General features: G+C 40.7%; 1 long non-coding RNA gene across 4 annotated transcripts; it reads right to left on the bottom strand.

Moving 5' to 3' along the window:
* Positions 1–34,270: 34,270 nt before the first annotated feature.
* Positions 34,271–142,987, bottom strand: LOC140695677 (uncharacterized). 4 transcript variants are annotated; one of them, XR_012071438.1, is made up of 9 exons: positions 142,876–142,987; positions 94,970–95,051; positions 94,633–94,738; positions 81,773–81,894; positions 64,447–64,586; positions 40,906–40,976; positions 37,172–37,274; positions 34,714–34,837; positions 34,271–34,562 (listed from the first exon to the last, which is right to left on the bottom strand). It is a non-coding gene; the product is annotated as an uncharacterized lncRNA (long non-coding RNA). The 4 variants fall into 4 exon arrangements; XR_012071437.1 differs by lacking the exon at positions 94,633–94,738; XR_012071436.1 differs by lacking the exons at positions 81,773–81,894; positions 94,633–94,738.
* Between the last annotated feature and the right edge of the window lie 1,192 nt (positions 142,988–144,179).

Below are 144,179 nucleotides of genomic sequence, written 5' to 3'. Positions count from 1 at the left end.
TGCTCTTAGATTCCCCATGGCTTTGCTCCACAGCAGTGGCTTCTTGGAGTTGTACACCCTGAGGTTTTGAATTAGGCAACTCTGGTTCAAAGGTTTTGCTCCTCCCTAGATAACCTCGAGTAAATCACTTAACCTCACAGATTTAGTTTTTAAATCTCTGAAATGGGCATAATAGTATTAATTTAAGTGAATAACAAATAAGTTAAAGCACATAACTAGCCTATCAAAATGCCTACGTAATAGATATGCAAAAAATATAATCCCTTCCCCTTCTCCTGAGTCACCCACATTAAATGATGTCAAAACACCCACTGTCTTTCTAGAAAACCACCTATTGCTGTCAGGATATTTTTCTCCCTTTATCTGGTACAACCTGTTCCAATCACTTTTAGGTAAGATAGGAATTAATACATTGAGACATGAAAAATAATGTTGTCCAACCACCATCCAGCCTCGCTCAGTCATCTTCATCTGCTTCATGTCCTGACCATTTGCTTCAGGGTAATGAAGCACGCTATGACAACAAGAGTGGGGTTCACCAAATATCTTGCTATAAATTTGGGTGACATCAGGGCTCTTGTCTGAGGTGACAGAATTCAGATATGGATCTGCCTCAGATAAGTGGCATAGAACTGTGGAGAGCAGGGAACGTTTCGGATGGCACCACAGGGCCACACAGAAAAGGCTCCCATGACAGTTCTTTCCTTGTGTCATTGGTTATCACTTTAACTTGGGATGCAAACCTTTTTCATTTTCCCCATTAGTTGCTGAAGATCCCATTACCCTTTGAAAGAGAAGTTTGTATGTCTCTTGAAGCCTCCCCAGAACTGAATTGCCCAAAGGAATCACTCAGTGCAAAGGAGAGACCAGTTTCCCAAGAACAGGGAGACTTTGAACGCCTGACCAGGCTTCTAATGACACTGCTCTTCACGGCAACATGGTGTGTTGCTGCTGATGACGGGGCCTGCACTGTGGCGCACAACATTGATTCTTTAGGCAGGGATGCCTCTGCTGGCCCAGATACCTACACAAACCAGAGCAGCACCATGCGCTCACGGGAAAAGACTCAACCAAGACTATCTGCGTCAACAGAGAATTCTAGCCTCAGCTTTATACAATGCCAAAATCAATCCACTCTTGCCAGAAAAAAGGGGAAAAAAACAGAAGGAGAAAGAAAAGAAAGAGGAAAATAAGGAAAAGGAGGGGAAGGTAAAGAAAAAGGAGAAGAGAACGAACCTTGTATTGAGCTGGTTTTTACGTCTAGATTCCCCCATCTTCTGGATTAAAAAAACCTGCTTTGCAGCCAGTGGTTAATATCATCGCCTGCTAGTCTTGTATGCCTATGTTATCAATGGATTGTGAGCATCTTCCCTCTGAGCTCCAAATTCACACTCATTGCCAGATTGCAATAATGGAGTTGGACTCTATAAATATTTTGCCCTTGGTACGTGGCACAATTTAACCTCCCTCAGCAGGAAACCCTAGAGGAGCACTGGTTCAGACAGGAGTTTCCCTTCCTGGTTCTGTTGTCCTTTCTTTAGGCTCATGTATTTCTTTATAGCATCCAGCTTCTGCAGCACCTGACCCTGCAGCACACAGCTTCAGCAGCACACGGTGGCCAATAGCATATACTACCTTCCCATGGGCAGCAAACAACCCCCCTTGGGTGGCTTCAAAGTGGATTGCTATCAGGGGAGTGCTGACACCTTCCATTAATAGCTTCCCCGTTCACTTCAGAGAATGATTTCCCTCCCAGTGAGTGACGTGATCTAGACGTCTCCCTTTGGAGGGCTTGCCCTAGAGCCCTTTAGAGTGGCTTTTCAGGGACTTCTAAGTCGTGGCACCTCAGTAAACTTCCCTGCCATTTTTCCCCCCAAAATTCTTCTCAAAACAAACCTCCCCTGAACCCTCACAAGCAAAGTCTGGATACCAAATTTGTGAGGAAGTGCTGTCTTGCCTTTAGGGACAGTGGATGCTCCTCCTATATGCTATTATATTCTTTAGCATTTTTAAACCTTTTATTAACCAATTCCACATAACCCTAGCCCCATTAATAACTCTTTTTATTGAACTTTCACTATTTATGCTACAGTCTAGCTTCTGTCTTCTGACTGGACCCTGACTGATATGCAATTGGTTCCAGGAGTAGTCCCATGAGACAGACTTGAAAAGATGAGATCTGGGGATTTGTTTGGTCACATCTTTGGGTGTGAGTGCAGTACTGAACACCTTGCCAAGGGCTGACAGGGTGACATGCAGTGGCATTGTAATTAGTCAAGTTAGCACGTGTGGTTGATTGTGATCGTGTGCCTTAGGAGCCCAAGTGCCTGCTGACATGACCATTAAGGCAGTAGTGATGACTACAAGAACTATGGAGTGGAATGAATTTTTTTTAATTCATTAATTAATTAATTAATTTATTTATTTATTTATTTTTGGAATGAATTTTTTTTTAAAGTGTTCTTGGGTATTTGCAAAAAGAAACAAGCTCAGGTCCTTTAACTCCCAACTCAAGTCACAGTGAAAGTATCAGAAGCCTCTAAAACAGCCCTTGTAGCCACAGGGCTGATATTGCTAAAAGTCAAACACTAAATTTAATTGTTCAGGTTACTAAGATATAGTAATAGCTGAATTCACAGTCTTACCAGGTATCTCACATAAAAGTCACGGCATCTAGTGGAAATGAATGGGATCTTGAAATTTGGAAAATCTGGAAAATCTTGAAAATTGGACATATGGCTGGACAAAGATGAACCTGACAATCCTGAAGCCCCAAGTCCCTTGAGCCTCCTTTATTAGTGAAAGTAGATTTCCCTCTGGTGTTTGAGAAGACTAATCTTCGGTTGCTTAAAAACATGTGATAAAGTCATCTGAGGCAGATGTCTTAAAATAAGTATGCGCATTCTCCACAGGACCCGCAATAATCACTATGTTGCCATTAAACCCATAATTAGGGTAAATCTCAGCATGCTCCAAGGAGATATACACTATGACCCAGGAACAGTTTACACACCAAAGGAATTGCAAGAATTAGCAAATCTACAGAAGCGTGTATGGAGAATATGTGTGGGAGAGAACCATAGGGGTGTTAGACCAAAGAGGGTAGACCATAGCATTAGATTTGGCTGAATGTATTGGTACAGGTGAACTTACCAGAGATTCCAGATCTGTTACGTTAGCACGTGTAGCTGGAGATAGTTCTAACAACATACATGCTTGGTTAATTGAAACATAGATTAAACAGAGCCCCAAAGTTGCTAATATTGAGATTCCAGAGCTGCTCTACCATGACGTTGAGGAGTGAATTCATAGAACTAGGGAGATAGAAATGTTGGATTGGATTTATCATGCGTACCCACCCCTAACTATATTCCACAGTGAAGCCAAGAAAACTCTTCCTTCAAAAACAATAAGAAACACATTAGTAAGTGGGGGAGTGGGGAGGGGGTGCATCACTGAAAAGCTCTGTGATTGTTTTTCCTGTTGGCCAGGTATGACTGTAAGGGATGCCATCGTTGAGATGAGCTCCCTGATTTGATGGCATAAATAGCAATAGCCAAAGAGAAAGTGGGTGCATCTACCATAAAGGGCTGCAGGGATGTGTTAGTAAGCAGAACGTTCTGGCCCAGAGTGGTCTTTGGAGTTGACTGATTGCAGTGACGTTGCCAAGAATGAAACAGATGGCCAGTCTACTAGGTTACTGCTTGATCAACATAACAGGAAAAAGTCTAAGGCTGGTACCCAAAAACCTGATTGTGATGCCACAGTGGTGAGTCATGACCTCTCTTCCAGTTTGTAGCACTAACTCAGTTCACAGACCTACAGCCCCTTGAAGAAGGACCCTGTATCATTGCCACCAGACATACCAAAAATCTTCTTACAAGCAGTCCCCAAAGAGACCTACTGCATTTACTAGAGTGATTGTGCACTGGGAGAAAGACATGCCCAGACCTTTTGGGGACGACTAGACAGCAACTCTGATTTGATACCAATTCCTAGGGAACCCCAAATTCGACTGTGACCCACTAGTCAAAGTGGGAGTTTATAGTGATCAGTGACAGAAGCCTTAGCTCAACTCTGTCTTACAGTGAGCAAACAAGTCCCCAGACCCACATTATGGTTCTTTTCCCAGTTCCTGAACATATAATTAGAATAGCCATACTTGTCACCTAGGAGAAACTCTACATTAGTTCTCTGACTCATGAAGTCAGGGTTGTAACAGTAGGAAGGGCCAAGAGGAAGCCTTTGAAATGTCCCTTTATTATCATATAGTAAATCAGGAGCAATACTGCATCCCTGGGGAATGTGCAGAGAGTAGTACCACCATCAAAGACTTAAAGGAAGCAGAAGTGGTGATGCCTATCTCATCCCCACAATTTGGCCTGAGCAGAAGTCAGATAAAACTTGAATAACTGTGGACTTTGGAAACTTAACCAGGTGATGACTCCACTTGCAGCTTCTGTCTAGGATAGTATGTTCACAGGAACAAATCAACTTAGCCCCTAGTACCTGATATGCAGCTATTGGTCTTTAATTTTTCCCCCAATGTTGCATGCAATATCTGTTTTGAGAATCTGAGGATTAAAAAATAACAGCTAAGGGTTATAGAACAGGAAGATAAACAGAAGCTGGGTGTTTGATGATACCATTGATCCATCCCCTATACTTCTTGTTGCATTAGGCAAATAAAGCTGTTGCTTGTATTTAAGTTTTCTGTTACTTGAAGGTGAATGCAATTATAATGGGCACAAATCTTCAAGATCAGCGGGTGAAGAGAGATTCCTTGAGACCAAAAGGTAGACGACAATGGCTACCTGCAGGTGCTCTCAGCGCCAGAGATCCACACACAGCTCCTGCACAGGGCTCCATGAAGCTGGGAGGACCCCGGATAAGGCTTCCCCTAGACAAACAGACTCCAAATTGGACAAAGATTCTTCGCTCAAGCTTCACACAGAAGCAGCTAAGACACTTGACTCTAAGAGACCATGAGGCTTGGGTAAGGGATCTATTAGCCAGACCACAAATGTTCATGGAGCACTTATGTGGCCTGTGTAGACCCAGGATCAGAAATTCTTCCTGATGTTCTGCTCTGCCTGAGGCCTATGGGATCCTGAATGGCCACTAAGTGGCCAGGAGGGAGCTCCAACCAGGGTGGAATTTTATGCCGAAAGAGTAGGGTAAGGACTCAGATTCAGAATTAGAAAACTAAAGGCCTAAAGACATGTTTCTTATACAACTGATGTGTGGAATAAAACATTGTGCCTTTAACGCACATAAAGTGAAAATATAATTTCCTTTTTATATTTTTTGTTAACTCTCATCTCTGGCAAAAAAATTCTAAAGTTTTTTGACATGATCCAGAAATCATTAAAATATAGCCCCTAGAATTCTAGAAATTACACTTTACATGGAACATTGAAATTACCAAACTTTATACAGACTTTAAATTTTGCAAAGATCTGTCCTACAGCCTTCCCCATACCCTCCTTGTTATGGGCTGAATTATATTCCCCCCAAATTCATATGTTGATGCCTCAACCCCCAGTGCCTCAGAATGTGATTGTATTTGGGGCTAGGGCCTTTGAAGAGGTAAAGGTAAAATGAAACTATTAGGGCTCTAATCCAGTCTGACTGATGTCTTTATGAGAAGAGAGAATTTGGTCATAGAGAGATACCAGGGGTGTGTGTGCACAGAGGAAAGACCAAGTGAGGGCACAGTGGAAAGGCGGCCATCTGCAAGTCAAGGAGAGAGGCCTCAGAAGAAACCACACCCTGATCTTAGCCTTCTAGCCTCCAAAACCATGAGAAAATTAGTTCTGTTGTGCACGTAAACCACTCAGTCTGTAGTATTTTGTCATGTCAACCAAACGAACACACCACCATCACCACTCCCAACGTGTCCCTCAAAATGAGACGCAAGGTGCTAAATCACGAGGTCCTGGTTACAGGTGCTGTTAATGGACATACTATGTTGGTTACATTTATCTTAGCACTCTGCTCTTGACCTTGTAATAATTCTGAAATAAACTGTAACAGAATCACATCTTACTTCTATGTATCAGTACAGTTTAAATATGTATTAATACCAATCAACTATATGTCCTTATTCAGAACGTACTCAGAGACACTGAAAGGCACACATCAGATATTATGATTCTGCACCTAAATGGACAGGTGCCACTTCCCTAAATGGACAGGTGCCACTTCCCTCTATGAGACAGTGAGAACTTCCACAGATTCTGTAAAAGGGAAGAACAAATCTCATTCCATATTGGGCCTGTTTCTTTTACTTTGACCTTTGTTTCTATTCCTTTTGCTACAAGTTAATTACTAAAGGGATGTTGCCTATGAGCTTAAATTGTACATAATGGCCCATCTCTGGGAACTCTATATCCCAGGTAATAAGCATAAATCTAAAACCTTTGTTTCACTCACCGGAAACATCCTGACCAGCCTCACCTATGAATGACTGCAGAAGGGAAGGAATTAACACCTCCCCTCCAGAGGCTGATGGCAACCAGGAAATATTTGACTTTACTCCCTTCCCTTTTAGTATACAAGAAGCATGAATTCTAACTCAGGCAAGTTGGTTCCTTGGAACACTAGTCCACTGTCTTCTCTGACTGATGGTTTTCCCAATAAAGTCGCCATTCCTTCCCCCAACAACTCACCCCTCAATTTACTGGGCTGTTGTGCAGCTAGCAGTACAAGCTGAACTCAGTGACAATCTGGGCGGCTTCCTCTTTCAGGATTCATCCCTTCTCCTTCCTCAGGTGAGCACTACCTTTCTTGGCCTCTAGAGTACAGTCAACTCTTGGTTCTTATTCAGGATGCACTAGCTTGTTTATTCACCATAGGGAAAAAAAAAAACTTGTAGATTAGGGAAAAAAATGTAATAATATAAATCAACCCAAAATAATATAAATCAACCAAAAAAACTACATTTTAAAAGAGGTCAACTGTTTGAAACTATATACCAAAGATGCAGGGCCACTGCTAACCCTAGGCAATTGTAAACAATCATCTGTTGGAAATCCTGTTTTCTATCCATGCACAGGGAGGGAAGCAGTACAAGGTCCAACCAGCAGAATCTTGGGTATTCTAGCCAATTGTAAACTCACATCAGTGCACAGTCCCTTTCTTCTTGATTTTTTGGGTCAACCAGGGTGTTCTTAACTCTGCCTGCTCTTCACATTTTATGTGCTTTTAATCTGAGATTAGAGAGAAGGAGAAGTGTGCTATGCAGAGGAAAATCTTGAATTTTGTTGTAAAAACCCAGGACCTCAAGCTTTCAGTTTAGTGCTAGAACCAAACTTGCAGAGAGCAAATGGGGAGCAAAAGCCACTGAAGCAGCTGACATTAAGAAGGTGGGTAATTTACCTTCAGAGCTGTGTGGCTTGACTGTGATGCATGGGATCTGGGGTAAGAGACAGTGAGTGATGACACATGGTAAGGTTGCCCGACGGAAAGATGCTGAATGATGGCAGTCGTGTGGGGTAGAAGCTGCTAGGGAAAACAAGATCAAGCTGGTGCTGCACTTTATCACCTAGACCATCTGCTGGACAGCTTAGGAGGCAGAGGACCATTTGCAAAGTGACAAACTGATGTCACTTTATTCTAATGTTCAACAAAAGAAGAACTCTGCCAAGAAGAAGACAATAATAAGAGACTATGTCGCCACTTTTCATTAGGCGATTTGTGATGCTTTGCGTCCCCCTAAGTATTATTCTTGCATTATGTTTATACTTAGATAGCATCTGTAGAACACGAAATGTGTCCCTAAATATTAGATGTCATTTTAAGTAAATTGTTGTTCATTAAAACCATTATAGGCAAAGTTTTGCCTGGATTTCTGTAGCTGCTATTGGGGGTTATCCAGAACTCCTTCTGCCTCTCCTGCTCTCAGTCTCTTATGCACATTACCTCAAACACCTGACAGTTGATGGTACATGGATGAATCTCATGATGATGCCCATGGCTTGGGCTTCACCTTAGAGCTGGACCACCTGGAGTTCCAAGTATATGATCTGCACACCTCAAAACAGAAGCCAAATCCTTAGAAATTCTACAGGCCCCCCTGTGCCTTTATCTTCATCTTTGGAATATGTATGCTTGCTCTGCTATAAATGATGAACATCGCTTCAAGAGACTGGCTTTTTCCCACTGTTCTGATCAATATCAGTGTTAAACACATAAATACACATACACACACTCGTACTCACTCACAAATGATAATTCCCTATGCAGGATGCTTTGGCTTGGTCTCCTCTGCGTACCACCGTCTTTGTCCCAGAGACATCTACGCATGGCTTATAATACTAGATTTATAAGTGGTTTGAGGATAAACTCTTGTGTCTAACCAAATGCACAAGCTTGCCTTCTTTTTGCTCTCCCTTTTTTTTTTAAAAACTTAGATTTCTAGTTATCAAGCAAATTGGCGCAATTGTTAGAATATGTTGAGAATAAAACAATTAACTTCCTGCAGGCCAGCTATTCAAACGTTATGCTACCTTGAGCTGGACTCCAGGTCACGTGGACTGCTGGGTCCATGTGCTGCCTTACGGAGATCTCCATAGTGGAGCCACACTGCTTGAGGACCACACAGCCCAGCAATACCACCGTGACACCAGTGAGACAGCAGGGGTGAGCTCAAAAGAAGTACTGTGAAAACTACACTTACCGGTTACCAGGACAGGATGCCCCAAGCCACTCCCACCCAACGCCCATGGCTCATCCTGAGAATCCCTGCAAATGCTGTCCAGCCCCAAGATTCCCTTCTAGACTGCCAAGAGAGCCATAGCACCTGGAACGTAGGAATTACTGAGTGATCAAGTTTCTTGACATTAGGTGACATATAACAATGTCCAAACTCCATTCTAATGGGTTATAAAAAGCCTGCTTTTCCAAGGTGGCCCTTCTAACTTACCCAACACCTTAGACCCTTGTATCTGCAGCTTCTGCATTCTGGCCAGCCCAGAGTGGGAATGGGGTATGAGTTGATCTACAGGTATTTCCTGTGTTCTGCTGATTGCTCATTAAACTGAGTTCCCTGAGTTCAAGGACTGTACTTTATTCATCTTTGTATTCAGGCACTACTGCAGGGTTTGGTATGTAATAGATGCTCAATAAATATTTGTACAAATTAAATGTTGACCCTCTTGGCAATAGTTTTTCACCTGAGTATTACAGCTAGCAAAAATGGTAGATGCTTTCATTTCTGTGACTTGTAGCAATGTATTATCATGTCAGTTTCAATTCAACATTTGATACACTTAAATGTGTGTGTTAGAACCTGAATATAAAATATGACTAAAATTCACTCTGGTCCAAAAGCTATAATTCAGTTCCGATCAGATCGATTCCATGAACTTTGTATTAAGTAGTGAGATAAGTGTGCAGCAGTTTGAGGAGCACAGGGAAAGGATGCTTCCCTTTTTAGGACATGTAATGTCATTTAGGTGAGTCAGGAGGTGCTGGTGAAGTGCTTCTTCATGAATTCATTTGCACGAATATGTCATCTGAAAGTTTCCAAATTCCAGTTTGGAAACAATAGTTAATATTCTTTGAGCTCTTTCTACAGGCCAGATACCTTACCAGGCTGCTTTGGGTACAAATGTCACTAACCACCAGAGAGCCCCAGGGAGATGCTCTTACTGTTTTCACTTTATAAATGGGGAAGTGGAGAAAAGGGAGATCATATAGCTAGCAAGTGGCTGAGATGGAATTAAATTTAGGGACTCTGGTACCCACGTAACTCACTGTGACTAAGAGGGCCTCCTCCACAGCTCTACAACATCCTGGAATATTCTAGCAATGTTTTCACCAGGCTTTTGATTTCATTGATAAAAGTGCCATTATTGAGTGATTGGTGAAAAGCTTAATTCCAGTAATCTCACATATTCAATGCGGCAGCTTCAGAAGAAGCAGGAATATTGGAAGATATGACTGTGTTAAGCTCCACAAACTGCCCTCAGCAAGCATTTGTCTACTCAGGTCCTTCTCTCCCTCTGCTTCTGTTTACTTCAGGAGAACCTCTCAGTGTAAGAACCACAGGAATGAAGGTGACAAGTGTAAAACTCTACCAAATTAGCCGCAAGTGTGGATCTGTTTCAGGACCAAGATCTGGTCTGTGTTCAGTTGCATGCCAGGAATCCTGGGGGGTGGACCGACCCACCAGTGGTTGTCGGCTTTGAATAGATACCTCGTCTTAGTACTAGATATTTAGTTGGGGGAGTAGACTTTCCACAAAATCATTCTTTATCACAAGGATCAGCAAACTTTCCTGTAAAGAGGCAGACAGTAAATATTTTAGGTGTTCTGGGCCATGTGGTCTCTGTCACAACTTCTCAGCTCTGCTGTTGTAGAGCAAAAGCAACCACAGACAACATGGAAGCAAATGAGCATGACTGGGTTCCAGTAAAAATATATTTATTAGCACTGAAATTTGATTATCATAGTTTTCAGATGTCCTAAATTATTAGTCCTCTTTTGACTTTTTTTAACCATTAAAAAGCATGAAGACCATTCTCAGTGCATTGGGTGTACAGAACCATCCCAAGCTCCCAGAATGCCAGCAACCGACTGGGATACCTATGCAAGGCCTACTCGGCTCTCCCAAGGGCTGTACAACTCAACCTGGGGCATAGCGTTTGGCATGTCAGGCTTGCTGGAGGAGGGAGATTTTACTGATCTCTCTTCTTACTGTGCTACAATGAGCATTTCATTACAGCAGGAGCATCCTGTATTCATGAAGCATTACATAGTATAGGACATTTTCACATTCAGTATCTTATTTGCATCTCACAAGAATCCTGTGAGCCTTAATGATCTGCTGTAATTTGCATGTGTCTTCGTGGAAATGCTGGGTTTTAGGAAGGAACTACTGAGGTGAGCAGGTTAGAGTTACCACTGGAAGAAATGCTCCCTCCCCCAATTCATGTAGTCAGTATCCCTGCCAGTATGAATGCTGTCATAGGGGTTGCTCATCTGTCAGACTAGGTTTCCCTCAATTACGGATGATATTAATGAGCATCTTTGCAAAAGCTCCCTGTAATGTTTACCAAGAAATAATCTTTACCCTGACAATAGCAATTAGCAATAAATGTTCTCTCTCTTTCCTTTTAAAAGATTGGTGTTTGAAACCAATGTGTATTTTATAGAGTAGTTATCTTCTGCTAAACACACACACACACACACACACACACACACACAAAGGTGGATTTATACGTTGATCTCAAGTTTTCACTTATTGCCTCTGAGAATTTCAACTGAAGTTTTCTGACTATCAGTATCAGAGAATAGAGGGTAGGAGTGGGGTTCTCTTTCTCCCCTCTTAGTAAGTGGCATAAAGACAAGATTCAAAAGTCTTAAGAGAGGTTATGAACTCTGTTGGTGCCTGCCATAGTTCAGTGCTTACCATTTTAGGGCATGAAACTGACTTTGAACTACCAGGACCAGCATCTCTGCCTGAGGATTTTCCCTGGCACCATGGCACTGAGCCCTTTTGTCCACTGATGTAGCAGACTGGAAATGCCGGGGAATTAAAGCCCTTCAGAAGAAGCCTTGACCACTGACTAGCAAGACTGGTGTATAAATACCCCAAATTCCTCACCTTTTGGATGGAATAATTCTGAGGAAAATGTTCTACCTTAGCTCCCAGGGTTAAATTTCTTACACCCTGAGTGGTAACTGGTTTGGTAATGCATTCTTAACTAGCTGACTTTCCTTCCTTACTCTCCTATTGGTTCCTCCTTCACCTCTCCAGTAAATTACCTGTACCCAAATCTTTGAATCAAGGTCTGTTTCTGGGAGACCCAGTCTTAGACTCTAACAACAACAACAACAACAACAACAACAACAATAATCAGCCTACTTGGTCAAGTGTGGTTGAGGTCACTAGTTTCCTCAGTGCACTTGATACACCAGGGGAAGGAGGACCAAACAAATTCCAATATCTAGAAGACTTGCCCTGTGTTTTCCAGAGAAAAGAGAAGGATGTATGTTCTTTGCAAAAACCACAAAGCCCAACACAATGTAATCCTCCATTACCTCTTGACCTCACATCCTACTACTCTCCACTTGGATGGCTGCATTCCAGTCACTCTGTCTTCTTTGTTATTCCTACAATGCACCTTGCAGTCTCCTGCCTCAGGGCCTTTGCTCTTGCTGTTCCCCTGCCTGGAGCACTCTTGCCAGATAACTCCCTCACCTCTTTTCACAGGGTCGTGTTTTAATGTCCTCCTCTTGTTGAGTCCTTCCTAGACCACCTATGTAAGACTGCCAACATCCCACCCCATTTCTGACATTGCCTAGATCCATGTTCTGCTTTATTTTTCTTCACAGCACTTACTACCTTCCAGCATGGCTTGCCCCAGCCCTTCTCTCATGGAATTTGCTGGGCAATGAGAAGAGCATGTATTCAGCTAGGTTATTTTGTTTGTTTGTTTGTTTGTTTGTTTGTTTTTGTTTTTTGTTTTTTTTTACTAATTCTGTATTATTTTTGCTTCAGAATTTTGTTTGTTTAACTCAATAGATTTATACACAGGGAAATTACCTTGAAATTGTCATGGTGGGGGGCAGCTTTTATAGGAAAGTTTAGGCTCTAGTAGAACTATTGATTTTAGTAAACTGTGTTTGAGTTCTAGTTAACGTGTGGCCTTGAGCAAGTTATTGATTGTCAGTTTCTGTATCTATAAAATGAGAGTACTAATACCCATTCTGCAGGGTTTTGTAAAGATTAAATAAGATGAATTAGGTGAAGTGTGCCTAGCAAGTTGGCACAGATAGGCAATCACTAAATGGTAGGTAGCTAATTTTATACAAAATCATTCTGTAGCGGTGGCCCTGGCCCTTGAAGCTCAGCTATCTCTTGGTGATCACATGGAACTCAGCAGAGCTCAGATCTCTCCAAATCCTAAAGTCTTGACAAGGACCTTTGGGCATTCTTTTACTTTCTAAAAGATTATGTATTAGTCAGCCCCACACAATAGTTTCTCGCTACTCAGCACAGATATTTTGGTCCAAATCTTCAAGAGATTTAAAAAGATCTTACCCAGTGACAAGGAGAGAAGGTCACCTGGCTACTCCTCCTTGCAGGAGAAAGTTGATCCCCCTACTTAAAGCTACAGATAGCTTGCTTTGGCAACACCCTTACCCAGAGCCGGCAGGGTGGACCACTGTGCTCATTAGTAGCAATACTAAACAAAAGTGCAGACCAGTGTATTTCATTTGAAGAGGACACTTGAGAGAAGTTGGAAAGGAACATGTGTTCAATGGTTCTTTAGCCAGATAATGCACATAACATTTCAACTGTCCCACAGCTTGAAGGGCATGATATTAGGCACCATGTCTCTCTGCTCACTAACTATACTGCCTGTTCTATTGAGCTACTCATTTATAAAAGCAGCAGTCAAGTCAGATAGCTGTACCTGTCTGCTCCTTAGATGTCTTGGGAGCTCACAGCTGTTCTGCTCTGCATGGAGTCCTGCCGTTAGGCATTCTTAAGGCATTTCTTCTCCCACCTTGCTTAGGGTTCTCCCATTTAACAGCTCCTGGAGAATTCTGGTCACCTACTGTCTGCACTTATATATTTTGCATGTAGGTAGCTGCAGACACTACTTGAAACTATTAGACTTTGGATATATTCCACATTCTGGTCATCTGTGATTTACAGAGGGTGACCCAAAAGTGTTTAACCAGCTATCAGTTACAAAGAGTACTGAGCTACAGCAGAAGGAAAACTGTACCCTAGTCTCAGTACTGCCACTAACTCTGTGCAACTTTATCAAGTCGTTAACATTCCTGATCATGACTTTTCTGCCAATGTATGGATCATCTTTTAATACATGGTGCTATGGGAGATACAGAAGAATAAGGCAGTATCCCTAACCTCAAAAGCTTAACAACTGAATTGAGAATACAAGATCAATATGATTGTGATGAAGAAAATCAAGCAAAACAGGGCAAAATCCAATGTTAAACAACGTGGTGTGGGATACTCATAGATTGTTGGGTCCCAACAGAAGAGCTCAAAGAGGGCTGGAGCAGCCAGGGAAGAGCTCCAAGAAGAGGTTGGACTGGATTTGGGTCTTAAAGAAGGACCAGACTTTTCATGGCAAAGAACAGTGGGGATGACATTTCATAGGGCTGGACCAATAGAACCAACAGGACTGTGGAGGACACTGAAGGTCAGAGGAGGAAGTTTGTGTGACCAACCTGGAAGTGATATAAGGTCATGAAGCATCTGAATAATGAGGAGTCAAACAGCTGGAAAGGAGCTTATAGGCCTAATCAAGGAATTTCTGGACTTCCAAGCACCAGAGTCCTCTATTTCAGTCAGTTCCCTGACAAATCCACTCCCTCTTTTCCTGTTCTACCTCCTACCCCCAGCCACCATGGAGCCCATGATTTGAAACAATATATATTTATTTACTAAAATTCATTTATTTCCCCATTTTCACTCACCAGTAACAATGAATTGTCCATTAAAGCTTCTGGTAAACATCAGCTGACCAATATTTTTGCTGATGTAATTACTGCCCAAAATAAATCAACTGCATGCATTAGTGGGTCTATGTTCCCCAAAGAATGATATAGCTTATGTTTTTGAAATAAAGTAAATGGCCCCTGATTTGAAATCAGTAATTTAGGTGAAACTCCTTATTTTGTAGGTAAGAGAAGTAGGGACCAGATAGAGTTTTGCCAAGACCTGTAAGAGATTTAGAACAAACCCAGGAGTGCAGAAGTGTGCGTGCCAGGACTCCTGGTTCAGGATTGTTGGCCCTGGTGGATGTGAGGGGATGAGACTGGAATCATGGCAGGAGGCTGAAGAAAAGCATGCATTAAGACAACAGCCAGAATCTGCATTAGGATGTGATGAGGAATGAGCAGATCCAAGGCATTTGGAAGAAAGAATTGAAAAGACTTGATAACTTGATTCATGTTATGAAGAGGAGGATGTATCTGTTATGGATCTTTGCAAACCACACAAACTGACTCTGGCTGGAAAAAGACAAAACAAGTAAGACCAAACAAATACAAGAGGGAAATAATATAGATAGTTGGGGGAACCTAAGGAAACGCTGAAACCCCATGGGGACCTCAGGGTCTAGGTTGTAGGAACTAAGAGTTAATTTCTTGAGGCACCCACCACAGGAGTGATTCCACTGTCCACTGTCAGTAAATTTGCCAATGTGCTCAGGATTCAAATTCTGAGCATCCAGCCATAGTAACTAAAACAATGATGGTGGTATTAGCCACAGTCAGGAACCTGAGAACAATACACAATCTTTGATGAATCACTTTTATTCCTAAGCCAGAAAACTCTAAAACTTCCAATTCTAAAATGCTGTGAGTTAGTAAGTTGGAGTTTTGCTCTTTAATATTTCCTGTCTCCCAGTTAACCTAGTGTCTTAATTTACAGCCTCCCAGAATCACACTCAAAGAGGAGGATTTCAGTGCAAGTGATTTATTCGAGGTGATGATCTAGGAAGCACCAGTAAAGGAGGAAATGAAATGGGAAAGGGAAGAAAATCAAGGCAGGTGTGTTCATGAACAGACAATCATTGTGAGCAACAGGGGCTCAGCCCCACCAGGGGGCCCTGGGAACCCACCTCCAGGGCAGTGCCGTCAGAGTGTACAGACACTGCAGCATTTCCGCAACATTCCTCCGTCATTGCCAAGGCCGCTCCCAGGGGCGTTAGCTTCTGGTCTGCTCCAGATGAGCTGAGCACCCTGACAGTGCTTTCAGCAAAGAGTTGCAGGAGCGGCTGATAGAAAACCATGGGCATATAAGGGAACAGTGAAGGCCAAAGCACTCCAGCAGGGGATCGATAGCATCTATTATTTGAATGCCTTTAACAGTTTGGCTCTTCATGGCATTTTCACCTTGAAGCCATAATAATGTTCCATCAGAGGAGTCCAATCAGGGGAACACCACTGAGAAGCTCACAAGCAATGCCACAGCACTCAGAAAGAGCCCAGGTCTGGGACTGCCTTCTTGACCCTGTTCCTACTCAACTTCAAGGCCTTTTGGTGGCTTACTTTCTGTGGTTTCTTATTGGTTTCACTCCTGAAGCCAGTGCTCCTTTTCTAAATGGCATTTTAACACTACTGTCCCCAGACAGCCATGGTGCTACCCTCTGCTGGAATATGCAGGGTAGATAGGTGGAAAAGTGTTACAACTTAAATTAGAAGCGTGAAAACAATGCTGGGAAATTCTGTATTAGACTGTGCCTCTTGCTTACTTGAAAAATCAGCCTTTAGAATTGATGCTCATTTTGGTGAGGGACTGATGGAAAAGGTTTTGTTCTGATTTGTCATTCCCTGCCTTTGGAGGGTATCGGCTGGCATCCTGCCTCAACCCTATGAATCTCAAACCAAGAGTAAATGTGATGAAGGTAACCTACTCGGTGCCATATTTGTGTCATGACAGATCCATGAGCTCAGGGTTAATCCATTACCTGTCTTGAGTGGCCCATTAGTTCATTTGTTCCAGTCCACCAGTCGGGCCCGACCCTGCTGCTCCTAAGACAGTTATTTGAGCTCTCATTTTCAGCTCAGATAATGGTAGGAACACTACTCTAGAATATCCTCTGGATATTCCATATGTGTTATTTATTATTCAGTCACTTTATTGTGTATATTTTTACTTAACCTAACTCAGAGAAATTGGAAAAAGTTGGTAGGGGCATCCCCAAAATTATTTCCCGCTTGATCTGTCATACATTCCTTGCCTAGGTAAGTGATCTTTGATATTTAATTTATGCCATTACATACAGGAGATAGAGTAGCAAAATGAAATAAAGCCAATATCTGTATCTTCCATTTAATATTCAACATAACACAAATTGAAAAAGTGATTAAAGCTAACGCCTGAAACCATAGTATGTTTAACGGATTATCATACCATTTTAAAGTTTTTTTAAAAAAATAATTTAATAAAACTCCTAATTACAGGCTTCAATAGCTTAACTGAAACATGCACCCCTCCCCAATTCCCTCTGCTTCCTACATGACCTGGCCTAGCCTTTCCACTCAAGGGATGCAGGTACACTCTATTCCCTTTGCCTACACGTTACCTTAGTCTTTAACCAAGTCAGTCCCTCCCAACTTGAATGCCTGCAACAGTTAGACTCCTCAGTGGGGCCTCCCTGTCCACTCTAAACCTCCACTTCAATCCTTAAGAAGGCAGCGCAAAAGAGAGGTTGAAGCCAGGTGTTAGAGTTAGGTAGAACCAGGTTAGACAGCACCGGGCTTAAGTAACAGCTTTGCTATTTATTAGCTACATGACCTTAAACTAGTTACTTAAAATGCTGAGCCTTAGTTTTTCCATCTATAAAATGAAAACAAACTACCCTATTTGTTAGCATCGTTTGTTTCCCAACTCCTAAACTCCATACACACTCCAAAGGAGCTCTGATGTTTTTTCCCTCTTGACATCAAATCAAAGATCCTACTTATTTAAATTGTGAATGTAAATAAAAAATTACCAGCATAAAAAACGTGCTCGCCAGTCAACATAGTTAGTGATACTGAGCATCTTTTCACGTGCCTGTTGGCCATCTGTATGTCTTCTTCGAAGAAATGTCTATTTAGGTCTTCTGGCCATTTTTTTTTATTGGGTTGTTTGTTTGTTTGTTTGTTTTTATGTTTTGTGAGCTGTTTGTATATTTTAGAAATTAATCCTTTGTCTGTTGTGTCATTTGTAAATATTTTCTCCCATTCTGCAGGTTGTCTTTTTGTTTTGTTTATGGTTTCCTCTGCTGTGCAAAAATTTTAAGTTTAATTAAGTCCCATTTTATTTATCTTTGCTTTTATTTCCATTACTCTAGGGGACAGATCCAAAAAACTATTGCTGCAATTTATGTCAGAGTGTTCTGCCTGTGTTTTCGTCAAGGAGCTTTATAGTATCTAGTCTTATATTTAGGTCTTCAATCCATTTTGCATTTATTTTGTATATGGTGTCAGAGAATATTCTAATTTCATTCTTTTACATGTATCTTTCCAGTTTTCCTAGCACCACTTATTGAAGAGACTGTCCTTTCTCCACTGTGTAGTTTTGCTTCCTTTGTCATAGATTAATCGACTATAAATGAGTGGGTTTATTTCTGGGCTCTCTGTCCTGTTCCTTTGATCTATGTGTCTGTTTTTATGCTACTATCAAGTTGTTTTGATTACTGTAGCTTTGTGATATTGTCTGAAGTCAGGGAGCGTGATTCCTCCAACTCCATTCTTCTTTCTCAAGATTGTTTTGGCTATTTGGGTCTTTTATGTTTCCATACAAATGTAAAAATTTTTTGTTCTAGTTCTGTGAAAAATGTTATTGATAATTTGATAGGGGTGGCATTGAATCTGTGTATTGCCTTGGGTAGCATGGCCATTTTAACAATATTGATTCTTCTAATCCAAAAACATGGTATATCTCTCAATCTGTTTGTGTCATCTTCAATATCTTTTATCAGTGTCTTACAGTTTTTGGAATACAGGTCTTTTGCCTCCTGGAGTAGGTTTATTCCTAGGTATTTTATTCTCTTTGATGCGATGGTAAATGGGATTGTTTCATTAATTTCTTTTTCTGCTATTTCATTGTTAGTGTATAGAAATGCAACTGATTAATTTTGTATTCTGCAACTTTACCAAATTCACTGATGAGCTCTAGTAGTTTTCTGGTAGTGTCCTTAGGATTTTCTATGTATAGTATAATGTGATCTGCAAACTGACAGTTTTACTTCTTCTTTTCCAATTTGGATTCCTTTTATTTCTTCTTCTTCTCTGACTGCTATGGCTCGGATTTCCAAAACTATGTTGAATAAAAGTGGCAAGAGCGGGCATCCTTGTCTTGTTCCTGATCCTAAAGGAAATGCTTAAAGCTTTTCACCATTGAGTATGATGTTAGCTGTGGGTTTGTCATATATAGCTTTTATTATGTCGAGGTGTGTTCTCTCTAGGCCCACTTTCTGGAGAGGTTTTCTTCTTTTATCATAAGTGGATTTTGAATTTTATCAAAGTTTTTCTGCATCTGTTGAGATGACCATGTGGTTTTTATTCTTTTATTTGTTAATGTGGTGTATCACATTGATTGATTTGTGGATATTGAAAATTCCTTGCATCCTTGGGATGAATCATGGTCTATGATCCTTTTAATGTGTTGTTGGAGTCAATTTGCTAGTATTTTGTTGAGGATTTTTGCATCTATATTCATAAGTGGTATTGGCTTGTAATTTTCTTTTTTTGTGATACCTTTGTCTGGTTTTAGCATCAGGGTGATGATGGCCTCATAGAATAAGTTCAGAAGTGTTCCTTCCTCTGCAATTTTTCGGAATAGTTTTAGAAAGATAGGCACTAACTATTCTCTGTTTGGTAGAATTCCCCTGCGAAGCCATCTGATCCTGGACTTTTGCTGGTTGGGAGTTTTTAAATTACTGATTCAATTTTAGTACTGGTAATTGGTCTGTTCATATTTTGTATTTCTTCCTGGTTCAGTCTTGGCAAATTGTACTTTTCTAAGAAATTGCCCATTTCTTCTAGGTTGTCCATTTTTTTGGCAGATAGTCACTCATAATAGTTTCTTATGATCTTTTGTATTTCTGTGGTGTCAGTTGTAACTTCTCCTTTTTCTCTGATTTTATTAATTAATCTCCCTTTTTTTCTTGTGAGTCTGACTAAAGGTTTATCAATTTTGTTTATCTATTCAAAGAACCAGCTTTTAGTTTCATTGATTTTTATTTTTTGGTCTGTTTCATTTATTTCTGCTCTAATCTTTATGATTTCTTTCCTTCTACTAACTTTGGGTTTTGTTTGTTCTTCTTTCTCTAATTGCCTTAGGTGTAAGGTTAGGTTGTTTATTTAAGATTGTTTTTGTTTCCTGACGTAAGCTCGTATTGCTATAAACTTTGCTCTTAGAACTGCTTTCATTGTGTCCCATAGGTTTTGGATCATTTTGTTTTCATTTTCATTTATCTCTAAGTATGTTTTTATTCCCTATTCGATTTCTTTACTGGTTGTTTAGTAGCGTATTTTTTAGCCTCCATGTGTTTGTGAGTTTTGCAATTTTTTCTTGTAGTTGATTTCTAACCCCAGAGCATTGTAGTCAGAAAAGATGCCTGATATGATTTCAATTTTCTTAAATTTGCTGAGGCTTGCTTTGTGAGCCAGCAAGTGATCGATCCTGGAGAATGTTCCATGTGTACTTGAGAATATATATTCTGCTGCTTTCGGATGGAATGGTCTATGAATATCAATTAAATTCATCTGGTCTAATGTCATTAAGGCCTGTATTTTCTTACTGATTTTCTGTCTGGATGCTCTGTCCATTGATGTAAGTGGGGTGTATGACAGCATATACACAAGTCTTATTTTTATATTTATTGAGCCAGTCTGTGTCTTTTGGCTGGAGCATTTAATCTGTTTACATTTAAGGTAATTATTGATATGTATGTTCTCATTGCCATTTTGTAAATTGTTCTGAATTTGTTTTTGTAGATATTTTTCCCCTTTCTCCTTTTGTTCTCTTGTGATTTAATGACTATCTCTAGCATTATGTTTGGATTCCTTTCTTTTGTGTGTATATATCTATTGCAGATTTTTAGTTTGTGGTTACCATGAGGTTTTGGTATAGAAGTCTATGTACGTACATGAGTGTTTTAAGTTGCTGATCTCTTCATTTCAAATGCAGTTTAGATAACCTACATTTGCACTCTCCTCCCTCCATAGTTACTAGTTTTGATATCATGGTTTACATCTAACTGTTTTGTGTATACTCTACCTGCTTATTATGGATACAGATAGTTTTCCTATTTTTGTCTTTTAACTTACCTATTAGTTTGTGTGTGTACAATTTCCTACCTCTACTGTGTATTTGCCTTTACTGGTGTGCTTTTCCATTTTGTAATTTTCTCGTTTCTAGTTGGGGCCTTTATTTTTCGATCTAGACAAGTTCCTTTAGCATTTGTTGTAAAGCTGGTTGGGTGGTGCTGAATTCTTTCAGCTTTTGCTTATCTGTAAAGCTTTTGATCTCCAACAAATCTGAATGAGAGCCTTGCTGGGCAGAGTATTCTTGGTTGTAGGGTTTTTTCTTTCATCACTTTAAATATATCAAGCCACTCCCATCTGGCCTGCAGTTTCTGCTGAAAAATCAGCTGATAACCTTGTGGGAGTTCCCTAGTATGTTATTTGTTGATTTTCTCCTGGTGCTTTTAATATTTTCTCCTTATCTTTAATTTTTATCAATTTGATTACTATGTGCCTCAGTGTGCTCCTCTTTGGGTTAATCCTGTATGGGACTCTCTAGGCTTACTGGACTTGGGTGATTATTTCCTTTCCCAAGTTAGGGAAGTCTTCAGCTGTTATCTCTTCAAATATTTTCTCACATCCTTTCTCTCTCTCTTCGCTTCCTGGGAATATTAGTGCGCTTCATGTTGTCCCAGAGGTCTCTTAAACTATCTTCATTTCTTTTCATTCTTTTTTCTTTTTTCTGTTCTGTGGTATTGATTTCTACTACTCTGCCTTCTAGCTCACTGATCTGTTCTTCTGCCTCATCTAGTCTACTCTTGGTTCCTTCTAGTGTATTATTCATTTCAGCAACTGTGTTCTTCATCTCTGGTTGTTCTTTAATTTTCTCTTTGCTATAACTTCTAACTTCTCTCTCTGTGCATCCATTCTCCTCCTGTTTTCTGATCATATTCACAATCATTAGTCTGAACTCTTTCTCAGGTAGATTGGCTAGCTCCCCATCACTTAGTTCTTCTTGTGGGATTTTATCTTGTTCCTTTGCCTGGAACATAATCCTCTGCTACCTCATCTTGTCTAAATTTTCTATTTGTATTTTTAAGTATGTGATAGTTAATTACATTTCTCAACCTTGGAGAAGTGGCCTGCTGTAGGTGATGTCCTACGCGTCCCAGCAGTGCATTCTTTCTCATCACCCAAGGCCCAGGGTAGATTCATCCTACAGGCTGAATTGTTTTCTTGCTTCTGGTATCTGTATCCTGGTGGGTGAAGCTGTTCTAGAGGCTTGTGCAGGCTTCTGCATGGGAGGAGTCAGTGCCTGCCCATTGGTGGGTAGAGTTGGGTCCTGATCCTGATGGGCAAGGTTGTGTCTAGGGGAATGTCTAGGGGTGGCTATGGGGTCAGGAAGTCCTTAGGCAGCTTGTCTGCTGATAGGTGGGGCTGTGTTCCCTCTCAGTTGTTTGGCCTGAGGCATCCCTGCACTTAAGCCTACAGGCTGTTGACTGGGGCCAAGTCTTGGTGCTAATGACCCAAGGAAGATGTCAGCCTCCCAGGAAAGTTCATGCAGCTGAATGCTTCCCGAATATTTGCCACTAGCTTTTATGTCCACTGAGTAAGCCACAGCTGCCCCCTAGCTCCCCAGAAGACCCTCCAAGACCAGCAGGCATATCTGGCCCAGGCTCCTATGAAATTACTACTTCTACTTTTGGTTCCAGTGCATGTGAGATTCTGTGTGCACTCTTCAAGAGTAAATTCTCTCTTTCCTCCAGTCCTGTGGAGCTCCTGCAGTTACGCCCCTCTGGCCTTCAAAGCCAAATCTCTGGGGGCTCCTCTTCCTAATGCTGGAATCCTGGGCTGGGGAGCCTGACAAGGGGTTCATGACTCCCACTCCTGTGGATAAACCTCTGTAAAGTAATTAGTCTCCAGCTTGTGGGTCACCCACCAGGGGGTTATGGGATCTGATTATACGGCAAGCATGCCCCTCCTACCATCCATTGTGGTTCCCTCTTTATGTCTCTAATTGAAGAAGATCTTTTTTTGGTAGATTCCAGTCTTTTTACTGATGCTTGTTCAGCCATCAGGTGTGGTTTTTGTTTCGTGAGAGGAGGTGAGCTCATGGTTGTAGTATTCTGCCATCCTGACTGGAACTCAGAAACTGTTGATTTCTGAGCAGCTACGAAGCCAAAAGGAAGGTAACCACAGTTCTGGGTGGCAGTATGAGTATAGCCTTTGACACTGACCCCAGGTTTGTAGAATAGTTGAGGTCATGAGCCCTTCTGGGTTCTTTCTTTTCTCTGGCAGAGTTAAAGCTGGCTTCTGGGTTTTCCCTAGAGATCACTAAAGTCTTCAGAGTTGTCATTGCACCATTTGTCACTATTCCTCATGGTGGCCCTAATCTATAGTCAGAGATACAGTAACTACTACTATTTATTGATGCCCTACTGGGTGGCATAGCCATATAGGTGCCTATGTAGAGTTGTGGTTCCCATCATTTTTACATCATGTCCTACATAAAAATTGGTAATATTTTTATAGCACATTGGTATAAATGGATGAGGCTGCTCAGCTGGAATGAGTGGCTTCAAGCTCCAGCTGCTCTAGGCAGGAACCCTGAGGGCTGAGGGGACAATATCTCAACAATATAAAAATATGCCATGGCTCTGATACATTATTTCATTTACTCTTACACTAATACTTGGAGGTAAATATTATTATCTGTTAGTTTCTTCACAAGTTCACATACTTAGTAAATGGTAAATCCAGGGTCTAAATCTGGTCTGATTGATTCCATGCTACCTTTTCTCTATCACAAATCAACCTGTTTTTATAGCTGCTGATACTGACTTTTATCAGTCTTGGAGATGTAGATGGTGGTCTTGCTAAAATGGGGGAGGATTTGGGTTCTGAGGGCCAGGCTGACACCTGAGCCAGGCATCAAAGAAAGATAGAGAGATGTCCCTATATGTTTTCACCTGTGGATCTGCAAAGATCAGTTCTGTAGCCTTGCAAAGAAGTCTGTAGAGGAAGGCAGTTTAACCATCTAAAGGTGGCTTCAGTTCAAAGGGTCTAGACACCAAGGAAAGTTTGAGGTAATAGGTCACCAGGGAAAGGAAACAGAGACTAGAATGAAATGAGAGGCAAAGAACCAGGTGAGAGGTGGGAACTGATGCAATTCTGAGTCAAAGATTCTCAGAGTTGAAGGCCTCAAACTGACACAGGAAGGGGGCAGGGCACAGCCATTCAAGGAATGCTACAGCAATTAACATCAAAATGGTGGAAGATTCAACCCCCAATAGGCCTTGAGGCTCAAGATGGTGGGAGATTTGACTTCTAGCAGATCTTGAGCTTCATTATATGCCCATTGTAATATATTAACATGGTAAATAACATGCCCACAGGCGCCATGACAGTCCCAAGGCTAGCCACAAAAGGTCAAAGAGTGGGAAATGGCCAATTTCCTGGGAATCCCAGGCTAGCTAGACTGGTCCTTCCGCTTATCAGCATATGAAGCTACCAAAACCCATAAAAACTGGCAACACTGCCCCTCACGGTCTCTCTCTCTCCCCCTGTGGAGATGGCCCACACTCTGTCTATGGAGTGTGTACCTACTTTTACTCTAATCTGAGCACCCAACCCCCACACCTCGTGGCCTTTCTCTTGCCTTTCAATGTATCTCTCTAAATAAATCTACCTTTACTTAGCTGTGGCTTGCTCTTAAATTCTTTCCTGCACAAAGCCAAGGACCCACACTTGGTGGGGCACGTCCCAGGGGCTCAACCGAAGCCTGGGACACGGCCCTCCTCATGCCCCACATCCATTTTTCCTGCATCAGAATCATCTGGACAGTTTGTTCAAACAGGTGTTGCCCCACACCTGAATTCTGTAAGTTGAGGCGGGGCTAAAAATTTGTATTTCAACGAGTTCCCTGGAGATGCCAATGCCATTGGTCAGGGACCAGTTCCCTTAAACAAAGAGTAAATGTGGCTGCTCTTTATGAAGGTCTAAAGTCTTGTCAGGGACAGAAAGGCAACAAATAAAGGGATGGATATCTCAAATGTTTCAGTTCTTTCTCCCCAGCTTCTTACACTGCCCTCACAGTGTACTTGAGTTAAGGTCTGAAGTTATTACAGTGATATCACTGAATGCTCCATGTCAAAGCAGCACCTGTTGTCAACTCTTAACCAGCATCCCAGTATCCCAGCATCCCAGCATCCCAGCATCCCAGGCACTCTGACTATCTTTTAGCTCGGGGTGACTGAAAGAAACATGTATTGGTGAAAACTTGCAGCCACTGGTGTGTTTAACTTTTGACATTTCTACCAATAATTCAGTATTCTTCTAGTTCCATAATTTTTTAACCCAAAGCACAGAAATAGAATATTAATTGGCAACAAAAAAGTAATAGACCTCATCTCCATTCTCCTCCAGTCAGCTGAAAAGAGAGTACTAGATACTAAATCTTTCTATTTGAGTTCTGGGATCATTCATTCAGTGACATCATTACTATGATGTCGGATCCTGAGGCTTTTAAGGGTACCTCTCCCTTAGTCACAATTTCTTTCCCCCCTTGTATCCCAAGCCCACCTAACACAATTAGCTGGGCATGGATTGGTGGCCCCTAAGCTATTTCAAACCCCATCAGGCTTCATTCCCTGTTGGTGAGCTTGTCAAGGCCATCTGTCTCCAAATTTGAGTGGGCCTCTCTTCACTCACACTCCTTCAGGGGAAATTGAATTTCTTCTGGAGCGGGTTCATTGGTTGTTTAGAAGGCTGCAGATAAGGCACAGGAAACTGCATGTTTATCCCTGAACTTTAAAGGAACCACAGATTTCAAAAGAAAATAAATCTTTTAATCCTTCTACAACTACTCCCCCTTTTACTAAGTAACCGGCATTTAAAAGAAACCATTATTGAACATGCCTTCCAAGCCCTTTTGTAAGTGTTAACAAGAACTTCTAAGAGACAGAGGCTCCTGTCTTTGCAGAAGATAAGTCTTGTTGTGAGTATCAAGAAAAAGTCATATTTAGTCAAAATAGGCAATTATTTTTATTTCTTCTAAAGATTTGTTCACCAGAAGCAAGCTCAAAGTAATACTAAAATGCATGTGTAAGCACCAGAGTCAGTTTCAGGTTTCAAGCATTCCTCTTGGAATCCAAGTTTGAGGGAAGGTAGTCTAGAGAGCACCTTGGAGAGGCCATCACACAAAATAATAGAGTTTGAAAAGTTTTTTTTTAAGTAGAAGATTTTTTTTAACTTTCTCTGATGTTAAAATAAAAGGATTCTAATAATGACATTTTGTACCAAGAGTCATTAGACCGAAGTATCTGCCTGAAGCAAAATTTTATGGCCATGTTATGAACCTGCAAACAGAACCTTAAGTATTGTGATAGAAGCCGACTTAGTAATAAAAGTGAATTTGTTAAATAAAACATGTTTATAATTCACTGGGCTCAGAATCAGGTAGGTGGGAAGAAATCTCTAGTGAGTCATTGTGATTTTGCAAAATAGTGAAAAGAGCGGTTCACTCGGTAGGCAGGTGGAGGAGTGCGTGCCCTATTGCCATTATTACAGTGTGCGATTTCATTTATTCATGGGGTGCCAGGGATGCGTGCCCTTTTGAGCTGCTAAAACGCAGTGGACAAAAGCAAGAAAATGGAATGAAATCCTGGCCTTAAAGAGACTGCAGTTGAAATATGTGAGCAAGTCCAGTCTGGTTGATGACAGGGAACACTGAGAGAACATTAACGCAATAAGCTTTGCAGATCCTGGTGGGTTTTTGCAATGATCTTGAAAGAGGTTAGGAGGAACAGGATATACATTCATTTGGAAGTTATTCTGGGCAGTCAAGGTATGTGAAAGAAAACAAGGCCTAGCCAAAGAGTGAGAATCTCATTGCAGCATAAAAACTAGACCCAAACAAAGGAAGGAACAAGGCTTACTATTGCAGAAGACAGAATTCAGCTATACTACAGGAGAAAAAATCATGGCTTGTGCAGAAAAGAAGAAAAGCTAGCTCCAGTCTTTCCCACAAATGAACCGCCTACATAACCACCATCAATAAGTCATCTGAGGATCAAACACAGGTGAAAAAGGTATAGAAAAGAAGAACAGAACTTAGGGAAGGTTGTGCCTGCAAACAAGCCCAGATGTTTCTACTTTCAGCACATTTAATATCTAAACAGGTTTAAAAAGGGAAAGAGGGAGTTATGATATTGTGTCTCCCTTGAAATTCATATATTGATGCCCAAACCCTAGTACCTTTAAGTGACTGTACTTGGAGAGAGGACCTTTAAAGAGGTAATTAAATTAAAATGAGGCCATTAGATAGGCCTTACTCCAATCTGACTGCTGTCCTTATAAGAAGAAATCTGGACATACAGAAAGACACCGGAGATGTGTGCACACAGAGGAAAGACCATGTGAAAACACAGTGAGAAGGCAGCCATCTGTAAGTCAAGGAGAGAGGCCTCACTAGAAGCCAAGCCTGCCGACACCTTGATCTCAGACTTCCAGCTATCAGAACTGTAAGCAAATAAATCTGTCTTGTGTAAGCTACCCAGTTGATGGGCATTTGTTATGGCTGCCCTAGCAAACAAATACAGAGTGAAGGAGGGAGGGAGAATACAAATTTAAATATCAAGAAGCAGCAGCAGCTCAAATTAATAGTAGTTCTTAAAAATGATATAGAAACACACCTCTGTGACCTTAGAAATAATTTATAGAAGAGAAAACTGAAGGCCAGAGGGAACAGAATTACTGTGAAAAGTCACAATCAGTTGCTCATAATACTAGAGTTAGGACTCAGTCTCCTGACAGTGATTCTGTCTCTTTCACTCGGCCCAGTACAGCCTTGATAGGTGCAGGTTGAACAGTTACATCCACTGTGGGTCTCCTCCACCCATTCTCCTGCTATGACCAGAGGAATGTTTCTAAAACTCAAATATCATCTTGTTATTCTCTTGCTCACAACCTCAGTAGCCATCCTTTGTCCTCAAGTACAAGTTCAAACTCCTCCACAGGCCTGCTCCTCTAACCAAAAGTCATTATGTCAGGTCCCCGGGCAGAGCTGTGCTCTCTCTTTCATCCAGACCTCACGGTGCTGTCCTTACAGATCCTTAATAAAGACCAGTTGAGTGACTGAAAACCAAGTTAATACAATATGTATTATTGAAGAGCAGGAAAGAGGCTGCATATTGTAGCTGCCTCATGCTTCACCAGTAAATTCTTTATCTGACCCATTTTATCCATCCTCACTCAAAGGAACTCTGAAGCCACAGAACATAAGATGGGAGGATTCCTGGAGGTCACCTAGGAAATGGGCTTGCTGAGAAGGGGGTTGGAAACCTTGAGGGAAAGTTAGAAGAGTCTTTGGAAGCCTCTGGGACAGATACTTCTAGGACTGGTGTAGCCCTGGCCATGCCAGGCTATGCTCCCCCAGGGAGCTCAGGGAGAAGGGAGGGGAGCAGACATGGGCCTTTGATCAAATTTTAAAGTCTTCAAATTTAGCCAAATCCCGGGCACTTAGAGGCCAGGTGACTTGCTCAAAGTCATGATGTAGCCAAGGAGGAAGGCAGGGGCTGGGATTGGAACCCAGAAAGTGTGGCTCCAGGGTCCACACCACAAACCGCTATGGCACACCATAGGATATACCACTTGTAAGAATTCTTTCACTAGTAAGAAGTGGTGATAGAGGTCTTAGACCCAGACTCTCTTGCTAGAGTTGTTGCGTTCTTGCTCTGCCTTCTTTCACGTCATGCTGGAGAGGTCCAGCAGGTCTTTCCAGAAGGAAAGGTTTCCTCTCTGCAGGTCTGGATTCCTACCCATGCACTGTCACCAGTCTGAATAGGCAGGTGGCAAATTTTAGTAATTAGTGAAAATAGGGACTCATGGTCTTGAGAATAATTAATGTTGTTTTCTAATCTCTTTCCTCTGGGGGAAACTTTGCATACTGCTTAAAAGAAATGTCATCTATGCCTCACTGTTTCCAGAACCTAACTGTGAATAGCAGCTCTTTTCTTTCAGAGCTCTGTAAAAGCAGCATTTAAATGATCTTTCCCTAATTACCAGCCACATTTTCCTGCAGATATGACACCACATAGGCCCCTGGAATGGTCAGGTAAGTGGTTACAAGGTGACAGGGAGCCTCCTGTCCCCCATGGCTCCCCCAATGCCAACTGACACCTGAAGGACAGTGACTGGGACCCCACAGAACACAGCACAAGTACGTTGAGGAAATACAGAAGAGCATGGTGGAAATGGTATCACATGGCAAGCAATAAAGGGCAAGAAGAATGTTCACAGATGAAAAGGGGTGGATATGGATAAAGGAATAGAGGTGAAAATGCAGGGATCAGACAAGAAGGGGCAATTTGCTGTAGTTTTGGGTATTCTAAGGTAAGAGTAAGAGAAAATACTGCAAAGGGAGCCTAGAGCTATTTTATGGTGAAACTTTAAGACCAGTCAAAGAAATGGTTTACTCTGGAAGGCATTACAGAATCATTGTAAGATTTTGAGGAAAGACATGATATAAAGTGTTATTACTGTAGAACTGGAAGGCATCTTAAAAGCTCTTCCAAGTCCCTCATTTTACTGTTAAGGGAAGAAAGAGAAGAAGGGACTTGGCCAAAGTTTACCCAGAACTAGAAGCCAGGTCTCTTGAGCCACAGTCCAGTGCTCTCTACACCAACTACCTCCTCTTGATTTGTCCATTAATTATGTCTGATTGTATGGTATCAGCTATGGTATCTTTCTATTTGTTTTCCATTTTTGTTTATTATATTCCCACCCCCACCTCACAAATAGGTTTGCTCACATGGTTAGGAGGTAGCTAGAAAACTACCATATCTTCGTTGGTTAGCGTGTCCTATGCCCTAAGCTAAGTGCTTTACACACATTTTCCCATTTAATCTTTGTACTATCCCTATCATGTATTATTGTCCACATAATAGTTGGTCAACTATTCTGCCAAAGATCTTACAATCACAAAGACATGAGGCTCGCAAGATATGGAAACAACCTATGTGGTGATGAATGAGTGAACAAAGAAAATGTGGTATATATACAATGGAATATTATTCACCTTTAAAAAAGAAAGAAATTCTGCCATCTGTGACAATATAGATGAACTTAGAGCAGTTTAGCCAAGTGAAATAAGCCAGACACAGAAAGACAAATACTGCATGATCTCACTTACATGTGGAATCTAAAAATATCAAACTCATAGAAGCGGAGAGTAGCATGGTGGTTGCCAGGGGCTGGAAGTTGAGGGATATGAATAGATATTAGTCAAAGGGTACAAAGTTTCGCTTATACAGGATGAATAAGTTTTAGAGATCCACTGTACAGAATAGTGATATAGTTAATAGAACTGTATGTATACTTGAAATTTGCTGAAAGAGTAGATCTCAAGGGATCTCATCGCACACACAAAAATTGATTGTGTTAATCATTTCATATTGTATATGTATATCAAAACACCATATTGTATACTTTAAGTATACACAATTTTATTTGTCAATTATTTCTCAATAAAACTAAAATATACAAGCAAATAAACTAACAAACAAACACTGGTGAGGGGTGGGTTGGAGGGAGATGTGAAACTAGGACTCCACCCTTGTTTTCCTTTCTCCCAAGACCAAGTCCCAAATGCATCTTTAGCATGTGGTGATGTCCAGGTCCCCCTGAAAACCCCTGAAGTCAAAATAGGTTGTCATAATCCCACTTTTCCCACCCTGAACACCAGTCATCCCCATCCTGACACTGCTCTGACCAGAGCGGCCATGGCAGGGTGTTAATGCACACCTGCCTAGCTCACTCTTCCTTGCTACATCCCCCCAAGCATCAGCCTGGTGACATGTGATCCTTACTCGGATTTGTGCAAGTAGCAAAGCTCCTGTGCTTCGGCCAGATACAGTTCATCTCCCCACTATGAGTATAGAGAAAGCCCATCATAGGTGCTTTTTAACTTGAGGGAAATCAACCACACATGCTGGGCCATCAAGAAGACCTGAGGGAGGGAGGGAGGGAGGGAAGACGGAGGGAGGGAAGGAGAAAGAGATTTCCCACTATTCTACTCTGTGGTCAGATATCCTAAGTGGGACTGAGACAGGAGGTAGAAATTGCCATCCCTCAGGCAGTCTCTGTCCTGGGGTGCTTTTCATAGTGACAGCATATCACCACATGGAGTTAATTCTAGTATTTAAAAATATCTTTTTCATACAATAAAACCCTTCAATTCAAGCCAACTTCAACTGACGCTGAACAGAAGAAAGCAGTGGGCTATTCGAATGCTAGAAGAAAAAGCAGAGTGTTTTATACATCTCCAATGCAGTAACTTCCTAAAGACTGTTCAAGGGTAATTTGCACTATATGACGCAGTTTCTTTGCGTTCCACCTTTAAAACCTAACCTCCAGTAAGATTTAAGTCCACTCTATGTTCAAATTACTGTGGAGAACTCTCTTCTGTATCTTTCATCATTCCATATAAATCTCTCACTTTTTGCTCCCAAAGTCCAATTCCACACACTAGGTGTGTGGTGGTGGGAAAGTAGGGACTGATGAAAGGGCTGGCAGGATATATGGATTTTTTTAATGGAGCACTAACCAATCTCATACCATTCTTCAGTCCTTCTACCAGTATATTCTGAGCACCTACTTATGAGCCACGTCCTATGGTTAAAAACTGGGAGAAGAGTTGTGACTTACATAGTAACTTGGTAAATTTTATTACAGAAGGACAAAATACCTTTTTCTCTGTCTCATATAATGGGTACTACAGACTGCACCAGCATTTCATTTTCAGTGCTCTCATCTTGCAATTAAATTCACTTTAATCTTAGGTACATTAAAACCATTTAAAACATTACTCCAATGGTTCTACTTCAACAGTTTTTGAAAAAAGAACAAGCTCTTACATTCTTCACATGCTCATTTGTCATGGACTAAATGTTTGTGTTCCCCACCAAATTTACATGTTGAAACCCTAGCCTCCAGCCCTCTCTCTCTCCTGTTTTGCCATCTTGTTTTTTCAAATTTTCACCCATAGAAAATATTAGGCAAAGTGCTCTCCAAGTCAAAAAGCACTGATGCCTTGTCTTTGTCTACTAAAATCCTTGTATGACCTCCTCTGTATAGTCCTCCACAGCATACACTCAGCACCCGTTACTTGCCCTTTCATGGATGGCCTTTAAACTGGTCTAGCTCCTGCTCTCTGGGCATCCTCATGGCTCATGTTTTTCCACTTCCACTCTCTGCTTCCTCCTCCTGGAATGTCCTGCTTTCACCACAAGCCTGTATGCACTGTCAAGTCTCATCTCAATAGCCATGAACTTGTCCCTGGTCTTACCAACCAGATGTGACTCTCCCTCTTTTGAATTTCATTTGAACATCCTTTTGAAATTTACCTGACTTCACCCTCTATTTACTTATGTTTGTAGTGTCTTAGACCTTCTGCTTGACTGGAGGTTCTTTAAAAATGGAGAGTGCAGCTCAGTCACTTTTGCCACCTCAGAATGATGTTGTACAGTGCTCTGTCCTTAGAAGGCAATTGCAGAAAGAGTCCTGGAATGAGGTTCTGCTTTTCTGAGTCATTTGAAAAATAATCTCCAATTATATCTTTCTTTCTTGGCTCTTAACATAGTTTGTGTGTCCAATTGCATGCTGGACAATCTAGACCAGAAATAGCCAGTCACAAATTAGAATATTTCACTTAAACATCCAAATTCCCTTAGAATACCAAAAAATCTGGTGACACTGGAATTCCCTCACCACTAGCAGCCACAACAAAGGGCAAATTCGCAGCTGCTCTCTTTGGGTAGGGCACACCTGCAACAGCTCTCCAGAGCCCACTGGGCCCTCCAGGTATTTGAATTTGCAAGCCCTGGTCTAAATCTTGTTTGGCCTTTGCCATTTCCAAAGAATCTAGTATTAGGTGTTGCTCAGAACAAAGCCCTACACATAAAGCCTTGCAGTCATTTTTTTTTAAAATACACTCCTCTGAATACTAACACTTAGAATCCTGAATGATTTCCTGATGTACTTCTTCTGTCTGAAAAGGTGTCTCCAAATACCTTTAGAAATTGTAAATCGACAGCACACAAAGGCAGCCTGCAAGTCACTTCAATGAATATAAAAATAAAACAAAATTGTAACATGTGAAAATGTCAAACCCTCATTAAAATACTAGAAATGTCATTTAATAAAAGAGGCTTGGAGATTCACATTGTTAAACTGAGATACTGGGGAACTTTATGCACATATTTTTAGCACATAATCAAGAGGAAAAACTGAACTGGGAACTGCAAGGAAAATAACTTTGCCATATGTACCCCAAAATGTAGTAAGTAAACAATGAGCAGAGATACGCTTTTACTCTTTGAATACAACATCAGGTCCCTAGAGCTGAGCCACAAGTCAACAGTGTGTATTGCACTGAGGAAAAGAACTCACTTTATTAAGCATCGAGAATAAAATCTTCCACAAATGTCTTCTCTAATAGAAATTGCCTTCACTGCTAATTTGGAGTTTGGAGCAATAGCCTTTTATTAAACTGTTTACAAACAGCATTTCATACGTCAGAATATATAATCATAAATCAAGACGAGATGATTGCATTAGCCTCAAATAGACTCAGTTAGAGAACCTCAGTGGAGATTTTTAAATACTCTTCCTTCCAATTTTACCCATAATACCTTGCAAGGCAACTTAATTTTGATATTGAGTCTTTCATAAAAGTTCTATTTTTACTAACTCAGATAACACTGTTTCAAAATTCAAATGAAAAACAAAACATGGCAAGGGGAAAAAATTAAAAGGGATAGTCAAGGGACTCTAGATCCATCTTCAAGTGAAAATAGAAGATATATAGAAAGTCAATGAAGAACTGAGATAGAAAAGCAGGTTCCCATGTTTAAGCTGCACAGCAAGGGAATTTTCACCCGCTGTGGCTTACTGGCTTGAATAAACAGAACAGATTAAGGATGAAGTTATCTATAACATGAGGGAGTAGCAGGCAGGCATACAAAATGGGCATTATAATTGGATCTTGCAATTATCTTTGAGTGAATTTCTAACCAGGTGGTGTAACTTAATGGACAAGAGCACAGGCTCTGGAGTTGGATTTCCTGGTGATAGAGGGCAAGTTACTTTCTGTCCGTTTCCTCATCTTTAAATTAAAAATAACAGGACCTGCACCATATGACTCTTGTAGGGTAGAGAAGCTAATACGTGCAACACACTTAGGAGGACTGTGGTTACACTGTCACTCTTCATGTTGGCACCAAGGTAGATTTCTACCCTGAAAAGTGTAAGTATGTATTAAACTTCCAAACAAGTACACTCAATCTGGTGACTCATTTCCCTTTGAACTAAGGAACTTGCATTGAACCAAGTCATAAAACAAAAATTCAGTATTTTTGAGCAAAGAAATAAAAAAGATCTTCACACACAAAAAAGAAACAAACCAACTAAATGAACCACTTTAAACTATAAGTAAACTGACCTACAACTATTGGACCAAAATAAAATCAGAGACATCAAAATGTTTTCCAAACTAAAAGTAGAACAGTTGTTTAATTAGGTTCAGTCCCTGGGAGAGAGATGAAATGAAGAAGAGGCAAATAATTATGTATACAAAGTTAAATGATTAATTTACTAATGACAAATTGTGAGTCCAGTTTTATTGTTCAATTTTCCACATTCGTAAGTGTTGTCCTCAGCCTCCCTGAGCAGGCTTCTCTGTTCAGCCTTTGCCATAGCAACTTTTATTTAGGGGTATTTTTACCTTTGCTCACAGTGGATTTGGTGGCAGTGGATTGTAGGTGCCAGCAGGTAATCTGTAATCAGAGAGAATGGATCATGACTTGAAGGCTAGAGCAGTTCTCAGAAACCACTTAACAGGCCTGATGTGCAGGTGAAGACATCAGGCCAGGCTTGTCATACAGTGGTTTCTGATAACAAGAATTAGATAACAAATCTAATACTTACTTGTGTTAGATTAGGGTGAGTTGTGATTCAGAAGTCAGGAGAACGAACAAGAACCAGAAGGGAAGCAAAACAAGTATCAGAAGTTCCGGGCAGTCAGTTGAGACCCACGCTCTCCTGAATAAAACTGGCACATAGTAGGAGGTCAATAAATGAACTAGTAAACTAATGCCTGTACATTAATGAATGAAAGGGAGGACCATGGGAAAGCGAGAAGTAGGACAGATACAAGGTGTGAGGGGCGGAGGGTGGAGGGAAGAGATTCATAACAAAGACTCCCTTTTGCCCCTGCCCGAGAGCCATAAGGAAACTTCTTTACGATTGGAGCGGGTGATTAAGTGTGGCTGGCTAGAGAAGTGCCAATGTAAGTGCACAGTGTATTGTGCTTGCTAGTAACAAGTAATGAGGGAACACTCAAATTGTCACTTGTAACCTACTTTTCTTCCTAAACTTAAACAGCTTCCTCCCTTTTTCAAGGGCCCTTTTATGCACAGGCCTCTAAGCAGGCCTCAGAAACTCCACCTCTGGCGGCTCCAGCTAGGTCTCACAGGAATTGCGCTGCTCTGTTTGTTATTCTCCAGGGCTGAAATTCTCTGGGATCTACCTCATGTCACTCCTGGCCTGCTTTAAGACAAAGAAGAGAAAGAGTAGGGAAAGAGGGGAAAATGGTAATGATTTTTTTTTTTTTTTACAGATTTTGAGAGAAAAGAACCAAGGCATTGTGTAAAAGAAATCATGCTGATTCTCCATATCTCAATATCTGTCAATAATTCTCACCCAGGTTTTCCTTACAATGGGGGTATGGAGGTAGTGGATAGGTGGTGCTCTAAGATTCTCCCTTAGGACTGACCCTTCATTTTCCCAGTTGCTAGGAATACTAGCTGCTCATAGCTTGCTAGGAATTGCTGTTGGCCACAGTGTCATGCCCTCTTCCAGGGAGCAGCCCACAGCCATATAGAGATACAGAGATACAAAGGCCATCCCAGCTGCAGAGTGCCCTGTAAAATCTGCTGAGCCTCAGGTGCAATGCCAATCAATCCTCTATCAAGCCTGCCTTCCTCACTTTCCTACAGGAAGCACATGATTCTCTGCTTCAGAGTCTGTTTCCAGAGAGCCTAACCTAAGAAAGGGACATCGTGTTTTGGGACATATGTCATATAAATTACATTCAAGAGAGAAAATACACCAGCCGTAGCTGTTACTTCCACCAGTCATTGACCACATAGAAATGATGTCAAGAGATGGTTAGCCTAGAGCAATGCTTCTAAGCAGAAGACTTACATTGGGAAAAATGGAGCTGTTCCTTTCCATATGGACAAGAATAGATGACAAAAGAAAGGATGCTAGCAAAAGAAGGACAAAATTGCAACCAAGAAATAGTTCATGATTTTTCACATTGCTATGTAATTGGGATGTTCTCATTAAATATAGAATAACATACAGTCCCTTATTGAATCCAAACAATTTCAGTAATGTTATAATCTTCAAAAACTCAGCATGAGTAGTTTGTGTAAAGCAGTGGATAGCTGGGATTTAATGACTGTCTTGGGGCTTGGTAAAATTGTGTGGTGTTATTTGGATGATTGTGTCCAGGAATAATTGTTTCATTCATATTGAATACCAGGAAGGCTTTAGGAATTAAATAATTTATATTGAATTAAGTTAAATAATCTAGCCAACAAACCTAATGGATCATGAACTGCATTCTGATTGGTGGAGAAGAGGCATTAGCCCCTAGAGAGTAGCTGCTTTCTCTACATAACCACCCAGGCATGCTGCAGATAAATTTGCAAGTTGGCCAATATAGTTGCAAAAGATGAACTGAGTGTACAAGATAGATAGTGAATTCCCCAGAGTCTGAGCTGACCAGTGTGGACTTGGTGATGAATACTAAAAAATTATTACAGAAACAATTTAAAGTTAACCCTCAAATTTATGAAATCAATGCAAGTTATGCTGCTTGAGAAATTTAACTGTGTTGTTCATTATAAGACTGCTAAATACTATTAGGGAGAGTGTGCCTTTGAAGCAATATGCTTAAAGTAGGAATGCTAGGCTGGCTTTTGTCAAAAGATTAAGCATCTATAAAGACAAAAGAAACAGTCAAGAATAAGAGTAGGAAATTTTCTATGAAATACACGTGTAAAATCGCCTTGTATTTGTTGTAGCCATTTTAAATAGTAAACAAAGGGTTAGAATATTATTAACCTCCAGGTATTTTGAAGAACATGATACAAAAGCTAAAGAATGAATGAAAAAGATGACTAGGTATTTGAAATGTTTTCAAAAAATAGAATTAATCTAAGCATTTACATGATCTCTGCACAATGCCTTGGTGGAGATATGGTAATTGTTCTTGTGTTATAAGTTGGAGTTTACAAGGTTGGTCCTCCTAATGCTTTTTATTTCTCCCTGAGTGTCATTTTCTTCTAGGAAAATAGTCACAGCATCAAAGTCTTACTGGGTATGTGTGGCCATGAGGACCAGAAGGATGATCTCCTTGGTACCAACAACCAGGACCGATAAAGAAGCACTTTACCTTCTACTTCATTCTCTTTTTTTTCCTAGAGAGTTGAAATCATGATTAAAACAACCAAAGGTAAATTTTGCTTATCACTATATTTAATAAACGAATATATCACTTGAACAAAATTTTAAGATATAAAAAGACCTATTGCCTTTCTCTCTCATATTTATCTCATAGTAGCTATCACTAGATTTTCTAACATTGACCTTTTTGTTGAGAGTAGAACATAACTTTCCAAGTTTTTGAGTTTCAAAGGCTTTTCCCAGGCATTCTCACAGTCTAGACTTAAGTCTTGTAGGCCATCTTTCTTTAACAGAAGCCTTACCTAACTCTCCACCACTTATCTATGGAGTGGTTATAACTACCCTACAAATGTCTGGCCCAAAGCTCCTGCTATCTCATTTTTAAGAGTATCTGCATCTGTTCTCAGCACACATTTTTCTCATCTCATAGAGTGGATACACTTATCAGAAGTTGGGTATGACAAGAAACATGACCTCAGGGGAATAAAACTGAGGATGTTTCTGAAAATCACAATTAAGAAATCAGAAAAGCATTTAACAGTATTTACTTAGAAATGCATTTTAATAAGTATTAGTAATGTTAAAAACTGAAATACTGTACAGTAGAGAACCAGGAAATGTTGTAATTACCACCATCACACAGGCAGAGAGAAAAGACTTCATCTGATTGGAATGCAAAAAGAAAAAAATACCCAGTAGTAGTTGCTTTGAACAAATCTTTCTCCTTGGTTTCTCTTTCACACATTCTGGCCTCGTTCTAGACAACCTTAGGAGAGTTGATTACCTTGCAATCTGATACCAGTAATAGTCATTCAGTGGTTACTACAACCCAACAGCAATGTCTACATTCAGATGGAACCCCCACCACTCACTAGTTATGTGACTTTGGGCACATTTTCATGAACCATTTCATTCCAGTGTCCTCATGACATCCACGTCAACCTGACTTGTCTTATTAATTTATTGCTTTGCTTTATTCTCTCTCTCTGCACCAAAATATAAGCTCCTACAGGACAGAAATTGTATCTTTTCTGCTCCCAGCCCTCTTCCAAATACCTATAGTGCACAGAGTAGGCACTCAAATATTTGATGAAGGAATGAAAAAGTTAATAAAGCTCCTTAAGCCTTAGTATCTTCATCTGTGAAATCTGCCTTAGAAGGATGAGATGGCATATGTAGTGAGATCGCATACAGAACACAGTACTTGACTACTATTACCCAGATGTAGAACATTGTCTTTCCTGTCTCCCTTTCTCCCCACTGCAATCCATGTAAGCATCAGAGTATGTTTATCATAGTGACCCTCAACCATACCAGATCCTTTTTAGAATAAGTATTTTATAATGCCTTCTGTACCATCCTAAGTGAAATTCATAGATATATAACCTCCCTGTCTACATAATTTTAAATATATATGATGCCCTGTTATATAAAGAAAAAATGTTTAGGTAATTTATTTAAAAAAATAATGAGTGTTTCCACAATGAGATATCACTTCAGACCTGTCAGAATGGCCATCATCAAAGAGAACACAAATAACAAATGTTGGCGAGGTTGTGGAGAAAAGGGAACCATGGTACACTGTTGGTGGGAATGTAAATTTGTGCAGCCACTATGGAAAATAGTATGGAAGTTTCTGTAAAAATTAAAAATAGAACTACCATATGACCCAGCAATTCCACTCCTGGGTATATACCTCCACAAAAAATGAAAACACTAATTCGAAAAGATACATGCATGCCAGTGTTCATAGCAGCATTATTTGCAGTTGCCAAGATATGGAAGCAACCTAAATGTCCATCAACAGATGAATGGATAAAGAAGATGTGTATATACAACAGAATAGTACTCAGCCATAAAAAAGAATGAAAATGTTGCTATTTGCAACAACACAGATGTACTTGGGAGGATATTATGCTAAGTGAAATAAGTCAGAGAAAGACAAATACTGTATATTATCACTTACACATGGAATCTAAAAAATAAACCAAACTATTGATTATAGCCAAAAAGAAACAGACTCACAGAGAACAAACTAGTGGTTACCAGTGGGGAGAAGGGAGTAAGGAGTAGGTGATTAAGAGGTATAAACTCTTAAGAGGTATTATGTATAAAATAAGCCACAGGATATATCACACAACACAGAGAATATAGCCAATATTTTGTAATAACTATAAATGGAAGTATAACCTTTAAAAATTGTGAATCACTATGTTGTATGCCTGTACATACAAGTATATAAATAATATTGTACATCAACTATAGTTTGATAAAAAATTATAATAATAAAAATAGTGTGCGTTTCAACATTTAAATGTTCAGCTTTGACTATACTAAAAGATCAAAAAGCCCACAAATTTCCAAAATGCTCTTTGAGGGGAGTACCATGCCTAGTAAGACCTGATGGTTTATCCTTTGCTGGTAAAAAGTCATAAAAATAAAGCTAACAAGCTGAAAGACAGGACATAAGAATGAGAAAATCACATAAGAAAAAAACTACGATTCAGTGAGAAGAAGTTCACTTCAAGGACACTGCAGTTGGGAAAGTCAAAATATAACACAATAACAAGGAGAAGAGCTCACGGGTTTTGCATGCTGTCTAGGACGCCTACAAAATGACCTGTTGTCAAATCTAACACCACAAACTGCAGCTGTGTCCCTACCAACTCACAAAATATTAGAGATACAAGGAAACTTACGGATCATTTGGCTCAACCTTTTTTTCTAATCAATGAGTAAAAAGAGCCCTAGTAAGAGTAAGTGAGAGGCCCTAGTCTCCTGTTCACCAGATGTCATCTTAGCAGTACAGCTGGTGATGAATCCACTTGAATCAGGGATACCGTGTGTCTTAGTTCAGGCTGCTCTGACAGAATATCGTGGACTGGATGGCTTATAAACAACAGATACGTGTTTCCCACAGTTTTGGAGACTGGAAGTCTGAAATCAGGGTGCTGGCATGGTCGGGTTCCGGGGAGGGCCCTCTTCAAGGATGCAGATGACTGGCTTCTACTTGTGCCCTCACATGGCAGAAGGGCAGGAGAGATCTCGGGACCCTTTTATAAAGGCACTAATCCCACTCATGAGGGCTCCCTCTCGTAACCTAATCACCTCCCAAAGGCCCCACCTCCTAGTATCATCACAACTGGGGGTTAGGATTTTAAAATGTGAATTTTGGAAGGGACACAAACATTCAGTCCATAACTCTATATTTTATCTGCACATAATTATTGAAGTTTTAATATTTGTGTGTTTTAAAAGTTTATCCTTCTCATCTCAAACACGGTACTTTCACACAAATGAAGCACACCAAAGCAGGAGAATGGTTCTTGAGAATACACAGCTTGCTAATAAAGAAGGGTGGTTCAGATATGTTAGGTGAGTTAGCTGTATAGAGAAATTCCATTAAACAAAATTCAGAGAGCTTCTACTAAAATAGAAGAACCTACCTGTTGACTGTAGATGGCATAATGCTTTTTGTTAAATAAAATACAAATTTCTGTGGAAATACATTTCTTCTTCCTACATGCATTTCCCCCACCACCCTCATCATTTTTTATGCTATAGCAGATAAACTGTAATCTTATAAAATAATTGATTAATAAGTCCTTAACAACATTATTAAACTTCCATTTACTTACTGCTTACCACGTGCCAGGCGTGCTGCTGTGTGCCTTCATACACTAGGGGTTCTCTAGACTGGTTGCCCATAGAATCACCTGGGAATGCGTCATTAAAAGAAACAAAAACACCTTAATATGCAGCCAAGGATGGAAAAACACTGATATACCGTATCCCATTAGAGGTAGAAAGGTAGGCACTATTATTATACTCATTTTTCAGATGAAGAAAGTGAGATACTCAGAGTCTAGCTGACTTGCCAGTGTTAAAACGTTAAGCAGCTGAGTTGCAGTCTTAACCCAGAGACACCGGGCTAGATACTGCAATAGATTAATGATACTGCTATTTGCTATCATAGTGATGAATGAATGTAGACAGAGCCTAGACTGAATAGCCTGTTGTTATAATTAAGTCTATGTTTTTAATATATTGAAAATTAGTTTCCAGCCAAAAAAAAGTCTTTAAACCTTTGTTTTAAAAACAAATTGCATTTCAATTCCTCTTCCTTCTCCTCCAAATACCATTGCAAAGCAAATATATATATTAATATGGCTGTTCTATCATTTGCTTTTTTTAAATTGAGGTAAAATTCACATAACATAAAATTCACCGTTTTAACCATTCAGTGGCTTTTAGTCCATTCACAATGCTGTGCAATCACTAATTACAGAATATTTTCATCAGTTCAAAAAGCAAGCCTGTACCCATTAAGCAATCTCTCCATTCTCCCCTCTCCTCCAGCCCCAGTTAACCAATAATCTGCTTAGGTCTCCATGGATATGCATACTCTGGACATTTTACATGAATGAAATCATACAATATGTGGCTTTTGTGTCTGGCTTCTTTTATTCAGTCATATCCTCAAGGTTCATCCATGTTGTAGCATGAATCAGTACTTCAGTCCTTCTTATGGTTAAATAATTCCATGTGTGTACATACGACATTTGGTTCATCTATTGTCAATTGTTGCACATTTGGATTGTTTCCATGTTGGGAAACATTACAATAAATAATGCTGTGACGAACATTGGTGTACTAGTTTTTATTTGAATAATATGATGAGTCACATCATATTATCACTAAATAACAATAACTTTTCTAGTCCTCAATACTCATTCCAACCAGGTCTGGCATTTAGTACAGAACTCTTTTATCAAGTTATTGAATTTGATTTACAAAATCAAAATTTTTACTTTAGCTATAAAAATTTTGTCTTTGAGAAATTTTTAAGTCAATAAGAATATTGTAATGTAAGATGCTAAATTAGACTGTTTTCAAGAACAAGAGGCTTTATCCCTGAAAAGCGTACCTCAATTCTGACTCTAAATTGGCATCTCAGCATTAATGGCATTGGTTTCTTTAAGGGAATGTATTTTCACAGACCCAGACTGACCCCATATTGTCCAGAGTTTGACCACATCATTACAAATTTGGGGTTATCTCTGAGGTTTATATAGACCAAAAGGGCTGTCTGGTTGGTGCAATTCACACTCTGCTCAACAGTCCCTCGGGAAACAGCCACACTGCTAGGGCAGATGGTTGATGATTCCTATCCCATGACATTTAAGCTCCAAGGATATTTGTGGAGATTCAAAGCATGAGCAACACTACCTGTGAATCTGCTCCAAAACCGTGACTTCATTTCTACCAAAAAGCTATGCAACTTTAAAAAAGAATCTGTGACTTCTCAGGCTCAGGGCATTTCTACAAGAAATGACTGGCACTCCCAGACACCACCAGTGTAACCTACATACCTCTGGGTTACATCTGTAAGCCCATGCTTCCAGAAATAAATGCACCGAGGTCTATTCTTTTCCTTTTAGTTTCAAATTAAATTTATCTAATAGCATGGTTCATCAGTAAGGATATGCATGGGATTCCAAAAGCTTTGGTCTCTTGGAGCCCTTTAAAAAAAATAGGTATCCCTGACCTGGTCCTGTGTCAATGCAAAGGAACTTAAGTCTGTATACTTGGCTTCTGTTTCCACATAACCCATAACCATCAGTGGTGAACAGTATGGACCTGAAGAATATTTAATGTTTGGTCCATTCTCGTTCATGTCATGTGGCAAAACTTGAACATTTCATGCTGCAGTCTCCTGATTCTTTTCATGGAAGACACCAGGAAAACCACCTTCTCTTTGGTCTTGAATAAACTGGTTAAATGTTTTTCCCTGTTTATTACATGTGTCTCATGACTTGCGGCAAGTGGACCCAGTTCTTCCAAGTTTAGTCTCAATTTATTGAATTTCTTATGTTGGCCCTCACAATTACTGTGTGCTAATTAATGTGGTAATTTTTTCCCTAAAAACATTAAGTCAATTACATTTGCTTCCATTCAATTTTGGGACTTATCATTACTGTAGCACTGGTGTCACTTTGGGATCAAACAGAAATGAGCCTGAATTCCATCCAGCTTCTTCACTGATTACTTGGGCGACCTTGGGAAAATGATCTTTATCTGGATGAGCCTCAGTTTTCTCACCTTAAAAGGGGATTATAAATTCCACTTTATTGGGTTATTGGGAAGATTAAATGAATTATTTGTGCTTAATAAATATTTGTTGCAAACTTTTAAGGTTAACTCTTCAAGTTTGTATCAAGTACTACTTTTTAAGGGTTTATTAGTTGCTGGTTATAAATCTGGAGTTGCGAGGAAAGGAGTGTGGTTGTGTATTTGTGTCATTTATTTTCCAGCATCCATTCCCCCTTCCTAACACCATCTGGATTTTCTTTTGTAGAGCTGCTTCTTTGGTGCTGTGTGGGGTGTTGGGTTGGTAAATCCAGCTGCCCATCTCCCACACCAGGGACTCAGCTGGTGACTTTCAACAAACCAAGCAGATATTCTACTTCAGTATTTGAATTCTGAGGATGGCTGAACTCATTTAAATCTGGTGGTAACAAAATTCCTCCCATTGCAACTGAAATTATAGGTTTCCCATTTATATCCCAGGAGACAGTGGTGGATCAACACCATTTAGAAAAAAAATATTGGGCTTAGGACTGCCTTGAAGCCATGTCTGAAACAATCCTTGTGGCAAGAGAAATAGGACTGTCTTTGATTCTGACAAATCAGGGCCCTTTTCTGAAGCTGGAGATGGAGTACATGTCATCCAAGTCACAAGACTGTTTGTTCATAAAGGTGAAAGGATAGAATAATTGCTGGGGAATGCCCACAGCACCTTCTGCAGCACACCTTTGGCTTTAGGTGACACAAGACCATCTTTCCGTACAAACACTTTTTAAAGTGCTTGTGCCTAGCTGAAACATTGTCACTCCTTCCCCAAAAGAAGACAACCCAGTCTTGTCCAGTGACTACAGTCACTTCTCAGGTCCCACATTGCTAGATGATGTGCCGTCTGTCCCATCAGTCCAGATGTGACTCCAAAGTGTTCACAGACCCTGGGCTGAATGATGAGGTACTGCCCTTGCATGCAACATAAAGTGGTGAGAAGGAGAATGATAGCAATAAGGATTCACATTTGCAGGGGGAAGACACTGGGAAACAGTACAAGTGGTCACTAGCTCACAGTATATATTGAATCCTGCAAGGACTCCCGCTGGGCGGCAAAGAGAATGCTGAGGTCACCTAGCCTTGATGCCCTCAGATCTGCCATGTAGGAGGAGCTCCCCTGACCCTCATCTCCCACGACCACATCGATGATAGGCATAAGGGAGAATATTCATTTTGGAAGCTATATTATTTCAGAAGCTTATTTCTTATTGGTTCCATTTCTGGAGCCCAAGGAAGACCTAAAAGCAGTTACCAGCTATTGTTGGACAGGTTTGGGATTTCTTTGGCAATACTGCTCTCTCAAAAATTTAATGGGCTTTTGTCTTTTTTCTCTCAGTCAGTTCTATGCATCTGCAGCCAAATCCCGGGTCCTTCATGTCTAGGAAGCCTCTCTCCTTATATAATCCTCTGGGTTCTGCCAATTAGCCTAAACCAGCTTGTCATGGCATCAGCCACTGTGCAGTCATAATGATCTTTAAAGAACCGTAAAAGACACAGGTAATGGAAGCCAAAGTGCCGGGAGCCACACTGGATCATTTTATCCATGGTCAGGTCTACTCATTGCTTTTGTTTCTTTACAATGATGTGCAATGGCCTGAAGAACGTGGAACAGGAGTAGAATGGGAATCCAGACTAAAGGTGGAATAAGAAACCGAGAATAATCTCCTCTATCAGCCAGGTTGTGGACACATCTTGTTCCTGCAGTTTGTTCATTATTCTATCATGTACATGAGTATTGAGTGAATGCCTTCAATAGTCAAATAAAGCATATATGACCAGGCAATTATTGAAAATGACTATAGTTCAATACACCCACATAAACAAAAAATACTCAAGAGTCCTCTAGTCTTTGAAAAAAAATTGCTCTTACAAAGTCTCTTCAAGAACAAAGTAAGTTTTTTCTACTTTCAGTGTGTTCTCCTTGAGTCTCTAGAGGGACCTCAGGAAGCCAGGCATGGATGTTTTTAAAATGTTATTAATATCTGGTGCCTGAGATGAGTAAGTAATGGGTCCAGGGATCATTTGAGGGACTGTGTATTCTAAATGTTAATATTACTTGGGAAGATTACTTCGTGTAGGTCGTAGAAAAGAGAACAAATCACAGTTTGCCTTTTGGAGAAAAGAGGATAAAAGAAGATATGTCTTGTGTATCTGTAATTAATGGGGTTTACAAATGACTCAATCCGCTTCCCACCTGAGTCCAGGGCTCGGGGAGCAAAGTGATAAATGGCCAAGAGGATGATTTTAGCCAAAGGTAACTCTGCAGCACAACACAGAGACCTATTATTACTTTTTTTATCTGCAAAGAACTTAACATGTATCTGGCTTTCAGTACTATTTCTTGGTTGATGAAAAGAAGTCCTGGGCAATGAGCATATCCATTACTTTCTTATCATTAAAGCTCTAGGCACCATTCCCTGGTGATGAAGTGCCTCTGCCTTGATTAAGACTGTAGAATTATTAAACCACCCTGAGTCACAAAGATGATTTAGAAATGTGCCCATGGAGAGTTGTCTAACTGGGTACCTCATAGGGGAAGAGCTACCCAGCCATGTACGTATATCCCCAGCCTTGACTTCTTTGGAACAAGCATTACTTCTTCATTAAAGAAATGTTTTCACTTTCTTATTGATTTGCTTTCCAAAATGCTTTCCTCATATTTTTAACTTAGTTCTCATTCTTGATGAAAGATACATACGTACATACACACACACACACACAGGCATGTGCACGCACACACACACACACACACACACACACTGTTTAAAGATACTCATGGTTCTCTAAGACAATCATTGCAATTGCTCTTTACCCTCATTACCAAACTATTTCTTCTTGATTTTTCCATTTTAGACATTACTATTTGCTCCCCACTCTCTCCCATTGCCTCCCTCCTCCCCACTCATTTGCCTCCCTCCTCCCCGCTTACTCATATGCCTTCCCCATCTCCCACCTCTCCTATCACAGCTATAGAGCTATGCCATAATTTGGGTTGGAAGTTTTAGTACTGACATTATTATAACTATAAAACTTCTGGGTTTTGATTTCTTTTCTTGCCTAACGTTCTATCCTCAAGTGAATTAGTAATTCCAAACTTTCCCTGGGAGTATAAACCTCTCCCAGAACACAGCATGTAGTCTCTCAATGTCCTCTTCTTGGAAACATCTCTTCCAGCGTCTCCTGACCTGCTCTAGCCCACAGGTGTCCTCTGCACCTGGTGCATAATATTCCTCTGCACTTTCCCTTTATGGCCACTGTGGAGCTTTCCTTTGCCTCCATCTTATATTAGTTTTCTGTTTCCTGGATCCCATCACTTCTGTGTTGGTTTACTACCTCATTTTACTACCTCATGTTATACTGTCTCAAGTGACTTCCTAGGAAATTGATGCATAACAGAAACCTGGAGACTTTGCACACTGAAAAATGTCTCTATCCTACCTTCATCCCTGATCATTGGTTTATCTGGGCGTATAACTTTAGGTGAAATTGAAATAATTTTCCTTCATAATTTTGAAGGTATTTCTCCATTTTCTGCTAGTTTCTAGTGTAACAGTTGAAAAATTCTGATGTCAATCTGATTCTTAATCTTTTGTAAATAATTTTTTTCTTTCATAAAAGCTTTTATCTATTCTCTTGTTCTCAGTGTTCTGGAAATTTTGCAAGAATATGCTTTATTGTGGGTCTTGTATTGGGTACTAGATGTGTTCATTTGATCAGGAGAGTCTTTCAATGGGAGACCTTATCCTGTGTTGGCTGATTTGTACATTTTTTGTGTGTGTGCATCTCCTATGTCAGTCTCTTTAGAGATATTCTCCTAGGCTGCTCAGATTTCCCAAAAAACAATCTTCTACAGTAAAAATTCTCTGACACAATCTATTTAAAAGGGTCTAGCACAGTGTCAGGCACATACCAGACTCACAGTCAAAAATATTAGACCCAGTCTTCAACTTCACTGCCTCGGCGCAGTTTTGAACTCAGTTCTATCAGGTACTGAGAGGTGGGAACCAGGAACTAGGAGCCCCTTCAGACACTGTGGAAGTAGGGAGGTGTCTTCCCTAGATGAGGGGAGCCGGGGCCAGCGTGATGGTAATGATGGAGTGGAGGCAGGGAGAGAAAGGAGGAGACACCTACATTTTTGTGTTGAACTGGATGGGCACCAGTGCTATTCACTGAGTGGGAAACACTAGAAGAGTAGAACATTTGGGTATGGACAGGCTGAGTCGGAAATATCTTCAAGGTATTCAAGTAGAGATTTTGAATGTCATTTTGATACACAGGTCTAGAACTCAAATGATACATTTGGGCCATAGGTAGAAATCTGAGAAATATGGTAGGTATCATGAGCAAGAAAGAGATGGGTTAATCCAATGTTTCTCTAGGCATAACAAATCCTGCATCAGAAGCCCCTGAACCTCTCTGGTTAAAATACAGATTTGGGGGCCATCTCAGAACTACAGAATCATAGCTGGTGGGAGTAGAGGCCAAGGGATTTTGATTTTTTAACAAGCACCCCAAAATGATTTCTCCAACAGCCTATAATTGACATCCATTGGCCTAGAGACAGAGACGCCTCTGAGGAGCTCCAAAGGTGAGCCTGCAAACACATACCTCAATGGGTTTATTCTCCTTACTTATTTTAAAAAATAATACTCAGGTTCCTCTTTATAGATGATTAACTGTTTAATTAATCTCACTATTCACACAAAATTAAAACTCTAGCTCCCAAGATCCACAGGAAGGTCAGCTCTGACTTAGCTAATCCGTGCCGGTCACCTCAGCTCAGGCCCTTGTCCTTTGTCTTACGGGCGCCCGCCCTCCCTCTCCTGGGCACTGACCTTTTGACTCTTCCCTTTCCCTAGAAAGCATTCCCAGTGAGCAAAATGTCACATTACCTTTGCTGAACAGGACATTTCAAATAAAATATTAGCAATAACAATTACCTCTAAGCCACTAATCCCTCTGAAGCTACTTTAAACCACCAAAGGATTTAAGGCAATTCCCTGAAAATATCTCAGGCTTAATAGATTATGGTGCTGGGCAGTGAAATATATTGGCTCATGTTGCCTCAACTTGCATTATGTGCCATTTTCACCTATAAAAAGAAAGTCATGACATAAACTGCTCCAGTTATTATTCAATGTAAAAAAAATCAGATCATAGAAATATAAATAATAATAACAATAATAGTAATAATCCTGCATCACACATCATTCTGCGGCCCACATATACAAGAGAATTCTGGAAGAATGCCTTTCTCTGGTGGTGCGGGAGGGGCATAGATTAGAGTGGTTGTTCTTAACTCTGAGTTTTCATTATTCACCTTGGTTGAACTTCTGAATTTCTATGTCACATGCAAACAACATGTTTTTTGGGGGGAAAAAATGTAGTGTGTGAGACCATCCACATTTTTTCGTGAGTGAATTCATTTTTTTTACTCATTTAACAAATATGTATTGCATGTTCACCAACACCAGGAACGGTGCTGGGATCTGGGATTGAAAAAGAAACAAAACACAGTACCTGACTTCCGTAAGTTCACATTCTAGAAGAAGAGATAGACAAGTGAACAGAAAATATCAGTACAACAGGGGAAGGGCTAGGAAAGGTCTAAGAAGAAGAGCATGAAACCACATAGGAGGGGCACCTAACCCACCCTGAGAAGGTCAGGAAAGACTTCCCAGAGAAAGTGATATCTAGAACAGGGTTTCTCAGTCTCTTAAGAGTCTTAAGTCTCAGCACTTATTTACATTTGGGCACAGATAATTCTTTGCTGTAGGTGTCTTTGATGTGGGGGACATTGTAGGATACCTAGCTGCACCCCTGGCCTCTACCCCCTAAATTCCAGTAGTACTACCCATCCAGCTGTGGCAACCCAGAATATCTCCAGACGTGACCCAGTGTCCCCTGGGGGTGGGGGAAGGGGCAACATCACTCCCAGTTGAGAAATAGTGATCTAGACTAAGACTAAAGAGGGTACAGGATTTATTAGGAAATCCAACTTAGGGAGAAGGTAGTTAGGGAGGTGTGCCAAGCGGAACCAAGAGCATACACAAAATCCAGAAGCACAGAGGACATGGTCAGGCTGTGGAGCTGGAAGCTCACCAGGGCTTTACTGGAAAGACAAAGTTGGAGGCGGGGAGGCTTATCCTGCAACTACGGGATTTGACTTTACCTCCACAGCAACAGGGAACCACTCAAGAGTTCTAAGTGGTCAACTTTAAGGTGGTTTGACAAGTTGTCAGAGGTGAGGGAGGGAGAAGGCAAGCAGGCATCCCCATTCTTACTTGGTCAATACCATGCACAGGGTGTCATCTACTGAGGACTGTGATGACGATTGGAGGAGCAGCAGCACAGGACAGGCAGAGAAGTTAACAAGCTCAGTTCGGACTGTTGGGTTTAAGAGTCTATGGCCATCTAAGTAGAGATACCAAATATACAGCTTTGTTGTTTCAGAAAAAGTTGTGCCAGGAGATATAGCCTACAAAATGTGGGTTGATGAGACTGCCCAGGGAGAATGTGTGCAGAGAAAGGAAAGAAGAGGGCTCAGGACACAAGAACTGACATCTAAAGGATATCCAGTCCTGACACACAGCTCCTCAGAACTAAAGAAGCCATGGACCAAGCCATAAAACTAATGAAGTTTGCCACTGGCTTTTAAAGTCTCCTCTTTCCAACCCACTCCATCCCCATGAACACATCCTCCAATGAGTCCCCTCTGCCCCTGGTACATTCGTGACTTTTGCTCTCCTCCCTTCCTCCCTTCTCCCTATAAGATCCTTTCTAGGAAAGTCTTAATAAGTCCATTCTTCCTAAGGTAGGAAATACAGAGCTTTTTAAAAAAGTTTATCCCAGATAGGCATATTTTTAGAGAAAACAAAGCCAAGGGAACAAATCCTTATTTGCGTAATTTTAAGTTGCTAGAAAAATACATTCTGGTTGGTTTTTGCAGTATAACAACCTCAAAATCTCAGTGGCTTGCAACAACAAATACTTATTTTGCTTGCTTCTAGGGCTTCAGGTCAGTTCTGCTTCTGGCTGCCAGTGGGTTTGTATTTGTTCTACAAGCCTCTCATTCTCCTTGGACCAGCCACTGTTAAGGACTTGTTCTTCTCGGGATGAATAGCAGAAATGCACCAAATCAAGTGACACGATGCTAGAACAGGGAAGGCCTCTGCTTGTGCAGCACAGCTGGTAACATCTCATTGTCCAAAGCAGGTCAGTGGCCAAGTCCAACACTTATGGAGCAGAAAGCATGCTCTGCCCACAGCAGGAGACACCGTAAGGCTACATGGCATGTATCTTAAAAACAGGAGACACAATCCAATCTACCAAACAAGCCAATAAAGTATCTTGGTCATTATTCTTCCATTTCAGGGGTTTCCCTGGTCATAAGTTGGGCACAGCAAACTTGTGCTGCTGCTCAAAGGCAGATGTCTCAAAGAGAAAGTGCAGTGGACGAATCAGGGCACCTACTCTGTGCAGCTGAAAGCCCTCCCAGCAGCCACGTTCTAGCCTGTAACAAGGCAACAGGGTCTCATTTTTGCATTTAGAGCAACATAAGTAAATGACATCGTAATAAGCAGGATGTTAGAAACGGTGATTAAGCTCAATTCTGTCCTTTTACAGAGGAGTAAACCAGTGTTGACAAAGTGAAGAGAGTTGCCCAGGGTCCCCTGGTTGGTCAGTGACAAGGCTGATACCCTTGTTCAGACCTCCTGTCCCCCCTCCACTAAGCTGCTCACTGTCCTGGGAAAGTCTCCCTCAGGCACTGAGTCAGACATTAAAACACTGACACATTTTAAAACATTAAAACAAGTCAGACATTAAAACACTGAGCTCAGAATTTCAAAACAGAGGCTGAAGGCATTGCAAGCCCAGATCCACAGCCTCTGGCAGAGGTGCTTCTGCAGTCCGTTGACAGTGCCTCACCTAATGTTCATCTTCTAGGCAGCATAACATACAGGGGGTATCTCTTGCCACCAGTTCTCCAAGGAGAAACCGAGTCCAGCCCTTTGTTTTCATCACTCACAATGTAGTAAAAGACAGGGTAGATGGTTTAGCTACATTACGTCCTTACATGACAGATGGGCAGCATACATCTTTCCTTGTGTAAAAATGTCACTGCAGCTACAGATACAGTTGGTGGCTGAAAATGGAAAGTGAGGCAGATTAACTTTAACCCAAGAAGACTGAGAGGAACTTGAGGAAAGCAGGCAGATCCACTTTCAAGGAACAATTGGTCTCCAACCGTGACAAACAGTTGATGAGGAAGAGGGGGTAAGTGAGAGTGCCAAGAATCTGGAGCATTTCCAGGTGGCCGATATTTCATTTACTGTGATTTTTTTAATCTGTCCTAAAGAAACGGACTTGAATTAGGAAGGCAGTGCAACTTTTGTGGCTTCCTATTTAAAACAGATTGGAGAGACTACAGATAGTTTTTTGGGTTTTTTAAAATCACAACAAACCAAAGGATAGTCTCTGTCCCTTAATGATTCAATTTTAAAAATATAAACAGAAGCCTCCCAAATTTTCCTTCCCCACTAGTATAAGAGAAGGTGCATTATTAGTACTTTCATATATTAGGTGATATATTTTGAGTGATAATAATAATGACACATCAGTTTTATTCTACTACCAATAACAAAGGAAATATAAAAGAGACATTACACAGAACCTGGCATTCTCTAGGGAAGTTTAGTAACAGGATCTGGATGGAGCAAAAAGATCTAGAAGAATGAGGCCACGTAACATTTTTTTTCTACTTTCCTTTCTAAATTCCTGTTCTTTGGCCACTCATTATTAAGGAATGATAGTTTATAGCGATGATAAGATGATTCAGCATTAACATCCTAAAGACAAAGTTTATTCACTTTATGCAGATAATTCCCAGGGAAATTCCATCTGGGGGTGATATTTAATGCCTTCACAGTGTTGTTTCACTATTTTCACTCACATTTTATTGCTTCTGAGAGTAACTTGAAACATGAAGAGAAATATTAAATTGTTTCTGAAGAGAAGGTTGAAATGTGAATATAGGTAGTATTAATTAAAACATTTAAAAATAGTCCAAGTTTTGAAAATGGACAAAGGATATGAACAGGGAGAAAGAAGTAGATAGGGTAAATAAACATCAAGAAAGTATTTAACCTTACCAGAAAAGAAAACCTAAAAACTGAAGCAAGCTATTGGCAGTGTAGGAGAGGAGACCTCTACCTGGGAGCAGCTACAACGTGGCAGTCTGTCCGGCTGATGTGGTGTGGGCAACAGGAGCACTCCAGCACACTGCTGGAGAAGGGCATAGAGAACGCGAGGCAGAGCTGCGTTCAGCCCAGGCAGTCTGACCCTAACACGACAAGCGTGAATAGAGTAGGATGGAAAGATAAGACAGATACTTTGGAATTCAGGTTAATAGGAGTGTGTGACAGATCAAATGAAGGTGATGAAGAAAGTGAGGTAATTACGGTGTATGAAGGAAGAGTCTGCAGTGATTTCCAGACTCATGGGATGGTGGTGTTATTAAGCAAGAAAGGGAATACAGCTTCTAATTTCCAAAGGCTTTCAAGCACCCCAAAAAAGAAAACTAGAAGAAAAAAAAGATAACTTTTAGGATGCCACAGTAACTTGCCACTTCCTTCTGCATTGCTTACTCACTTAGCATGACTACTGACAACTGGTCTAATCTTTCACAACCTTCTGTATATTTATGTTATATTGTTTTTCAATAATAATTGTTTCTCATTACTCAGTTGTTGGGGAAGACGGCATCAGGTGACTACAATGATAAGGCAGCTTTCCTCCTATGAAATCAGACTGCCTTAGACATTTCTAGATGAGCAATGAGGTATATCACATGAGTATATACAGGGAAGCAGGCAGGAACAGGTATGTAAGAATAGGAAAAAATCTGCTCCCATCAAATGCAATCAATGGTTTAACCTCTGTAAAGAGCGGTTCCCTCTTCAGTAAAACAGGAATCTTCATCCTTACCCTATAGAGAATTGTGAGGCAGAACAGCACAGTGGAGAACCACCCTATGCGTGCCTTGTTTCAGGGTCAGAGATGACGTTTGCCAGAGAGGGTAAGCCAGTGGTTCCCAACCAGTGTGCTATGCCATGTCTGTGAACCTTAAATCTTCCTGGTGCTCTGTCAAATCTTGATCTGGGTATAAAATTGCCTCTGCTACAGACAATTCAGACAGCTAACTGCCTGATGGAGCATTTTGCTGAGTAGGCTGTGTTGGGAAGACATAGAACTGGGAACAATTTGCTCACATTAGACTAGGTAGGAAGGAAAGCAAAAAGGCAAGTCAGCACCAAAGGGAAGATCATGTCCTGAAATAAGTAAAAGCTTGGCTCCATGGATGGAAGTAAATAGACAGTCATCAGGGCACATACACTCAAAGAGTGACATTCTGTTGATGAGAAATCTTTCAAATTGAAAGTTCAAAACCTTAGTTACCTTTATAGACCTTGGGAAACACTTACATAGTAATAATGACTACATTTTAGTTATTACCGAATTACTCAATTTCATTTTGAGTCTTTAATCCCTTCCCTAATGTTGTCCAAAATTCCAATGACTGTATTAAATACTCACTTCCGATTACACAGTCTCAACGTGGCAAAGCTGCAGCCCCAGTAAGTCAGCCTGACTGTGAGCCAGGGTTTTCTCAGAAATCCCGTGTGTAAAGAGGGACAGACATTTCTCCTGCTGCACAGTGCCTGGAGCTCAGATTCCCTGGACTCTGGCTTCATTCTCTCCATGGGACAAATTTTTCTGTTCTGAGTAGGACCATCAGGGGCCAGGACAGGAAGAGGCAGGCTCTGGATAAAGCAAGCATTCTGTCATCTGCTCAGTTTCCCACCTTAGACTCCTGGACCACATACCATCTCTTTCTGCCTTCTTTTCTCTCAATATTCTTGGGACCCAGTGTGCCTTGTCAACAGATGAATCCTCTCTCCTTTGTACCTTTATGTGTCTTTTTATTCTTTTTAATTTATATATTTATCTCTTTTATGTATTTTAAATTAAATTTATTTATAATAGGTTTTATAGTACATTAAACAGGTTTCATTGTAACCCAGAGGCTCCATAAATTATCAGTGGTCCCATTAGCTACTTGAATATTATGACCAAATAATAAGGGGATAGATAACAATTAGATCTGTCTGGATTTTTTTTTGTACAAGTATTTTATTTTATCCAGTTAATATGTGCATATGTTTTTAAAAATCAAATACCTCCAAAAGGCTTAAGACAAACAACAACTACTCCATCTCACCTCCTGTTCTACTCCCCAGGGAAAAATTCCTTCAACCTTTCCCCATAGTAGTCACTCCCATATTCTGAAAAAAAAATGTGGATACTACTTTTATCGACACTAGTTGGTATCAGTTTCTTCTTACAGTAGATGAGTTTTAGTTTTCTCATCCATCACTGCCTCTCCCCTCTCCCGTTCTCCCAAAGAGCTATCCACTTATTGGTAGGTATTTTCAGAAGAAATCAATTATCAGTATTGACACAACTTTGTGCATGTACTCACTGTTCACTATTGAGTCACGTTTACTATAAATGCTTTATTTTCCTGATCAACTTGTCATCTTTCCTGAAAATTCCACTTGCCTTACTTGTTCACTTGCACAATCTGAAATCTACATATTATTATAGAATCCTACCCCTGGAGTGCTCCATCCCCCTCATTCATTCTGAGTTAATCACTCTTTGAAACAGTGCTGGCCAACAGAATTCTCTGCAATGAGGGAAATTTCTTTATCTCTTCTGTCGGGTGTGGTAGCCACAAGACATGTGTAGCTTCTGAGCACTTGAAATGTAGCTAGTGCACCTGAGATACTGGATTTTTAACTTTCAAAAAATGTAACCAATGTGTTTAATTTATTCACATTTAATGTAGTTATTGAAATGGTTGGGTTAAAGTCTTTCATCTTGGTATTTGTTTTATATTCATCCCATTTGATCTTTGTTCTTCTCTTTCTCCTCTCCTAGCTCATTTTAGATGAATTGATTATGTTTTAGTATTGACTTCTTTTGTATACCTCTTACTGACTTCACTTCTTTAATGGTTGATCTAGAAATTACACTATGTATCTTTAAGTCATCTAAGACTACCTTCAAACAGTATCATCTTGCTTCATGAATGTAGGAACCTTAACAAAAGCATAGGTTTATTTCTCCCCTCGTGCCCTTTGTGCTAATGTTGTTCTTGTATTTGATTTTAAATCCCCACAAGGCATTTAAATTAGTTTGCTTTAAATAGTCGATAGTCTCTTAGAGCAATTTAAAAGTTTTATACAAGCGCGCGCACACACACACACAAATAAGTTTTTATAAGTATTCCTAAATAATTCCTTTCTGATGCTCTTAATTCATTTCTAGAGATTTGGAACTCCATCTCTGAGCCTAGTTTGTTTTCCAAGTCTTGTATGTTTGTGGTGATGGGGAGATGACAGACATAGCTGTGGCGTTCTTTGTATGAACTAAGGGGTAGGTTATAAGGATCAACCTCTCTATACACTAAAGTTGGACCAGTCTCCCTGTTTTTGGCCTTTTATCCAATAATGTGCCAGGAAACATCTCCTGCCAAACCAAAAAGCCAATTGTGCACTTCATTCTCAATCAATCCCAGATTCAATCACGTCACAACGGGAGCTTGAAATTGGCCATACTTCCACCAGAAAAATGAGTAAATGCTACAAATCGGGACTTGATTTCTTCTTTCCTTCTTCCTTTCTTTCTTGCCTTCCTTCTTTTTCAGAGAGCTGGCTGGAGACTATTTACTAGCACATCACTGCCTACAACTTATCCCAACTTTTCCACTGTGCCTGACACCACGCCATGATGTGGGGAGGGGGAATGACTGTCTGGCTTGTAAACCCCATGAACACCCTGGGCCCTGGCATCCCTTGCCTGCCAGATCTAGCAACCTCCTTCATGTGCTGTGAGCTCATGCTCTCTTTCTCTTTGTTCTTGTGGGTTTATGCATTTTTTTATTGTTATTCTAGTGGGGCCTTAAGAGGGGGTGAGTAGAGAGTGTGGGACTTATCTAATCATCTTTAGTTTTTTTAAAGCCTATTTTTGTCTTTAAAAGTAGAAAGGTCAAAGAAATAAGCAACTTCGGGAACTCAAGAAGGCTTAATAATGAGCCAGGCCTAACATCATAAAGTTCTAGTAACCTTGTTATTAGTCCAAGTTTGGGGGGCCCAGGGGACAGCTCTATAGAGACGTTAATGTAAGAGACCTGAGCTGGTGACAGATTTTGGTGTTGGCAATCTCTTTATGGTAACTGAAGCAAGGACGTGGACAAAATTACCTGGAAGAGAGGATAAGTGGTGATGAGAAGAGGATATAGGACATAACCCCAAGGACTAGCAGGATATAAAGGATTGGTGGAGGAGAAAATGTATGTAAAGGAGACAAAACGGGAGTGACCACAGGAGAGGTATAAATCAAAGAGGAAAAGGATCAGCAAAGACCACGGCTAAGTCTCCTGTCCTTGAGATGTTTAACAATAGGACAGGGAATTTTGCTGCTTCTTCAGTGTGAATGCTTATGGGGAGTGGATGTTCTCCCAGGTGGTGCTATTTCTTTAGGTCTTTAGAGCTGAATTTATAAATCTCATGCTTATCTATGAGCTCAGTAGCTGTGTGGTAGATTGTTTGGCGTGGTTGGGCTTTGGTTTCAGTTTCAATTCCAGTGGATTTCTCCCCGACTCATTTGTATCTCATGCTGCAGGTTGGCACTGCCCATGTCCAATGAATAGCACCTGAGAGACAAGAAGAATGAGACAGAGAGATGGTATGTGCTTCTGGGACTCTGTAGGGTCAGAATTAAACTTTGAAAGAGTTCTACACTTTTTGAAAGATTGGAAAGCCCAGCAAATCAGGAAGACTGACCTGATTCCCAGTTTTCTCCATGGCTTCTGCGAACTCAGAGAAGTTGCTCAACTCTCATGTAACTCGGCAGCTCACTTTACAAAAAGAGCATAATAAGACTGTATTCTCTTGGTTTAATGAGATAATATCCATAACTACAAGCTTCTCAGAGCCAAATGGAAAGATACAGAAAAACAAAATTTTGATTGCTATTCTTGAAACTAGGGTCTTTATAACAGATGTATATAAAATACAAAAGTAATAATCTCATGTTATTAGGTTATATGAACTGAAGACTAGATATCGAAGGTCAAAATGAGCTATTTCCCATCTGTCAGACACATTAAGAAGTTCAATTAGAACATAGCCTATATGCTAGGAATATAAGGATCCTGGCTTTTTTAGGCAGTTAACACATAAAGCACAGAATGTAATGTAGCTTCCATTCTGACTGGATAATTACATGAAATTTAACATCTCTCACTGTTTTCATGATTGAAGAGATCTGCTAGAGTTTTCCAAGCCATAATTTCCACCTAACACAAACATTAAGAGTTGTATGTTTTACTGCACTTTGGGGGACCATTTGTAGGCTGAGTATTTACCAAGAAGCACTGGGAAGTGTCTGGTCTTGCAGATCTCAGAGGAGTTTACAACATTCTTCCCTGACTTCCTCACCCCTGAACACTACTGCATTTCATATTGATGAATATTAGCAATATCTTATTAATACAACTTTGTTTTACATTATGCCTTTATCCAAAGGGTCGTACACACTGTGTGAGCAAGCCTCATAACAGCCGGAAGAGGGAGAAAATATATTCTTGATTTATTTGAATACAGAAATGAACCAGTGGAAGACAAGTTCCTTGTATGTCCTTTGTATATTGATAAGCACCATTGTGCTGGTTTCTTCATAAAGGAGAAGGGGTTTCATGGTGAGAGAAGGATGCTGGGGTTGGTGTCTGGAGGCTCAGTTCCTCATTCTGGCTCAGCCACATGCTGGCCACGTTCCTGAGGGCACCAAGCCAGACAGGCTCATATGAGTGCTGCCTGCTAGTGAAAAACCTAATACTCCTTTAAATACTTGTTCAAAACTTAGGGGGAAGGCTGAGCACTAGGTGTGGAAAGGGGAAGAAAGAAAGCATATTTTCTAGTTACCAAAACAAGAATGTGCAGTTTCTTGGCTCCATTCTCTTACAAGGCAGTTTTGTGACTTTACGTGGCCTCGCAAGTGCCCCTTGAAGATGTCACCCACGCAGCTCAGCTTTATGTTCCCTCAAGCCCCACACAGCATGCAGAGGTCTGGTAAATGCAATTCCCTGCATCTTCTCACACCTCCAGGGATGTATTTAGTGCTCTCAATAGGTTGCCACCCCAGGCAATGCCCAGGCTGCGCTTCTTCCTGATCCAGCTCTGTCTGAGCAGGTTACTTAACCTTGCTGGGCCTTGTTTGCAGAGATGTCAACTGGTTTTAGCAGTGAAACTCTTGTTAAAACAAAACCTACATGGACGCCCAGCACATGCAATACATAAAAGCTGGAAGCCCACTTGCTCGCCTCCCTCACCTCTCCCTGTTGTTCCTCTTGCCTTGTAGGAGGACGGCCATAAAATCTCAAAGAGTCTGTGAAGCGAAATTGGAAACCACTGAACTAGACTATCGCTAGGGTGAATTCCAGCTCTCACATTCTATAATTCTGCTTGAGTATGGCCAGGGACTTGGAGTAGATGGGAGAGGGGAAGGGAAATAAATGGAGTCACACAGTGTCACATGTTTCCCCCAACCCTTAGTTAGCCAGTTTGTCCTCATATGGTGACATTCCATCACAACGGGGTTTATTTCTAGGGGGAGAACAGAAGTGGGTGATTCCCCTCCTCAAAGACGGGAAGGAGAAAAACTCTCAGAAAGTCACTCAAACCATTCATACTTCTGGAGCTGACCTCAGAGTAACCCCTACACTACACCAGGGATGGCTGAGCATCTCTATCTGAAAGCACCGGAAGGTGCTGGAGAGTGAAACCGTCAAGGAGATACACGGCAGCATTCCCACGACTCAGCGTGGCAAGAATGCATGAGATTCCCCAGGGTGGTGTGGACACTGCAGAAGATGTCTGGGCTTGAGCTATTTTCTTGGTATCCCCCAAAAGAATCCTATATGCAAGACTCTATGGGATGGACCAGGTAGTATACAGCCTCCAACATTGCCATCAATAATCCCTTCTTGTCCATAAGCACCTCCTGTCAAGAGGCAGAGTCTCTTTCTAGAAAGCTTCCTCATTTTCAAAAGAACACTTTCTCCATTATTGCCTCAAATCCTAAAATTCTGCCATTATTCATGCACTCCACTGTGTTGGCATTACCTCCTCTCAAACAACACTGTATTCCAACAGGGCTTACATCCTGAGTTCCCTAACATTGTAGTACGGATAAATTCATCAGATTACTTCTTCTTTTGCCTAAAGTGAACAGAATCATTTCAAAGTACAGTAACAGAGTATACTATTATCTCTTATTTATCCATTGCTGCTTAATAAATTACCTCAAACTTTAGCAGCATAAAACAGTACACTTTCATTATCTCAGTTTCTTTGGGCTGGGAATCTGGGCATGGCAGAGCTGGGTCCTTGGCTTCAGATTTTCTCATAGGCTGCACTCAAGATCATGGCTGGGATGGAGTCACCTCAAGACTCAACTAGGGAAGGATCCACTTCCAAGTTCACATGGTTTTTAGCTGGATTCAGTTCCTCACAGGCTGCTGGACTGAGGGCCTCAGTTCCGCTCTGGCTGCTGGCCAGAGAAACCACATTCAGTTCCTTGCCACACCAGGCCTCTCCAGCACAGCGGCTTGCTCCACTGAAGCATGCAAGACGAGAGGGCAACAGAGAGACTGCCCACCTGGAAGTCACAGTCTCTGAAACCTAGTCATGAAACACTTCTGCAATATTTTATGGGCTGGAAGCAAGTCATTCCAGGAGAGGGGACTACACAGAGCATGAGTGTCAGGGAATGGGAGTCAGTGAGAGGCATCTTGGAAGTTGGCTGCCTGGCAGATTCACTCAGCATTCACTCACTGTAAGAACCTGGATCCCAGGTGTGAGCAACTGAGAAATTATCTGTGAGGAAACCTGTTTTAGAGAAACCAGGGCCTCCCTTCACCAGTGCCACCTCCACTCTTCCCATATGGAGCCCTGCCCCTTGCTGACTAGTGGCTAATAATGTGGCAAAGTCTTTGCTTCCTTTTCTTCTGTTATCACTGTCCTTTCTCTGATAGAGGCACTAATAAGCACCAAAATCTCTCTAAAATTAAGGAGTCAAAGAAAATAATATTGTAAGTAAGAAAATACATAAGTAAAAAATTTGCTGTTTTCATCATCACTAAGTCTGGCTACGACAAACACAGATCATCAAATTTAGAAAAGCAGAATGAAAACTTTACATCACTCTTCATTCTAGCCAAAAATAGTTTGTCGGACCCACAATTTTCTCTAAACTTTTATCACTCAAGATAACACACACATCAGAAAAGGGGGAAAAAATTTAAATAGTTTCTGGCCCTTTAATGATTTTAATTAAATGTTTTCCTCAGAGTACAAAAGCTACGCCTCGGATGGAGACAGCAAAAATATAGAATTATTGTATATGGGCTTCAACCCATATGATTTTTTTAAACTTTTCTTTGTAAATACATAATCTTATGAAGATTCTTTATTTTTATGTACATGTGTAATAATAAGACTAGAATTAGATATTAGTTAACCCTTTTCCCCTGAAAAGCATAGAATTCTCTCACCCTTTCTTGTTGGAGACAAACAGTATTACCTTCACTTTTCAGATGGAAAGAGACCTGGTGTGTGGAGGGTCTGGACCAGAGTCCCGCTGTGAGGAGGGCAGGAGGAGGAATTCTAGCCCAGAGTTCAGGATCTGAGGCCTGAGCAGAGAAGCTTGTTTCTGACAGCCAAAGGTGCATTGTGGGCAAGAATTCGACCCACACAATTCCTGCTTCTCTCTCTGCAGCTTCTGATCACTTCTCCTTCATATTTGATGCTTTGGAAACTTGAAGTGAGCTCAGAACTTTAAGCACTAGGCTAGCATACCCTTCCACACCCACTGTCCCCTCCTCCCCTTCTTAACTCCCTCCCAGCAAAAATGTGGCTCCACGTTTCCCTCCAATGGATGTTTCTGTCCGAACAAAACACAGCCTGATCCCTAGAAGATGTACTATTATTCTTAAAAAAAAGTTACCAACAGCCAATTCCAAATTCTCTAGAGCTCCTACCCCATGCCCAGCCAAACCACATAAGAAGTTTATTGGAAAACAGTAGGTGCTCTTGCCTACACATTCAGAAGAAAAGGAGGGCAATCTGTCTTAAAATATCCAACTTAGCACTACATAGGGTGTGATCTCATCTAAATGGCTCTCAGTTTAACATGTGACAGGACAGAAATTCAGGAGATTCTTTTCACTTCCCAAAGATTTTTTATTCTTTAGGGACACATTCTTCGTTCGTTTTTCCATAATCATTTCTGACGTATTACTTACCAAACTCCAAGTTCCCTCAAAGAAAGAAATTAAATGGTCAGTCTCAATTACAAATGCTATGAACGACCAAACAATTTTAGGAGCCTTACTCTAGATGTCACATGCATCTTGTAGAATCATTGTTTCACAGGTTAAAAATATTATAAACTCTGATTTTTAAAGTATTTTTAAAATTTTTTTAAATTTACAATGTTGTATTAGTTTCTGGTGTACAGCATAGTGATTCAATTATACATACACATCTGCTTTTTCATATTCTTTTTCATTACAGATTACTACAAGCCATTGAATATAGTTCCCTGTGTTATACAGTAGGACACTGTTGTTTATCTATTCTGTACTTAGTAGTTTGTATCAGCAAACCCAAACATCCAATTTATTCCTCCCTCCATCCTCTCTCACCTGGTAACCATAAGTTTGTTTTCTACGTCTATGAGTCTTTCTCTGTTTTGTAAATAAGTTCGTTTGTATCATTTTTTTAGATTCCACATATATGTGATATCATATGATGTTTGTCTTTCTCTGACTTACTTCACTCAATATGATAATCTCTAAGTCCATCTATGTTGCTGCAAATGACATTATTTCATTCCCTTTTATGGCTGAGTAATATCCTGTTTTGTGTGTGTGTGTGTGTGTGTGTGTGTGTGTATCACAGCTTCTTTATCCAGTCATCCGTCAATGGACACTAAGGTTGCTCCCATGTCTTGGCTATGGTAAATAGTGCTGCTACAAACACTGGGGTGCATAAGCCTTTTTGGATTAGAGTTTTCTCTGGATATATGTCCAGGAGTGGGATTGCTGGTTCATATGGTAACTCCATTTTTAGTTTTTAAGGACCCTCCATACAGTTCTCCATAGTGGCTGCACCAGTTTACATCCCCACCAACAGTGTCAGAGGGTTCCTTTTTCTTCACACCCTCTCTAGCATTTATTATCTGTAGACTTTTTGATGATGGCCATTCTGACTGGTGTGAGGTGATACCCCATTGTAGTACTGATTTTCATTTCTCAAATAATTAGTGATGTTGAGCATCTTTTCATGTGCCTGTTGGCCATCTGTATGACTTCTTTGGAGAAATGTCTATTTAGATCTGCCCATTTTTTGATTGGGTTGTTGTTTTTTTGATATTGAGCTGTGCGAACTGCTTTACAAACTTATTGCTAACATAACTGAATAAGGCAATGATTACAAATTAGTATCTATAAAAATAAAATAAAAGCTGCATAATACTTTGCACATAGATAGCATCTTTTACTAACAAGAAAAGATCAATTCTATTCACATGCACACAAATGTGCACATGTACAGACCCAAATATTGACAAACCTCAAGTGGACTGAGCAAAACCTCTTTAAAGGAACTCTGAAACATACTTTTGCACAGGCACCTCTAAATTAAAACTATAGTTTTATATGGATACCACCTAGTGGCCCAGAAATGAGGCATCAACCAAAACAGTTATATCTAGGTTATACTAAGAAATGGAGAACACATCATTTACAGTATGTTTCAAAGTTCATAATCTGTCTTCACCTGCATGACTCTTCTCTGCACTGATATTTTCCCTACACCAGGAGGAAACAAATACAAACTGCAGCCCATTTCCACTCTTTTCTTTGTATAAAACAGCAGCTCCTCCCACATTATGTGAAGATAATCCACAGCAAAGCTGAGTGTGACTCAGCCCTCCTAATATTTTGGGAGCACTCGTGGGATCCAGATGAGAAGGGAGTCTTTGTCCAACGTCATCTTCTCAATGAAGCTAACTTTGCAATTTTAAAATTGCAACACCCCTCTACCTCTGATCCCCCCATTTTGCTCTTTGTCTTCATTTCCATCATCTTCTAATAGAATGTGAAGGGTAGCAGAATATGCCACATCAAGTACACCACTTTGGCATAAAGATTATTTTGAGCAGAAGGCAATTGAGAAGAAGCAAAGGTAAGAAAAACTCCCTGTCCTCCCCCTATTTTCCTAAAATCAAGACATAAATTTGTAAAGGTGTCCCTCCTCCCCTCTCTACCAGGAAGGACAGTGTTTAATCACCAGACACAATTATCAGCCCAGAGACAGCAGCAGAAGAACCTACATAAAAAAACCTTACTAACTAGCCCTCATCTTCCATTCGTTCCCCCATATATTTACCTTCCCACAATTTGCTGCTCTAAAAATTCAAAGTCCTTTTCCTTTGTCTCATCACTACTCCAAAAACCTATTATTGTTCTTTTGTTAGGATGCTCTAAAAGCTCAAGATCTAAGCACTCCTCTGAGTTACTCCTCACTGAATACTCCCATAGGTACCTACAACGCACATGTTAATAAACCTCTGTTTTTTCTCTTGTTAATCTGTTTTTTGGACGTCTGATTTACAGGGCCCTTGCCAATGAACCTAAGATGGCTAGAAGGAAAAGAAATTTTTTCCTCCCCTCTAGCTGGATAATTAACTCATTTATTCGATTTACTATGTATTTTTGTCTCCCACCCACTAGAATCCAAGACTCACAAGGACAAGGATCTGGGTTTGTTTTGTGCAGTCATATCTCCCAAATGCTTAGAACTGTGCCTGGAAAAGTAGGCACCAAATAAATGTTTGCTGAAAGATGTTTTGAAAATGACTTACATTTAGTGGTCCTTCCAGCTTCTGGTTGGAAACTAAGCATCCAGGGTAAAGAAATCATAACACTGCCGTGGCTCCAACTTATAGCTTATGTTCCTGGAAAAGGACTGTATATACCTTTTGATAGATCAAAAACAGTCCACCTAGGGGGAAACAGAAAGAACACAAACCAAAGTGAGGAAAGAAATAGGCAGGCTAGGAAAGAGAAGAGGGTCAGTCTAGCTCCCCTCTGTTAACTCCTCCAGGTGGCTGACTGTCTGTACTTCCTATCACTCGACTGTTTCCCTTAAAGACAAACTATACTCCATTCAGGGAAACTTGTCAGCAGAAGCAATTACTGTTTTCAAAAATAATGTTTTGTGTTTTTTAAAGCAGGACTAAAGAAAAAGTAATAATGAGGTCTTAGAGATAGATAAACTGTTTATCCTATTGTTATTAGAGACAGTAATATAAACATTTTTCTCTCCCTCTTCCCTTTTTTTTTTCTTTTTGGTAAAATGTTGGGAAGGATGAGCAAGAAATACTAAAAATAAATATGAAAGCAAATAAGGTAACATTCTCTTATGGGTATAATAACATACGGTAGACTTGAATATGGATTTATTATTCCCTAATTTCTGTATTATTTAAAAGGCTTTTAAAACATGATTATATTTTTTATTCTTCCTACTAAAAGGATAAAGATTAGCAAATATCTCAAATAACATCAAACACAAATTATCCTTCCTTGCCATGTCCAGTACCTCATTAAGAGTGAGCACTTAGAGTTTGTACTGGAAATTATTGTGAATGAGTTAATACAGAACAAAAATCTTTAAGAGAACATAGGAAGAAAGAGATTCACAAAATAAAAGCACTGAGATTCAGTTGAGAAATGTAAGAAATAGAAGCAGGAGGAGGAATCACAAAAAGAGAGGCAAGTAAAAGATTATCTAACAGTTCTTTTTTTTTTTTTCTTAATCCCCCAGTTCTTGTTCAAATAGTTGGAAGACTAAACCCTTCAAACATTACTCTCCAATTGGAGATAATCCTTAAAAGGGTAAGTTAGAGGAAAAAATGAGGGTGAGCCCAGTAGATTCTTTCAAAGCTCAAAAGCCAAATTTTATGGAAGAAAAATCATTTGATGTAGATGATCTGGGACTTCCTATGAAGTGCTACTGAGAGCTGTTGCCCTGACAGCTAACAACACTCAGCCTGTGATTTATTTAAAAAGCTGGTGCGGCAAAGACACCAGTCACAGGCACTTCTCACTGCCCAGGGCTGACTCAGTCCACACTGGAGGACCACCTCCAGCATGCCATCGTTCCCTCCTCACCGCCTGCTTCCTTGGGCTTGGGACTGGCAGGGTCCAGTACTGGTTAGCAATCCCACTTTTGGAAATCTGCAGTTCAAGGTAAAAGGCCATGTGCTTTGTGACCAACTGGGAAAGTTGCTCAGCTACGACGACTGGCTTTCTGGCCACCAAACAACTTTCAATGGGGAATTGGAGGGCCATCTCAGTCCTGTGAGAGAGGGGGCAACCTATTCAGTCACTAGCAAGGGGTCAATTCTCAATAGTTCTCTTGGTCTTCCTGAACTTGTCCCTGACCTTATCCAGTTATTTTTAAAGGATCATCAAAAAATGTGCAGAAAATTGAAAGTAGTGTTTATAGGCCTTAGATGAGCCCATCTCTCCTTGTATTTATAAAAAAAAAACTACTGGTCCTGTGGTTACTTCTTTTCCTTCTTTGGGAAAAAAAATCACTTACACTTGTATATAACTTTTAACCAAAAGACTCAACAGTTTATTTTTCTACTAACTCTCAGAAATGCATCATGAGTGTGAATAAATCTGAGCTCTGATCTGACCTTTATCTTTACAATATAACACAAGCACAATAATAATTTATAGGGCTCAGTCCTAAGTGTGACATTTCAATGAGCCGGGTAAATATCATTACCTGCAGCCAGCATCCCACCAGGATTCAGACTGTAAGGAAGGTGAGTGTGGGCATTTTCCAGAGGAGAATCATTAATTTGATGGTAAGTACAGCCCCAAAATCAGGAAAGGTCTCACTCATCAGAGTAATGTTAATAATTGACAATGTGATTAAAAACATACAAAACCAAAGGGGGAAAATTAGATTTTCATTTAGCTGAAAAACAAGAAAATCTCCAGCCCTAGCTAACCCAGGTTGACTGCTGAATAGCCCGGGCACATGAACGATTGTTCAGGGCTTCCTTTCCTCTCTGTTTTTGTAGAGGGAAGGTCAAAGGGGCCAGAAACATTATGAATGGAGCGGAATCCCCAGAGAACCAGGAGTTAAAGAAAAAAAGAAACTGAGGAAGAAGAAACAAGGAAACAGATTGATGGGTCTGCCTGTCTTCAAAGCCCAACCAACATGTGAACCATGGAAGATATTTGATGTCCAGTCTCACTCTGCTCCAGGAAGACAAAGGTATCAACTGTCTTTTCTTCCTACCTTCCCCAACTCCCCATGCTGCTAGAGTCTGACTTTTCTAGACAATGTATCTTGTCCCCTGACCCCAGGGTTTCATGAGCAGCCTGACCAGGCAAGACACGTAGCTGTGTTTTCTACCCTCCCCTTCTCTGGAAATCAAAGCCCCTAGACTTGTAGGAAACCAGGAGGCAGCCCCTAGCCTGGCTGGCACTCATCAGATTCTTTTTCGTACAGCAGGAGGTGTGGAAACCTTTGAGCTAGCTGAGAATATTTCACAGCTACATAATATACATGTTTCTTTCTGTGTTTGCCTATCTCCATCGTAGAGGCCCATTGTCACTCCAACACTCCCATTGCTTGTCAGCCTATCCTGTCCCACGTCGAAATGGTATACACAAGGCAAATTCTCAAAAAATTAAAACTGTATTAAAAAAAAGAATGCAAAATAACAACAACAACAACCCACAGTGTGTTCTGATAGAATTGTGTGTTTTAATGGGGAAATTGGTCTTTTGGGTCGAAAGCCATCTTCAGTTTGCAGAGAAACCCCCTGGATTCACAGGTTTTCTCCTCTGAACTGGCTCTGCCCTCACTGCAATTTTGGTATCATGCCTTAGTAGGTTTCAGCAACATCTTGACAAAGTTCTCCTTTGTGTGAAAGAAAAAGTTTGGGTTTCATGTAACACATTCATAAACTGGTCTTGCCCATAACCAACAGATTAAATACACACATATCACTTGCCGAGAGTTCCAGCTGTTTAGATTTTCACCCAAACATGTGAATAAAAACCGCAGGCAAAACAAGTACTGTCTCTCATACCTTTTATGGATTAACAAATAGCCCTTACCCTGCTGATGCCTGTTCTTAATTGGACTGTGCTGTGAGGAGCAATTAAGCCTAAATGGCCACTTGCTGAGAGCTGGTAAAAGAAATGCTGCAGCTTGAGGCATTGGCTTTCTCCAAACAGAGCACATATGCTTGGCTCCGGTGCCCATAAAGAAAGGAGATTTACTTATTTTCCTCGTGCTTTTAAAAGTGAAAAAGGCTATTGTTTGAGGTATCCAGTGGAAATTATTCAAGGCAATTTTTTAGACATAAAATAATTTTTGCAACTTTTGTGCAAACAAGAGGTACGGAAATGAGAGAGCTTTTGTTCCTCCTTGAAAGAGGGCAGCAATTGTGCGAGACAGGCCTCTTCCCTCCCTCCACTCCATGGCCTGTCTCCATCATGTGTGCAAAGGACAGATCAGAACCAGCGAAATGAAGCAGACAGTGAGATAGTCCCCTGGAAAAAACAGATCCTCACCGGAATGGCAGGTAATGGGGGAAGAGAGGTTTTATTAAAGAACACATACTCAGAGGCATGATTTCTGTGTGTGTGTTTGCTCTTAAAAATGGAGGAGAATAAGAACAATGAGGTTAAGGTAGGACTGACCTGCCCTCTTCAGCACAGAAAGCGCCTTTCAAGAAACCCCAAAGACATTCTTCAACAACGCAGACACATGCGTTGTTGGCCTGTTGCTGGTGTTCATGTCGTTCTATTTCAGTGTGGACAAGGGACAGAGCAGATAAGCCGGACTCTCCTCCTGCACCACTGGAGGCTGTAGAGTAGACTAGCAGAGGGAATGTTGTAGGAGAACAGGTTCTTGTCTCACACAGGAAAGAATTAAAGAGTAAAGCATAGTAAAGTAAAAGCAAGTTTATTTAGAGAGATACACACTCCATAGACAGAGTGCGGGCCATCTCAGAAGGCAAGAGAGAGAGCAGCCATGAGGTGTGGAGTTAGGTTTTACAGGCTGCGTAATTTCATACGCTAATGAGTAGGAGGATTATTCCAACTACTTTGGGGAAAGGGCAAGGATTTCCAGGAAACGCCCCCGCCTTGATCTTTTATAGTCAGCCTAGGAACTGTCATGGCACTTGTGGGTGTGCTGTGAGGCTCAAGGTCTACTGGAAGGCGAATCTTCCACAGTCTTGGTTCTAGTCAATTTGTCCTGTCTGCAATTGCTGTGTCACTCTTTCAGTGGTTGTGCCTTGTCCCCTTCCCCCCTATCTCAGTAAGAACTCCGCTGGAGTCAAGAGATCTTGACAGAGCACCAGCCATTTGTCTCGGAGGGAAGAGTTTCTTGAAGAACCCCCCAGAACTCACACATACCCTTTTGAGAACACCAGCATTTGGACCTCTCTCACACAGAATGAATCGGAGGCAATAATAACCTGAAAAACACCCAAAGGCACCACCTAAGTGATGTTTACCCCTTTTCCCCCATCTCTCCTTCTCAACACAACACAACAGAAGAGGACTCAGAAGAAAGAGGGTGTAAGCAGGGGAGAGGAGAGTAGGAGGAAGGATCTCTGCATAGTGGAGAAAAGTCACTTTTCCTCTTCCCTCTTAGGTTCAATGGCTGGAGCCCAAAATAAAATTGATTAAAGACAGATTAACAAGAGAAAAAAAATTAAAAAACAGTTTTAGTTATGCACAGCCCAGGACTGTCTCAGGCGATAAAAGTTGTCTCTAGGAGTAGATCTCTTCCTGGTACAGACGTCTTTACAGATGGAAATTTCCTTCATAAATGTAACTTTCCTCTACAAAGGGAAAATTTGTGCTCTATTTTTAGGGAATTGGAGGGAAGTAAAGAGCTTTTCCTAAGTGTGATGGTTCTCGGTTGGCACTTAGCTCAAAATAATTCATATGCCAAAGAGGCATATTTTGGTACCCATCATCTGCCACAGGTGCCCAACTTTGGCATGGAAAGCAAATGTGAGTTAAATTGAATAAGAGATAGAAGAAACTTTACTGGATTTTGAATACTTAAAACTACCAGGAAAATGATGGGATCAGATCAAGACATTGTTAAAGAGCAAGAAAGGAAGATTGGACTAGGATGGTTTAAAGACTTTGGAGAATGTGAAGAAAGATTTTTTTATATTTGTATATTTCAAATTCAACCTATTCAATGAACCAATTACATTTTTTCTGAATCATCTCCTGATCTACTGGATTTATTTTTTCCAAGGACTCCTATTTGCTGTATTGTCTAACTACTTGCATTATTGAGATTATTTGCTGCCTTTAGACTTGAACTTGCATGGTTAATAAATTATTTAGTAACATTCTGTTGGCATTCCTTCACCATCTTTTGGCATTGACTCTTGCTATGAAGTCTGAAGTCAGCCAGACTTTCCCCTCCTTTGTGACTTAATTTCTTTTCTTGACGCCCATATAAATCTTCCTTTATCTCGTATTCAGTAACTTTTTAAGGATATGGCTGGGTGTTTGCTGTGTTGTGCCAATCTTTACTGGATCATGCTTCAGTGTGCTGATTCAAGCTTTTCCTGAAGGAAATTGTTTTCTTTTATATTATTGAAATCATTTCTGTTCCATCTGTTCTATTTTCTTTCTCAGAAATGTCAAATTAGTATATAGTGGATCGCCTTTTTCTTCCATATCTAGTACTTTATCTATAATCTCTTTTATGTCTTTGTTCTTTTCCATTGGGTAATGTTGTCAAACTTGCCACTATATGTTTACAGTCACATTTATTCTTTGTGTTGTTTTTCCTCTTCCATTTCCATGTCTTTAGTTCATTTCCCATCTTGCCATTTTTCTCTGAAACTTTCTATTGCTTTTTTGAAGGCTTTTTCTCCAACTGTAATTTTTGTTACAGGCAACCACTTTGAGACCGTAGGGACAACTTCTCTGTGCACTTTCTCCAGTTCTATGGACAATTACTCGGTGGTATATTTTTAAATCAACTTTTAAACAATTTCTTCTCTCTTCCCGACTCCATTCTTATCATCACCTTCATCATCATTATTATTTTGGCAGAGTCTATCCATAGAGCTTCACTCTGATTAGCTTCGAATCTCTGAATGATTTTATGATAAAAAAATCACATGTAATTTTGCTGAAAAATGTGGTATGAGTCAGTCTTTATTTCCCATGCCTTGGGGCACTTCTCCCCTCAGCTTTAGGCCAACAGGAACTTCTATTGGGCATTGCTCTCTTCTTCACCTCACCTTTGGGATCGTTCCTCAATTTGGAAGTTGGAACATTCATTGAAGGTTTTGAAAGAGACCGCTGAGAACTCTATTTGTGGGTGAGTAACTTAAAAGTCAAGGTACATAACACAGGAGAAGAATGAAGGCAGTGAGAACAATGACTTTAGCTCATGAGTTTTAGTGTTCCCTCTCCATCCCTAACGTATCTCAGCAACACAGCAAACTATCTTCACCTGATGTTTTAACTCCTCTTTTTTAAGAATAAAAAAAAGTGTGAAATCAAAGAGTTACCTCAAGGAATTTTTAGGAATGGACATTGCTCTTTGCCCACAGTGCAGCTCAGTCACCACGCCTGAGATGGGAGGATTGAGAGCAGTATCCCTGGGCCAGGCTTAGAAGACAACCACACCAGAACCCTCTGCAGACTACTTTAAGGGTAGTTGCTTAACATTGGCTATCACAGTCAAAGCATTCCCCAGGCCTCCCTCTCCACCCGTACCTCTGACTTCCCCTCACTTGTAAGAAACTGGCTAGGTGAAATTTTTCCATGGCAAGCTTGTACTACCTAGAAGTACACTCTAGAAAAGTTGCAGAGCACGGAGGAGGAAGGATTATATGCCAAGGTTCCCATGGTCAGTTTTCCACCTCATCAATGCACTGTAACTGTGAAGGGGGAGATGATATTATTTATAACTTTCTCACTAGACATGAAACATTTAATTCATTGAATGGCATTTCTTACCTAACATTCAAAAATATCTAGAAAGCAAAGTAAAAGGGATGAAGACCGCCAAGTGCAACCCTCCATTTTACCAACAACCAGAGCAAAGGTTAGTACCCAGACTAACTGATCCCCAGAGGAGTGTTCTCCTACATCAGATGCTACTCCTCCCCATAGGAAAAATGTGAATAAAGGGAACAAGAGCTCATTTTTATTAAATGATAGTAAAACAAATTATCAGAGAAACCCCCACACAGTTCTTAGTAAAGGAAAGCTCACACCACTGCAACTTGCTTCAACTGGCCATCTTTTACAGAAGCAGAGCTTTTTTTTTTTGATTAGAGATTAGTGAATATAACGGTGAAATTTTGCCCTCTAAATTCATTGACCCTCTCCCCAAAGAAATTCTCTCTATGAACCTTGCTCAGATTAAGAGTGCTATGTGCTATGAAACCACCAGCACCAATCTGGAATGCCAGGAATGCATCTTCCCTGCTCAAACACCTAGCTGCTTGAGGTTTATCCAGTTGCTGGGTCAGGAGGTAATCAATATAAGAGGAATCTAGGAGAGCTTAGTTGGGCCCTCCAGGAGACCAGAATATGGAGCAGGAGTGGGGTTTGTGGGCAAGAACTAGGAATGGAAGGATTTCAGCAGGAACGATTACCAAGAGTGAAGAAAGGTCCCAGGCTCACGGGAGAGTCTGGTGATGATTCCTTCTACTCCTACTTCTTTCTTCCCTTCCCCTCTTTTCCCCTTGATCCTTCTTTTTCTCCTTGCAGTAGCAAGAACAAGAGGTATAACAATAGATTCTTGCAGAGGCTTCCCTATCATGACTATTAAGAAGTACAGACTAGCAAAGTCCTTCTCTTAGAATCATTCAAAAGAAGTTATATAAAACATATACAATGATTTGATCAGAGTTGTGTATTACAGTAGTATTTAAAGTTACAAAACATTATTACATGATTAAAATGTCATCAGTGAGGAAATAATTATGAATTGAGACAGTACGACACAACAAAGATCCGTTGTCAAATAAGACTCCCACATAGGAGATCTTACTAGTACCAAGCTTTACTAATAATTTCAAAGATGCAAGTAATGAAGAGGCACAGGTACAACAGGGAGAGGTTCACAACTCCTCTCACAATTCCCTGGGCCTTCTTCCTGTATCCGAGGTGCTCTGGTCCAAAATAGTAGATGAGTTCTCTAAGATACGCAGCCACCTTGCGTACCCAGAAGGAGCTACTTAGTTCAAGAAACATCTGAAACATCTCCATTTTATTCTCAGATATTTACATAGTTTACATGACATTTTCCAGAGTCATGCCCCATAAGTCTGCAGATTCTAGGTTTGTTTACCTAAGAAATCACAGACGCTAAAGTACGTTCTGCTAAAAGCATTCCATGGATAAGGACTCTTCTGCCCACAAAATCATTTAGTTTTTTGGGAGGTCTGTCATTAGTAAATTAGTCTGTAAATTAGTATTTACAAGATCAGACCAGTTTACTTGCCATCTTTCTTACCCAGGAACATACTCCCTCACACCAGTAACAGGAGATAGTGGATCATAGACCTACTTCTTCCAAAGCACATTGTTGCTATATCCAGGTCGTTTTATGGAATTGTAAATGGTTATGTTGACAGAGGATGCTACTTTTGATATGCTGATCAATAACAAGGGCCTAAAGCACAGTATTTGCATTATCATCTCAGCTATGTAAGAATAATACAGAAAAACTACAAGATAAAAACATCATAGAAAGCCTAAAAAGATTTTTAAATGATTACTTTGGGGGTTTATAGATTATGGAAGATTATTTTGCTCTTTATATTTACAGTATTTTCCACAAGAACTTTGTTATTACTTTTAATTAAATGAAAGCATGCAGGAAAATCTAAGCATCATACTGGACAGAGCATAGAATTTGAAAGTAAACTGATTTGAAGTTGCACTCTGGCTTGACTGCTCACTGTTATGAGATCTGGGGCAAGTTAGCCTATTTCTCCAGTTGTGAAGTGAGAAATACAGTACTCACTTCTCAGAGTTGTTTTGAATTATAAGTAGATACATCAACCACAGATGTTATGTGCCTTCATAGACAGGCTCTGCCTGCTAGCTTCCCATGGAGGACGAACCATCTACTTGCCCTGGGAGAGCCCCCTCCTTGACTACCTCCACACAGTTGGGCCAATCAGCCACATGCCCAGAGTTGCTCAGTCCTTCTGCCATTTCTGGATTTGAATGAAACACAACACCCCAAGACCTGGGATGTTGCATTTGACAGCTGCTGAAGTGTGAGGAAATTAAGTCTCAACTGGACAAATCTTAACCAGTGGAAAAACACAGATAGGAGGAATACGGGAAAATAAACTGCCCTAACTTCTGCTCTCCAACCAACTGCTCTATAGTCTTTCCAGAAAAGCCCCACATAGCTTTGTGGACAATCCTGTTAAGCAGGATGCCCTGTGTCTCCATGCTCCTTACAAAGCCCTAGTCAGTGCAGTCACTTTGCATCTTCTCTTGCCTCACTTTACCTTTTGCTCACTTTCACTGTCCTGGGCTTGTATCTCATAATAAATTATCAGTGCTTCATTCTTTGCCTCAGGCTCTGCTCTGCTTTCTGGAAACCTGAGTCTAAGACAGTAGATAATTTATGAAAAGCACTCAGTATATAATAAACCCTCAAAAACAGCATGTGTATGTATAAACCTATGAGGGGTGGGGGGGTGCACAAGAACACATGCAGTAGATAATACATGAGCTGTTCTTGTATTTTTTAAGGTCTTTCTATAATTGCCACTATACAATAAAATTTAAGTAAACAATCTCTTTTGTTCCCATTCCCACTTCCTGCCCCCATTTCTTCCTGTAAAAAAAATAGAAACCCAACAACTTATAGATTGCCTTCATACTGAAAATTATTATTAAAAAGTTATAAATCACATGCCAGGTGTGTGAGTCAGGATTGTATCATGGTTAAAAACATGAACTTTAACATCAAACAGACATGGATGAGAATTTCAATTCTATATGATCTGAGAGAAGTTAGCCTCTTAAGGACTCTTTCCTCACCTGAAAACTGATGAAATAAATACCTTCCTGCATGTTTGAATTAAATAATGAATGTAAAGCTACTACCACAGAATCAGTCTATAAGTTAAATTGTTATTATCATTATTATTATTATAAATGCCATTTATAATAAAATTCCAAATCAAGCCATGGTAACATTTAAGAACATATTAATGAATAATAGGAGTTAGGATGAAAGTAGAAGGTAGTTCACTCATGGGTTAATTATGTTCTAATGTTTATGTGTAGTCCAGGGAGGATCCAAAGTCCTGAGGCACGTGTCAGAACTGTCATTAATCGGATATGTGAAATGCTGACACATCAGCAACACAGAAAGATGGAGAGAAGCAGGGAGTCAAGGGGAGGCTGGACAAGGCAGCCTGGGGCCTAAAGAAGTCGACCCAGAAATACGCCTGGTCCTCTGCGGACGGCTGTGGAGGCTGGCAGAGCAAGCATAATCTATCACTCTCCCCTGAGGCCTCATGGCCACAGCCAAGTTGGTTGGGATTCCAGTCCTAGTTTATGCAGAACAGCGTCAGATAGGCAGGATCAGACAGCAGCCCGCTCCATGGGGGAAGCCACCATTCCAGAGCTCAAGGGCACTCTATAAAGTCTCTCCAGCCCCCCAGCTAGCATGTCTCAAGCAGCACATCTAATCCTAGATCTCAGTGGTCTGGGCTGCTAAGGTATCTTTCCCACTCGTCTGGATTAACTCAGCATAGGGCTGGATTTGTAGACTGAAGGCATGTAATAGCTCAGGGATGAGAACTGAGAGCCACAGAGCATGATAAACAGACATATGTTGGGAGAGAGAAACCAGAGCACTTACTGAAGAGGGTGAAGAAGGTGAGAGGCCACAGCACACCCTTGCCAAACTCGCCCCAGGAAGCCTTGTACCCCTCGTGTTGTGATGAAAATCAGAGCAAATCTAAACAATACACTCTTGGCTTGGTCTCCAAGGACATTGGGTCCTCACCCATGCTAGTGCCAGCTTTCTGCAGGGACATTTTAAACCCAAATCTTTACTGGATTTCTCTCCAAAATAAATCTCTTAGAAAACTGTGGCCTAGACTCCCTCCCCTTCCCTGGACTTTTTTTTTTTTTTAAACAAAGACTCTCTGGGATTCCTTATCTTTTTCATGCAGAAGCAGTATACTGTAGAACAAAACTCCAGCCTCTCCTTCACTCCCAACAAATACTTCAAAACTCAGTATCATTTGCATCTTTTCACATCAGGATATCATCCATCTAATGGCTTAACATGATGAGATGATGCTGGAGGACATTATTATTTCATGTTTCTATTCTGAGAAAGATGTCTCTCTTCAACTTAACTACTAGCTGACAAAAATAATGTTGAACATCTGCAAGAGATAAAACAACTTGAATCCAATTTCCTTTCACATAGATTAAGAGCCCCATTCTCCTGTCACTTATGTAGCATATAACTCAATTTTTTGCAATATTTAAATGAGAGGCTAGTTTTTCAGGTCTGTCATGTGGATGACATAAATTTTTTATTTTGTCCCTTACACTGATACAGTGGATATATGAGACCCTGTCAGAATGTGGCAGCTCAAAAAAGAAAGGGGGAATCACATACGAAAAGACAGAAAGATCAATATAAAAGGGAGGCCGTATGAAAATCTCTTCTTTTAAGAATATAAATAAGTAAATCACACAGCAAGGTATGTTTCATCAGGATATGTGACTTTTGAATCAAACCTGGGTCACCTCTATGGATCAAAGAGTAAATGGACTATGATTTGTAATTAATTTGACAGTCAAGATACCTGAACAGAGACATATCAACTGTGACTAAAACAAAAAAAAGTTTGATTGGCTCAAGTAACTGGAAAGTCCAGGGGTCACTGGCTTTGGGTAATAATTGATCAAGGACTAACTCAAAGTCACCAGGATCAATTTCTCCATGTCTCCAGCTCCATCTCCTTTGTGTTGGTTTTATTCTCAGACAGACTTTCTCCAAATGGGAAAAAATTAGCTATAGGCTTATGTTACTGAAGTGTTTAGGGGTAGTGGGTCATTTATCTGCTACCCATTCTTGAATGGATAAGGGGAAACAAGAAAGAGAGAGAGAGAAAGAGAGAGAGAGAGAGAGACTGTATGTGTGTGTGTGAAGAGAGAGAAAGAGAATGTGAAGGCAAATGCTGTAGAATGTTAACAATGGGGGAATCTGGGTGGAAGATATACAGAAGTTCTCTGTACTATTTTTGCAGCTCTTCATCTTTCCTTATGCTGCGGTTTTGAAGGATCCTAAAGGTGGATTACCTGGACCCTGGCCTTGATAGTGCAGATGTTTTAATTTTATACCCATAGCCCACTCCTTCTCTCAGTTCCTGCATGTTTTCAAAAGACTGGCCTTCAGGCTTCCTGTGGCAGCCCCACTGGTATCCAGGAGCAGGCCCCAGCTCTGCGGAATTTAAATCTTACACGATTCGGGGAGCACACCTTAGGAAAAAGAGTTAAAATTTTCAAATTTGAAATTAGATACAACAGTGAATATTTATTTAGAAAAAGTTCATGCAACTGAAGAGCACTGAAGCTCCAACTGAGTTAGCATCAGGGTGAATCCATCTCTCCTGGGGTGGTGAGGTTCTGCCACTTGGGAGTTGTCCACCAGAAGAGGCACAGGCTGAGCAAATTAGACTAGCTCCACGCTGGCACTTAGATAGAAATGTTTTCTCCCCCTATTGCTTGGAACTTTCTCACCAACAGAGTTAAAACTACACAGGGTTGGGTTTGGGCCTGAGGAAGAGAGCACGAAGCAGACCACAGCCTACCTGAAGTGTTCTAAACCAAGAAGGGCCTGCCTCCAGCCTTAGCAAGTGGACAAGAAGCATAGCCTAGTCACAGCTGAATAGAAATAAAATGCAATGAGAAACAAGTAAGAAGCTACCATGTGGTTGAGTCCAGGTCTCCAGGGGACTGTAACAGTTAGGGTTGAACACCTTAAGAGTAAAAAAGATCATGCATTTACCTGGCCTTTTAATCTATGTTTCTGAGACCTCATGGGGTAGAGATGGGGGCGAAGGGGAAGGTAGCTGTTGTGGGATCTCTTTCCACCAGCCACATAAAGTCCCATAAATATCCATTCCTCATACTAGCCTGTGTGCTGAGATTAAGTAACGGCTGTCAGCACTATTTACAATAGCCAAGACATGGAAACAACCTAAATGTCCATTGATAGATGACTGGATAAAGAAGTTGTGGTATATTTATACAATGGAATACTACTCAGCCATAAAAATAAAATAATGCCGTTTGCAGCAACACGGATGAACATGGAGAATGTCATTCTAAGTAAGTCAGAAAAAAAAAGTACCACTTGGTATCACTTATACGTGGAATCTAGAGAAAAAAAAGGACAAACGAACTTGTTTACAAAATAGAAACAGACTCACAGACATAGAAAACAAACTTATGGTTACCAGGGGACAACGAGGTGGAAAGGGATAAATTGGGAGTTCAAAATTTGCAGATACTAACTGACATATGTAAAATAGATAAACAAGTTTATACTGTATGGCCCAGGGAGCCGTATACAGTATCTTGTAGTAAACTATGGTAAAGAAGAACATGAGAACAAATGTATGTATGTTCCTACGTGACTGAAGTATTGTGCTGTACACCAGAAACTGACACAACACTGTAAACTGACTGTACTTCAATAAAAATATATTAAGAAAAAAAGAAATGGCTGTCAGAACCCCTCCCCGCTAACCCTCCCTCTCACACAGCAGTCACAAGCAAGCAGGGGTCCACGTCCTTTCTGAGAGGGCATGCTGTTTGTACTTAACCGTGTATGCAGAAAAAAGCCAGAACTGAAAAACAGGGGGAAAAAATGTAGCTACATAGTCAAACTGGAAATACTGCTTCCTCTGCTAAGCATTTCACCAAGATGAAACTTCGCTTCACTTTTATAACACAACTCATCAAATAACCGAGACAGCTCATAATATTATCCATCATGCTATGGTAGTGTCCTTGGATGCTACAAAAGAACATGTGTGGGTAGATTGCCAATTTGTTATTTTTAGTTCTTGAAAAATTTGACTATGGGGGGAAATTTCAAGAAAATCACCCAGTCCCCAGCCTGTATATAGAGCACTTAAAGCACATCCATCTGTAAGAATCACCAGTTACATCCTCAGACATTCACAGGTGACCAGAGGCTATTTCCCAGCCTTCTCCCATCCATCCTTCTCACACGGACTTACAGAAGAGTTTCTTATATGTGTTGTGGAGCCTGCTGGGTGGGAGGTGACTTTGCGATTGTTTCCCCCTGGCAGACACATTCATCCGTGGATCCTCACGTGGCTGGTTCCTTCTCGTGCTCCAGATCTCACCTCAGGTTTCACTCCTCAGAAGAGTTTCCTGTCACCATATCAGAAGTTATGCCCATCCCCAACAATCACTCTGTCACCTCACCCTGTTGATTTAGTTTATATTCCTCACCACTATACATGACCATTTATTGTCTGTTTCCCCCAACTAGGTAGGGACTTTGTCCAGTTCATCACTGCATTTCCAATGTCTAGCACAAGGCCAAGCATTCAGTGGATGCTCAATACATTGTTAATTCAACAGCTGTGAAAACAGACTAAAAAGCAGAGGGAAAGAAGACTCGTGAGCTGAATGACTGAGCAGGTGGGTATGTCATTTCTTTCCATAAGTTTCTTTTATGAACATGGCCAAAGTACTGGGTAACTCCAAAAGGACTTATGATCAGTGAATGAAGCCTGAAATAGTTCTCCAAAATCAGTTTCAAAAAAAAGCAACGTACTTTTTATTTCTTCAGGTTGTTCAGCCAGCCTGAAATCTTCAGGAACATAAAAGTGTGAGAGGACCAAACACATTTTGCTGTGGTGGCTGATAAAGTGGCTCAATGATGACAAGAACTCGTGATGAATCATCTATGGTAGGAAAGTCAAAAGAGATCTGTAACGTAGAACTTCTGTCCAAACAACCCCTGGCCACCAGCTACAAGCTATGATGAGAGTCTGGTGGGTCGCAGACTGTTCTGGTTACTCTAGATTGTTAGCCATTTGCCACGGCTAGTCTGTGTCCTGCAGTAGCAATACTTACTAAGCAAGCACCTATTATGTGGCAGATATGATGCTAAACACTCCACCTCTAACTCGGGTTTAATTCCATTACAGATTTTGGACAAGGGTTGTTGGCTGTGATACATACAATCCCTGCACTGAAGTCTAAAAATGACAGAAATAGAATCCTGGGACAGGAGGCTAAAACACATGCCACATTGGCTATTTACTAAGCAAGCATCCCCCTAGTTCTGTGAGACTGAAGCAAGAAGTTAGGAGACAGATAACTTCAGGCAGTGGACACCCTATCCCAGATGACAACAGACTACCCCAAGCACTGGTCCCTCAAGCTGGGTCCTCAGTGGGTACCAATCAAAGCCAGGGAAGATCAGGGGACCCGAGATTACACTGGAAGCAAAGAGCTAGAAACTCCCCCAGAACATGAAGCTTCTAAACTCAGATCAGGACTTGCCAAGCCAGGGGAAGGGAATTGAAAACACACCTCTAGAAATTCTGAACCAACTGGTGGGAAAAGCGCTAAGTCAGATCCAACCTCTATGTGTGCTGAAGCACCTGTGTCCTCTTGCCTCCCTTCCCAAAAACTCATTCATTTTAGCTGCTATGTAGGCACAAAATCCTCAGACAACCTTTCAGATAAACTGCCTGTTTTAGAGGCTCTACCACCTTTTTTTGGAGGGGGGGGCGCCACACTCTTATCCTAAAGACCTAAAAGCCATCATTGTTTTAGAACCTATAGCCCTTGACAGAAATTTCATACAACCGATGAGATTACCTGACTGTACCTGAAACTTTACATCGGTCTCCAGAGGACAGTATGTAGGTCTCAGGCTGCGATTTGTGACCCTGGAAACTGCCAGCACCGAGAGCTGTGTGCTGTTTACTCTATATGTATTGAGAAAGGGGGCTCGGTACAATCCTTGAGACCGATTTTAAAGGCAGGAACTTCCTCTCAGGTGAGTTGCATTAAGATGCAAATTACTCTCCAAGGGGCTGGAGAGCTACCAGTGGTAGCTGAAACCAAGCTCTATGATCTCCTTATATCTTTTCTCCTTACTTCCTTGGCTGCTAGCCCTCTGGTTAAACAAGCTGAAGCATCTGTTAGTCCCCCAAAGAAAGTAAGGATGCTGTGGGAATCTAGGGTGTGCTTGCAAAGGTCCTGCTTCACATTTTTAAAAGCTGCTGCCGATGATGATGTTAGAAACCACACTGTGACATGTAGATGAGTGCAAAAGCTGCCATTTTGCAAAGTCTGATGTCAGAGTTATCCATATCAATAGTATCAATAGTGCCGCCAATGGAAATCTCTCGCCTGGGGCTCAGAATCAGTCATTGATGAGAAAACTTTACAACTGTGATGTAGTTTAGATTTTAAGTGCACTTAATCAATAATCGGAAAATTCCACCTAAAACAACTATGATTAGGATGAGGCCAAAAACCGTTGTCTAAATAAATTTTGTATAGCAGTTATCTACCCAGCTTAATTGGCAGATCTCCACTCCATCCTGTGAATAACTGGGCTCAAATAAGATCTAGAAGCTTGATGTCTAAATTAACCCTGAAGAAAGTTTAACAGTTGTAATATTTCCTAGCAAACTTTCCAACAATTTTTTTAATCTTTCCAAGAAAACTTATTTGCCCCTTTCTACTTCTTTCCCTTTATGCTTTTATATAAATATTATTGGTGGTGTATAACTATATAATTTACTCTTTAGTTACAAAATATTCTGATGGGTCCATGACTGAATTTGAAGAATAATTAACAATTCTCAGAAGTGGAGACAATGATTGTCAGGACTTTGTGCACCCCCTTTTGGGAGAGTGGGAACATCTTTATTCATAGGAAGGATATTTGCATCTTGTTATTCTTGCTGTATGAGAGTTCAAATATGTGTAGGAGGATGTATGTAGATACTGAGTAGCTAAAGGAAGGGGCTGTGACAATTACTAAGCCATCATATTATTCTATATAATATATATTATTATATGTATTATTGTTACCGTTATTTGAGTTCCACCCTCACTTTTCTATACTGAAGTAGGGACTCTGCAAGCCACATTTCTCCTTCGTCAGCTAGCTCCATGTTAGATCCTGCCAATGGAGAATGCTGCCAGTGGAGAACCTGTAAGGCAGAGGGAGGGAGAAGGGACATGCTCATTCCTGTCTGTCTGCTGCTGTTCCTGTTGGCTTGCTCCACCTGCGACCCTTCACCCCAGGCAGCAGGAGTTGTTTCTAGCAGTAGTTGTTTTTGTTGTTCAGCTTCTTTCCACACTCAGAGCCAGCCTCATCACACCCTGCTCAGCAGCAACAGTGGCAGAAGCCCAGCTTCCTAAAGCCCCCTTTATCTGAGCTCCTGAGTATCAGAAGCTCTGCCTTCCGGTCCTGAACTAAACCAGCAGCTGGGTTACAGCCCTCCTCACAGATGCAGTCCTGGCTCTATCGCATTCCTCCTCCAAATGTCTAGGTTCTGATAATTCCAAGCTCTTCCCCTCTTGAAGTTATTATCTCTGAGATATACCAGTGTTCTCTGACATGTTTTTTTTTTCAGTCCTGCAACATCTATTACCAATTTATTATATTACATTTTCTCCATTAAAATTGCTAGCATGGTTTTCATCTTCCCAACTCCTAATCCTTGAGTGTAAAAAGTGGAGGAGGAAATAGGGATGGTTTGTAGTCAAAAAACTTAAAGAAACACTGAGTTAAGCAAAGTTTAAGAGGCTTCTCTACAGAAGGACTTAGCAGAAGCCTGTGCATATGCTACTGTGCATTGCAAATTTACAAGCAAAGGACATTTCCCAAACTTAATTGAGCATGGAACCCATTTGTTGTGAAGTATGTCATAAGATTAATGCTCTATAGAGTAAACATTCAGAAACACTGGACTCAAATAATTGGCCCTGAAACTCTCAGGAAAACTTCTCCATTATCAATAGCCAAACACATGACATCCTGCATTATCCTGCTCAATAGAAGATACTTCATTTAAAACAGAATAAAAACCTGGGAGATCCACTTTAATGCATTCATTTCAGGCCAGGTCCCCACAGACATAGCAAAATGGAGAATAGAGGCAATTCTTTTAAAAATACAAACATTTTGGTAAATATTCCAGATACTTAGACAGGTAGAAAACTGATCAAAAAGTACATTCTCATAATAGTTGCAGCTCAAAGAATGACCTTTAATTCTCCTTATACTGATGTATTCTTGCTAATTTATTATTAGTGAAAATTCTATCCAGGCCTCCGATATAGCTAGCTATAGCATTTACTTCTCCAGTCTCCTGCAATTGTGGATTCCACTGACTGAGAAAAACTATTTCCTTTTTATAAATCAAATATACAACAGTTTACATGTTTAACCTCAAAGGGAATTTGAGGCACCAAGGATCAGCATATAAAAGCCCCTGTGGTCTAGTCTGCAGCCAAAATTATGTAGAAACTGTCCAGTGGATGCAGATGTTGGAACAAGAACTGCTCACTGTCTTTTGTTACAGCTGCATCCCTATCATCACTCTGCCCTTTTTCCACATTTATTCAAGCCTCCCCATCTCGCAGACCCAGCTCAGAGGCGTTTCCACCCTGAAAACCCTCTCCAATTGCTCTAGTCCATTAAGCACTCCCTTTCCTGAACTCTGATGGTATATACTGTTTGCACCCCTAATTTGGATATGTCATAAATGCATTTACTTTGTGTTTATTTATTTATAAATATAAGTACCATGTCTCGAAGTGAACTGCAAATTCTTTGATAGCAAGAACCATAGTGTATAACCACAATAATCACACCTGAATGTGAGCTGAAAAAGAACTGGTTTCTAATTTTCAAATTTATTCATATGAAAAGTATTATACACTTAATGAATAACATTCACAGAGAAGAAAGAAACTGCATGGAATCCAGATTTCCAGGACAGCAGTGGGTTATGATGTCAACATGCACACCTGCCTGTTTTAGAAGCACTCAGGGTCTTGCTTGTAACAGGTGCTCAATAGATGGCAGTTGATGATAATGACTATCATAGAATTAGAATATTTGGGATTTCATTTGGGATTTCAAATGGAACAGGCTGAAGGTATGCTCACTTGAACAAACATTTATCAAGTTCCAATTATAGAAAGAATAGGTAGAGTAGTGATGTGGAAAGAACACTGATTTAGAACCAGTCAGAACTTGGTTCTTTAAACCCCACTTATTCATTATGTGGCCTTGGGCAAGTACCTGGCTTTCCTCAGCATCCGTTTCCCTGTTTATAAGTGAAAGATAATAACCACTTCAAATATTTACTGTGATGATCACATAAAATAAAGTACTGGTACATTACCATTTGGCAGATAGTATGTGCTTAATGAAACTGAGTCCCCCTAAAACTGAGTTCCCCTGCTGAGTTTATGATTAATCTCTCTATTCAAAACTTTATTCCCTTTTTTGTCCTGCCCCTGTTCCCCTCAGGACTGAGGAGTATCAAAGAAAAGGCGAGATTGAAACCAAGCAGGACCCTGAGGGGCCCTCTTGGATACAAAATCTCCTCTGTGTCCCCCATTTCCTGTTTGTAGGGGGGAAAAGTCTTTAGTCTCCTAGGCCTTCCCTGAGTTCCAAAGAGCAGGCTCAAGCAGTTAATGATTAGAATGATAGAGTAATAGGATTCCTGGTTCCTCCTGAAGGGATACAGATCACAGTCTGAGGCATATCTTTGAGTTGTTCTCTAGAAACTAAGACCCCTACCCAAGTGGAGGATGTGGATTACATGCTGATCACAAGCAGTAGACTCTGGTAAACTAGTTGAAACCAGAAGGCTGAGATTCTGTAAACATCACCCTGTTACCTCACCATCAACTAGTCAGAAGAAGGTCCACAAGCTGATCAAGCATCCCCTACGATACTCTCTCCTAACACTGTCTTTAAAACCCCTTGCCTGAAAGCAATCACGGAATTCAGGTTTTTTGAACATAAGCCGCCAGTTTTCCTTGCTTGGCGCCCTGCAAATAAACTTACTTTGCTGCAAATACCCACTGTCAGAGTTTGGCTTTCTATGCACAGGCACACGAGCCCTTACTCGGTAACATTAATAATAAGCAGCAGTGGTTGCTGCTGTTATTATTTTTAGAGCAAGTTTGTACCTAGGTGAGCAGAGTTGGCAATCACACACCCAGAGTGAAGGCATTGACCTACCTGTTCTAGTGTCTAAAATCCAAAACAGAATTAATTCCCACGGGATTATTTCCTATTACAATGCTCAACACATGAATCTAGCATCAGCATGTACTGCTTAATGTGAATTTGTTTATTAGCCCTACCAGCTAACGGATGCATTGATTCACTCCTGCAAGTGATCATGTACTAAGGCATTACTATGTCCCAGACACTCTACAGGACCATCTGACTACAGAGTTGAGTAAATGCTCACGAGCTTTGCCCTTGGTGGGCTTGAAGTCTTGCTGTGAACTTGCTCGAGAGAAAGCAGACAGAATGCAGAGGGGAATGAAGGGCCATCAGGGCAGCAAAAACTGAAAAGATAAAGCTAATCAATCAGAGCTTTATCTACTTGACCTTGTTGCCTAGAACTGCAACTGCCGACTGACTCAGCAGGTGAGAAAACAATATACAGTGCAAAAAAGATTCTGATAATTATGAGGCTTTTTTTTTTTCAGTAAATCAGTACCTAGCTTTGTTATCCAGACTAGTGGATAGAGGTGAATTCTTCCAGAAGCTGTGCAGCCTCTGACCAGTGCACACGGAACAATGACCATGGAGACCATGGGGGCAGATGTTTTGGCCTCCTGGTGGCTCCTACCTGTACAAACACATCAAAAATTGAGGGTATATATTCCTCAATATGGCTGAAATTGTCTTCTGAACAATAAGAAAGACTTTCTAAATAAATTAATATTTTTTATTGGAGGGCAAACAGTAGAGCCATTATAAGAATGAATTGTTTTAGAGTAGTATCATTTGCATGCAAACAATAATTAGGATAACTGAGCAGACTTGGATGGACATGTATTTGGCCCCACTCTCCTATCCATTAGTTTTCCATTTCTTTATACTTGAAAAAAGACACAAGTGGATGTCTTTCAAAACAGTTTGTAATTCAAATTTTCCCTACTTCAAACTGACTTTTATTCCCAAATCATCCAAATTAGAAAGGCTTAACTACAGTTTCTCAAAGCCTTTGGGGGCTGATATTTAAGGACTCCCATATCTTTTTCTCTTGAATTATCTGGATTCAGCCCCAAATCCACCACATAATGGCAGTTCCACCCTCCCATTTCACTTGGGGGGCACCAACATATCGAGAAATGTGGGACCACTTCTCCTACCCAAAGCCATTTCCTCCTTTCACCCAGAAGATAATCAAGTTACGGCCTCAAATTAGAATTAATCGCCTAACATGTTTTATAATTTATGAGAATCTTGCATCTGATGTGAGATGATCAAGCTATATGATCTATGTCTGCGATTGCCATTTATTGACTCAGAGTTTGGGTACTTAGCTTCTAAAAATGGATTTAATATGGCCAGATTAGTTGGCCCTTTTTACGAAGGCCACCCTGACTCACTACCCAGTAGTTACAGCGTCGTTCCTAATCCCTTAAATATCCCCTCAATATTAAGGCTGATTCGAAGCTGCATGTGCGCTTCATCAGAATAATAATAGCAACAATTCCTCATATTTGTACAATGCTTAATATTTTTCAAAGCACTGTTGTTAAATGTCATACCCTCCCAAACCGGGTTCAGTGATAAGAAACTGAGAAGAATCTCATTTTCCTCATTAAAATAAAGTAAAAAATGTTAATACCAGAGGAAATGGAGCTGCCAGTCCCTCGGTTCCACATTCATTAGCAGAGTCCTGCTAAAAATTGCTGAGCTTCACGTCGTGCCCAGCAGCCGTGGACAGTCAGATCATTCTTGCTACCTCTCCTCGCTTTCTCCAGAGCCCACTGCTCTTCCCTTCAGCTCCTCCTTTGACACATGAAGTGGTCTGTCTGGGGTGGGTGATGAGAAGGAGCCAGCCAGCTGCCTCCCCACAAGCGGCCCCCTGCCAGCTATGATCAGTGTCACTAGGCACAGCCCTCTCAACTGCCCTCTGAATCTGAAATCCTCCTTCGGATTGCAATCGGTCCGGAGGTGTTGGGCCCTCGAAGCTGGCAGACAGTCATGATTCTTCGCCGGCTGAGTGGCTCTGGGGCTTTCCACAGTCCCTAAGAGCTAACAAGCCGCACTCCCTGCAATCACAGCTTTGCGGAGGTCCCCACCACCATCAAAAGAAGTCAGAGCAGGCCTGACTGGCAGGAGCAGAGCCCACGGGGCTGCTGGAAAGCCTGGCAGAGGGAGCAGGAAGCAGCTCCGCTCCTCGAAGTCTCCAGCAGCACTTTTCTGATTTCCACGTTTGTTCCACTCTGAATGTGACACTGTGTGTGTGACCTCAGCCCGGCTTCAGAAACTGAAAGTGGAGCATGCGTCTGTGTGCTTTTGTGTCTTTCACCTTACTATGCCTAATGCAAATTTCTTTAAGCTATGACACTTCTTTAAATATCTAAGCATTGCTTCCATTCTATTCGATGCCTTTATAGAATACTGTTAATAGTATTAACCCTGTGGTGTCTTGCTCTCTTCCCTCAACAGCACCATTGCTGCAGCTATAAAGTTCCTGGGCACCTGGACAATAGCAATTGTCCAGCCTTTTCATAGTGCTGGCAGGAGATGTGGTGGTGGTGATCAGTGCCAGTAGCAAAATACTTACAGCTCTCTGCCTTTCAGGCACCTGTGGGATAACACATCCCTGCTCTTCTCTGAAGTCAGGCATAGCCTGGGGCTTGCTCTGTCTGATAAAGTGAGGACAGGAGTGACACTTTCAGGAGACTCTCACAGCCAGAGGGTGACTGGCCACATTCCTGCCCCAGGGCTGCAATGATGGTGGGGACACATTTTGAGACAGAGCCTCCATCAGCCTGAGCCTGGGTGACTATGATGAGCATTGGCTCTCTGCCAGCTGACACTGGACATGTAGCATGAATAGGAAATAAAGACATATTGTGTTGTTTGTTAGTACAGCATAAACTGACCTAATCTGACCAGTACACGAGTAGAGGGAGGGACTGGCAGGATCTGAAAACCATTCCATGGAAGCTCAACGGGTTCAGCAATGCAGGAAGCTGCTTGACCTCTGTCGAAGAGTCAGTTTGACCCTCAGCAGCCCTGGTCTGACCAGACATAGCAGTGGACGGTCACTGCTGCCACTACTGCCACATGCTAAAATGAAGTGTAAAATGCATGGCTTGTTGTCAAGATAATTCCACTTTCTGAAAGTCTCTCATTTTGGAGAGGGCACACATTACACATTTCCTTCACTACATTTTCAGAAACAAAGGAAGAGAAAAAAAGGATCCTGCCAAACAGCATTTATATTTAGCATGCACCATATGCACATGTGCGGTACAGAGCACAAAGACATGTGGCAGTCCCACCAGATTGAAATCAGCAGGATAGCGAGCCGGAGATATAATATGTAAGTGCGAGACTCTCAGTAGTATAAATGTAGGCATTTCTGAGAACAGAATGACTTTTTGTGTCTTGACTTCACAAGATTCTTCAGTAGCCACTTCAGAATATTCTAGGGGAGCGTAATCTTTAGATGCAAGGCCATGAACAAAAGGAGGGTTTGGTGGGCAAATGGCCTTTGAAGTGGAGTGTAGTTACTTAGGGCCCCGCAGGTTCTTGCTAATCCACTTCACTACATCCTCCACCATGGAGCTCGGTTCTGAATAGGAAGTTTACTCCCCAGAGTCCCAGAAGGAGAAAATATTTGGAGGGGAAGATGGTGTCTACCAGCATCAAAGCCACATTTAAAACAACAGAGCACTTCGTGATTATGAAGGGAGCAAGAGAATAAAGTGCTCAGGCCCTGAAGACCGAAGTGAATCTAGGAAGCTGCAAATAAGGTAGAAAAGCCAATACGTGCATACACACCTGGGAGTAGGGCAGGCTAATAGCCACCCTGCCGGCCTCACCCGGCAGGTGAGTGTTAGAAGGAAAGGCCATGGCCCCTCCCAGGTTTTCCCTTAACACATACCAGGCTGTCCGTGGCCCTTTACTCACACCACCCAGTGAGGGGGAGGAATGAATGTTAATTCACCCAGAGTCCCTTTATTTCATGGTGCCATTTCTGCCACCTGGACACCACTGGAGCTGGAAATCTCCATGTTTGTGGAAATGGATCTCATCTGCTTTATCTCAATCTTTTCCTACAAAAAGATTTCCATGGGAAAAAAAAAGTGAATGAAAGCATGAAGATAATGAGGATTACAAGATAAGAGAATGTACAAAGTAAAGGTTGAAAGGAAAAAGAGGAAGTGGGCATTAAATGCAATGGGTAAAATCTGCCGCCTTCATATTCTTGCCAAATACTCAAATTGAGGCAGAAGAGTATTTTTGAAATAAAAAAGCAACATAAAAGTAAAACTGCAGAATATGAACATACCCTCATGGAAGCAAAAAACAGCCATGCAAATACACACTGAGGGAAATAAAGAGAAGAGGAGGGACGCTGGGTAAATAGCATTCATTCCTCTGTCCCTTTCACACTGCTTCTGCCAGCCCTTCTGAGACAGTGAAGGGCTGTCAATTTCCAAAGAAACCTCATTAGTCAGTAACAGAGCCATTCTATATTCTTTTAATTTTTTACATTTATCCTTGTATTTCCTAGTTGGGCTGTTCTCCTAATCAGATCACGAACAGTTGGAGAACTTGAATTTAGTTGGCCAGAATCCTCAAACCTTCAGCAATTGTTGTTGCTATTGTTGTTGCATTTGAGCCCAAGTCACACAGCCGTTGAGCCTTCATCAACAAGACCCCCACACAAACCACGAAGGCTTTACTCTACTTCCAAGTTCACTTCCTGTGATCAATCTGTGGTCTTTACACAATGTTTTCTAATGCCAATTCTGAGTTACGTTCCGGCTGTTAGACCTATAATAAAACATTAGAAACAAACCAAGACAGATGCGTATCCCCAGTCTTTTTATACTCTCAGCCAAAACTACGGCTGAAGTGGAATTTGTATTTTGTAGCTGAAAAGTCTGTCTATTCCTGAGAGGAACATTTGGGTAACAAACGCTCCAACAGAAAAGAACTGTGGACTAGATCTGTGGATTATTCATTTAATGGGTTAAAAACAAACCCTCAATTAGTTCAATTCAAAATATTTCCATGTGCATATGAAATTTTTGTTGGGTTTATTCCTATACATGAAATTTCTGTGTCATTTCGTTTGCATATATTCAGTTTTATTAAATACTGCCCAATAGGTTTCCAAGTGTGTGTAGCAGTTTACACCTTCACTATAAGCATGTAAGTTTCAGTCGTTCTGTAGCTTCAACAATACTTCAACTGTCAGTGATTCTTCTGTCTGCTTATTGGTTGCTTTGTTTTGCTTTGTTTTGTTTTAGTACCTCTGATAAATGCATAGTAGTTTTATGCTTTTCATTTGGTTTTATGTTTTCATTTCATTTGTAATGATATTCAGCAGCTTTTCCTATCTCATTAGCCATTAAGGTATCCCTTTTATGAAGTGCTTATTCAAATATTTTCTCCTTTTTCTGTTAGATTACCTGTCTATTCCTCACTTATTCGTAGGAGCTCTTTTTATATTCTGGGAACAGGTCTTGTTGTATGTATGTACTCATTAGCTTCTCGTATTCTTTGGCTTGCTTTTTTGTCTTTTTAAGATGCCTTTCGATGAAAAGAAGTTAAAAACTTTTTATGAACATTTTAATGAAATCCAGTTTACCCACTTTTTTCTTTCATGATTAATGCATTTGTCCTAAGAAATCTTTGCCTACACCTAATGCCTGTTCTCCCATGTTTTCTTATAAAAGCTTGTTTTGGCTTGCACTCTCAAATTTGTGATCCCCTCAAATTTTTGTGCATAGGAGGTAGAGGTCGATTTTCACATATTCCTCTCTATGAACATCTAGTTTCTCAACATCTTTTGCTGCCAAGACATTCTTTTCTCCCACTGAATTGCAGTGGCACCTTTGTCTTAAATCAAGTGACTGTGTATGTGTGGATCTAGTTCTGAGCTCTATACTCTCTTCTGTTTGTCTCTGTATCCATCCTCATGCTGTCTTAATTACTGTTTTTATAATATGTCTTGAAATCTGATAGTGTATGTCCTCCAACTTCGTGCTCTAGTAGTTTTCTGGTAGTGTCCTTAGGATTCTCTGTGTATAGTATCATGTCATCTGCAAACAGTGACAGTTTTACTTCTTCTTTTCCAGTTCAGATTTCTATTCCTTTTTCTTCTGAATGCTGTTGCTAGGACTTCCAAAACTATGTTGAATAAAAGTGGCAAAAGTGGGCATCCTCATCTTGTTTCTGATCTTAGAGGAAATGCTTTCAGCTTTTCAATATTGAGTATGATGTTAGCTGTGGGTTTGTCATATATGGCCTTTCTTATGTTGAGGTGTGTTCTTTCTATGACCACTTTCAGAGAGATTTTTTTTTAATCATAAATGGATTTTGAATTTTATCAAAAACTTTCTCTGCATCTATTGAGATGTTCATATGGTTTTTATTCAATTTGTTAATGTACTGTATCACATTGATTTGCTGGTATTAAAATATCCTTGCATCCATGAGGCAAATCCCACTTGATCATGGTGTATGATCCTTTTAATGCACTGTTGGATTCAGTTTGCTATATGTAAATTATGTAATTTTTAATTAAAATTGTTAATTATTTCTTACCAGCATAAATATGGCTTTTATGTATTGACCTTAGTAAATCTTTTTATTAACTATAAGAGCTTATCTGGAATTTTATGTATATAAATTACATAGTCTGAAAATAATGACAGTTTTATTTTCTCTTCTCATCAGTTTACCTTTAAATCTTTTTTCTAGGCACTTGTATTGACTACAGTCTCTAGGAAGATGTCTAAAAGAAGTGATATTATACAACCTTATCTCATTCCTGATCTTGTAGAAGCTTTTGATATTTCACCATTAAATGTCTACTATAAGTTTTCTAACAGATAACTTACTCTTAGATTAAAAAGTAAGTAAGCAGAATGAAACACACACAGAGGGATTCATAGCAGCAATATTAATAAGAGCCAAAACCTAAAAACAAAGTAAACATCCATCAACTGTAAAAGATAAGTGTGGTAGAGCCACGCAATAGAATACTATACAGCAATATAAAAGAATAACCTACTACTACTACTATATACTGAACAACATAGTGATTCTCACAGATAAAGTATTCAGTGAAAGAATAGAATTTGTAACTCTTCATATTAGGTATATTTTTTTCTCCTGGATTTCAGTCATCTGAACTTTCTTGCCATATATTGATTAGATCAGGCTTCAGTGTGACCATTCATGTTGGAAAATACTCTTTAATTGCCTTAACCCTTGATCTCAGTCATGTACCATCATCATTGTATGTATCATCAGCTAAATTAATAGTTCTTGTGGTAGACACACCTTAAGGTGATGCCCCCTTAAGTCATTACCTTATACAGTCCCCTGTAGGCATAACCTGTGACTTCTATTCAATAGAATATGGCAAACACGATGGGATAGCCAGTTCTTCTAAGAGGGTCTCCTGCACACCTCAAAGAAGTAAGCCACCATGTTGTGAGAGGGCCACATGGTAAGAAACTTACGTGGCCTCTGAGAGCTCAGAGTGGCCCCAGATGACAATCAGCAAGAAAATCAGACTTTAGTCCTACTATCACAAGAAACTAAAAACTGTCAACAACCATATAGGCTTCTAAGAACTATTTAGGACAGTGATCTCTAGAATAGAACCCAGCCCCAGCCAGTACCATGATTACAACTTTGTGAGACCCTGAGCAATGTACCCAACAAAGCTGTACCTGAACTCTTAACCCACAGAAAGTGTAAGATAATTGTATGTTGTTTTAAAGCACTACATTTATGGTAATCTGTCAGAGCAGTAAGTAACTAAAAGAGTTCTACTGTCCGTCACTATACCTATCTTTTACTCTGGAGGGGAGGATAGCTATGAACACAGAACCAAAGTAACCAATTTTTAAACCTGCTTTGATGTGGACTAGTGGCCCCCTAAATCTGGTGCAGGCCTGCCATCTTGCAACTCCCCATAGTTCTACAGATCTCTTTGTCTTCTTATTCCCCTTTGCCTTTTCTCATGGTTTACTTCTCTCTTTTGGTGGTACACCTTCATCAAGTTTTCTTAGAAACTATGTGTAGGAACATTTTCGAGACCTTGCATATCTAAGATGTATTTGTTTCACACTTCTATTCGATTGGTCGTCGGGCTGGATATGGAATTCTAAATTGGGAATAATTTTGCAGGCATTGCTCCAACAGGCTTGCTTTTGAGATTTTGGAAGAAATTCTGTTTCCTATCACTTAGTATATCACCTGTTTCTTTTTCTTCTCTCTGGAGCTACTTAAGGTTCTCTCTTTGTCCTCAGTGTTCTAAATTTTCCAGTAATAAGTCTTGGTGAAGATCTATGTTCATCTATTGTGACAGGCTTTCAGTGACCCTGTTCAATCTGGAAACTCCTTCAGTCCAGAAAATTATCTTGATTCATAGCCTCCCCTTCATTTTCTCTTCTATTTTAAGACTTCCTATGTGGATTTTAGACTAGTCTCCTAAGTGTGTAAATATTACTTTAAATTTTAAAGAACCTTCCTAGCACATCCTATAATAGGCAGCATAAACCAAAAAGTCTATACTAGGATTTTAACTCAGATTCTTATCTTTTACAGGTAGTTTAAAAAGATGCCACCTTCAGATTTTTACTGCATTTTTACTCCAGCTGGTCTTATTTCTTCTGATGATTTCCTAGTTGTAGTGGCTTCTAAGCCTCTTTCTTTCCTCACAAACCACTGAATTACAAGTAAAGCATAACTGAAATTGCTTTTTGTGCCACTGCTTTATTTTCCATAATGTGTTTCCTATCTAAGTGGTAGTTGCACTTTTTCTTCCTCTTATCATATTTTTTAGAGGATTTGGGGACAGGCTGCTAAATTAGATAGGAATCTGAGCTGCAAGATGTAGAAACCCAGCTTAAAAGAGTCTGAGCCAAAAAAAAGGGGAGGGAGGGAGTGGGAGATTTACTGGACAGATACCATCAAGTCACAGGACATACAGATTCTGCAGACTTCAGAAACAACTGGACTAGGTGGGGCAGCAATGTTGAACACCATCTAAGTCAAGTCTCTACTTCTTGTTTCTGCTTTTCTCTGCTGCCCTTTATTCTTTTTCTGAAAGTTTCATCCACATAACAAAAAACATTGTCACTAATAGCTCCAGAGTTTTACATCTTAACAGCTTTAGTTGCTGGTGAGAGACTGACTCAGCTCATTGAGTCCCAAATCTCAAAATCCTAGGTAATGGCTTTGACTAGCCAAGTCCTACTTTAGGTACCCATTCTTAACCAGTCAATTATAGACAGAGAATCAGAGTCCCAGCACAGTTATGCTAACTGTGTGGAAGGCAGGGGAGGCAAACAGCCCCCAGATTAGGGGTGCTGATATTCAACAAGCAATCCCATCCATGACCCTGGTAGTAAACCTTCTTTTCCCAAGGTGGGATATGGATGTTGGATGCTTATCAAAACAAAGCCTTACTCTTCTCTGAGACAGTGGGGCCAGATCCTTCAAGCTTACGTGGCATTTTGGCATCCAGACCCTACCAGGCACAAGGCATAGTTAGCACAGGCATCTGAGACCAGGAACTGGGTTGACACAACTATCTATTTTCCAAGTTCATAGTGAACACTGAGCAAAATCTCAGCAAACACTTCCAGGTAATAAGTATTCTTAGTAAAGAGCAGATACAAACATACAGACTTACCTTAATGGACTTGATGAATAATTGATGAGTAATCAACCTATCCCCAATTCACCAGATAATTTCCAACCTTCTGTTTCACTGGCTATGTGGATCTGACTCAAAAGACCTGGTTAAAAAAATAATACCTATTCCTAAATGGATGGTGAGTCACCTGAATACATTATAATCTTGTGTAGGGCAAAAAGACTTTCAAAAACTTTAACTCTGACATTAATAAAAGTGAGAGGAATACGATTTTGTGTCACACTTCTTTTACTTGTTTTGATTGGAATGCTGGGTTCTTAGGTCTTTCTAAATTCTTTTCAGCTTCTTCCAAATCTTTTTGTATTTCACTTACCTTTTGCTCTGTCTTTTCTTTTTCTTTCAGCTATTGGTTTCTCTTTTTACTTCTCTCTTCAACTTTTGGTTGAGATGTTTATCTACAGAGAAAAACAATTTCCTCTGAAGAAAGCAAAAATCTAACTTGCAGTTGTGAAAAGTATTTTACACTATTTTTGTATAATTACTTTCACTTTCTATAGTGGAGCAGCTGAGAAAAATTGCTCTAATTGTGTAATTTTCTGCAACTACTCTGGGACAAAAGTTGTGGTAATTGGATTTTTTTAAACTAACAAGTAGTCACAATTGGATAGTTCTTAAACGATTTGTGCTTATACCTCAGAAATTTTCAGTGGATGTACAATGTATTTTAAATGTTTTGCATCAGCTTATAGTCTCAAATTTGATTTATTTAACTTCGAATTTTAAAATAGATTGACAACTCTGATTATACATCGTTTTCACTGAAGGGAGCTTTGCTAAGTTTTGTAGCATGTTCATCCCCACCCCACAGTCTGCTGTTGCCATGGGAGCAGAAATCCTGGCATGTGTAGCTCCACCCCCAAGTAGCTTTGTCTCCCAGAGTGCTTTGCTGTTACTATGGAAATGCCTGCCTATTAATCTTGCTGTCCTTTTACTACCAAAGCACCCGTTAACTGTCTCAAGCAATCAAGTGATACTACCTACAGCAGGGAAAGGAAGGAGACAACTGCTTCCCATTCTACAACTGCAACACTGATTTTAATCAAGATTTAATCAAGGAGCAGAAGGAACTAAAGCTATTCTAACAGCTCCCTTTTAAAAATATACAAAGCCGGATCTTTCTTGATGCACAGGCTCATGCCCTTGTTCATGCCCTTGCTTGAGACCTCTGAAAAGCAATACTGTGTATTTTTAAAGCTACTTTTGTATTTAATATACATTGTAAAATAGCACAGTGGAATCAGGAGGAAAATCGTCACTCATTTTTACAGGTAAAAAGAAGAATACTTTCCTATAAATTTTCTTGGAGAATGTTTTTGGGAATAGTCGATGAAAACCACCACCAAAAAAAAAAAAATGTGCCCGCTGATTTGGACAAAACCTTATCATCCTATAGAACTTAGGTAATAAACATGAGTCAAAAGAAAATTAGCTCATGATAATGAGTTAAAGATTGTTTTGTGAGCTTTGCCTCTTCTATTACTTTCAGATTGGGCATCTATAAAACTTTGGGTTTGTATGGTTATTTGTTCAAAGTGAAAATAGGACTTACTGGTAATTCTGGAAGTATTTTCCAGGTCATCAGAAAAGAAAAGTATTTGAGAACAAATCTTGACCTGGCCAGCCTGGATCTGAGATGGTAAGTGTAGAAAGATTAGACTGGCCCTGAAAAATGATATGTGCCCCACAGCTGTTTTAAAAACTAGGTAAAATTAAGGTGTATGAATGTATTGGGGGATGTAGTTGATGCCTGCAGTACAAAGATGCTTCTTTTGTGCTGAAAATAATCAACTGGTATTGAAGTTGGGTAAAGGAGGAGAGGGAAGAACCATGAAGGGGAAATCCGCCAAGACCAGGTATGTCCCCTCTTTTCTAAAGACCTGCAGGAGCAGGAGTGGTTGTGACTCTAGGCAGTCTAAATAAGGCTGCCTGTTACTTTGGCACTTTGTTTTGATGCAAGAAAAAAAATTAACGCATGAATATAGCACAAAATTTGAGAAGTTTTGTTAAAGTGTCTGATAAGAAAGAATGTATGTTCATAGCCTACCACTAATACAGTGGTGAGGAAAGTCTTGCCCTAAATAGCAGAACTTGGCATTAGATTAGAATGAGAGGGGAAAAAAATCAGATTGGTAGGATTTTGTCAAAACCGTCAGAAAATGAAGTGACAACTTGAGCATTTGAGTATCATCCAAAGCTTCCAATGACCTGATTGATTGGTTAAATCTATTATCTCCTCAGTAATTTTTTTCCATCTTTCTCTATATTAGTTTCCTAGGGCTATCATAAAGTACCACAAACATGTGGTTCAAAACAACTAATTTATTGTCTCACAGTTCTGGAGGCTAGAAATCCAAAATCAGGTATCAGCAGGGTCATGTTACCTCTGAAACATGTAAGAGAAAATCATCCTGTGCTTCCTCCAGCTTCTGATATTTGCCCATAATCCTTGGTGTTCTTGGCTCGGAGATGGATCATTCCAATCTCTGCCTCCATCATTATCACATGGTCGTCTTCATAGCATCTTCCCTCTGTGCATCCCTATGTCCAAATTTCCCTCCACTTACAAGGACAGTCACATTGGATTAGGGGCCCACCCTACTCCAGTTTGGCCTCATCTTAACTAGTTACATCTGCAGTGATGTAATGTAACCCTATTCTCAAATAAGATCACATTCTGAGGTACAAGTTGTTAGGACTTCAACATATCTTTCTGAGGACACAATTCAACCCAGAATACCTTCTCTGTGAAATACTGTTAGGAAAAGTACACAGGAAAATTAGTGAATAGTTATAAAAGTCAGTTATTGGAAATCATCACTTTAGGCCAGTTTGTTGGGGTACAAGTTAATGGAGTCATGTTTATTAAAGCTCAATTTATTTTCATACCCAGGAGGATAGACATGAGAAAGATGCTGGTGGCGATAATGATAGGAGCTTAACACTTACTGAACTGCTTATGATGAGCTAGGTTGTATTTGAAATACTTTACATATATTTATTTAGTCCTTATGACCACCTGAGGAGAAAGGTTCCTGTTATCATTGGCATTTTATAGGTGAGGAAACTGGGGCACTGAGAGGTTACTTTAGTTGGTTTGAAGCAAAGCAGCCAGCAGAAATGCCCCTGCAACATCTGTGTTAAGTCTAGCCTCACTTTCTACTCTAAAGGCCTCACTGTGGTTACACTGAAGCATGGAGCTTCCTGATTTACAGAAGAATTTTCACCCACCCTGCTCCCCATAAATGAATGCAGGAAGGAACTATCTAGCTGGTCTTGTATATCTTTATATCAGCCCCCATTTCTCCTCCCATGTGAAAGGAATGTGCAGGTGCCTGCCTACATGGGTCTCTCGGAGAGGCAATACAGTGGGCATAGAATGTATCCTCTTAATACTAATTTTTTCAATAATTTTAGATGAATATGAATTCATTGCTGAATACCAAAAAAAAAAAAGAATTCTGAGTCACCAGTCTAAGCACAATATGCCCCCAAAAGTGTGTATTATGATTATTATTTACCCAGCTCTGGGAGAGAGAGGGTGATTTTATAGCAATTAAGACATCAATAGAAACAGATCTCTTGGGATTTCTTGGATGCATTAGAGGAGCATACTGATTTGACTTGTTTGTCCATCCATGCATTTAATTAGTTCCACCAGACAACAACAAAACAAATTCTTTGTTGTATGCTTCTCAAATCTTCAAAGTCCTAGAGTGACTTTATGTAAAAGCAGCATTCTCAAAAATAAAAAATTCCATGAATGCCCTGTCTCATCATTAGATCTTGAATGTTGGGGACAGAAACCCTTACATTGTATAATGTAACAATTTTCATATAATTTAGAAGCTTAAATGTGGGCATTCAATAGTTATGAAACAATTACCAAGTTAATCAATTAAGCAGAAAGCTTAAATTAGAAGCAATCTCACACTTTAGGTAGAATGACAGCTGTTAGTGCCACTCTCAAGGTCTTGAGACATTGTGCTCTGGAAGGAGCAAAAATGAAACCTGCTCTATTTGTGTCTGCCTTCCCTGCCCAGTATCTGAGGACTTTTAGAACTTCTGATTGACCTCTGTGGGAGCCTTTGATGAAGGGACATATTTTGCAGCAGAGGATGTGTGTCAATGGAAGGGTACCTGACCACAGGGTCCACTTGTCCTACCATAAGCATATTCTTCCAGAAGCAGTAGATCAGATAGAATGTTGGAATGGCCTGTTAAAGATTCAGATAAGGCAGCAGTTTAGAGATGAAACCCTCCAGGTTAGGGAGCTCCCTCAGGTGCAGCAAGCCATCAGCTGGTGTATGATGCTGCACCCCAACAGCTAAAATATACGGGTCTGGGGATGAAGGGATAGAATTTAAACTGGCCAGTTTCATCTTCACTCCCAGAAACTCTGTATTTGTGCTTCCAAGTCCTACAACTTAGGTTCTGATGGATTAGAGGTCCTGGTTCCTAGTAGGGCTACCATTTCACCAGGGACCATGGAAAGGGTTCCACTGAGCCTGCAGCCACAACTGCCAGCTGGTCACTCTGGGCTCTTCATGCCTGTGGACCAGCAATCAAAGAAAGGAGTTACTAAACTGATGGGAAAATCTTTCTTGATGATCATGAGGTACTGGGGTTACTGTTACATAATGTGGGCAGGAAGGAATATGTCTGGAGCTCAGGAGATTCAGTGAAGTGTCTCTTGGTGCCTTATTCCTGATGGTGATGGTGAAGGGGAAATTATAGTAATCACAGCCTAACAAAGGCATGGTAACTAGCGGGTCAGAGTCTCAGAGACAAAGGTCTGGGCTACTCCATCAGGCAAGCAACCTAAAGTACCAAAAGTGATGGCCAGGGCAGAGGCACTCTAGAATGGATGGTAGACAAGGGAGATGATAAATATTGATTACAGCCTGAGAACCAGCTACAGCTCCCGGTATTGTACTTGTTCCTCTAACTTTCTTAAATTGTCTTAATGAGATTGTGGCTGATCAAGACCTTGAAGAGGTCATGCCACAGAGTAGCAGAATGGGCTTATTGTGAGGCCAAGCAGGTAAGAGAGGGGAACACAGCAGTTAGTTTGTTTGAGATTTTTTTTCAAGTGATCCCTTGAGGAGCCAGTGATCCACAAAACTTAATACTTTTGGGTATGCAGGTTTTTGCTTTTAGTTTAGATGATTTTGTTTTATTGATTTAAAAGTGCATCTCTAATGATTGAGCTATCTCTTTATTACACCACTGATAAAGACTTTTATTCCTATCATCAGAATTCCCGCCCCCCTCCCTCCACAAAAAGGAAGAAAGGGAAAAATTTTGAAGGCAGCAAAAATTCACCACCAAAATTGTTGTATCACTGTGGGTATTCATTATACCTGAATAACTGCCTCAGTGTATCTAGAAACCGCACTGCTTGAAGAGTACTGGTGTCCACATTTTGAAAACAAACTCCCTGGCCTCACAGATTATCATTTAGAACCTAGTATTTTCTTAGAATGTATTACTAGATTCATACTCATTACAGGGATTATTCTAAAGTGATGGGGTCACTTTGCTGAAAAGCCAACCTTACTCTAGTGAATTCTAACATTTGAAGAGATCAGCGTGACCTTAAAGGATTGCAATGATGTCTGTCTTTCATTTAAGACTTCTGTGTCTTAGAATAATTTAGCTTGTAAATATGAGCTTGTTTGATAAGACTGAAAAGATATGTGCATTTGTTAAAGTGCAGAGCCAAAGACATACTTCTCAGAAAGGGAAAAAAGAAAAAATGTGAAACACGGAAAAAAGAACATCCTTCTGTCTGTCTGTGTCTGATTCTCTCTCTCTCTCTCCATCAACTTTAAATAACTCCATAGCAACTATATATGCAAGCATGTTGCTAGTCTTCATATTTCTCTGACTTGGAGCTTAGTGGTCTTGGTACTTGTGAGTTGTTTTCAGAACATTATTTCTTCATTTGGCTTTTCTGGCATCAAATTGGATGACATGTATCCATAAATACATTAATCTGTGTCTTTTTTTTCAGTTTTGCTTTCTTCCTGAATATTAACTCCCTAATTTTTCCCAACTCCTTGCTCATAATAAATTTCAAAGCAATGCGATATATTACCTCTTCCACACAACTTAGAATTCACTGTTTTACATTTGTCATTTGAAGATAATCAAGATTCTTTCACTGCAAAATGACTAAACAGTGTGTCCTGAAAGAAGTAAATGATGGATTTCTTCTCAAAACACAAAGAGAAAGGTGTTGAAAACAGTGCATCCAAGACAGTGTCAGAAAAGTAACATTAATTAAATCCCCACACACAAATAATATTTGGTTAATCCTAACTTGCTCAAATTGAGAAATATTCTTAAAACCACTATTGACCCATTACTTGGTCCAATTTCACTTTACCAAGACAATAGTAATAATGACAATAGTCATAGCTGGAGTTTATTGAGTGTTCACTGCACATGAAGCACAGGCCCAAGTGCCTTGCACGCATACCTACAGTCCACCACTTCTCCCCATCTCCACACCTTCACCTTGGTCCAAACCACCATCATCTATAGCTTGCACTTCTGCAGCAGCCTTCTAATGAGTATCCGTTAGCTCTTTACAATTAAATCTCCACACAGCAGCTGGGGTTATCCTTTACACAGTACTTTAGAGCGTATCACTCTTGCTTAAATTACTTCCAAAAGTCTCCCACTCTACTTAGGAGCTCCATTCCAAGCTCTTTATCGTGACTTGCAAAGCCATACCTATTGACCTCTGGGATCGCATCAGCCCCACAGGGATTCGTCCGACACATCAAGCCCACGCTGCCTCAGGGCTGTGGCAGTAGCTACTTCTTCTGCCTTCGCATCCTCAATATTGTCCCCTCAGAGAGGCATTCCACAATGGCCCAGTCTAAACTAGCCATCTACTCACTACCTATTGCATTATTCTACTTGAATTCTTTACATAGTGTCCATTGCTATCTGATATTACCCTGTTTTTCTATTTGTCCATCATCTGAGTCCTCCCCTGGAATACTTGCTCCTTCTCTGTACTATTCACCCCTAGAATAGTAACTGATACATACTGAGTGCTGAGTGAACAAATGAATGAATAAACAACCTTGTGAGCTAAGAACATTATCCTTAAGAGGAGAGGAACATTATATTTAGATATGAAGAAACCAAGCCTTAGAAAGGCTAAGTAATTTACTGACGCCCCAAGTTTTATTGATATGATATGATAAAACCAGAATCCTAGCTCTCAATTTTGAGTAGGGAATTCGACAGAAAGGGGTAGGGTGAGGCAGGACAGGTGAGCAAGCAATTTGACCTCTACTGTTAAATTGAGAAGGAAGTTGACTTACATCCACCAGACCTCTCACCACCAAGCACAGAGATAGCACTGCTCCATGAAGGAAAATAGAACGCTTTAACCGTGGCACATTGAGTGCTTTTTACCTGGTGGCAATTTCAAAAGGGATTCGTCTCAGCCCATTTTAAGGACGTCTTTGGAGCAATCACTCTTATCTTTTTGGGGCATCTCAGACAACTTTGAGAATCTGATAAAAAGTAAGAACTCTTACTCTAGGGAAAAAAGGACATCTTTCATACAATTTCAGATGCTCTTAAACCTAAAGCATAGTTCTGATAGAGAAGGAAGAGTTTTGTTTTCTCTCTGCAATATTAAAAGGAGTTTTTGGCCTCTGGGCAAGGCCAGCAGATGTCCTCCCCTCCCTGGAAGAGACTGAGCAATGATATGGTCCTAAAGGCTAAGCCTTCCCTAATTTTAAAGAAGAGGAAGCCAGCTCTTGGTTTCTACTAATCTGGGCTCAGGTTTAAAGGACTACCCAGGCCCTTACTTACGAATCCTTCATTCTTTCACTCAACAAATATTTGTGACTTCCGGGCAAGATGGCGGAGTAGAAGGACGCTTGTAAGTCACCCTCTCCCACAAATACACCAAGACCCACATCTACAGACCCACTCAGCCAACCAGAGCACCTGCGGAACTCCAACAGATCATCGCCCTCTTCAAGAGATAAAGACGCCAAAAATCTGGTAGGAGAAAAGGAAAAAAGAAAGAACAAAAGGCAAAGCAGCACGGGACGGGTCCCGCGGGGAGGGAGCTGCAAAAGAGGACTGGCGCTTGCTCGCTGGGTCTCCCCTCTCCAATTGAGAGGCCAGCGGGACGGAGGGGGAGCCTCCAAGGCTCGGATCTGTACAGAGCAGCCCTTGTCTGACAGAACTAAGTTAAACGGGCGCAGAGCGTCCCCCCGACACCCAGCCTGAGACGCGGGCCAGCAGCGGCGGGCAGGGCCAGGCTGCACAAGCCGGGCGGAGGACGGGGGCAGCTGCACGGAGGCAGCTCCGGGGGACTGCAAGGGGCTGGGCGCCGGGGCTGTGGGTGTACAGGACAGAACAACCTGGGCCCTCCATAAAACAGCAAGGTTGATGTGCTCTCGGGGGAGGGGTGCATACCCCCATTTCTGAAAACCCGCAGAAACTTTTCAGGGGAAGAGGGGCGGGGCCCAGGCAGAGCCACCATATTCTCCGGCGCTTAGCACCCAGGCGGGGGCAGAGGCGAAACCTGCGTCTGCACGGAAGGGCTTAGCAGCCTCAAGGGCCAGACTGAGACGGGCCTACAGCCCGGGGCAGATAGGATCCTTCCATTCTGCTCCCCCAAGAGAACTTGCTCCACAAAGACAAACAAGCAGCTGAGTCTTGGCTCGGAGCAGGGACGAGGCTGCCCCTAGGTCTTCCCCGAGCCCACCCGTGGAGCGCGACCAGGGCGGAGCGCCGAACGGGGCGGAGCGCGACCAGGGCGGAGCGCCGGCCAGGGCGGAGCGCCCGCGCAGAGCGCGCAGCCGCACAGAACAGCGGAGCTACCGGCGGCGCAGGCAGGGGGAGAGCGCCCCCCCCCCCCCCCCCCCCCGCCTGTCGGGCAGGAACACAACCCCTGACCGAGGTGCTGGGAGGGGGCACGACCCGCCCTCCTGCCTGGCCAGTCTGCAACATCTGACTGCGGCATCCGGAGGAGGGGCAGTGACCCGCCCGCCCACAGCAGAGGAGAGCTGCATCTGACCCCGTGTTAGGAGGAGGCGCGATCTGCTTGCCGACAGGTGCTGGGAGCAGCAGAGAAGAGGGCGCCAACGGAGGGCCTATGAAAACAAGCTGAGCTTCCAAAACAGGACGAAGACAGAAGGACATCACATTAAAAGCACACACACTCCAGGAGAACACCGACAAACCCCCTTTTTTTTTTTTGTCGTTTTTGTTTTTTTTTAATCTGTTTTTACCTGTTCTATTTTCAATTACTCTCTTAATTTTTACTTCTTAATTCATTTCTATTTCTCTTGGGTTGTGATGTCCTGTTATTGATTAGACAGACACAGGCTTCAAACACATATATTCATCTCCAGACCCCCTTTTTTTTTTAAAGGTTTTAAAAGGACGTCTCCACCCGATTAATACTCTGCTTCAACCCGCTCTTCTATTATTCATTATACATTGTTTTCAAACCCTCTTTCTCCCTTCTTTTAAAAATCTTTCTCTATTTTTTTTTCTTTTTTTTCTTTTTTCTTTTTTTTTCCTAAGTTCTATTCCTAAATAGGCATTAGATAGATAAAATCCTTAAGATCCAAAATAGACAACTGATACTCCATAAACCACAGTGCCAGAGAGGTATGAGCAAGATGAAGAAGCAGAGAAACCTTTCCTAATTAAAAGAACAAGAGGAATCCCCTGAAAGAAAGCTCAATGAAATAGACATCGATAGCCTACTAGATCAAGATTTCAAAAAAGGAGTGATCAAATTGCTGAAGGAATTAAAAGATATAATGCTTAGAGAAATAAAATATGTCAAAAATGAAATTGAAGCTATAAAGAAGAGCCAAGCAAAATGGGAAAACTCATTGACAGAGATGAGGAATGATCTAACAGCTGTGCAAAGCCGACTAGTTAATGCAGAGGAACCAATTAGTGATCTAGAAGACAGGGCAACAGAAAGCACCCATTCAGAAGAACTACAAGATAAGCAAATAAAAAATAATGATAATAGCATAAGGGACCTATGGGATAATATAAAGCGTCCCAATCTACGCATAATAGGGGTCCCAGAAGGGGAAGAAGGATCAAAGGGGATTGAAAAGGTTTTTGAAGAAATCATGACTGAAAACTTCCCAAACTTAAAGAAGAAATCAGATATACAAGTACAGGAAGCTCAGAGGGTCCCAAACAGGAAGAACCCAAATAGACCCACACCAAGACATATCATAATCAAGATGACCAGAGTCAAGGATAAAGAAATGATTCTAAAGGCAGCAAGAGAAAAGCAAAGAGTGAACTACAAGGGAACCCCCATAAGGCTCTCAGCTGATTTCTCTACACAAACACTACAGGCCAGAAGGGAGTGGCAAGAAATATTCAAAGCCCTGAATGAAAAAAAGATGCAGCCTAGGATACTTTATCCAGCAAGGCTATCCTTTAGGATAGAAGGAGAAATAAAGAGTTTCACAGACAATAAAAGGCTGCAGGAGTTTTGCAACACTAAACCCATGCTAAAAGAAATATTTAAAGGGCTATTCTAAATAGAAAAGCAGCAGGATGCTACAGAAATGAGAAACGTACAACTGGAAAGGTGATAACTCATGAATTACAAATAAAGAAAACACGAAATTATAAAAGAAGACATACAAATCACTGAGAGTGGGAGAGGGAGGCAGGGAAATATAGAATTTTTTTCTTTCTTTTTTTAAATTTTTTTAACAGTAGGATGGGTTTGAGATCATGTTATTATCAGTTTATTAAAAACGGGTATAGGTTAATAGATTTACAAAAAAGGGTAACCACAAGTCAACAATTTACAAGGGAGTCACAAAAATTAAATAAAATCCATGATAATACAAAGGAAAATTACCAAACCACAAAAGGAAGAAGAAAGGAACAAAGAGGATATACCAATTCAACTGCAAAGATAAGTTCAAAATGGCAATAAACACACATCTGTCATTAATTACTGTAAATGTTAATGGACTAAATGCTCCAGTCAAAAGACATAGAGTGGCAGAGTGGATAATAAAGCAAGAACCTTCAATATGCTGCATACAAGAGACCCACTTTAGGGAGAAGGACACATATAGATTGAGAGTGAAAGGATGGAAAAGGATATTCCATGCAAATGGAAAAGCCAAAAAAGCAGGTGTTGCAGTACTGATTTCAGACAAAATAGACTTTAAGACAAAGGCCATAAAGAAAGATAAAGAGGGACATTTTATAATGATTAAAGGAGTGATACAAGATGAAGACATTACACTCGTTAATATATATGCACCCAATATAGGAGCACCTAAGTACATACAAGGATTACTAACAGAGATAAAGGGCGATATTGATGGGAATACAATCATAGTTGGAGATTTTAACACTGCATTAACATCACTAGACAGATCTTCCAGACAGAAAATAAACAAGGCAACAGAGAAATTAAATACTATAATAGAAAAACTAGATTTGGTGGATATTTTCAGAGCATTACACCCCCAAAAAATAGAATATACATTCTTTTCAAGTGCACATGGAACATTTTCCAGGATTGATCATGTACTTGGATGCAAAAGAAACCTCAACAAATTTAAGAAGATAGAAATTATCTCAAGCATCTTTACTGACCACAATGCCATGAAACTGGAAATCAACAACAGAGAAACAAAGGAGAAAAAAAGAAAAGCATGGAGATTAAACAATATGTTATTGAAAAAACAATGGATCAATGAGGAAATCAAAGCTGAAATTAAAAAATACCTTGAGACAAATGATAATGAAAGCACAACCACTCAAAACCTATGGGACACAGCAAAGGCAGTGCTAAGAGGGAAGTTTATAGCGATACAGGCCTTCCTCAAAAAAGAAGAACAATCTCAAATAAACAAGTTAACCCACCACCTGAATCAATTAGAAAAAGAAGAACAAAAAGCCCCAAAAAGCAGCAGAAGGAAGGAAATAATAAAGATCAGAGAGGAATTAAATACAATAGAGATTAACAAGACCATAGAAAAAATCAACCAAACCAAAAGCTGGTTTTTTGAAAAAGTAAATAAAATCGACAAACCTCTGGCCAAACTCACAAAGAAGAAAAAAGAGAGAGCACAAATTAGCAAAATAAGAAAGGAAAATGGAGAAATTACAACAAACAAAATAGAAATACAGAATATCATACGAGAATATTATGAAAAACTATATGGAACCAAACTGGGTAACCTAGAGGAGACGGACAAGTTTCTGGAAACATACTGTCCACCAAAACTGAATCAAGAAGAAACTGAACACTTGAACAATCCGATCACTAGAAAGGAAATAGAAATAGCAATTAAAAACCTCCCTACAAATTAAAGTCCAGGACCGGATGGCTTCACCGGGGAATTCTACCAAACATACAAAGAAGAACTCATACCAGTCCTTCTCAAACTCTTCCAGACGATTGAAAAGGAGGGAATACTCCCAAACTCATTCTATGAAGCCACCATCACCCTGATACCAAAACCAGGCAAAGACACTACAAAAAAAGAGAATTATAGGCCAATATCACTGATGAACATAGACGCCAAAATCCTCACCAAAATTTTAGCAAATAGAATCCAACAACACATAAAAAAGATTATACATCATGACCAAGTGGGGTTCATCCCAGGGACACAAGGCTGGTTCAACATACGCAAATCAATCAATGTAATACATCACATCAACAAGAGAAAGGACAAAAACCACATGATCATCTCAATCGATGCAGAAAAAGTATTTGATAAAATTCAACACCCATTTATGATAAAAACTCTCGCCAAAGTGGGTATAGAGGGAACATATCTCAACATAATAAAAGCTATATATGACAAACCTACAGCCAGCATAGTTCTCAACGGTGAAAAACTCAAAAGTTTCCCACTAAAATCTGGGACAAGACAAGGATGCCCACTATCACCACTCCTATTCAATATAGTCCTGGAAGTCCTAGCCACAGCAATCAGTCAAGAGAAAGAAATAAAAGGGATCCAAATTGGAAAAGAAGAGGTAAAAGTGTCATTATATGCTGACGACATGTTACTATATATAGAAAACCCTAAAAGGTCCACACAAAAGCTACTAGAGCTGATCGAAGAATTCAGCAAGGTAGCAGGTTACAAAATTAATGTTCAAAAATCAGTTGCATTTCTTTACACTAACGATAAATCAACAGAAAAAGAAAGTAAAGAAACAATCCCCTTTAAAATAGCACCCAAAGTAATAAAATATCTGGGAATAAATCTAACCAAGGAGGCGAAAGAATTATACACAGAAAACTATAAACCATTGATGAAGGAAATTAAAGAAGACTTTAAAAAATGGAAAGATATTCCATGCTCTTGGATTGGAAGAATCAATATTGTTAAAATGGTCACACTGCCCAAGGCAATCTACAGATTTAATGCAATCCCTATCCAATTACCCAGGACATATATCACAGAACTAGAACAAATCATAATAAAATTTATATGGAACCATCAAAGACCTAGAATTGCTAAAGCATTACTGAAGAGAAAGAAAGAGGCTGGAGGAATAACTCTCCCAGACTTCAGACAATACTATAGAGCTACAGTCATCAAGACAGCATGGTATTGGTACCAAAACAGACATATAGACCAATGGAACAGAATAAAGAGCCCAGAAATGAACCCACAAACTTTTGGTCAACTCATCTTCGACAAAGGAGGCAAGAATATACAATGGAATAAAGACAGTCTCTTCAGCAAATGGTGTTGGGAAAACTGGACAGCAGCATGTAAAACAATGAAGCTAGAACACACCCTTACACCATATACAAAAATCAACTCAAAATGGATTAAAGACTTAAACATAAGACAAGATACAATAAACCTCCTAGAGGAAAACATAGGCAAAACATTATCTGACATACATTTCAAAAATTTTCTCCTAGAAGAAATAAAAGCAAGAATAAACAAATGGGACCTAATGAAACTTACAAGCTTCTGCACAGCAAAGGAAACCAGAAATAAAACAAGAAGAAAACCTACGGAATGGGAGAAAATTTTTGCAAGTGAAACCGACAAAGGCTTGATCTCCAAAATATACAAGCAGCTCATACGACTCAATAAGAAAAAAATAAACAACCCAATCCAAAAATGGGCAGAAGACCTAAACAAGCAATTCTCCAAGGAAGACCTACAAATGATCAAAAAGCACGTGAAAAAATGCTAAATGTCACTAATTATCACAGAAATGCAAATCAAAACAACAATGAGGTATCACCGCACACCAGTCATAATGGCCGTCATTCAAAAATCCAAAAATGACAAATGCTGGAGAGGCTGTGGAGAAAGGAGAACCCTCCTACACTGCTGGTGGGAATGCAGTTTGGTGCAGCCACTGTGGAAAACAGTGTGGAGATTCCTCTAAAGACTAGGAATAGACTTACCATATGACCCAGGAATCCCACTCCTGGGCTTGTATCCAGAAGGAAATCTACTTCAGGATGACACCTGCACTCCAATGTTCATAGCAGCACTATTTACAATAGCCAAAACATGGAAAGAGCCTAAATGTCCATCAATAGGTGACTGGATAAAGAAGAGGTGGTATATTTATACAATGGAATACTACTCAGCCATAAAAACCGACAACATAACGCCATTTGCAGCGACATGGATGCTCCTAGAGAATGTCATTCTAAGTGAAGTAAGCCAGAAAGAGAAAGAAAAATACCATATGAGATCGCTCATATGTGGAATCTAAAGACTCATGGACAGAGAATACAGACTTGTGGTTACCAGGGGGGTAGAGGGTGGGAAGGGATAGACTGGGATTTCAAAATTGTAGAATAGATAAACAAGATTACACTGTATAGCACAGGGAAATATACACAAAATGTTATGATAAATCACAGAGAAAAAAATGTGACAATGAGTGTGTATATGTCCATGAATGACTGAAAAATTGTGCTGAACACTGGAATTTGGCACAACACTGTAAAATGATTATGAATCAATAAAAAATGTAAAAAAAAAAAACAAATATTTGTGAGCACCTACCATATGATAAGTATTGTACTAGGTTCAGAGGATACAGGAGAGCCAGGTGTGGCCCTTGCCTTCATGGAGCCCACAGACTCACAGGGAAGGCAAATACACAAATGGACAATCTGACTCCAGAGCACCATGGAAATACTCTTCCTGTTGCCACTGCAGCAGGTGGTAAGTGAGCATCGTTTAATCAGCAGTAGAGTGAGAGAAATACAAGTCATGAGACTTGTGTGGTCAAAGGGTTTGCGTAAGGTCCATAAAACGCACTTTCAAATACATTTTTTAGATTTTGTTACATGATGTGTAAGATTTACTTGAATTATACAGACCATCTGGAATGTATATTGCTGACGGACTTAACAGCCGACTTCTGAGGGAATGGGGATAAGGCTTGATGAAACTGCCAGGAATATTTTGATCTTACCTAACTCTGAGCTGCAGAAGTTTCATTTTCTAAAAGTTAGAGGCACCTGGGGCTTTGGGGAGAGAAGAGTCCTTCTCTTGGCTAAAAGCACTTTTATACTAAACATTTATAGTGTAAATGTATAAACAGTTTATACTGTTTAGCTGCATTCCCACTCTTCAGCCTCCATAAATGTAAAAGGGCAACATTAACTAAAGAAGAAAATGCTGTGAGGACATGAGTGAGGCCCTTACACTCAGGTCTGATGGAGCAGAGAAGCCTCCCTGAAGGACAATCAGGAGTTAGCCAATTTTTTTAGTAGGAAGTGGTAGCGATACAGGTTGTGTCTAGGCAAACAGAAGAGCACGTACAAGGGCAGAGTCAAGAAAATACACAGAATTCGGCCATCCACCTCTGCGTTGGTGGACTGGTCTTTCATCTTGGCAATAATGCTGGTTGAGCTTCTTCTAAATTTCCAAATCAGCTTATCTAGTATCCAACAGATATGTCTTGTATCTTCCCTTAATCCACAACATAAACAAACGCTTTACATTCTCATTAGCGTATAGCCTCAAAATGTCTTCGTATTATAATACTGAAGACAAGAAATAAAGCCTTCTCTTCCTGAAAGATTTTTAAAAATGCTTTGACAGAAGTTGAGTTTCCTCAACTATCTAACAGATTACAAATTCAGGGTGTTTATGTTCAAGAACCTACAGCTTACTCATGAAGAGTTTATATCGTTCTTGTGTTTACATTGGCCCAAGTGCCATTTTAAAACATTACTTTGTCAAAGTTTGCAGCACATTCAAGTTGCTACACTTTCCAGCCAGTTCTTATCTTTAAGTCATCCAATAGCAGGTTATGAGGAAGTAACCTCATGCACTGTCTATAATAGTAGTCCCTACTGTTGCTTAAGCACATTTTTTATGCCAGAAATTTTGTTATATATCTCATTTAATCCTCACAATAACCCCATACAGTGGAAATCTGAAGCTCAAAGACAGTAAGTTACTCAAGCTCACACATCTAGACAGTGGCAGAATCTGATAGCTATGCTATTAATTATTGTAAGACTTCCAGTAATGTATTCTAATCTTAAGTTTACACTGGCATGAGTCTCTGTCATGGATCATCTTTTTTAAAAAAACAAACAAAAAAAGGCTTTCTGGATCATCTTAAAAAAGTTTCTCATCATTGAGTATTACTAGGTGTTCCTTTTACTTGAATTAACTTACCTAAAAAGGAAAATAGTGTACTGATACAGTGTTGGTCACATCATAATTTCTCAGAAAGTACTCCTTGATTTAATTTAGATGTTTATCTGCTTGGATTCCTTCCTCAGATTGTAATAAGCTCTTTGAAGATAGGACTGGGTCTCCTTTATGTTTGGTTTTGCCTTAAACTAGAAAGATTCAATGAGTGACCAACAAAAATTAGGTCAACCTGCAGCTGTGCTTCTTAACATAAGGATTTCCATCTCATGTAAAAATTATTTCCTTTTCGTAAATATTAATAAAAGTAACAATAATAATTTACACACATACTGAAAATAGAATGGAAGGATTTACACCAAAGTAAGAATAGTAGTTCTCTTTAGTGACAGAATTACAGATAATTATTTTTCTCTTATTGTTTTTCTGTATTTTTATATTACCTATGCTCTTAAATTTTCTACAATGAATTGGTAGTACTTAAATAATCAGAATACATTATGTTAAAATGTTGGAAAATCTAAACCAGTTAACATCAAAAACTTCAAAAGATTCCATTCCCCTCCAGATGTCATTGACTTTTGTTCAGAGAAGTTTAACTTCACAGGACTCTTCATTCTGTTCAACTACTAATGACACACAACAATTTTCTCTTCAGTACTTTACATATCCCTTTATTGTCCTTTCTCCTTGGTGACTAGTGCCCAGCACCTCTTGAATTCCTTCAAATTTTACTGTGCTAGAAAAGGGAAAGTCAAGTGAATCAAATGTGTCACGTTCAAATTGGACAATTTTGCAAATAGATTACTGATGCAGAGCTGAATATATCAAACATATTGAATGACACTTTTGTCCAAGGCTACAGGCTTTCCAAGTTGATGACTGCAGCAACTAAAGTTGACACTAAAATGAGCTGGATAATTTTAAAAGCAAAACAAAGATTAAAGTAAAAGTGGGCACCCAGAAAATATCAAGAACAAATAAGTTTCCAGTGTTTGTTACTGTCATGCTAAGTTTGCTGTCATTGTTATTTTTGTGGTTACTACTTATCATTAACAATGATGAATAATATTAACTCTCTTGCAAAGTGCTTTCCTATTTCTTGTGCTAAGTGTAAGTTCTATTATCAGAGGAGAAAAGTCAGGACTAACGCACGTCAGTGCATGCTGTGAAGTACTCTTCTAATGTTCACCACATTCATGACTTAAATGTCCCACGTCACCAACTAAGTTACAAAATAAGGTCATATTTCTTTTCATGTCTTATCCATAGTGATGCTCAGCTCTTAAATGCCCACAGTGCAAGGAAGTCAAAAGTTTCTGTAGGTTTTCCACAGCTTAAGTAATTTCAGGGATTCTTTGGACCATTCATTCTTGTTTTGCAAATTAGTCCCAGTGTACTTATCCCTTTTCCCATTCTGCCCTCCAAACTCTACAATACCCGAGCTTTCATGTCTCATTGTGTCATCACAGAATGTACTCCCCCAGGCTGCTCACTCTGTGCAGATCTGATTAATGCATGGACACTGTTCTCTCCCTGATAGCCTTAAAAGTCACAGTCAAGACCAATCAGTGGTGCTGGCCAAAAATATAGTGAAAGTTTGGCAGGTATAGTAGTGAGTGCTAAGAGTAGCTTACTCTTCCATTGCTGTTGTCATTCCTAGAGCTCACAAACTGAAGCCAACTTCAGAGTCCCTACCTCGTTCTCAGTTGAGTCCAGTATAATAGTGGGATCAACTCATCTTTAACTACTCTTTCCACCTTTGTTAATGATTATCTGTCGACCACTTCACCCAATAGTCATGGACTCCTAATCCTCTGTCCCTGGTAGTGAAAATGGTCCTTTCCTCCCTAAAATGTAAGGCCCCCCTTTTTTTCCCCAAGCATGACAGAGTGGGAACAGTCAGGACCAACAGCAGCATCATTTATACCCACTTACAGATTGAAGTTCAGTCTCCATGGCCCAGACAAGGCCATCACAACACAGACAGTGCGTTTCCCAGTCAGAGTCATTCATTCTTGATTATTACCTCTGAAGCAGGTACAATGCTGCATAGTCCCCAAGTTCTGTTTCATTTTCCTCTTCCTAGGCACGCAAGAAGGTAATGTTTCCCAGATCCCTTTGCAGTTAGGCTGGAACCATATATGTCATCTTGCTAATGAGCTATGTGTGTGGTCTTCTTAGCTGAGACAGTGAGAAGTCCTTGTACGACCCTCCATCTCTCTTGTTCTCTGCTGCTGAGGTTAAAAAGTTAGGCTTTCCAGATATAAACAGCCTGGATGCTTTAATTCTGTCCCTATGGAACTAAAATTACCTTGGAGAGGTGGTGAAAAATAAAAATTTACTAAGTCCTTCTACTTCATAGTCAGTGAGCTGGGTTCAAAGACACATGGTGAGAAGATAGACATTTTTCCTGCACTTATGATCTTGAGAATTATGTCAGGCTAAGGAGTTTGGAATTCATCTTAAGAGCAACCACGGAAGCTTGAAGGATTTTAAGCAAGGACAGACCAGGATCCAATATTCATCTTAGAAAGATCCATGAAAGACATATGAAAAAAATATTTGAGGGGAAAGTACTAGACGAAGAGCTGATGATGGCCTGAACTTGTATGGCAGCAGCAGAAATAAGTGGGGATAAGAGATGCGATGGGTGCAGAGAGAAATGGGAGGATGTGATAGGTACAATCCACGTACACATGAAAATTTAAATTCTTCTTAACCTTTTTTCCAGAAGACTGCTTTATAGGAATGTGTACTCATTTTCACAATTTACTAGTAATGTTTCAAAATAACCAAAAAAGAAACAGCTTTAGCTCTGAATGGGCACATCGGCGCTCTCAGCAGCTCGAGGCCGCTGGTGAGGACTGCTCTCTAGCGTTTAGAATCCTCTACTAGACACTTTCTTTTCACAGCATATGGAAATCCCCGACTGATTCAGAAGAGCCTGGAAAGTTAAAATGGTGGGAAGAACTGCATGTGGGCCTGTCAAGAATTGTATGATCATAAAAGAGAAAAAACTAACTTCAGTTCTCTCTCCTTTTCTTACTAAACAAAAAGCTCTTAACCTCTTCCATTCAGTCGACCGCAGCCCTCCATTTCAGCCCTTTATCTTTCTCCAAGCATCCACATAGTAAGTTTCCTTTGGCCTCAGGATAGAAAGACTCAGATGTCAAAGCCCACGATTCAGAGGAGTCTGGGGATTCACCCCTTCTCACACTTCCCTCACCTTGTCCCCACCTTCTTAGGATAGTTGCATCTCCCCTTCTCCCTCCTTTATCACACTGGCAAACCTCAACCTTTCTCCTTACACAGGCACTGTACTTCAGTATGTTCTGAAAAATTAAATCCTTTTTGAGATACTGTTGTTTTGTCTTATTTCCCTTTCCTAAATAATACATAAAGTATGCTTATAGAAAGTAAAATGTACAGATACATTCTAACGTTTATTTTGTAATATTTTTATTCCTTAATCACTTTTTAACTTTGATTTTGGAAAGGGAAATCAATGATAGTCGAAACAGTAAATAATCTGGAAACTGTCAGAAAAGCATGAGGGGAGACCTGAGAGGAAAACCTTAACAGACGATACATTTTCTTTGTCACTTCATGGTTGGAGAGAATGTATTTCAGGCCGGAGCTGAGGATAAACCTCAGAACCCCTTATTTTTACTTTTTTTGATCATGTAGCAGACACCTGTGATTCTCCATGCTGCAGACTATCGGCCCATTTCTGATTTCAGCCACAGCTGTGGTGGACAGTTCACATGGGAGCGCAGACCCGCCTCTCTGGCAGCCACCTCAACAATACATCTTTCCTCTTTCTGCTGACAAGTCTCCTCTCCCTTAGAAATGTAATGAAGGTAGGGGAATGTCAGGGATAGATAAGTTCCTCCTTTGCCAGTCCAACTTTTCATTTTCATATTAGGGTTAAAAAATCAGTGACTTGATAAACCAGAACCCATGTTGACTTTCTACTGGAGGCAAGGGAAGATGTGAAATAATACAATCATCGGATGGAAAAGAAAAAGCCATTTAGAGATAGTATGGTGACCCTTGTTAAGTAAACCATGAAAATTTCAAATACTCTTTAGCACAATTAATGCCAAGGGTTCTAGTTCGAAACTGAAAAAGGTCAAAGTCCTGCTAACAAGAAAAATAGGCTTTCTTCATATGAGACTAAACAGTGTGAAGATCAAAAGCATCAGGGCTACGCCTGGCAAGCTGGGTTCTTAAGAAAACTAGTGAGGAAAACTAAACCGGAACTAGAACACCTTCAATTCATGGGACAGGGACTAACATTCTGACCATGAGCAGTTGACCTTGACCTAATGAAAAAGAGATGCCATATTCATCCAACCGAAGCCTGAGGCTTTCAACTGTATGAGACAGAGAAGGTGGTGAGGACACGGACCTAAAAATCCTCTTTCTGCGTGGAAGGGGGTTAAAAAACACACCCCAGGAAGGGGCTGGAGACACTGGACTAGGGAACTCCAAAGAGAGAACAGGATGGAAAGGAAGAAAGAGTTGGGGAAAAAAGAGCATCCAGAATCCTAAGTCTCTGGGTTTTTCCACTGCATGATACAGAAGGACAGATCAACTTACCACATCTCCTTCTCCCACACTGTGCTGGGCTTTTTGAGACCCACATGGCTCCTCAAAAAGGAACATTTTGTATCTCTGTCATAGTGTGAGTTGTGTTGGTCTGGGAGGCTCTGGCAGGAGACTCTGGGGCAGGCAGTACTGGAGGGCATCGCAGCGTCAGTGCCAGAGTCCTTGTGCAAACTAGAAAAGAGCACCTTTTTCATGCATTGCCAGGCCAACTGAAAAAGCTGTCTTTATTGGATGAATTAGACACCTCTTTTTCCAGCAGACACATGCCAGGGCAGAGCCTTCCTTCACTTCCTTAGTCCAAGACCTTTATGCAAAGCACAAATAACACAACACTGTGGCTCTGGACAAGGCAGGGACCCATGTTCAGCAACAACCCTATTCCTCTGTTCACACAGCAAGGAAGAGCTAGCATCAGAAGGAGGGAAGGAGAAGCACTGCCCCAACACCATGACCCGTGGACCCTGACTGGTGTTCTGACTGTTCCTGAAGGTTGAGAGGGTGGCAGGGAACTTCTCCTGCCTTGCAGAGAAAGAGGTACAAGCTATAGGTGTGATGCATGTTGGAGAAGATAAAACAGCATGGACCTGAGAGGGGGAGGTGAGGAGAAGGTCATGGAGGAGGAAGAACTCAGTCGTGGGAGAGTGGGAGAGTGGGAGTGTAGGGGCACAAACACAGAAGTCCTCGCTCAGTAACAGGGAGCACAGGGGCAGGAGCACAGGGCTCACCTTCGTCTCTGCTCCATTTGTGATTCTACCCAAAACCTGGTCACATCTCCACACAGGGGAGAGACAGGAAGCAAGGGATGGGCCCAGGCCACTGTGGAAAGGGAATTTCAACCCCAAGGGGTAGTTAAAAATTATAATGCATAGTAAGAAAATTTTAAATAACAAAATTAAAAGTTGTTTTTTTTTTTAATTTTAAAGAAAATCCTAAGAGGTGAAGGCAGAAACGGAAAGGGGCCCCCTTGGCCTCCAGGCCAGCAGACACCACTGACCCTGGGCGCAGGGACGCACACACCTGGCTAAGTCTCCACGGTTACACTTCACTGTCTGCAGATCATGCCTGGATGGGCTTTGATGGACCAGCCAGAGAACAACTACTGTTCTAAACATTCTTTCAATTTAAAAAAAAAATGTACCACTAACCTAAAAGCTGGCTTATACTGTAGCTGTAAAAACTTAGAAAATGGGGCTGAATGAGCACACAACCTATGATGTAACCTAGAAAGTTCTGAAAAAATCAATTTCATGATAGCTTGTTTACATGTCATTTTTCTCTCTTCATAAAAGTAAAATACAGCACTCCCCCCAAAGGGCAGTCACTCTATTTGAGTTCCGTTTAGAAATGAGTTTTCTGTATACATTTATGCAAATCTTAGGAATTCTAATAAATTAGGCAATGACTAACCAGATTTCCTTCCCTTTTTTTTTTTTTTCTTCTTTCCAGGGGTGGAGAGAAGAGAGTTATGAGATTCCCTTATTGACTGAATCATAATCAAAATATATTTACAAAATTTATATTTCTGCATAACTTTTCAGGAACATATTTTCTGAAGAAGGTACAAAAGCAAAATGTTGCTAGGTGTAGCTCTTCTAGAGAAACATTGACCAGTTTTAGCAGAAAGGTATTACAGAAGGAATACTGCATCTGACTTCTGCATTTAGGTGCAAGAGAACTTTCATTTGGCTTTTCTTCCTATTTTGACAGGTTTGGGCTAAAATGTGGAGAGGTGTTCAGCCAGTAGGTCTGGATTGCTTAATGATGAACATTCCTCTTTTATAGTGTTTATCCAACACACATTTGTTGAGCACCTGTACACAACAGGTCCAATCTAGGCACCAGTGACCACAAAATGAATGAGACCTACCCTCAAGAAACTATCATCTAATCAAGGAGTTAGACTCTAAAAAATAATTACAGCGCCTTCTAGTAACACCATTTCTAAAGGTACAGAGTAGAGTAGCAGTGTATCAATTATTGTGTTTCGGGCTACAAATAGGAGAAAATGGGACTAGGTATGCATTAAATAATTAGAAATTTATTATCTAAAAGAAGTTTAGGGTAAGCTAATTTAGTGACTCAATTACTCATCAAAACCCAGATTATTTCTACCTTTTCACTGAGTCATTCTCAACATGTTGACTATATTATCCTCATGGTTGACTCTGTCACAAGATTGCTGCCATAGCTCCAGGCATCATGTCCTCACACAAAAGCAGAAAAAGAATAGTTTGTCTTAACACGTCTTTTTTTTTTTTTTAATAAGAAAGAAAAATTGTTTCAGAAGTCTCCCAGCTGACTTCCCCTCAAGTCTCATTGGCCAGAATTGTATCACAAGACGCCAAAACCTAATCACTTACAGGAGAAATGAGTCCCTGATTAACTCTGACCAACCATAAATCATCTCTTGGAGCTAACATTGGATTATCCCCAGGGCATAAGGCTACAGATTCTCTTATCAGAAAGGAAGCAGAAAAAGCAGGAGGGAGGGGAAGAGGGAGGAGGAAGAGGTCAAGGAGGAGAAGGAAAAAGAACAGCTGCTGAGAAAAGCGACAAGGTATCCCACAAGAGGCCTAAATGGCAGTGATCCTTCCCGCATGGAGGCTTCAGGAAAAGCATCCCAGAATTATGAAAAGTGCTAAAGGCTGAGTGAGGTCAGCCCCACACCCAGGCCCATCCCTGTACCTCCACACAGAAGAACCACTCCAGCTAAGTCCAGACCCTCTTTCTTGGCAGGGCTCAGCCAAGAACCACGTCTTTGATCTCAGATAGGCAGCAGGTGTTGCCAACCCCTTCTAAGCTACTCATTGAGGTACCTGAGCCATGGCTGAAGCCCCATCTGCAAAGCCCCTGCATTGCAGAAGAGCGTAAACTGCTTTCTCTTTAAATACAGAGGTAATTAATAATGACCTTTAAAGTTCTTTTTTAACATCCTACAAAACTCAGTATCTCTCAAATAGTTGACAAGTGGCAACAGAGAACAGCAACAAAAAAAGAAAAAACACATAATGATATCAGAGTGGGCATTTGGTGACACTGTCATTGACCCCTCTTTAGAGAAACGTGGGCTCCTAGGAAGGCAGAATAAGCCAGGGTTCTCTGTGCCTGGTAAGTGCTGAGGAAGAGCCCATCAGAAAAATAAAATAAAATAAAATAAAATAAAAGTAAAATTCGTACAAAGTCCTCACGCTGTTCCACTTGAATAGAAAATGGTACGGAGATGAAAATAGAGAAGGCACACGACAAAGCCCAGTAACCTACAGCCCTGCTAAATAGAAAACGCAGGGCCTCACCACAGGGCAACTCCATAAAGCACTCTGGATGCCGGTTTGCTAATTGTGTTTGCTATGACACCAAGCACCGCTTAGCCGGGCTCCCAGAGTGTCTCCATAATGGCAATCACTTGCCAGGAGCGAGAGTGATTTTTATTTGATATCCATACAAAGCAGAAGCAAATGAATTACCATAATGAGAAGCAACATAACGATGTGGAGATGTACAAACTGCCATTGTGTTTAATAACAACAAAGCCTTCCCTTTCGAATTAAATTTGCAGGAAGATTCTTATTGAAGCATCATTGTACTGAAACCAAGTTGTTTAAAAAAAAGAAAAAAAGAAAGAAACAACTCCAAAGTATTTCAAGTCCATGATTACTGGGAAGGTTGTTAGGAGAATTTTTTCCTTTAATTTTTATTCTCAGTAAAATCGACTTAGTTGTAGCACTACACAGCTGCGATTTGTGGAGTAAATGGCAAAGCTAAATGTGCCGAAACCCAACATGTTCCCTGAGCAACAAAGGGATGGAAGGCAAATGTTACAGTATTATTGACAACACTAGTAATGCTTGTATAAGCATCTGCTTCATAAAGGGGAAAAACCTACATTATAAACAAAAGGAGTTTCCAAACAAGGCCTGCCAGCTCAAATTCTGGCTTTGATATTAATTTTCACTTGTTAGAACAAATATTTCCTCTTTTTACCTTATCCCACCAAAATAAAAAAAAAATTCTCTGATTTGCATTCTGGAAACCTGACTCCATCTTTTTTTCTCTCTAAAATTATTTTCTATATTTTCTGATATTTACCTGTTTCCCATCACTTGATTTTCAACAAAGGATGAAGGCATTGTTGAATAGCATGGTGTTAACATAAACCTGGTTCCGTGATCATCCTGAGGGTATTGTCCTCCTCTTAGACTGAGTCCAGTGTGTGAATGGGATGTGTCCTTCCCCAACCTGCCGCATCCCAACCCTTTCATTTACAATAGGACATCCTGGTTTCATTAATAGACCAACCCAGAGCCAAACCATGGCCTGTATTAGATTGAGCTAGACTTGGCAAAAATCTAAAGTGCACTATTCTAAGACTAGAAATTGGGAGCTTTGGGTTTCTGGGTCCAGCTCACTACTAAAGTTGATGAAGGAAAGCCAATTTCTTTGTGCCTGACTCAGTTTTCCCAGATGTAAAACAGGCATAATATCTGCTCCATCTATGTCATAAGAGTGTCCTGAGAATCAAATCATATTTAACTGTTAAGACTACAGTCCTGAGAAACAACAGAAGTTTTTGAGTAAGCCCAAAACACATCCAGAGAATCATGTAATTTATAAGGATCTGTATTTTGGTTTTTGTCCTTCCATCATCCAATAAATATTGAGTTTCTATAATTTACTATTCTATAATTTATGCAAGGCACAATCCTTAGTGCTATGGATATACAGATATAGATATCTATCTATATATATATATGTACATATATATCATGATCCCTGCCCTGAAGGAAGTTATAAACAAAATGAGAGAGAAGGCACACCATTATATGTGTGACAACCAAAATTAGAGTTCATACATAAGTACCAGTGGGAGACAGTATAACACAGTAACTAGAAGAACAGGCTTTGGCATCATACCTTCTGAGTCTGAATCCTACCTCTATCGTTAACTAGCCATATGACCTTGGGCAAGTTACATAACTTCTCTATACCTCATCTGTAAAATGGGGATAATACTACCTACCTTACAAACTTGTTGTGAGGAGTGTATGTGTTAATACACCCATAATTCTCAGAACAGTGCCTGGCACATACCTAGGACATATTTAATGTTAGCTGAACATCCAGACATCTTGTGGTACAATAATTGAGAGGAGGAGAGAGCACTAAAGATTGTGATCAAGAGTGGCTCACGGGTGCTGATCTAGGGGGTATAGTTTGGGAAGGCTCAGTGGAGGGAGGGTGAAGGGGATGACGGACCAGACGGCAGAAGCATTCTGAACAGGTTGGATGGCCGGCACGAATGTTCACAGCCCAGTTTGTGTGCGGCTACTTGGGGTAGTATGAAGAGAAGGGTCGGGATTTCCAAGTGGAGACACTGTGGAGGAGGGGCACTGAAACTAGGCAGTCTAGCTGGGATGGACACTAATCTCACTTTACATCTCCACGGCCAAAAGCTGGAGTGAGCAAGAGGGCCACATGTTAAAGCTTCCAGCAGACTTTGTTCCTCTACAGAAGAGTTAGAATTTGCCTTTCAAAGTATATTGCTTTTTGTTTTGGAGGGAAAAACAAAGCACTTTAACAGGCTTTTTGGTCCTACAAAGATTAATTTAAATATGCTATATCTGGAACGATAAAGTTCTTCACAGTGAGATGTTAAACTACTCTGCACAGTAATATTGAGGCCATCCAATTAGGCTTGCATGAAATTCACAGGATTCTACCTATGGACACCTGGAAAGGGAAGGAGAGAGAAAGGGACACAGAAAAAGAGTGAGAAACTAGTTAAAAAGTGTGGACACTACTGCCCCAAGAGTGGGCAGAAATTGAGATTCTACTGTTCACCACAGTTTTCAGACCCTGTGCCTTAAGCAGTATGAGTATCTCCCCACAATAAATGAAATTCTGAAGTTAAAATAAATGTCTAACATAGAAAAGCTATCATTAGCATTCTGCTGGGGAAATGGGGACCCTATTCCAAACTCAAAGGGCCAGCCAGGCCCTGCTGGGCTTACTGAGAAAGGTGTGTCCTTCTGCAATGTGGCTCTCCTCCAAGTGGTTTCAAAGTTATTTCCTTACAGAGATTTTACCTTACACACTGACTTTAGAACCTAAACCTCAGGAAAGATACAGCCCCACTGTACAAAAGATTGTTTCATTGTGGGTAGAATTTATCCCAACAGATTATGCTTATGGAGAAGAGGTGTAAGTGAAGACCAAGAATAAGGAGGGTTCTTCAACCCCCTCTTTTCGGGGCTCACATGCTGTGGCCTGAACTTCAGATAAGGAAGACAGCTGAATTCTGTCTTAATGAAGAGAGGTAATCAGGCCCCTACAAAAGGGTTGCAGGCCAGGAGCTGAGGCGAGAGACCCAGTGGAGATCCTATGATTTCTGGGCTCTGGAAGGATTCACATCTACTGTTCAGAGTTAAAAGTCGGGGAGTCTGTGTTATAACATCTTCTGCTATCCCTTACTTTTCAGTGGAGTTTTGAATCATGAGGCATGATCTAGACTACGCTTTGGGCCAAGGGGTAAAGGACCTCAGGAAGGGCAATGAAGGAGTAGTCTAAGGGAAGCCAAGGTCAAGAAGGTTAGAGCATCTGTGAGGAGCTGGCCAGGTCTGGCCCTGGTGCTGTTGCCCACGGTTAGGAAGCTTTCCACTGAAAATATTCTACTTCAATTAGTACCTGTCCTCCATAAGCACATGTTAAATGCGAGTCACTGTACATTATCCCTGCACAAAGCCATGAGGAAATTCTTCCCAGAGGAGGCAGGACTGGGCTCTGAGGAAGGGTGTTCCCTTTCCAACAGCTAGCCCTTCAGGAGCACCCAGGTCCTTCCTTGTCCTCCCACAGCACTCCATGTGCCCCTCTCACTGCACTGGTCACCCAGGACTGAAAATGCCATTTGATTCCTGGGAAGAAAGCTCCAAAGTGAGAGAAGCTGTGAGCAACAGACAGGACTTGGTTGCTGATAGGATGACTGGGGAAGAAAACTATAGAACCTTCTCATTTCTTAGTTTGTTTCCTTACCAACTCCCCCCACCCCAACACACACACACACACACACACACACACACACACACACACACACTCCATCTCAGTGAAATGTGTGAAACTCCATCCCAGTGAAATTATTTCCTAGCTTGGATTTCACATGTCAACCAAAAAATTAGAACTACTTTATAAACACTAGTCTTACCATGCCAGGCAATTGGCAAGAAGTTACAGGAGTCTGCAGTCTCTACTTGCTTTTTATTGCAGACAGCACATTCCTGGAGACCATGTCATAAAGTGGATCATTGAAAGCAAATTACATTTTCCCACAGGAACAATGTTATAATTAGAGGCTGTATTCCTGACAAAGGACTTGGCTTCACGTAAATAGTAGACATGAACAAAAATATTTCACAAAAGTGAAGATTCAAGAGCTATAAATCCTTATAATTGTTTAAAATAATAAAATTTTCTCCAAGTATTATAAACCAGGCAGGATTAGAGGGAGTACATATTGATTATTCAGGGACTCCAATGTACTATAAAGTGTACATTAAAATATAACTACTGTGTCATAAATTAGAACCTGAAACTAACTTTAATATAGTCATTACACACTTAATTAACAATAGGAAAGCAGTGAAGTACCATGTTTAAATGTGGCATTGGGCATTAGGGGAGCAAATATGCAGATTCACTCCCTAGACTCTGAGCTCTATGAAACCAGAGGCTGGACCAGCACATGTAGGTAAGTAGTACCTACACACAGCTGGACTCAAACTCATCTTTACAGTAAATGGGCCAGGTTTGGGTTATCATTTTGAGTAAGTAAATAATTTTCTCTGGATTTTTGTCTCTTCATCTGTAAAAAAAAGGAAGTTGAACTGTAAAATCTCTAAGGTCCCTACCAGCTCCACAACTCTAGGGCTGCCATTTTGTTCTCTTAGAATTCAGAAAAGTTTCTGGGCATGGTCAGCTGCTACTTTGGTGAATCTCAATATGAACCTCCAGCATTCATCCCTTTCTATAGTTCCCACCCACATTCTGGGCTTGGCCACATGAATGGCTTTGGCCAATGGGGCTTTAGTAAGCAAGATACAAGCCAAGGCTTAATAAATACTTGCATATCTGGGCTTGTTCCCTTGGCAGACTCCCTCCTGGAACCCAAGTACCATGCTGTGAGAAGCCCAAGACCCACAGAGAGGCCACATGGAGGAGAACCCAGAAATCTGGTAGACTGCCCCAGCTGAGCCCCCAGCCAATGGCAGCACCAACTGCAAGTCCTGACAGTAAGTATCACAGACTTCACAGCCCAGCTGAGCTCCCCAGATGACAGCAGCCCCAGCTGACATCATGTGGCACAGAAGAACCTCCCAACTGAGCCCAGTCAACCCATAGAATCAGGAGAGATAATAAAACAATTGTTGCTTTAAGACACTAAGTTTTGGGGTGATATTATGTAGCAATAACTAACAGAAACTCAGGACATAAGTTAAATGGCTTTGGGCTTTTGTTAAAAAAAAGAACTGTCCAAGGAAGATTGAATAGTGTCTATTTTTCTCTATGTGGATTTTCCTATAATAAGAAATATTCAAAATATTCCAATTATCTTAAAATAGGCTCAAAATACTGCAATAGTGTTCAATAAATATTTGTAGTAGATAAAGATGTTTCCTCTTCCTGAAAAACATTTTCCTCTTTACCTTCTCTTGAGAAAGTAGAGTTGTTCAAATGCACAATCAAATAAAGGTCACAAGGAAATGATATGTGCTTTTCAGTCACTCTACTTGACACTTTGTTGACAGCTCTCAGAATATTCCTTCTCTACTGACAATCCATAAAAACAATTATCCAGCAAAGCAACAACTTCAAAATAAGAGTGTAGCATCATTAAAAAAAGGAAAAAAAAAAGGAAGGCAGAACTTTACTTTTTCCTAATAAGCTCTTGGCATTTAGAGCTGGGGAGAAATGGGCAAATTCATATGAGTCAGTAAGTTTTCTTTAAGTAAACGGATGACACTCCACTCGCAACCTTTCTCTAGGAGATTCAAAATTATTGGAACTTACCAGGGGCACCCCTGATCAAGGCTCAGTGACAAAGACAAGGAGTCTACTCCATGAAACACTCAGCATGGGGAGCAGAAAGGGACTGAGTCAGGGGCCAGCCCCCTGTGGAGTTGGGGCATCAAAGGAATGGTGGTTCTGGGCCTATACTGTGCTCTGGGGCAGCCGCTGTGTGAGTGAATTTTTTTTTTGAAGTCCGTCAAGCTGGGCTGCCTGCTCAAATCTGATGCGAAATTCCTCTGGTCAGTGATCAATAAGGGGTGGAGGATGATGTTTCCTCAGACCTTGAAGAAGCGGGCTGGGGATGGGACTGCACAGGTGCTGGAGGCTTCAGCCACTTTGCTCAGACACTGTCACACTGTCATCCCAGAAGTGATGAGTCAAGAGGCCTTTTGACTGCTCAGGTGTTGCCGTGCCACCAGGTCTGCACCTTGGCGATGCATTTACCCCAGCAGAAGCAAGTTCCCAGTGACAGCTGCATCATGTTCTCACTCTTAGGGGTCATGTCTAAGGTCTGGCTCTCGCAGAAAAATAGACCCTTAGGACATCAAGGCTCCTGAAGATTATCCCAGAAGGGTAGAACCAGGGAAGCAGGACACTGAGACAGCTCAAGCTGTTTAATGGGAATCCTTAAAAGAGATATGGTTTTATACCATACCTCTAAGCTGGCAAATTAGGTTGTGTCTATTTTGGGCACTTCAAAACATCTCTCAGATCACCTAAGATGTTTATAAGAAGTACATATATTCTTTAGTGAGTGCTTCCCTGTGCCAGGCTCTGTTTTAGACTTTTATATGTGTTACTTAATTCTCATATATGATTATAAGGTCAGTATTTTACAGAGGGAACTGAGGCACAAGGAAGTAATTTAACTTTCTTTTGGTTACACAACCAGTAAGTGGTGAGGCCAGAATTCAGAGCCAGCAGTGCTCTGAAATACGAGCCACCCTCGCTGCTTTCCTGACATCCCAACTTGCTGCCTTGCTCCACTGAATATTACAGGGCATGTGCTGAAGGAAGCCTTCAGTGGACCTAAAGGTGAGGGAGAATAGACTAGACTTACTGCCTTGCAGCAATTATCTCAGGGACCTACTTTCTCTGTATCTTCCTTTCAATTTAATTAATATACTCAGTCATCTTATCCAGTGAGCGTAAAACTTGTTTTTTAGCACTTAACCCAACATAGGACTGTAAACTACTTGCCAACATCCTCACTGGAGCTTGTCACAATACCCCACGGGAGATGCAGTCAGTGCATTAGGAGCATGGTCCTGCGACGCAGAGAGAGCTCAGAAGGCCAGCTCTCCATTTCTCTTGGCCTGGTTCATTTCACCTAGAACTCTGCAATATAGCTCCCCACGTGCCTTGGACTCTGCACGAATATTGTTATTATCAATTAGCGGCAGTATTTACTATTGATGTAGCACTTCATACCAGTAAGTCCTTTCCTTCAGGTGTTGCGCATGGCTGGTCTTTATGGCCACAGCTCTGTTTGCAATGACATCACCTGCCCAGGATTATTCCTGTGGGCTAACTGATTTGTTTATGGCAATTGCAGAAGTGTGTTTTAGAGAATACAAGATGAGCGATAAAGTGGAATGAGAGGAAGGGTAGCACAGCCTACTGTTGAAGGGAGTGGGCGAAAAGCTCAGAGAACCAGCAGCTTGTTTCTACTTATGATCATAAAAGTATTATTATTAATGAGGTTACTTTGCATTTTATAGCTCCTTTTCAGCTGGAGAGATCCCAAAGGGTTTTGCAAACTCTGTGTGGCTTCACTGTATTCGTGTAGCCGTTGCTCTTTTTCCCTCTTACTAACAGCAAAGGCAGTGACGGTAGCAAAAATCAATAGATTAAGCACAAACGTAGACATTATCATTTCCCCCCACCTCCGCCCAGTGTTAAAAAGGGGCTAATCTTTGCCCGTATGATCCATTTCCTAGGCAGGAAAAGGGGGTAGCAGCTCAGCATCCATTGGTGAGGGCTGAATTCCTGCCTGTTTGTACCACCGGGGACAATTAGAGCAAAATGAAACTGCAAGCATCAATAGGGGAAAGGCTGCAAAGAATTCCAGCTAGAAATCTTAAGATTTGCTCCTGTTTGTTACAGTGAAATACAGACTTTAATGCCCTAAAGACGCTAAAACTATAATGCCAACTCTGAGAATGTGAAACACAAAAGAAACACAGGGTAAGGTCCTAAAGTATGAGATTTAGAGGAAATGAGTAGAACGTTGAAATAGAAAAACACGGACATGTGTGGTATGAACGCAGAAAAGTCTCAAGGCTAACAGCCACATTAACAACTCTGAGCGAGCATCAAAATCCAAAGTCCCCAGCCCCAAGTCCCCAAAGCCCAAGTACCTTGCTGAGAGCATGCTGTCTTTGGGGCCTGTTTCCCATTTGTTATTAAGTCCAGCTCTCTGTGGACCCAGAATCCATTTCTTGAGAATCATGATCATCTGCTTGATTTAGGAGATTTTTATTTACCTGAAAATTCTAAAGGCTGTATTTGGTACTAGCTATTGCTAGCTACACAGAGAAGCTCAAGAAATATGGGTTTCTTTATCCTTTTTTCCTCCTTAAAAAAAACAATGGGTTAGATTCTATACAGTTTGGTTGTGCCGTCCTTTATTTTTAATTATTTTAATTAAGTAACAAGTACATTTATAACACTTACCATGTGCCAGACACTGTTCTAAGTGCTTAACAATATCACTCATTCAATTGTCATAGCAACCTTAAGAGACAAGTAATCCTGTTTTACAGAAGAAATTTACAGATAAGGAAACTGAAGCACAGAGAGGATAAGTAACTTTCCTAAGGTCACACAGTTAATGAGTGGTGAAGCCAAGATTCAAACTCAGGGACTCTGATTCAAGTCCATGTTTTTACTACTCTGCTATGCTGCTTTCCTTGTTCGTGCATAATTATGCACACAAATTTTGAGAGGTAGTTTTCAGTGGAACATCAGGGAAATATCAAAGCAAAGGGTAATGAAAACTTACAATTTAGGAAAATGGTTGTAATTTTCAGGTTGCTTCCATCAAAATCTTACTTTTAAAATCATTCTTATTAACCTTAAATTCTAAGACATTTTTTCCCAAAAGAAGGAGCCATGCATTCATTGGTGGTGCTTCCTTTTTGTCTTCTCTCACTTTTTTGTAACTTCAAAGACGGGAAGGTGGGTAAAGGTAGAAAGGGTCTGACATACACAGAGGAATGGAGCAGAGTGATGAGCGCTTGGGTTCAAATCCTGGCTTTGCCACTTAATATTTGTATGACTTTGAGCAAAGTGCTTAATCTTTCTGTGCCTCAGTTTCCTGATCTGCAAATGGGGATAATAATATCACCTAGCTCATAGGCTGTCGTGAGAATTAACTGAAATAATATTCGTAAAGTACTCATAGTGCCTGGCACATAGTGAGCACTCCACGGAAACTGCTACTACACTGAGAAACCGGGCAGTAGAGTACAATGAGAAGGAAGTAGAAGACGAAAGGACAGACAGAGCCATCCCCCTTGCTGTCAGTCGGCTCTCTGAGGGAATGCGGGTGTGGTGCCTAAATCACTGAGGGCAACAGGAAGGCTGCCCACCTTTGAGGTGTGGCCTGCAGCTGAATTTCTGAACTCCCCACCCTTGGCCTCAGAGGGCCCAGCTCAGCCCAAAGCCCCTGCTTTCCTCCCTGAACATCGTATAGGCCCAGTCCCGGGCCATACTCACTACCGGCCCCACTGGCCGCCAGAGTGGAGCTGCTGCCTAGGCTGCCCGTTGGGCAGGTGTTGAGGGCTGACTGGCTTGGTCTGAAGTTGGGGCAAAACCAGCCAGTGGACCAGGTAACTGGGGAGGAGCGGCACATGGTCCTGGCAGATCACTGCACCCCTGGTGTATTCTGCCCCCTGGGAAAGGGGGTGGAGGAGTCCAGCCTGAGACTGAGGCCCTGATGATGACTGTTTCTACTTCTGGTTGTTTATCCTTTCTTTTTGCTTTTAGTTATATAAGTAATGTGTGCCTACTGAAGAACTATGAGATGATAGTGTAATATAGTGAAAGCCCTTCCTTACCCCACTGTCTTATCACACTCCCCAGAAAAAACAAAACAAAACAAAACAAAACAAAACAAAAAACGGTTAGCAATATGGAGAATTCCTTATCATTTCAGACTTTCATGTACCTCTACACACACACACACACACACACACACACACACACACAATGCTCTCTTTTCACCAAAAATAAAGGGGAGGGACCATACTATTTACAGTTGTCTTCACCTTGTTTTCTTCACTTAAAATATATTACATACACATTTCTGAGACAGCACATAGAACTCATTTTTATCAACTGCATATTCCTCAGCTGTATAAAGTTCCAAATGTTATTTAACCTTTACCCCAATGACAGTCATTTTGGTTTTTGCTGCTGCTACTGTCTGGTTGATTTTTTTTGCCATCACATTCAGTGTTCCTGTAAAAATCCTGATACACATGCACAAGCACTGCTGCAAGAAATATTCCTAGAAATGCAACTGCTAGGTCATAACATGTTTGTATTTTTTAAATTTCAATAAATGCTCCAAACTGAGAAGAACCATTTCCTAAATAAAATGCAAGCTACTGTTATTATTGCCGTCCCCCAAAAAAGGTGATTAATAAGAATTTTACACTTCAAAGAAAGGGCATTGATGAATTTTTCTTTTTTTAAAATGGTGCTTTTCTTACTTAAATTTTTTTTTAAACCTCCAGGTTTGGCAAATACAATATTAAGATACATCATGAAGCAAATCACATTTTGTAATTAAAGTTAAGAAGATAAATTAAAGGAAGACAAAATGAACCAGTCCCAAATTTCGGTGCTGAACCTCATCCTTGCCTGATACCTCCCTGCAGTGGTTCTCTCAGTTATTCTAAACATTGATTACGCCTCAGACAAACCTGAATCAGAATCTTCAGGGGCGTGGCTTGAGCAACAGAGTTTTCAAATGTTTCCAGGTGATTCTGAAATATGGTGAGACTGAGAACACAGCTACAGCCCTTGCTAACTTCATAATTTATGAAACTTTAGCAAAAAGGTAACTCAGTCATTCAGTGGCATTGCCATAATAAAAGAACATTAAATAATAAAAGAACATTAAATTTTCTAAATTTCAAACGAATTGAATTTACTTTTAAAAATGCAACTTCAAATATTTTTTATTTTCTTGAATTTACCAACATGCAATAAACAGTTGCTCACAACACGTAGGTCAAAGAGAACAGAGTAGTGGTTACCAGAGAGTAAGGGATGGGACAGGGCAAAATGGATAAAGGGGAGCACCTGCATGGGGATGGATGGAAACTAACTTTTTGGTGATGAGCATGCTGTAGGGTCTACAGAAGTAGAAATACAGTGTTATACACATGAAACTTACATAAGGTTATAAACCAATGTTACCTCAATAAAAAATAAATCTAAAATATAAGTTATCACAGACAAACATACATAATTTTGACTATGACCGAAGTTATCTGTGACAGGCAGATGTATGATTCTATAGAAACCAAACAACAGAATTAGCTGTAATGTTGAAGAAAACAAAGAAAAACAGATGAAGCCAGGCAGGGTTCACACATATAGTGGGAGTCAAGCAGAAGTTTTTGAAGCCCAAAGCCATGGAAAAATTCTTTGAAAAGCCAGGACGGTCGGAGCTTCAGTTTTTAAAAAATAGATGGGCACCGCCCAATAAGAGGCAGATAACAACCTGGTAAATGATTATTATTATGGTGGTAGTGCAATCACATCATAATAGAGGAAAAAAATAATAAGAGAAGAGATTATCAGCACAGGAGGAGGTCAGGCCAGCAGCCAGCTCCAGTTCTTGTCAAGAGCCAGCGAAGATTCATAAAGTCAGAAAAGGTGATTGTGGAACAGGGACTTGGGAGGGACTGTTGCAGGAGTAAAACCCAGGCACCTTCTGCATAGAGTTTGAGTGAGGTGTCCTTTACCTTTTCTCCCACTAGAATCTTTGTGTCCAATGAAAAGTCAGCTATTTTAAACCAACAGGGGAAATATTATGCCAGTGAGTGCAGTGAAACTGCATCTTTTCCTAATAGTCAATGAGCACTCCACATTTCACATCAGTTTGACCATAGCCTGGTACACCATATTCAGCAATTTCTAGATGATTGAGCATTTAGAATTTCATTTTCTAGTTCTGTTATAATAGCAGCATCCCATACCCTTCCAACCTTTAAGACTAGGGTCTGGTTATAAGGCTTAGAAAATTCATTTGGTAAAAATCTACAGATGGAGTCAACCACATTTTTAAGAGTGGAACAACACCTGGAATCCTAAAACTAGAAAAGAGTGACCAGGACAAGAAAAACAGACGATAACCCATGGATTTCAGCATCCCTGCTCCTGGTTAGAACCAGGCCCCAGGCTGTCCAAGAAGGAACAAATGAAGAACTTGAACACATCAAAGACTGCATTCAACCTAATTTGAAGAATTAACCCAAAACCAGACAAAAGACTTTGTAAAATAGTAAACAAAGCAACACAAAAATAGAAACTTCCATGTATTACTTTCCAACACCATCAAGATAATGATAGAGGCCCCTTCACTAGAAGACAGAATGCTTCTTCCTACATCTCCTTCAAGGATGTGTGTTGTGTATAAGCCTTGCTACCATGACATCAAAATAATAATTTAACAGTGAAATCATATTTATTGCTTCCCCGGAAGATTGTTAAAATCTCATGGGCTTTTGTGCACATTTCAAAACAAAATTCTAGATTCACTACAATGTTCTCAATAAATACGTATCACTTTGCTAAAGTCTTGGAAACCAAACAAGAATAAGGCAAGAATGGGATAATGCTATCAAAAACGCTTGGGGATTTCTGAATGAGGAAAAGTTATCTAGTATTTCAGAGAGCTCCACAGTTAGAGCTTCTCAGAGGAGGGTGCACGTGGACGGAAACATGCCCAGTAACGCTACACAGGCACCTGCTCCTGGGAAAGAAAGAAGGTGACTTACAGGAAGAAGAGAAGTTCACAGCAGAAGCAGAGAGCTTTGAAGGTAAAAACAAAGGTGACTCTGATCCACAAAGCAGGAGGGACCCCACAGCACACATGCAGTAAAAATCTGGTATGACATTTACTAAGAAATAGAGAAAAGAAAACAGCGGGGGGATTCACATGGTGTACGTTCTACACAATTTAGCTACGCTATTCTTGTATTGATTTTTAGTTTTTATTCCAAGACACTTTGGCTTCTTTGTGGTGAGAGCTGAACAGAAATTAAACCAACAACTGGACCAAAAAAATGTTAACAAAAGCACACAAACCGTCATTGTTTCTGCTCCCTAACCAGTGCCCAATGCTGGCTGCAGCTAAGGACCTGCACTTGTTAGCTGGACTACCTCCCCACGAGAACGACAGGCTTGGATTTGTTTTCTTTTTGAACTGTTTCCTCTAATTTGACTAACCGTGAGGCTGGTTTATATGTTTACAAACATCAAGATCTGGATTGAATTTCCAATTGCATCGTCACTCAGCCTGTCAGCATCCCAAAGGCCCATGAGTGTAGGTCCCCTTTCAGGTGAGAGCCCAGCTGCTAAGTACAGACCTTTCTGACTTTCAGGCCAAATTCTCATTCAACTTTTGTGAGCTGGAGACGGTAATTAGAATATGAGTTGGAGGAAACGTTGGGAAAAGAAAACAAAACAGTCCAGAATCTCATTCTGCCCATCTCCCTTTCATATCAAATACTATGTATTTACAAAGATCCTTTGTCCTTCTGGGTAGGGAGGAAGAAAGCAGCTATTCATCACCAACCTGTACTATAAACCGTGGAGCAGCGGTAAACTGCCTGGGCAGAGGACATGGCTTGAACCTAACATCCTTACTCTTTCACATAGTGATTGTTGCCTTTTAGGGTCCTCCTGTTTCTGGAACGGTGGGGTCCCACATGTTGATCCCCACTGGGCTTGTTGCAGAGCCAGCCAGCTTTTAATGGGGAAAGACACAAAAGGGACTAACAACTGTTTCAATCTTTTCCTCTAAGTGAACACTCTTTTTTTCCCCTTCCCTTCTGCATTATCGTTGCCACGGTACTTTAAGCTTCTCCCATCATTAAGCCTTCTGAGTGAAATGTTGAACTGATTAATGTGGCATTTTCCACTAAACTGTTTCAGGAAATGTTGCACCTTACCAGTGGGATGCTTTTGAATAATGTAATCTCCTTAGTATAATTAAAACTAAGTTCTGAAGTTAGTACCTTTTCTCCCTGGAGGCACTCATCAAAATGTCAAGTGTTCTTTCTAGTAGAACTGCAATCCCATAATACAAACAAATATATTACCCACTGCTCCTCACTAGCAAGGGGCCCTTGTTGCATTTTATGTCACTTCATTTCTAACCTGGGCTAGCAGCACAAGAAATATGTTCACTGGAAACCACTGTGACCCCAGTACCCAGAGCAGTGCTCCATGTGAGCTGCATGGTTTGCATTCACTACTATTTCTTTTGACTATTTGTCTTCAACAGATGAACTTGTTGTTGTGGTGTTGTTATTAACGCTTAAAGAATATCAATGGTTGTAAAACTCATTTGCTTTCCACTTATTTTAAAAGGAAAAAAAAAAAATCAGGGACACAACGCCCTCTTCTGGTTGAGAAGCATTTAGAGGACTGTGAAAACCACAGCAACATTTTCAGATTTTTGAAGACTGCTTGGTATACAATGAATAATAAACAAGTAGTCAGCATTATTGCTTAAGTTTGTAACATCAGTCTCTCTAGGTGCAAGGTAAGGTCTGGCCTGAGAGGGCTGGTCCCAGCTGCCTGGCTTTTAGGACCTCTGGAAGGAGGGAGGTGGGAGGACCATTCCCCACGTGGCTATGAAATTAATAATAGAAACTGATGTCAAGGGTCCCATCCTTCTCTGGAACAAATATTAAATCCAAGACAAGGGTAAGTTCACTCTGCCAGTTCAAGAGACTTCTCTGTGAGTGGATAGCAGAGAGAACTTGATATTTCTTGCTAACTACTGGCTTTCTCTAGAAAAATCTGAGAGGGTTTTGAAAGTTTCCAAATAGCAGCCTATTATTTTCCTATGATTATAATTGCTCTAATGGTTTGCTTTCCGAAGACTGTATTAGAGTCTCCTCCAGAACCTGCACCTGCCTTTGAGGAGCCCCATCCCCAAATCAAACGGCCCTGCCAGTCTCCATCTGGGAAGGAGGTAGGAGGCAGTGACAAGGAAAACGCAGACTCCGGGAGACAGAAGGAGCCCAGCAGGACTTTGAAAGAGAAATATTCAGTGCTGGAACGTGCTTCTTACCAAATAATGTTTTCACTCTCTAGAAAAACATGCTTCTTTCCAGGCTGAAAGCCAGGCTGGCTGCCACTTCTCCTCTCTTTGCCTGCCAACTAGTCATTAGCAAACAATGAATGACAGGGTGACTGCAAAAGAAGGAAATGGGCATCAGCAGCAAAGGGAAAGCGAGATCGGGTCAATGAGAAGACATTATCCAAGTACCGGGCTGGAGGCTGCCCTTTTCACTGGGAGCTTCAGGATAAAGAAAAGGGCGAGGTCAGCAGAGCTAGGAATGCTGTCTCCTGGCCACATGACTGGGCAGGGGCCTCAAGACACATACACCTGCGGACATGCACACCTGGGGATGTGTGTACCTGGGGATGTGTGCAGCTAAGGGTTTGCAGACCATGACAATGGCTGGGGCAGGGTATTTTCTATACCTGGACAATGAAAGAAATTCTTGGAGTGAAAATTTCTGGAAAGTAGTTTTCAGAACATCCAAGTTAAAGCTCTTTGGATGACAAGTATTAGAAACCCTCTTATTTTAATACAACTTAAGCAAAAAACAAGAATTTATTGGAAAGAACTCCTGGAGTGTCTGATACACTCCAAGGGGAGGAATTACAATGGGGGCAGGCTCCTTGTGTGCCTCGAGTGGGGAACCAAAAAGCAGTTAAAAAACAAGGCAGCCACCCCTGCTGCCTGCCTAGCTCTATTCCTCCAGCACCACGTGGCTTCTCACCTCCCTGCTTCTTTCTTCTCTCTAATTTCTTCTTCATGTGTATATGTCTGGGGGCCACAGCCGCAGAGTTTAATTGCCACAACTTCAAATGACCTATAAAATGAATAACTAGCATCTATTCATACCCGTTCCAGATTTCCAGGAGAGACCATTTGCTCCAGCCTGCTTAGGTTCACCTGTTTTCTAAGCGGCCATGAAAAGAAGGAAAGGTCATGCACTATAATCATGGCAATCGGGATTCACCCTAGAGAAGAGGGTGATGGACTGGGAAGAAAATCTAATAATAAACACATTTTCACATTGACTCTAAAGGACCTTGAAGTGCAGGTGAAGTGGTTTTATTTATTTATTAAATGTAAAATAATGAGCAATTTTTGGATTTTTTTCCCAGAATTTTGCCTGTTCTGAAAATTTTTAAAAAGAAGGGAGGAAGGGGCACCAAATTGTACCCTACTATATAGTGGAAAAATAACTAACTTGGGAGCTGGGTGATCTGAGGACTGCTCCTGGCTCCACCAAACTGCATGTGAGCAAATGATGTAACCTCCTAACATACTTTTCTTATCTACAAATAAGAAATAATAGTAGTTACCCCATCTGTGTCACAGGGCTGGATAAGAGGGAGACGTAAATATAGGAGAGAGAGGAATTAGGAGAGTTTTGGTGTTCCATGGTTAATAACTATAGAGGCGTGGAACTACATTACAGATGGCTACAAGAAAGAAAAACAATGGAATTGCTCCAGTTGCCATCAGCCTTATGTGTAGGACTCTGGAGGGACTAAGCTGTAAATTTTTAGAGTTAAAGTCTTCCAAAGCTAGAGCAGTCGCTGAGGAAGTAATATAATAATAAAAACTAGGTGGAGATTGATGTTGGTGGGTGAAATAGGGAAGCTCCCACTGATACCCACTGGGTCAGAAACATGGCAAATCCAAGGCCGGCGCGTTGGATGTAACCCTTTGTTTAGCAAAGTGATTCAATGGGACTAAAGTGCTGCTTTACTAAATTGAGTTAAAGCTTGTTATTGCCAGCCAGGGTGTGAAGGGGCCGGGGCAGAGTGACATCTGCCCAGCCCCGGGGGATTAGGCTGACTTCTCCGGCTTAGTATCTCCCTCCTCCCTCAACGACTTTCATGCATCCCTTCTTGAAGATGCCTGCTCAGAGAAAATGACTTCCCCAAAAAAAACACCATTCTTCTGGCAAGTGTGTCTTCCCCAGTTTGTTGTGAGACCTGGTAAGATAATGGATATAAAAGTGCTTTGAAAACCATAAAGCACTACACAAACGTAAGTTACTATAATTATGATGATTAACAATGTCATAAAGGGAAATCATTAAATCAGTCACATAAATTGACACATGCACTCAGTACCTGAAAGTAATCAAGCAGGGAGCCTAGAGCAATTTGATCATCTTCCTCTCCTTCCAAGTTCCTTTCCATTAAGCTTTTGCAGGTTTGTGCATCCATAAAATCAGAAGATATATTTGGCTCCAGGCTTTCTCTTTCTCAGCTGAATGGAGGAAGGCCTCCTTTGATTATTCCTTATTCCAAATCCAGGAAAGGGAAAATGTTTGTCTGTCTGTGGGATACCCCCCATGCTACCTACCAAGTGTTGCAGAGAAATGTCAAATCAGAGCTGAATTCTGGTTTCGTCTTCAAGTTCCTTGCAGCCAAGATGGGGAATGCAAGGGTTGAAGAGGTGAGAGAAGGAGAAGGAGAGACAGAAAGGCAGAGATAAGGACACAGAGGGACACAGCCAGGCACAGGGACCACTGTGTTCAATGGGCCTTCTTGTGGCTCAACAGAGATTAAATGAAAGAGCAGCAGTCATTCCTGCAGCTCCATATTACAAGGGACTCTGAAGTACAGTGATCTTATTCCAAAAATAGGCAAGCAGCCCATAAGAGCCACTCTCAGGTAGCAACCAGTACAGCCTGAGGTTTTAGGTCAAAGATAGCCATTTTGAGCTACAAACAGACTAAAATCCAAATTGAAGGACTATGGTAGAGGACAGTGGAGGCTCTTCCAGTCAATTCATGAAGGTATAGGTAGAAATTGGAAAAGAGTCTATTTAATGAGTGTAGGAAATCCTTTGGCAACACACAAAAATCTGTATTTTGTGAAATAAAAAATGATGGAACTGAAGAGAGGAAAGCATAATTTGTTCCTGGATGTGACTGGAAAAGGGGAGTGAGAAGCATTTTGGGAAGAGATAATGTTTGCCAGTTTCTAAGTGTAAGACTGCAAATTCAAAGCTCAAGAAACCTTTTCTCTAGGTTCCTTATTTGCAATTAAAGTATGCTGACTGACAGAGTTCTGGGTTATCTGCAGCTCCTAAAATGACGGCCTTCTATTCAAACTCACCAGACTCATAGTAATGACCATTCTAGACCTTGTGTCCAAATAATAATAATAACTCTTATGAAGATTAAAAGGAATGATAAATAAGTAGAAAAACAATCCTACTGAATTATCTTTTGAAAAATGAAAACTCACATAACTTGCTATACTTTTTAACTGGGCTTTTAAATAGTAGGATTACTACTCTTTTCCTTACCTTCCTTATAGCTTTTAAGAATGTAACTCTTTGTTCCTTCTCACAGGAGTAGTGGGGGAAATGATGAAGTTTAGAGTCAGAAGACCTGAGTTCTAGTTCTATCTAGTTGTGTGATCCTAAGAAGTCACTTAATGTTTCCAAGTATATGAAATGAGAATGATGATACATGTCCTTACTACTTTAAGGAATGAATGGGTAGGAAAGATGAGAATATGTATGTTAAAGAATGTTATAATGTATGCAAAGTCTTACACTGGTAATAAACCAATTTTAAAGATCACAGAATTACAACTAGAAGGTAACTTAATATCAACCTGTCCTAAGATTTTCAAGTCTTTTAAGATGAAGGACCTTGTCTTAGTCATTGCAAGCCATTATGACAAAGCACCACAGACTGCGTGAGCTATAAACAGCAGACATTTAGTTCTCACAGTTCTGGAGGCTGGAAGTTCAAGGTCAGGGCACCAGTATGGTCAAGTTTTGGTGAGAGCCCTCTGTCAGATTATAAATTGCAATCTTTTCGTCATATCCTCACAGAGTGGAATAGAGCAAGAGAGCTCTCTGGGGTCTCTTTTTTAAGGGCACTAATCCCATTCATGAGAGCTCCACCTCTATCACCTGTGTACCTCCCAAGGGCCCCACATCCCAGTATCATCACATTGGAGGTGAGGATTTCAACATACGAATTTGGGGGAGACACAAACATTCGTCCGTAACAGACCTTTTCTCCAAACAAAATCATACATAACAAATAAAAAGCAGAACCGTTATTTTAAAGCAAGGAAGGGGGAAGTACCAGATCCCAGTTAGATTTACACCACAACCAAGCCCAGGCCCACAGCACCCCTGGCCCAGCAGTCTAACCTTGACCCTGGGAGAGGGGAAAATGTAGCGTTAGGTATTATTCAGTGTACAAATTTTAAAATTCACTGATATTTTCCAGCCTCTTTAAATTACAGTTGAGGAAACTGAGGTAACAGAGTGGATTACAATCAGTTCTGCTATAAAATATGCTTCTAAGATACCAATTAGTTCATACATGGTTGGTATATAGGGGAATTATGTCAGTAAAATATAGATACTATGTTGGTTTATGTATGGTTTTTTTCTTAGACAAGAGGAGCCAGAATAAAATGAAGAAATAAAGGGAAAAGCCCTCATCTCTGCTGTCATACAGGCAGGAGTACTTTTAGCTCTATTAAAAGTAAATAAATACAGGCATATTTTGTTTTATTACATTTGCTTTATTTTGCTTTGCAGATACTGTGTTTCTCATAGTTTGAAGGTTTGTGGCAACCCTGGATTGAGCAAGTTGGTTGGTGCCATTTTTCCAATAGCATTTGCTTACTTTGCATCTCTGTATTAAATTTTGGTAATTCTCGCAATATTTCAAACTTTTTCATTATTATTATATTTGTTATGGTGATCCATGATCAGGAATCTTTGATGTTACTGTTGTAACTGTTTGGCAGTTTTTAGCAATATTTTTTAATTAATAAGGTATGTACATTTTTTAGACATAATGCTATTGCACACAGTAGACCCTAATAATTTAGTGTAAACATAATTTTATGTGCACTGGGAAACCAAAAACCTTGTGTGACTCGCTTTATTGCAATATTCACTTTTTCACTGTGGTCTGGGAACAAACCTGCAGTATCTCTGAGGTATGCCTGTGAAGAGAAGTACCTACATGGCTCTCAGCTTGTGGCAGGCTGCACTTCTCCTGTGCCGACCTTGACAGCAGCACCACTAGCTCACGGCTCCACTTCTGTCTACATTACCTCAGTGCCCTCAAGTCAGCATTTCCACCCTATTGCTTTTGTGCTTTTTAAATATCCCATGGCGGTCTCTGGCTATGCCAAATGCTTGGGCTTTGCCAAGAATCTACAAGGGTGCTGTATAAGTCAGTTCAGGCTGGGTAGTTTAAACAACAGAAGTATATTTTTTCATAGTTCTGGATCTGAAGTCCAAAATCAAGGTGCCTGCGGAGTTAGTGTATGATGAGACCTCTCTTCCTGGCTCACATGAACTCTCTCTGGGTGCTTAGAGAGAGCACACACTCTGGTGTCTCTTCCTCTTCTTAGAAGGACAACAGTCCTATCTGATTAGGGCCCTGCCCTTATGATCTCATTTAACTTTAATTAACTCCTTAAAAGTCTATCTCCAAATATGGTCACATTGGGGTTTAGGGCTTCAATATACAAAGGGGGACGGGGGTGCAGCAAGGACACAATTCAGGCTATAACATGCACCAGTCATGTTTTTGTTGTTGTTCTTAGTGTTGTATCAGTTTTGAGTGGTCTATCCTTCACTCCATATTTCCCATAGGGTTGAAAAGATATTTTTAAATGCCTAATGTTGGTGAAGATTTGAGGAAATAGTCACTCTCTTACACATCAAGTGATAAATGAAATTGACACAACACTTATGGATGGAAATTTAGCGATACGTGTCAGAAGCCTAAAAGTTCTGCATATCCTTTGACTCAGACATTCCATTTCTAGTTATTTATCCTAAAGAAACACCAAACTGGAGCTTCTAGGATATTTACTATAGCATTAGCATTTGGAAAAACGAAAGTACTCTAAATGTTTAATAATAGGAGACTGGTCTATCACATGATGAAATTCTAAATTCTATAAAGCTATTAATGTAATAATGTAGAACATGGACCACAGAAATAAACATTTAATATAATAAGTGAATAAAAGTAAATTAAAATTATGTGACAGATATCACATATGATGTCCTTTTTACTAAAATATTACATTGTACGTTATGGATAGGAGATACACTTTAAAAACTACTTCTAAGTGCTAAGATTAAGGCTGATATTTATTTTCTTCTGTTTACTCCTTTTTCCACAATGAACAAGCATCATGTTTGTAAAAAGGAAAAAATACACACACACACACATAAGTGTTTAAACTGTTAGAAGAGTAGCAACTGTAAGGCAAATTAGAACTCTTCTCTAAAATGATCATCTGCATCCATCACCCATTTCTTAGAATTCTGTACATGCTATGAATTCCCCAAAGACTGTTCTTTCAGATGAAGAAGCCACAAAGGAATTACAACAACAAAAATTTCTTTCTAGACAAATAATCCTTATTAGGCAATCAATCACCCTGTCTTCTCTTACTCTCCATCTCCTCAAAAATCAAGCAAAGGAGGAGCTAGCAATACGGCTTAACACCAACACTTTCCTAACAGAATATGTCCTGCTGTTTTCTACAAATTTGATAGCTTGAGAGACCAAGGAACATGTCTAGGACTGCCCTGAAAGGTGATTTTAAACATTAGCATCATCCTTGTCAAGTAAAGATAGCCTTTCCTTTGGAGACTTGAACGGTTCCTTCAGAGTGGTTCAGGTCTCAGAGGCAAATATGTATCCAGGCACTGTGGCGGAGAGTATTTGCCAGTGAGAATATCAATGCCCAGATACACACGCAGTATGTGTTTTGCTACAAATGTTTTCCCAGTAAACAAGAATGGAGCCATCAAAAGAAAGGGAACACTAATTTTAAATCAATTAAATTCAAACAGAAATGCTTCCTTTGGGTGTAGTTGTCTTTTAGTAAGCACACTAATTTTGGAGACTTGTATTATTTACTCACAAATTGTTTTTGAAGTATCTGTGGCACTGAGAAGTTGAAGTCAAACCCATCTCTCCTTGCAGCTCCCTCCCAGTCCATGAACTACTGAGGGTGAAATTTAATGGGGCCATTACTGTTCATCACCTTGCTCTAGTCAATACAAATGCACACTCGATCGTAGTTGCATAACAGAGCATTCCTGTGCACTGCTCATTGAGGTGAAAGGGGATGCCCAGGAAATCAGGAATCATGTGGTTCTGTGGGTCCCTCTTCCAGTCACATTAGGACCACTAGACAGAAGAAAATGCATCAATATCAGCTGCTGGCCAGATATCAGTTTGGGCAAGAGAATGGACTCTGGACTCTGAGATCTGCCCAAAAAGAGGGAGACTTAGTCCTAGATCTCACTTTAAAATGTGCCTATGGCCCTGAGTGGCCTCAGGCACTCGGGCCACATGGGAAGGGAAAGGTAGCAAGGTTTGTGTCCCTGCCAACCCAGCTTAAACACAGGGAGGATGACAGTCTGGAGCCTACAGAGATAAAGTAGTTGGATCACATCCAAGAAGAGAAAAATCTTCCAGAGATGACAACCATAGCCCAGCATCTTAAACAAACAGATCAAAGGTGGTACAAGGATTGCTGCCCATGTTTGCTCCCCTTCCAATGCAAGGGTCACTTAACATCCAGTGCTTGGGTTTAGATGTGCTGTCACTGTTTTTATTGTTGTCTGGGGTGAGTTACTGGATTGAAAGCAATTTGGGTATTGTCTCCTCCATGGGGTTGTGCAGCCAAAAAGAGATTGATGAAAAGCAGGGGTTTGGGGCAAATGATTCCAACAGAGCCTTCCTCAGAGCAATACAAATGATAAGGCTGTTACTTGGGAAAACAACAGGCCATAAGAGTGATTTCATTGTCTCCGATAGGGAAGGGTGGGCATAAACATTAAGTACAGTTCATGACATGGGGGAATGATGGATGATAGGATGCTACAGTCTTGTTTCCTCATAAGGATTTCTCAATGTTTGCAGGAGCTGTATTTTTATACAGTCCAGGAGGCAGCACAACAACTCGGCAGCAGTCCTTAACATCCGTACAGCACTTCAATTCTTACCAAACCCTTGAACACACACTGTCACAACTGATTGTCAAACACACACGCTGAATAGGAGTAGGGCACGCTCTGTTTTACTAATGAAGAAACTGAGGTTCAGAGAGCTAAATGACTGGCCTCAGTTTACCCAGCCAACAGTGTTCCTTCTGAAACACCACCATGCCCACTCAGGAGAAATCAGGAGTCTGGTCATTTTTTACTTGTTTCTAACCAACTACTTAATGAACCTGTGTTATGTCTCAGTTCTACTTCTATACAATGGGACTATTAATAATAAGGTAACGACGCTTATTTTAAAATAAGGATTGTACGACTGAAAACTGGCAACATTTTAAAAAGCCTGGCAGGATACATTAGAAGCCACAAGCAAGCCTCGGACCACCAGTAAAAGTAATTCGTTAGCTCCATTTGAAGCCAACAAGAATAGCAACCGCCATCTGAAAGATGGTCCCCACACACCCTCAATCTTCAGCCATGGTTTAAATACAAGGTGATTCTAAGGGAAGAGAAATTATCACCAGCAAAGCCCATGAACAATTCCTGGGAAATAAAAATAGAAGCTAGATAATAAAGACTAACCTTTTTTTCTTTGTGTTTAGTCTAGTTTCACTTGCTCCCGGGGGCTGCATACAGAGGCCTTGAACCGCTCACCTCAGAACAGAGTTCCTTGTGCGAACGGCGGAACCCGGAACCTCAGCTCTGGCGTGTACAGAAGCGCCAAGATGGCGGAGGCGGGCCGTGTGCAGAGACGCTGCGCCCGGCGCCGCCGCGATCGGGCACCTGAGCGGCGCGGCCCCTCCCCCACTCCGTCCCGGCCCCGCTGGCGAGATCCCTGTAGAGCGGCACCGCCGACGGGCTGGCCGGAGAACACGGACTCTTGAGATTAAGTTCACACCTCTTCATTCTCCGATCAAAAAAAAAGGCCTTCCTTTGCTTCTGAACCAGACTGGGGCTTGTTCTGTTGGCTCCCAGGGCACCAGGCAGGAGGACTTCTGTTGCAGGGACTCAAACAGGTCAGTAACACAATCTCATTTTAATCTTGGTCTCATGTTTACGGACATTTTAATAAAAATGATTGTAAGTAACATTACTAGCTTACATTTGTGGGTTGCGTTAGTGACAATCAAGTGAAGAAATAGAATTACACAGCATTAGAACTGAAAAGATTCTAGGAGAAACCGAGGTTTTACACAGAACAAAACCTCATAGTTAAGCAAGCACAGGACTGGACCACGGGTTGGGAGCGAGCCCAGGAGTGAGGGGTTGCAGCCCCAGTCGTGTGGTGGTGTGTGCCTGATCTAATTTAACCCTCATTCCACCCCTGAAGACAGGTAGAGATGAACATTCTTACCACCTGACAGTGGAGCCCCGTTGGGAAGGTGAGCAGACTGAGAGAGAGAGACAGCAAGTGTGGCACTGGGAATACACATTACACTTGGAGTTGGCAAGCCTGAGCTTGAATAGCAGGTCCACAACTTGCTAGTGTAAAGAAAGGCCTTAGAGTTAGCTTCTGAATCCCCCTGGGTGCCAGGAAAAATTTAGTGAATTAACCAGACAGGCCTGTGCTCTCTCAACCCTGCATGCATCCTTCTCCATTTAGCTTTGTGAAGCTAGAGCTAGAAACTTACAGCCATGTTTCCCAGGCTCCCTTGCCCAAGACTTCGTATTAATTTCTACCAGTAGGAGGCACTGGGGCAAGATCAGAGGGCGGGAGCAGAGGAGAAGCTGTGCTTTCGTGCTCTTGCAGCATCTTTGGAGGTGGCTGCCTCCCTTTGTGATTCTAGCTCCTACAGAGGGGCTTCTCTCTGTGGCTCTAGCCCAGCAGCAAATGATGCTCCAGGATTCTGTGAACATGCTCTCCTCCCTCCGCGTCCCCCAGCCCT

This window comes from Vicugna pacos, chromosome 3 (genome assembly GCF_048564905.1).
Source record: "Vicugna pacos chromosome 3, VicPac4, whole genome shotgun sequence".
Classification (NCBI taxonomy): domain Eukaryota; kingdom Metazoa; phylum Chordata; class Mammalia; order Artiodactyla; family Camelidae; genus Vicugna; species Vicugna pacos.
Note: the sequence above shows the minus strand (reverse complement) of the source record. Positions and strands in the feature narration are given on the sequence as shown.